This window comes from Molothrus ater, chromosome 3, assembly GCF_012460135.2.
Source record: "Molothrus ater isolate BHLD 08-10-18 breed brown headed cowbird chromosome 3, BPBGC_Mater_1.1, whole genome shotgun sequence".
In the NCBI taxonomy this organism is placed as follows: domain Eukaryota; kingdom Metazoa; phylum Chordata; class Aves; order Passeriformes; family Icteridae; genus Molothrus; species Molothrus ater.
Window position 1 is genome coordinate 15,425,921 of NC_050480.2, and position 143,514 is coordinate 15,569,434.

Here is a 143,514-nt window from a genome sequence, read left to right on the forward strand (position 1 = left end):
GGAAATCTGCTCACAGCTTCATGCCCAGCAACAAGTCTGTGTTTTGTGTTTCTGTTGCAGAAGAGGAAGGGGGACACAGGAAGGCTTGTTGGGGAAACAGGCAGCTTGAAAACCTTTCTTTCAGCCCAAAGTGGGAGCAGAGCAGCCCATGGAGATACTGTCACAGATCCAAGCAGGCTGGGGTTAAACGGTTTCCTCAGCTTTTCTTCCTAAATCAATTTGAATATTCTTGGCAAGCTCTGTTACTATGCATGGTGGGCAGCTGTGATTCAAGCAGGGAATTTTTTCCCCCTTTCTACTGTCCCAGTCTTCCTGTCTTGTGCAGATGTGATCCTTTCCCTCTGTCTGCCTAACAGCTAATTATTTTACCAGATGAGCCAATAGTCTGAAGAAAACAGACCATGCATATTCTTGAAAGCAGCAACTGCGTTACAATATTGGGGGGATGGGTAATTAAAAAAATAAGGAGTCACTTCCTTCTGACCTACTCTACTCCTTAAGAAAACCTCCAGAAATAGTAAGCATTCTGATTTACAAGGGACCAACCTACCTCCCAAGTTAGTACCCCCCACATTTAACAGGAGAACCTTGCACTATGCTTTTTGGGAAAGCAGGCAAAAAGACAGTAGGAATATGTAAGACATCCAGCTAACAGATCTACAATCTATGGCAACCTATACCCACCCCTGCAACTGCAAGAATGTGGACAAGAGTGCATCAGCTGCTCCCCAGAAACTGCCTGGGTGTCACTGCACTCACTGAACCTTCATTCCTTCATTATGCGTTTCTGATTAAAATCGTTAGTCCGAGGCTCTGGAAAGGGCAGAAGTTCTGCTTCTTGTGTTTGCTGGTTACGCTAGAGGGAGCTTTTCTGGTGGGGCTTTGTAGCTCCCTGCAAAGCTCTAAACCAGTGTCTGCCACTGTGTCCCAGGTGTGAGCTGTGAGCTACCAGAGAGCAGCATAACCACGCAGGTGTGTTTTACAGCCTATAGACTGTGCTTTGAGAATGCCTGCAGTATTGGGTTACACAGGCACGACAGGCAGGGGAACACTGCATTTCCAAATCCCACAGAAGCTCAGCACCTGTTGCTTGCTGGAGCACTGCTGCCATAGAAGCTGAAGCGTGTGGTCCTGCTGAGCCGTGCCTGCTGTCTGCCTTCTTCTCACTCCAGCACCTCAAGAACAACAGGCCAGCACTGTGGGCCCTGGAAAGGCTGGCATGTCCCTTCTGTTTGGGGGACCCTGGTTTAAGCAGTGGTGTTTTGCCAGGGCAGCAGTGGCATATGAATGCCAAGAGGCAGGAAGGAGGGCTCCAAAGAAGGGCATGCGGCTCAAGATGAAGTAGGGGCTGTCTGGTACTTTTTGGAAAAGTTAAATTAGGGCCTAAGGTGCTAATCATTGCTGCATTTGGCAGGATAAGGGTTTTTACTGAGATTTACTACTGCTGGAGCAAAAGCTGCAGGGTCTTGAATCACAGGAAAATGCCACCACGTTTTTTGGCAGGCAGCTACTTTTCCTAGGCGGAAGAAGCATGCTTCAGTATGGGATAAAACCAAGGCCTGCCCCTAGAACACAATATCCACACCAAGGGACCAAGTGCTCTGGGTATTTTATCTTTAAAATTCTGCACAAGCAAACATAAAAGGTGACCCATACTTCTCGGAAGGCCAGCACCTGCTGCCCTCCTGGATAACCTGGGTCAATGAATCCTCCTTCATTTTGAGTTGTAGCTTAAAAGTTGAGGTGCTTACTTTTGACTAAGCAGACTACTCTCCTGAAAGTAAGCTTCCTGCCTCAATCCCTGCAGCAGGATGGAGAGAACTCTGTCCATCCTGGACAGTCTCATTCACTTCTCAAGGAACACGTGACTTTGCTGACAGCAACGGAACAAGAGCCAAAAGAATGAATTTTCCTCGGTTTTTTTTGCCATTTTAAGAGTGGATAACCATTTAATTAGTTTTCACCCTCTGGGGCTGTAAGTTCTTGTATAATTAGATAATGAGCAATTATCATTACTGCATTTTGTTCTCACGTGGCACTACATGGATTCCAGCAGTGACCACATTTCAAAGGCTCATGTTCCAGGTTATTACCCAGTAATGCTATGAGAAGCCCTAATACCTCTCTTACAAGAAGACTTTAGAGGGGACAAATCTACCAGTTATTACAGGTGCTAACATAAATCCCACCTGCTCTTACTGGACTTGTCCCATATGATTTGTGCCAATACCCACTACAACAGGAAAACCCTAAAATATTCCAGGAAGATTATGTGGTTGGGTCCTTCCCGAAATACCGCCTTTCATGTCCTTAATGCCACCCTTGCTTTTCCTGCTTTGGCAGGGAAAGCCAAAATCAGGGTTACACAGAGTGGTTTAGGACAGAAAGTTCCAGGCCAACACAAAGGTTTCAATTTGGAGGAGCCCCCAGAAGCACTGCTGTGCTAAGAAAAGTGCCTGATGGTAGTCAGGACTTACAGGATCTACTTGCACTGAGGCCAAAAACTGTTGATCAATTAATTCGTTAAAATGCCTGGCAAGATTTAAAATGGGCACGTGGTGAGAACATGCATGCAAGAGGAAGATCTTGAAACCACTTAGGCTTTAGGGCAAACAAAAACCAGATGGGAGATGGGTGCAGAGATTAAAAGGTGCAGGCAAGGGGCCCATATCTGTCATTATTCCTGCAGCTACAGTTTAATTACTACTCCTAGGCTTTGGGAACAGAGATTTTTTTTAATAATAATTTTTTTTTAAAAATGTAAGTGAAGGAACATGAGTTCTGCAGCTGAAGATGGCCCTTAGTATCATCCCAAGTACCTGCTAGGACTCTTAATATGCTTTATTCATGACCCAGAATAGAAACGGTTTCCCTAATCTTCAATGTTAAGATTACTTTCAAAAGGAAAAACAAAATTTAAAAAACCTCAAATAAACCAATTGAGAAACAAAGCCCCATGCTGCCTCTCCTCCCTGAACTTCTCCTTTTTCCAGCAGCACCACAACAGAATTCTGCATGAGGCACAAAGAAGGTAAGAAGCTCTTCTCTAGCTGTTTGGGCAATAAGCAGATGTGCACAGAAATCTTGTTTTGTGCAGCTGTTAGTTGGTTCAATGGGCTGCAGCACCAGCTTGCAGGAAGGTAAGCAATTTACATGGAGGATGTTATTAAAGAGCTATTTTAATGTTGTAATGCAGTGAAGGTAAGAAGCAAAATCAGCAGCTTGTTCTGAATAGATGGGTTTTTTTCTTGAGGCCTATAATGGCGAAGTTGCAGTGGCTTACAGCACCAGGACAACAAACCAACCCAATAGGAAGAAACAGGCATAACATAGCAGGGTCCAAATAAAGCAAAATTTTAGCTGAAATACTTGCTGAAAAAATCCAAATCCATTTTCTTAAATACCATTCTTAGTTAGAACATAGAAGCAGATATACTTGGATTAAAAAAAAAACCCAAACCAAACAACAACAACAAAAAAATCCCTCAAAAAACCCACAAAAACAAACAAACAAACAAGCCCTCAAAACTCCACAACAAACCAAACAATCAAACCCCCCCTTCAAACAACAAACTAGATCTAGAAACTAGATCAAAACTAGATCTTCCACAGTTTTGGAACAGCTAATGGCACTTGTTTGTGGAAAACAGCTGAAGTGCCCACAGGGAGGAATTCACTATTGAAAAAGTTGACTAGCAAACGTCCACTGGCTGTATTTAGTCCTTTCCACACAAAAGCCATGTCAGGCAAAACAAGCGAAAGGGGAGGAGCAGTGACCATGCATTAGTTCTGAGCAGAGGTGTAGCCAGATGTATTTATTTTTTCCCAAGAATGCAAAGTGATGAAACACAAATTTGGGGTTAAGGGTGGCCTTACTTTTTTTTCATATTAAAATGCTGTCTATAGGCATCTGTCCCTAAGATGACAAGTGGTTGACCCAGCTACTGAGGCAGATGCATCCAGAGCCAAACTGCACATAGTAGCTCCATCTAAGAAAAGCAAAGCCGTTATTCTACCAGGAACAAGATGCCTGGGGAACATTCCTCCAGCCCAGCATGTGCAATGAGCTGGGGGAAAAAGCTAGTTGAGTTCATTTCAAAAGCCAAATAAATGCACCGTGAGTGGTGGACCAGTCACTAATCCACCCAAGTCCTTCTAAACACAAAACGTCAACCCCACATGCACTTTTTCTATCCGTTAAAATCAAGGATGCAGGTGAAATAGCACATGAAGCCATAATGCCAAGGAGATTTCCTAAACAGGGCATCATTATATGGCTTCTGAGCTTAGCCAAGGATGCTGAGGTCAATACAAGTTGAGGGCCCTTCCCACTTTGCAGTATGGACGTTGAACTAGAAAAGGATTCCTGTCCAAGGATAAGGATTCTTCTTCTTTTAAAGAAAAGGATGGAGGGAGTGGAGTATTGGCTAAAGGATGGAGTATGACAGCAATCAGTAGACAATGTGTTATTTTGTCAGATTTCCTCAGCAAAAGCAGCTCATGATGGTTTTGTGATTGAAGTTAAGTTAGAGAAAAACTGACAGAACTGTGATTTCCCAAAGGAAACAAAGCAAACATAATCTACTTTGAAAAAAATCTGATTTTATTTTTGTATTGAAAAGACCTGTCAATTTAAATAGATGTTTATTTCCATTCATGGTCTCAACCAGTGTTGTGTGTTAACATTATTCAGAACTGTATAAAAAGCCATCTGTGTTACATTGGTTAACATCCTAGAACACTGGGGGAGGGTTTGAAGCAGCTTAACATTAAAAATAGGATGTTCTCAAAAAACTTACAACTGATGCGGCATCTTCTATTCTAATTTTAAAGGAGCTAAAGCATTTTGCAAATACAATTCAAGTTATTTGGTCTTCAAAAAATCTTTAAAACCAGATTGCTTTCATAGCAGTATTGAAGCTGTCAGCTGAGAGAACACACACACAACACTCTTGTGTGTGCAAACACATACATGGAGAACCACACTGAGCACAACTGGAACACCCCATTCAGTATTTGGATTACAAATGTGTTCCTCTGAATCCATGATCACAGTTAATTTAAAATGCTAGTTTTTTTAATATATACATGGTTTCCATGGAAACCCAAGATTCTGCACAATCAACTGACATTTATTACTCATGGTGCTGTGAAGTTCTCTAGTGAAGGGGCCAAATTCCAAAACCTTTACTCAAACATGCACATACCTCACTGAAGCCAGTGGTCAGGGGAGAAGATGGTTTAGAAAAGGGGTTGCAGGGTCAAGATCTAGATTTGAAAAACCACATGACAGATTGTCATTTAAAAAAAGTTTTTAAGTCATTCTTTGGTTTATTTCCATGATTCCCAACACTGTCTGAAAAGCCCAGAGACAGTCACATGAGAAATCATAGCTCTAAAGCAAGCCCACAGCATTTTTAAGTCTTGTGTATTAAATGTTTAGAAGACTACAGGAATTCAGAGTACCCCTTACATTCATGTCCCCAAAAATCTAGTAACTGCTTAAGTGCATGCACTGAGGCACGACCGGCATGCCTGTAAATTCGTATTGTTCAAGTTAAGAGTAAATATAGCTGCAAAAAACCCCACCCACCTATAATTAAATGGTCATTACTAGCAATGCTATAGTGACTGTCTTGTTATTAAAGAAATGCAGACATGGTTTCTGCCCCTTTGGCTCGCTCAGCCAATGGAAGCTGTCTGCTCAATTTAGAAAGGAAGCACATTTTAGGAGTCCAAGGGAGTTTAATATTTCCATGTTTCTGGGGTCAATTATTAACGTAAAGATGTAGACAAATGGCAAGTATATGAAAGCATCTCTCATACATTCCAAGGTTTGGAAGTCAAGAGCAGATCTTGACTTCCTTATCCTTAAATGTTATGGTAGGCTTCGAAAACCAGTAAGAAGTAATATATTTCTATGGAAAGCAAAGTAGAACTAAGTCTAGCTAGCATTTGTATGCAAGCAGTTTTTGCTATGCTTAATGTAAGGCAGATTTTATTGCAACAATAGTTACCAGTCTGCTATAGGAAAAAAACACAGGCAACTATACTCAAAGAAGGTGGCTGATAATTACTAGTGACAACTTCTATTTTTTAGAACAACTCAGCTTTAATGTACTTTCTGGAAACAGCACTTTCATCACTGGTTTTCACTTCCTTCCCCATCCCATGTTAAGTATCAAAAATCAAGACTGGATAAAATGAATTATGGCTATTTACCAACCAACATCTTCTATTCCAATATTATTCTTAACTGGAACAAATGTAAGTCATTCTTTATAACCTACTGCCACTGGTTGTTTATAAATATCTAATTGCTGCAATAAACATTGGTCATTGAAATATTCATTTGCAGTAACTACTTGGCACTAGGTTAATATACTTGTAAAGTTTAATGGAAGTGCTTCTGATGTACATACAAGCACTTAAAACATCAGACTTTTTAAAACTTAGTTCTGGGGCTTTAAATATTTATAGTTACAGTTTTCACAAGCATTTCTGAAAGTATTAAATCTGTTCAATAAGTTCAGAAGCTCCTGTCTCAGCATATCTAAGTTTCTTCAACAATTACAGAATAGCTAATTTAACATTCTTGCCTCCTATGCTGAGACAACATGATACCGAAATTTAGTTATAAAAAGAGGCATTTTTGGTCAGGCTGACCCCCCCGTCTGTCCCTTAACAAAAAGAAACACAGCTCAAACCTGTCTCCTCTCTCCAGAAAAAAGACACCTAAGGCCACAAATGTACACTTGCCAGAACATCAGGTGTTTCTCCATTTGTGGCAACTGTACATTCCCACTTAGAGAAATACAGTTTGAAGGCCCCACCACCACCTTGAAGGATGAACCATCTCAGAAGTCTGTTTAGGCAGCAGTGCATATGAAACCACATTACATCAAAACAGTGTGTTAAAGTCATTCCAGCTACTTCAACTAGTTTTTAAACAATGTTTAATCAAAATTCCTAGTTGCAGGAAAGAAAAAAACCCCAAACTTAATGCAGAGAGAGGCATAAAGATGCAAAGATAACCACCACAATGATCCAATAGCAAAAACTCATGTTTAAAGGTTTTCTTATGCTAAAAAAGGCACACAACCCTTTGTGAACTAGAGACAAAAGCTAGCAGGACTACAGCAATAAACCCAGAAGAAAAAGCCTACCAGAATTACCCAATTGCCTACTGGGAGGGAACAATGAAGTAGACAGGCTGCTCTTGCTCCGTTTTGTTTGCAGGGAAGTGGTCAAATTTAATAGTCAAATTTAGCCACATTAAGAAACATTTAACAAAAGCTACCCCAAGAAACCAGAACAAAACCTGACGTTTGGGTCAAAAGGCCACAGACAGGCCCTTCCATAGCATGTAGCTGAGTGAGTTCAGAGATTGGCAATGAAAGAAAAAAGCTTTAGACATGTGATGGGAACAAGCTTTGGGATTTATCGAACAGTCACACCAAGCTTCTCCAGCACACGCACTCCCTTTTCTTGGTATTCTTGTCGGGTCATCCAGAAGTTGTCTTTGTCTTTCATGATGTCTGCTAGAACAGCACCCCCCAGAAACACCATGTGCTTCCGACGAGGGGGATCTTCAATTCGGATCTTAAATTTCTGAGAAGAAAAGAAATCATTACTAGGATTCTTGAAACAAAGCCTTGCAAAATAAAATTGGGCTTTCCACCACAACAATGAAGTGGAAATTGTCTAGTGAGAAATACGCAACTAAAAAACTGAAATGTTAGCACAGGGCACTCTGTGAGCTTTCAGCTTGCACAGCTGAAGTAAAATAATGACTCTGCATTGCAAATTACACAAGCTACTGCCCAAAAATTGTACTTTCAGTATATCAACAAAAAACCCAGGATTCAGAATACCGACAGAAAATTAGAGACCAAATTTCTGCATTTCAGGAACACTATTAAAGTGAAATAATTCGTAATCTTTGATGACTGAAATTATCAGAAGCAACCAGATCATCAAATCACAAATATTTTAGAATTATACCAATTTACACAATCTAAACCAGCTTAACTAATTAATATTCCCTTAATTTCTTCAGTGCTAAAGCTCTAACTTCAAGAGCTACAAAGAGAGTACAAAGCTATGACTGAAATACTGTCTCAGATGTAAAACATTCTGTTCAATTGAGTCATTCCATAGAAGACCTTCAGGGAACACTGTATTAAGAACCAGTGAAGTTCAATTCAGTTCACCATTAGAAACTCCACTCAAAGGAATTTTCAGTACAACACACTGTTACCTCTGTAACAAGTGTAACTGTTGCCTGCTTATCACAGTAACAAATGGAAAAAGGAAACTTACTCCACCTGAAAGTGTGTTAGAGCTCTAGCCTCTCTCACTTTTGAGTATTTCACTTGTAACATGAACCAAAATTTTCACAGACTAAAAAAAATTTTTTTTTTTACTCAATGACAACTTGAAGGCACAGAAACTCCTTAGCTTTGTTTAACCAACACTACAATATGTGTCCTGGTATTTCTCAGCCTATTTTACCCAAGACTTCGGGAATTACCGGTTACTAGCCGGGTCTAGAAGGTAACTTTATTGCAAGTATGTACAAAGCAAAGGCAGGCGTGTGAGTAAGGAGGGGCAGCGATTTCGCAAGCTGCGGGGAGGGCAACCCGCAGCCTCCGTCATTTCTGGCCCCCTGGTTCCCTCTAGCGGGGATTCAGGGAAGCCTCTGCGTCCCACGGCTGCAGCAGCCACCCCATACTCACCGAGAGCTTCTCCACGTCTCCTTTCAGAACTCGTTCCAGGTAGAGCTGTTTCAGCTCCCGCTCCAGTCGTGAAGGCAACCCAGGGTACATGGTGGACCCTCCAGACAGCACAATGTGCTTGTAGAATTCAGACCTGACCCAAAAAATACAGTTTTTGTAGTGTTGTACATTTTACTCTGTACCTGTAAAGGGACCTGTAGGTACCTGTACAGACAGGGGAGTAAATACAAATCTAAAAACCAGTCACTACGCAAAGACAGACTGCACAATTTCAGCAGACTTGCTCATGCTTTTCCAGAAAGCAGAAATAAAACAAAGTGCTTTCAAGATTTTATCTTTGCTAATTCTCACTGAAATAGTTTCCAGACAACTGGTTAAGCTCCAGGAGCTTAGCCTGAGCCCCATTCCCAGCACACACCCTTCTCCCAGGAGCACACATTAGTGTCTAAAGCAAAAGATGTTACTCTGAAGACAGCTCCTGTGTCACCCCTACACCCAGACAAAGGATTCTAAATGTTCTGCTCGTACCTGGTATCAATGTCAGCAGCCTGGATGGTGTTGAACAGCAACTCAGCCACACCAACCCCTTCGACATTGATTAAGTGGGGCTGGAAGAGAGCCTCTGGTGCCTCAAACCGTTCTCCACCAACTTTGATAATCCTGCCATCTGGGAGCTAGGGAAGAAACAACACCATTGAAAAGACTACTTCTAGCCACTTGAATGCTAAAAAAAAAAACAAGAGGAAATGACCTACATTGCTCCCAAATGTTTTAACACAGGAAATTGTTGATAATTGTCAGCACTGCAAGAAGTCATTCAGTAGTACTGAAAGAATATACAAATTCTTTAATCACTCTGCAATTCACTTGGAGACATCAGGGACCAGATACATCAATACTGAGCTACCAAGTATTTCCTTGCCATACCAACTCCTAGTATCAATTTTAAAAATTATCTTACAGCAAGAATAATCCTTTTCTGCACATTTTTCCAACTGTGATCACAAAGTTTCCACTAAGAGCAAGTTCACCTTTCCTGAGACCAGGTATCAGTCTCATGTCTCAGTGCTGCATGGATGAAGCTGAAACAATTTCATATGCTAGAATAAGTCCACTTTCTCTACAAATTCCTGTACTATCATATTAAAACTTCAAAGACCTACAACGACAAAAGTGAGCACAAAGATTTACAGAAAATCTGAAGCCTATAGAAAAAAGCCTATAGAAGACTTTCCCAGAACCAGTTAATTTGATTCTACAGGCTGAGAGGTGAGCTACTGCCAAGAAAAATTGTGAAGGAATGAAAGCTAAATGCTACCTGAATTTAAACCTAGGAAGTTTAGGACAAGGAGAGCTGTCTTGAGACACTCACCGTGTAGGATTCAACTAGAACTGTGGTCTCTAGTGCCAGCTTCTGCTCCTGTTCAATGTTGTATCCCACATAACACAACTTCTCCTTGATCATGCGAACCGTCTCAAAATCAGCAGAATGGTTGAAAGCATAACCTCGCAGCAAGAGGAGCTGGAGGGAGCACAGCAGGTTAGCAGGAAATGAGAGGAACTGTCTAGATCTCTCAGTAGAGGGGTAGTACATTTAGACACATATCTCTGTTCACCTCCCTTTTTTAGTGGCAAATTTGGGTATTAAGAGAAATCCGTCCCAGTGTATCCATTATCCCCAGAAAAACAGCAGCATTACTCCAAATGGGAAATTTTCTTCATTACAATTTTCAGCATAACAAGAACAAAGACAAATTAAAAAAACCCAAATAATTCTTGTCTTTAGAACTTCACTTCAGAAAATTCCTGTATTCCAGGTTAACCATAAGATTTGTCAATCTAAGATGTTGCTTATATTTAAAACTCCCAAACAAATGAATTGTCTATCAAACATGTTCTCTTATTTAATTATCAGGGAAGAATCACTATACTATTTTCCATATTGCAAGGAACTCTTTCTGAAAACAGATGAGTAGAGCGGAGAGAATACAATTTATCTTCCACTTTAGGTGAGAAAGCCAACTTTTGGGCTTTTCCTTCCCAAATATGGAATAAATTCCCTTCCTACAAGATTGCCACTAAGAAAATTGATGTCTCTGAATAACACCAATATCATCACTTTGATTTAGATGAGGAAACACAGTAAGAATAGACTGAAGTAACACAGAGAATACGAGAGTTCTTAATGTAATCAACATAAATAATTAAGGGAAAATACAAAGTGGTTTCTTGCTGTCAAGGGATTTTGACTTGAACCACAGATACCATCACCTCAACCTTAAACCCGCTTCCCTCCCAGCTTACCTTAATGAGGTACCTAGTGATATCCCTCCCAGCGATATCTAACCGTCTCGTGAGGTGAGGGAGGGAGAAACCTTCATAAACTGGGCAAATGTGAGTCACACCATCTCCAGAGTCCACAACAACACCAGTCAACAAACCTAAAAGAAAGGGGGGAAGCACAATTTTACTGCACTTTCATAAATAGAGCAGAACAGCAGCAAGTTTAAGATTTGTTTTTCACTGTAAACTAATACAACCTTTCTTCCCTCAGTCATCAGTAGATATTAAACTTCAGGTTTTCATAGTAACAAATGCTTTCATACATTTTTTTTTAAAATTACTACTTTTACCTAGATGTTTAGAACTCTATCACTCACAATTCTATGTGGCATTTTAACATCTTTAAATTACATTCTAATTAAAGGAAGTATCTACGCTCATTAAATGCTTATTGGGGCACAAATTCCACCACAGATTCAGTTGTGTAGTCTTATAATAATTTCTGAAATATTAAGAAATTTAGAGATATTCAAGCCACAAGTTTACCTTGTTAAATTCTTAGGACTTGTTGATTTTTACTGGTATACAAAAAACCAAATACTTTCATAAGGTAGAAAATATTTGGACTATACAGCACATGCCTAATATTTCTTTACACAAGTGGCATTAGGCTGAATGAGATCCACTTTCTTAGACTAAAAAAATCAACTCTCACGAAAAAAAGTTTACCACAAAATATTAAACTCTAAGCTATACAAAGCAGATATCATGAACTTGTAGAAACAGAAGTTCTATACTTAGGGGGCAAAAATCAATGATGAAAGTTGATCAGAAAACAGTTTTATAGTTTCTCACAAGCTACCTAAAGCAAGAAACCATATTTTAAGGACAGACCTTAGAAGTGTGGTGCACTGAAATGAGGCACATCTCTTTAGCCACTACTTTAATTTTTGAAGTAATATAAATAAAGTAAGGTGTTTTAAAGAACTTTTAAAAAAAATTTCCAAAAGCAAATGTTTGATTTATGTGCCCCTTGATTTTTACATCTTAGAAGGTCTTCAGCTTTGTTTTAGATGATGGTATGTAGCAACACTGCAGACTGCTCAAAGTTGTCTCACATTCTGTTATTCACAAAGTAATTGAGCACTACACAGTAAGGTAAATGTAAAATTACAGCAGAATTTAAGACTGTAGATGTCAGTTACTTAAATATTTGTAAGGAATCAAATCAAAGAAAACCCAAGGGGAAAAAAGGTAATAACACAGATGGCAGCAAATAAAATTAATATTCAGGTTTGCAAAAGTGGTTTTGGTTCAAGTAATTATATTGACTTGCATGGCAGAGTCACCCTTCCAGTACCCCACTGCTTTTGGTCCTGCACAGAGACACTACAGGGACACGTTAATGGACATGGATATTTGTGTCCTGCTATGTGACAGCTCAACACACCAAGTCACCAACAGACAGATTCAAGGAGTCATGGTATTAGAACTGATGTGCTTGAGTAACTTCATAGAATCCTAGATGGACTGAAGTTTAGTTCAGTCAATCCATAATTTTCTGCTCAGGCTAAGGATCATTTCAATTTAGTTTATCTATAGCAAAAGACTCAACTTTTTATTCCCCCCCCTGAAAATAGTGTAAAAGTCACATGATCACCTTCTTGAAATTACTCTCTTACTCATGGTAAAAAGTTGATCCTTTTTCAGAAAATTCAAATTAAGCCATTAAGACTTGACACCAAAGGTAAAATAATTACACCCTGAAAGAGTAAGAGTTTTGAGGAACCGGGTTTTTGCATTTATCCATGAAAATAACACCAACAGTGGTACCTAACAATAGTTCCTCACAACAAAAAGCAAGCTGTCAGTCAGAGCCGAGCTTCCTTAGAGAACAGCATGGAACTAAGCCCAAGACACAGTGATGCCATGTTAGTACTTTGGCTCAGCAACACTGGAAACTAAAGAAATTTTAGGTTAATTTTGCCTACCTTGAGCATACAGAGTAAGAACAGCCTGGATGGCTACATACACCCCAGAAAACTGGTACGTCTCAAACATAACCTGTAAGATGAAGGCAAAAATCAGCTTCCAAAACAGGCCAAATACCTCAAAGAAATTTCACTGGTGTTTGAAAACTGTATTTCTAGAATTTTGCATTTTTACTAATCAAAAACACTTCCCAAGAATTTTCATCACACAAGATTCCACAGGAACATTAGAAACCTATGTGCTTTGGGACAGTAAGAAGTACATTCAGTTCTGTATCTTACCTGTTCACACCAGACAAGCCAGGTGAAATATTACACATCCATTAAGCAACAAAAGCAAACAAAAGAAACCCACACATCAATTTTTGCAGCTTTACACAAATTTTTACTTTTCCAAAGTGCTTAATGAGTGGGAGGCAGTACTTGTAGACCAGCCAAGCAGTTCATTACTAAAGCGTGACCAGGGAATAAAATGTTTGTTTAAGATATATGCCTTAAAACAAAGTTCAGACATTTTTCATTCTTCATATTAAGCCATAGACTTTATACAACTGCACACTATGTCAAATAAAGACCAGACTCCTTCATATCTTAATCTACAATGAGCCCAGTATCACAGGTAGCAACTGCTCTCTGCATCTGGACCACTTTCTTCCCTTCTTTAAAGGGCAACCAATTACAAACTTTTAAATTTAGTGTAAAATCCACTACAGAGAGAAGACTAGGGGTTTGCAGATTTCATATTGAAACAGGAAACGTAACTCCTTGTCTTGTAAACTAGGTTTTCCTAATCACTGAACTAGTTTCAGTTAAGAAGCAGAACAAGATTAAAGGATGTAGAGTTTATAGGATCTTGTCTTCTTCCTAAACACAAGAAAAGGCCAAGTAAACAAATCATGCTGTACAGCAGTTTTCCCCTCAATAAGCTTTACCAGGAAAAATGGATGAACTCTGATTATTCCAACAAATACAGCTTTGCTTTTGCTACCCTGCAGCCTTCAGAACCCTTCTGCAACTTCTAGGATTAGAAACTGATTGAATCCTAAGTGCTCCCACAGTTCAAGTAAAAGATATCTAAATATTTTTGAAGAAAAAAGCTGATGCCTGACAATTTTAGAATTCTGAACTATTTAAAGAACCTCCTCCGTTAGAACAGTGTGAAAAGGAACAGAAAGGGAACAGCTGAAAGGGCAGCAACTCAAAATAGAACCCCTTTGAGTAGTCATTGTCTAAACCCAACACTATTCCAATGAATACTTTCAAACAACCTGAATGCTTATTAAATCAAAAAATAATGTAAGAAAAATCTAAACTATCACCTTCATACAACAAAATCAATATTCAAATGGCACTAGTTACTGCCTTCACATGTACCAAACCCTAAAGGCTTCTACAAAACCTTTTATAACCTTTGGGAGTGTTGTCATTCTTTCAAGAAAAAAAGAAATGGATTCTCCTCTGCAGTACTTTATTTGACATGGAAAATGCCTTGACACAGGGCATTTATGTTAACAAATCTTGAGATATAAATACCGAACAATATGTTTCCCTGAAAAGATTCTTCTTCACATAACAGCAGATTTTTCATTACCTACAAAGTGATGTTCTAACTGGGTACAGAAAGAATTAAAAACTGGGAAAAAATGTAAGAAATCCTAGGTTGATTTAGATGGAAGCAACTGCTTGAGCATCTCTGCAGCTTCTTGATTTGCCACTACAGTCTGGCTGCTTCTGAGGGTGTTACACAATGAGAGTGCAGCAGATGAAGACAAACAGTAAACACTCCATTAAGCTGAGGAGCAACCTGGGTCTTTTACGTGCTATGAAAGGAAAAGCACTTTTTAAATATATATGTTTTACAATATAGCTGACATGTGAACACTTGCTGCCTTACTATTGCACGTGGGCCTGACAAAGTGATGGAATGAGGAGAGAGAATTACTGGAAACAGACTGAAGGACAGCATATATAATTATCTATCATCTTTATATGGTCCAGATGACTAAGCTTTTCTTCTAAAACACTACTGCACTGTATCCCAAAATGCAGAGACATTATTATATTTACTGCAGGCTTTAGGAAGTATCTTCATTCAGTCCTCTGCCTCATACTGGGCTCACCTCCCTGGAAAGGAGGAGGCTACATCTAAAATGGAAAGAGTATAAATTGCAGTTAAACTAAATATTCTAAGTTCTCATAACCTTGTGTTCCATTACAAACATTAGTAGAAACAATGAGCTTCTGTGTAACTCAAATTTAAATTTACAAAAATAGATTCTAGTTCTCACTAATCTTCTGCATTATGATCTTTCAATGTTATTCTTGCATCTTGCAAGGTTAAGTATCTATGGTCTCTGGGGTAGTGTTAAAAAGGCAAATGGAGCAATGCAAATATTCCATCACAATTCAGAGGCCGTACTAGACTCCTGGATTTTTGGTATAAAATTATTTGGCACATGAATAACTAAAATCTATCCTTTTGTATTTACCAGGAAAACAGAACAAGAACACTATTGTTGACAACTAAAAAGCAAAGAAGCCTGGGCAGGAAATAGAGCCATTCCAGCTACATGGAGGCCACCCAGAATAACCTGCTCTGCCTATATACCACAGCTGGCTGATATACAGTGCATGATATTACTAGTGTTGCATTACCTGATACTTAGGTCATAGGACCTTAATGTCCACAATTGCTAAAAAAAAATGCTGAATTTAGATTGCACAGTCTGATTTATTTTTCACTTAAGTTTTCCCAACTTTGCTAGACTTCATTTGCTCCCTGGTCACTGAAAGAAAGGATTAGTGCAAATGTATTCACTGCCAAGTTGCAGAAAGCACTACCGTAGCTGTGACATCAAACGGATTTCAAAGAAAGGTGCTGATAAATGTAAATTCTTAACAGACTAAGGAATGATTTTGGGAAATATATATACACAAGTTTTGATATTCAAACTTATATGAATTGAAAATACCTATGATGCTTATGAGAAAAAAATTCAACAAAACAGAAAACTAAACATTCTGTTCTCATCAAACATTATTGCTCTTCAAACCTTAGTCTTCGTCACAGGTAGGGGACCTAAACAATATATATCTGACAAGCTACATTGAATACAAGGTTCAGCTGGAGCTTAGATCACCCAGGGAAGCACTCTGAGATTAAGGATGCAAGAACCAGGCTTTCCTTCTTAGAAGGTTTTCATTGATAATCCCTTGCACTAATTAAAGATTAGTGCATTGGCTGTCATCACACCTTCGTCTCAACCACCTCCAACAACACTGCTCCATCTGGTAAGCATCATCTAGCTCCAATCTCCTCTGCATTACTGGCTTATACAAGTCCAAGTCATTTAAAGTAATTAACATTCATCCAACAGCTAGTAATCAACATATCCTGGGTATGTGAAGACAGACATGTATTTCCAATTCTGTGTTTTAATGCTGCAATTAATGCTTGAGACAAGAAGCCTGCTTACAGCTTGTGAATGAGATCAGCTGGTTTGAATTTAAGCACAGTAGCATTCATGCCTATGGCTGAGAACGGGTTTTGGTTAGAGAACAGAACTGCTTTGCATCAGACAGTCACTGTGTGTGGCTGGAACAAGGAATCTCTTAGCAGTGCTCCAATGACTGTGTATCAGCTCCTACTAGACACACATACCTCCACAATCTTCTCCCTATTTTTAGTCGGATTCATGGGAGGCTCTGTGAGTAGTATTTTACAATTTTTTGTGTCAATATTAAGTTTTTCTGGTCCAAACGTGTAATCCCAAAGGTGCTTCATATCATCCCAGTTTCGAACTATGCCATTCTCCATCGGATAATTCACTTCCAGCATTGATCTTAACTCACTGGCTTCATCACCAACCATCAGATCCTGTAAGATTTTAATACAAAAACATGTCAGTGTTTACAAAACACCAAACTCCTCATGAATGACAGTGAACTGCTTCAGCCTGTGTCCAATGTGTTCTTAAACAATGCCCACATTTTTGAATCACTTGCAGGTACTTAGGAGAGAAGTAGAATATATTTCATGTAATATTTAAATTTGGCTCTTACCCATCCCACAGCTTTTCCAAAATAAATATTATTAATTTGATTGTTTTCAATTAACTTTAAGAAACCAATAAACCTTGTTAGAGCTAGAGACTACAAATCCTTTTTAAGTACAGGTGTTTCTCCACTGACACCTTCAAAATTATTTTACTAAATACTCATTTCTAAGAGCCGAGATGCAAAACAGCACATAAGGGTAGTAGGTGGGATTGGCAGAATATTTTTCCATGCATGTTGCAAATTTCTGTGCACAATACCAAAAAAGGAATAATGAGTGGTGAATAAGCATACCGAACAGGAGCAAAAGCAAATAAGAGATTATAAATTCCACACCAGACATTAAAAGAAACAATGGTTTACATATTGCCTGTGTCAATAGGGTGTGAAGAGACACATCTGAATATAAAATATAACCTCATCTGTTCCTTGCCAGAAGTCCCAAGCCAGAAACCCCAGTAATGCATTCTTGCACAAACACAACCAACTAATGCAATTTGTATAGTCATTTCACACTGATTAAGCAATCTGTTTATTAACGTTAGTTATGCAAACATTGCACATTCAAATTAGTAGCATCACATCTTCTCCTTTCCCACATATTTCCCACAGGAAGTATGCACAGTAACATCTTATCTTTGCTCCTCATTATATCCCATACTTTTCTAAAGAAGCCTGAACTGACTCACTTGTACTTAGGCTGTAAAAACATATTTCTAGGTACCATTAGTTCTGTGCCCATAATAATATTAATTGGGAAAAAAAAAAAAGAAAAGCCAGCTATTTCATCTAAACATATGCCACAACAGTTTGCAGTTGCTGTGGCACAGTGGAAGTGAGGGTTATACTATTCAATGCCAGGGGAAAAAAAAAAGATGCACAAGAAAAAATCTGGCATGTGGTTTATAATTCCTATTTTAGAAGCAGTTGCTGTTGACTATATAAAAAGGAAGTGAATTGACAATAGTTTAAGTGAAACCATTCCTCTTTCATCCCCTCTCCCTGACAAGGTGTTTTATTTGTTTTCCCTTGCACAGCAGATCACACTTCAGCTCTTGACTGTACAGAAGACAAAAGTCAAGACTCCAACACTTTCAATCCAAAGCACTCTGGTGAAACCATACTATGAGAACTCCACCATGTAGCCACATTACTCATGAGAATTTAAGACAACACAAACTCCACCAGTTAGAAGAATCAGAAATCAGAAGCCTTTTTTCTGCATTGCTCTTTGAGGCTCCAAGCTGCCCAAGAGGACACAGCCCAGGAAAAGCCGCTATTCAAAGGTGCAAAGCGAAAGTTGCACAAAACTTTCACATCCTTTTAAAACAAAGCTAAAGGGCAGAACAATTGTTCTCTCTTGAGAACATCAGCACTAGCACACTAACAAACACATACAGTTGGCAGTTGAAGAGGAAGAAGGACAACACAACCAAATTTGCAGAGAGGAATCAGTACTGTGGCATTCAATATTTCCACCACTTCAGTACTCAGTAATATCTGCCTAACTGAAATCTGAACATTTCTTCAAACTCTTTCTTATATTAAATTTCTTATATTTATAAGAAATTTAGGTTTATAAGAAGGTTTCTATATATTTATAAGAAAAAAGTTTCTTATATTAAATGAGCAATTTCTACTGTTAAAGATACTGAGTTCATGTTGATCTTTCAATGTTATTCTTGCATCTTGCAAAACTGCACATTATATAGCATTTAAAAGCAATACATAAAATATTCTCATTAATTAGTTGCCAGTAAACCAAAGCAATGAACAATGTCCAAAATAAGTATGTATTCAAATGTAAAATGTAAGACAAGACAAAACAATGAATAGCATTTAAAAAATAACATAACAGCTACTAGGTCTCATCAAGCAAAAATGGTAAACAAAAAGCACAGGGGCACCTCACTTACCATCATTTTGTTATTCTACTTCAACAGGTCAAGAAAGGTGAAGAAAAGGTAGAAGCAAGAAAGTCAGAAAAGGCCTAAATGAAATTCTCAAATTATTTTAAGTACATAGTAGAATTAGGCTGAAAAGAGATGCATGTACAGCAGGAAATGATCTGAGTTAGTTTAGTTAGGGCCAAACTAACATTATCAGGACATCGGATTAAATTGTCTCTTTAAAGGAAGCTATTGCTACATGTCAGTGGCAAGTCATGTTTAGGCTTCCTAGATTGCAAGCAAGATCAGTGTATCTGCCTATCTCTCATAAATAGGATTCTGTGCATAAATATTCTGTAACAGTGGAGTTTTACGCTGGGCTAGGTGTATATCTGAACTAGACAAGACTCTGCACAGGACAATTGACTAGCTCTGACAATTGCTAAATTTAATTTTAAAAATCCACTTAATATATTCAAGAACTGAAAACTACTCCTTAGTACTGACTTATTAATACCCCCCAAACCTGCTGCAGACTAGTAAGTCAGGAAAAGCCAAGAGCAATATCTATGCTTCTGGATTTAGCTGCAATTTTAAGCAAAATAATCCCAGTAATGAATGAATTCCTGAGTAGGAAAAAATGCTGCTAGATGAAATGAGAATCCATAAGGAAAATGTGGTCAAAGCAACTTGAAACTGGTAACTCATAGATGATAACCACTGTTTTGATCAGCTTCCAGGCTCCTTTCACAGCGTTTCTGAATTCCACAGGAGTGTAGTTTTCTTCAATAGTTTTGAAAAGTTAAACTGAAAATCTTCTTGTCAGCTTCCCTTACTCAGTTTTAAACTTATACCGGAAGAACTCACAGTGTATGCATGGAATTAAATTTTGGCATAAAACTCATCTGCTAAAATACATCTTTTAAGGAAATCTGCAAGATTCTCATGAAGAAAAACAGCACTCACACTTATCAAGTCTTTCTACTGTGTTATCCTACTGGGATACCCAAAGTGCCTGTGGCAGAGATTTCTCCTCTTGATACACTGCCTCCTTAAGAAAGGGTTACAAGCTGTTAGGCAAATCATATAAAACTACGAGAAACAATCTAGACACAGTTTATACTCTTTGAAATACACCCACATGATCCGTGCTCAAGCAGAAGACCAGCAATGCATGCAAAATGATTGTTTACAGGTTCTTTTGCTGATCTCATAGCAATTACCAACTTCGACATCCTATCATTTCAATGCACCACTGTTGTCAGATAATCAGAGGATACCAAAACTGATGGGGCAGGCTGTATTGAATCAGCTAGAAAGAAAACATGACTTCAACAGTGAGATTTCATGCAAGAAAATTCTGGGGGGAGTTTAGACTCATAAATCACTGCATAATTTCATAAAACTTTACCAGGACCTCCTTTAAGGAGACTCCTCACATTAAGTTCAAGAAGACACCCAAGAAATACCTCTCCCCAAATCTTACTAGAGAAAGGATTACGTTTTCTGTCTCCTTACAAAAAAATCCTCTTTACTGTGAAAGGGAAAGATCTCTATCCTCTAAAACAAACTGTCCTAGCTGATACAAGGCAAAGCACTATTGAGATAGTAACGAGACAAACCCACAATCACATTTTGGGAAGCTCTAGCATCTTTCAGCCTTTTGACTTCCTTCTATGGCCTTCTGCTGATACTACAACCATTTCACAGGCAGAAGCAGAAATCCAGCAACTCAAGTTCTCCTTGTCAACGACAGGGTTCTGAAAATAAGGAACAAGACTGGAATGATTTTTTTTTCCTCTTCCTAAACTGCTGCTCAGAACGAATAAGGAAGGGAAAATTGAAATCCCGTATATGTGTGGTCCTACCTAACCTTCACTGGCCTAAGTGGGCACTTCTACAGTTCTGCATTACCCCTGCTTCTCCCTCACTCTCCAACTGGAGCTTGCATCATGGTCTAGTAAGGCAGTCATTACTTTACCTGACCAAGAAATCCCTCTTTTTCAGCTGGATCAGCTCACTAAAGCAGCTCACAACATGCTTGCACAAGCAGCATGACCAGCACAAGGTGAGAATTGTGTGTCTAAAAGCAAGAAGGGAGGATGTGACCACAGCAGGGCCAAGACATTAACCAAAGCCTATATAGCAGAAGCAACTAATAACATTTGAAGTGTTACTCTCTAATTACAAAATAAGTGAAAAATTATAGCTCCCTGGACTTCAGAAAATGACTTCTCCAACAGTGGTTCTCCCCCCATGCCTTGGAATAATGCCCCAAGACAAAGCAGCCTGAACAGAGCCTCTCTATCTCTAACTGGTGTGGAGCACCTACGTCCATCAACAGCAAAAGGAAAACGAAAACCATAGAAACAATGAAACGCAAACACAGCCAAGGTTAAACATCTCATACAAGATCACAGATGATCAACTCTGAGTAGAAAGCAAACCATACAGAAAAACCTGGAAGCTCCAGCAGTTCTTCAGCACTGTCTCAAAATCCCACATGATAGCTTGGTGACAGTCAGTCACTTCTGTCTGATTTCTGCCTTCTGATCTTGACACCATTTGCATTATTGGCATTTGAAGCCCCTTTTTGCCCAGAATCACTCAAGCCCTACCTGCTGCCTCCTCAGGTGCACTATCTGAAGGCCTCCAATGCTTTAGAGCACCCTCTTCTTAACTTTGTAGTTTGTGACAGGCTAAAATCGATACAGAAATGAATCAAGAGATACTGAAACAGCATAAAAGGGAGTTAAGGAAGAAACATTTCCAAACATTACACAAGTCAAAAGCTGCCCTAAATATTTTTATCTGTCAGAAAGAAATAACAATAAAAAAATTTACCTTGATTTCAATGTTTCCTACTTTAGCAGTTGATCTTATAATGGGTCTGCCAACCAAAGCTGGAAAAATGTGCTCAGGAAAATTCGAGCCTGCATAGCCACATTTCACAAACTGAAAAGGAAGAAATAATTTTATTAGAATATAATATTATTTTTGTTTACAAATAGAAACCTGGTTTGGGGTAAAAAATTAAAAGTCCAAATTTAAGAGCATGTACTCCACTGGAAACCAAATTAATTTATACTTTCAAATCAATTTTACACATTTTAGATGATGCATAGATTTTTAAAACTGAGTAAAAGTATTTTCCAGGATGTTTTCTGAATCAAGACTATCAGATTTTTGAGAAACCGTTTAAAATGAATAGGTACATTGCAAGGTGTAAAAGAGTCCAGTGTCTGAATTTGGATTTCCTGCCACTCTATTAAAAAAGTCCTCTAGCAACCTGAAATCTGTAATTTTGTAATGGATCACCTTATAATGAGTACCCAATGAAACCTAATTAAATCACCTCTCCAATTAGAACACATGGTAGCATAATGAATTACACACCAGAAAAAGCCCCAAAAGCTTGTTGAATTCAAGTTTTATACTCTTGTAAAAAGTGCTCAAATGTGAACTAGCAATTCAGACAGATTTCTCAAATTTTTGTAATTTTGAAGCTTTCTTTTAAGGATAAAGTCTTCTGCAAGCACTTCTAAAACCAACAGCACAACCAAAACCTCAGATGATGGCAGTTCACACCAAACAGGATGAAAAGAGTGTTTATTACCCAAATATATACAAAAGGAAGCTTTATATCACTGGGTTCCAAGACAGTATACACACTAAGAAAACAATGACAATTTACTGAACAATAAAAAAATATATAGTCGCTAGAGGAAGTTCAGTTGTAAAATGTGAACTTTAAATGTGCCAGCAAGTTCATAGGGATCAGCAAGTTGTGCTCTTCAGCTCTCCTATTTTGATAGGGTACTTTCATGTATCATACCCTACTGATCTGCCTGCAGCTTATACAGAGAAGACTCCTCTTTTACTCTGATGCACGGTTTGCATACCAGGCTATATTAACACGCCAGAACAAAAACATTTTCATCTGCAAAATCACCCAAGCACTGAGGTGCAGCAGCAGTAACCCAGCACCCCGGGATCCCCTGGGTTGGAGGAACCCTCAGGAACTGTGTCATCCAACGCTGGGCTCAAACCAGTCACCACTGAATTCTGAGCAGCTTGCTCAGAGCTTGTACCAGCTGGCTGCTGGGAATCTTTAAGAACAGGCAATTGACAGACTCCATGGGACCCTGTCCCAAAATGTAATTATCTACTGCAGGTTGTATTAAAAGCCATCTGCTAAAATTTTCCAAATATTCCCTGAGTTTTCTGAAGCAAGGTCTGAAGACTGCCACTGGAACAATGATCCCAGCAAAGAGTACAGCTAATTGCAGCTGAGAGGAATTCTGTCATTACACTAACGGTAACATGAAAAGTCACTTGTGCTGCTGCTCGTAATTATTCACCTTACTGCAGTAAAAAAGGGCACTTGTTGTGGAAAGAAATTTAGAGAGTTGGTTACAGACAAAACCAATAGATATTTTAATTAAAGCTAGGGTAATAGAGGGGAGAAAAATTTTGGGTTTTTTGACCCTAGTTTCTTTCACTCCTTCAGTGCTTGCCCTCCAAAGGCAGAGCTGTTTGGAATACCTGAAGAATGACACTGTGTACACAACTCATTTCACTCATTCTACTTCAAACCCAGAATACTCAGAAAAGACAAGTATTTATCAAATTTTTTGGTTATACTAAGGCCAAACCTGCCTAGGAGTTGCATAGATTTAATCTGTGCATTCAAGAATGCAGTGCTGCTATGAGAAAGCAAAGAGCAGCCACAAGCACTTCTGGATCACATACCTGAATACACCAGTATATCAGAAGTAACAGGATAAGAAATATCTAAATAAATCTTTAAAACTTAAACTCCTGGAACACCCCCTCAAGAAGCTCCACTACTCAAATTTTTAAACCCCCTGTACTTATATAGCAACCCTGATGCATGCAAGCAAAACAACTACTGCACAAAAATCAGCACCTCTATTGGGCAACCTTTAAAACACCTCTCAGAATCACATACAACTATACTGACCTAAAAACTGCTGACCTACAAAACCACAAAAATTCTTACTATTTGATATGAATAGTAACTTCCAGCCTCTTTTTGCATTAAGATCTTGATGCATCTTCCCAGGAAATTAACAAATTCTAGGTTTTAAAAGCAGACTGTCATTTCTCCAACCAGCCTAAAACACAATCAAAACCAGATTTAATTGATGCAAACTACAATGAGTGAGAATAAGCTTGGACATTGACAGTCTGTTTCCCACCTCTTTCTGGCCAGAACAGAGAGCCTTAAAAATTACATTTTACAAAGTTTGATAGACTCTGCCACAGACAGAAAGGACAGAATTTTAACTTGCTTTCAAAGTTGAAATTTCTCCTTCCAGTCTACATAAAAATTTAGGGAAGATAAGAACAAGTGAGCCTTCTTTGTCAGCTTCCCCATCAATGGGGACATCCCCACTGTAGTATTCTCCCTGACACTATCCTGAATATTCAGCTGGTTCAGTTGGTTTGTGATCACCTAACATTGCCTATCATGGCTGAAAAAACAGGCTCAGTAAAACCAACAGGAAAATGCACAGACCTGCACAATAACAGACTTTGGACTCTTAGATTTTTTTTGAAGTGGTACAGGAAATGTAAGTTATTCCTCCCTCCTGTCCCTTACAGAAAATCCTTCAAAATCTTCAAGTAAATGTTATGAACTGCAGTAATCTGGAACAGCTTCTCTTTTCTAAGGCCCAACATTAAACACTCACTGTTCTGCCACTCTCAGTTTGAAACTCTCTAATTTAAGTACAGTGCACTTGTTTCTCTTCCACCTCTTGCCACGCACACCCCTCAAACCAATTATTGAACAATTTCAGTACAATGCTCATGTTTCCAACAATAACACAAGCACTCCATAAATTTACCCATTTCTGCAAGAACTTCATCATCGTCTGTTTTTGCGCACATTTGCTATACATTCAGAATGTTCTAAGAACAGCTATTTAGCCTGTGCAAGGCCATGTATGTAACAATTTTTACCATATATAGTTTCTTCTCCATTTCACTGTGGTTTATACCGAGTCTTTCACTTCCTACTGAGTCATCAAACACTAAGAACTTGCATGTATAAGTGTTCTTTCAAACTAAAAGAATGAGGAAGCTTGCAAACAAGTCACGTGACTGGTTTTAAAATGAATACTAATATTCTTATCACAACTCTGTGCTTGATCCTTTCCACTGATACAACTCTCAAACAAAAACCCTAAATACAGTTACAGCAATTTTACAGGCCAATCAGTAACTTTCTGTTTGGCCTCTAACAATAAGAATCCACCTCTAACACTCCAGACCTTTGAGGTGCCATTGCCTGCCTCCCACACCACATGTTGCAAGAACTTCCTTCGAGTCACTCACCTCTTCCTCAAAGATAGGTTGCTGCCTATCATCAGAAGTCCTACTGCAGCCTAACAAGAACAGTAAATTTCAAAGACAAGCCTAATGTTAAAAATTCACCTGATTTTTCCAAAGATATTCTCCATTTTTTATCTATAAGTTTTCTGACACCTGGAAAGAGATTTCATTTCAATCATGCTTTTAAGTGTGAGACATTAGAAATAACTCTAAAATAAGACATCTCTTGTCACATAGGCAAAATATTATTACCAAAATACTGGTTTGACAATATAGAACTACTTGATATCTCAACATGTAATTGAGACTCAAAAGTTTTACTGAATGGAACTTTTGTCCAGCTTTGTTATCCCAATCCTCATTCAATTACCCCAAATCAATGTGAACATTTTGAGTTGATGGATTTCACAATTACTTCTGACACCCTGCTCTCCCACCCAAGGAGCTCTGTGGCTTCAAGACACACGTTGTTCTGCCCAAGGCTGAGACAACCCAAAGCCACACAAGCTGAAGTGACACAAGCCCCTCCTCTTGCACCATGAAGGCACCTTCCACTCTTGTGGTTATTTATATCCTGCTGGTCCAACTCACCGAGGGAAAAACTCTATGGATCCAAGTTGTCTCTGGAATTGACAGCACACACAGATACCCAGGTTGTAAAGAAATGTGTGTGGCACACCCAGGTTGGGAAATCAGGTTGGAAAAATTGCTTTTACCCCCTATGTCACACCTGAGACCAGCCAAGGCACAACATTGCTGTCACCACCAATACACTACACATTTTACATCTCAGTCATTATTGCCATATAAAAGACCACACCAATGGATGAAGCTCTGATTTTATTTTTTTTTTAATTTGGGCCTCCCAATAGGAATATTAAAGAATAATTAAAAAAAAAAACAAACCAAACCTTAAACAACAAAAAACCCCCTCAAACTAAAAACAAACAAACCATAAAGCAGCTTTCATATCCCTTCATAACAAGAAAATGCTATCTCTTCTTCTTTCCTTTTTCTAAATGATAGCGCAAAAAGCACCCAAAGGCTCTGAACTCTAACCCTATTAAAGATAATTTTTGCTATATGGGGGTTAACAAAGACATCAAAACTGTCAAATCCCTGAACTGTCAAATATAATGTTCTTCTTCCTGAACTATTCTAACAATTTCAGATACTAATTGAAAAACCCTCTAATTTAGGATGCTAAATCTCTAATAAAATAATCCTTTGTCTCAACTATTCTTTCCTAGGCTTATTAAAAAATATATTTATCGCAAGTATCCATATATAAAAAAACCCTTGTTTTTTTTGCCATTCAAGAGATCTTAATGCACCACCAGTTAAGGTAACTCTCCACATAATATTGCTTTACTAGGGGAAACCCTAGACCGCTAAAAAAAATTACCAAGGGGAAATATCCCCCGATAGCATCTGATCTCTTCCTGCTTTAGAATGGTATCTTTTTCACTTCCTGCCAAGGTGCCTCACAGACTGACAAAAGGATGGATTTCCAGCGGGTGCCTGCACGCTTACGGAGGCCAGAAAAGGTGGAAAGAATGGGAAGAAAACCTTTCATTTAAAGAACGCCAATTTGGAGGTACGTGGCAGATTAGAGAGGTATTAAGGAAAGGACGATGCTCTATTTTGAACATCAGTTGCCAAAAAGAAAAAATCAAACAAAAAACCCCCACCAAAGCCTCCAAACATTTCTCTAAGCGAATAATCCTGCAGACACAGGACACATCCTAATTGCTCAATGCAGAATGCGCTCATTCAGAATTTTTAAAAATCGATATTTTCGTCTAAACGCGCGTTGCTGCATGGAGACCCGCTCAGGTCACGTAGAGAAATCAGGATATTGACGGTAGAATGAGAACGCGGAGGGGCCGGGGGCGGGCAGAGCAGCCCCAGCCCCGCAGAGCGCCGGCGGTGCCCGCGGTTCGAGAGCACGGGGACACCCGGCCGAGGGCCGCCCCCCCCGCCCATTCATTCCGCGGGCCCGACAGAGCGCCGGGATGGCGGCTGGGCCCGGCGGCGGCGGCAGGGCCGGGCGGGCGCGGCCCGCGGGCGGTGCCGGCAGGAAGCCGGCCCGGGTCCGGGGGGAGCCACCCGGCTTCCCCTTCCCCTCCGCCCCGGCAGCAGGGCGGGTCCCGGCGCCGCCCGCAGAGACTCACCCCGGTGCCGTTGTCGCACACGACCACCTTCCTGCCCAGCGTGTCCATCGCTGCGACACCGACACGGCTCCGCACTGGGACCGACACCGACCGCGCCACCGACACCGCCCCGACCTCCGCCGGGCCCCCCGAGCGCGCCGCCCGCCCCGCGCGCACGCCGGAAGCCGTCAGCGCGCCACCGCCCCGCCCGCCGCCGGCCCCGCCCCCGTTGCCATGGCGGCGGCAGCGGCAGCGGCTGAAGGGGGGGACCCTGGTGGCAAAGCGGCCCCGAAGCCGAGCCCTCGAGGCACCCCAAGGCTCCCGAGTCACCCCAACCTGCCAGGTCGGCTCTTTGTGTTCGTCTCCTACCCATGCCCAGGCGGGGACGGGTCACCTGAGGGACGGCCCGCCTTCCCCCCTCACGCCTTCCCCTCCCCGCGGGGGTCTCTCTCCTCTCTTTCCTCGCACTGGCGAAATCAGGCAGCTCTTAAAAGCTGTTTGCCATGAATGTTATGTTATTCCATAGCTCGACAGCCCGGAGGAACTTCTACTCCTCCCAGGAGGCCTTGCCCAGGTCTGCCTGGCGAACAGTGTGCATTTGTGTGATGGGTTCTGAATAAAGGAAAAGATAAGTGTGATCTCCTGGCTCCTCTCTGGCAGCCCAATATTTGTAAAGGATAAGGGTGACCTCCTGCATTGTCTTTGGCAGCCCAATATTTGTTTATTGTGTTGCCCCAAATTCCACTGACTTCCCCAAGAAGTCAGGAATAAACCCCAGGTTTTTCCCTCCGTGCCCTGAGCTGTGTGGGTCCATTATGAACAGCAGCCTGATACAATTGGGTATCACACAATATAACCACGAGGGGGGTTGTATAGTTAAGGGAGATACATATTGCGTGGAAAATCATGCTGTGAAAGGCCAGTGTCTGCAAAGGAGACGGAGGAATCCTGCAAAAATCAACTTTATTTGAATAAAGGGAGAGAACCCAGTGGGCCATACCCCTGTGGGGTTTCTCTTGACTTTTTGGAGGATGTATGTTGCCCCCCTCCTTTCCCCAGGTACAGCCTTCCCAAACCATCTGCTACATATTCCCCCTTGAATGTGTATCCCTCCCTCATTGTCCACTTCATGACCCTGGGTTGAGAAGTTAATACTCATAAGTCTATTAGGTCTGTGCATTTCCCCCGAAGTTCAGAAGTTCAGGCTGTGCTTCTCTCTGCAACAAATTTGCATGGCTTGATGTTGGTAAAGACCCCCACACCCATTCTTCCACAACCTGGCAGCTCCTTTCACATTAAGTCTTTTGTAAACACTTTAAACCCATTTCTCCTATCTCATATGGATAGATGTATATGTTTATGGTTGTAATTTTTTTCTACCTTTAATTTTACAGAATAGTGAGAACAATGAGAAATTTTATAAGTACCAGAATATAGGCCATAATATTTGTCATTTTAAACTTTAATCACATCCAGATATTGAGAATGAGGAAACAACAGGGTTGTCATACCTAGTAGGAGGAAGAGACTATGGAAACAAACATGAACTGATCCAGTGGCGCGCAGCTGTGATGGAAGGACATCCTGGTCACTCTGCACAGCTTTACCTGGGTGGGGATTGCTTTCTAATATACATATGATTAATGATCTTCTTATAATCTGCTTTTGAGAGCATGGCACGGTTTACACTGCTGGTTGAAGCCAGATGCATAAAGCAATTGCCTTAAAAGCCTGCTCTTTGTCTAGAAAAATGAATTAATCTGTATGTTTTAAATCCCTCAGCTTGTTGGACCCAGCATAGAGGGCTCACTAGGGGAACTACACCCTGTTTCCCACTCTGCTGTTGGACTTGCTGGGTAATTCTGGACACAGCACTTAAGTACCTGTGCCTCAGTCCCACAAAGCTGGATAGGGTACCATGGCACCTCATACTAATGCTCATGTGGAAAGCATCTGCAATCTCTGAATGAGAAATGTTTCATTTTGAGTTCAAATTATTCGTCAGACAGAATGCTTCAGCTGTGCCTCCTCATGCACAGTGGTGGCAACATTTACTCTGCTCCAAGGCAAACTATGTTTTAATATGGCAGCAAAGAAGTAAAAAAGGAGCAAACTTTCTTCACTAACTTTTCTGAGGTTAGATACTCAGTAGATCCTTAAATAGGTTAAATATAACACACAACTCCTTCTTAATAATGTTTTGTAGCTTTTATCAGATGAGCCTTTTCCTGACAGGAATTTAGCCCATCAGTTAAAGAAAACACAGCATGACAAAGGGTTAGGTTGATAATTGCTATCAGAATTTATGATGTAATCAAAGTCTCTCAGGAAATAGTGATACTGAAGTCTGGCAAATATAAATGGTTAATTTGCTGTTTGTAGCCCAGCATAAAGATTTAATATCAGAGGGATACAGGTTCTGTACCAGAAGTACCTGAACTTGCATCCTGCATGGTATAGTCAATAAATTCACCATTCTTCTTACTACCAACTGTTGTTGATGTTATCTGCTGGATAGCTGTTTAAGATTTTTGTATTTTATTAAATGTCGTGTACAGTGCAAGGAGAGGAAATTAAATGTGGTTTGAACAGACATCTCTTTTAAAACTTGTTTTACTGATTTAGCTGAACTGAGATATTACTTCTCGTTTTAAAGATTTTTTAAAAAGCAGTGTCTGTAAGAAGAGCAGCCATGGAGAGAACTACCCACAGTTTCCTAAGAGTCCTTAGCTGTGACTTCTGTGAGTGAGCAAGACATTGTGATAGAACATAATAAAGTATGATGACTAAGCAGAGTGCTGAAGCTTATCAGAGAAAGTAGTACCTCTCTTTTAAAAAGAGTTTGATAGATCTTTATGAACTTGCCAATTAAGTGCTCTGTGCTTAACCTAATAGCGCAGGCATACAAAGAGAAGCAGGAAATACTCAGATTTAAAAGGGAAAATGAGTTATTGCAACAGCTGACCTACAGCTCTGCTCAGTATAGAAGAGAAAGGAGGGTCTAGTGATATCTTGCTTGCAGCAAAGCAAACAGTGTGTTCCTTAGTCCCTCCTCCACTCCACACAGAGCCCTCTCTCCCTGTGTAGGTGTATGGAATTTGGACCTGCAAACTCTGGCTGGCTGGAGAAACTGAGGCCAGTTCATTCCTATGCTGATGAGGCTGGTTCCAATGTTGTATTGGCAGGGCAGGAGAAAGACATTCTACCTGAAAAGTAGCATTAATCTTTTCTCTTCAATAATCTGTTTGGCTTCTTATTGGGGCATTTTACCTTTGACTTGGATTTATTTCATTACTTTACCAAAAATAGAAGACTAGAAATATTCACAGAAAATGTCCCCTGACTAACCACTGATAGTTTTCTGGATTTGTCAAACTGTGGATGTAGTAAGTTTAAAACAGTCTGGATACTTCTGAATAGATCATGGTTTAAAGGGCAGACAAGCCCTCAGCAGACACACCTTCAAGATTGTGTGACTACCTCATTAGCATTAAGGGACTCTGACCTTCCCCAGACCCTGAATATCTCACTTTCCTGGTTATCAAAGCCAACCACACTCAGGTGCCAGAGGCAGTGTGGCCATGGGGGCCAAAGTAGGATAATTTTCCTGCTAAGAAAAGACAACTTGGTTGTCAAACTGCAGCACCCCAGGAGTGCTGAGCAGGCCTGGATTTCTGTGAAGGACAAAAGGGTCTGGATTCTCCTCCCTATAAGCACCACCCATTCTGAGTCATCTGGGCTGGAAGTACTGGCTTAATTGCAAAACATCTTCACACAGATGGCATGATCCAGTGTAGGTTACATGAGGATTCTTGAGTGAGATATTTGGCTGTAATTAAAATACTATGAGGAGAGGCTTTTTTATTGTTGGGTATTTTTCACAAACATTTCTTCACAGGGCAGAGCAAATGGTTTTTTTTTTAGCATCACAGGGGTACAGAAAATGAACTTTTATTTTTGTTGGCTCATTTCCAGATAAACATAAGAACACATTGCAAAGGTCACTTTGTGTTTTAAATTCAACAAAAATTCCATTTTATGTAGTATCTATAGCATATGTCCCATCTGCCATTCAAAACTTTCAAAACTCAACTTCAAACAAAGTTATCTTATAGACTTCAGGCACTACAAATCATCATGAATTTTGACCACTGTAGATGTGATGATGCTTTGTCACAAAAGCCCAGATTCATGCAGGGCATATGCTGTACTGATTTCACTAAAATTTAGGGGACACAAATAGTTTTATGGTAAAGAAAGTCTGCCTTTATAGCTTTGCTTCTTATTTGAAACAGTTCAATTTCTGAGGCCTTAAGATGAAGCAGTAAAATGTGCAGATGTGATGTGTTGGACACTGGACTCATGGGAAACCCCTGGATGCTCTCTCTCCCTGTTCTCCATTGCCCTAAATATTTTGTAGTTGTTTACATGTGCAGCAGATGCAAGGTATTAATAAGTCTGAATTCTTCACTTACATCACTGGTAACATTTTGAGGCCACTCTCCAGAGATATAAATGGCACCCAATGGAATTTCAGAGTTTCAGAAACCTGATTTCCAGAGATTTCAAGTTCTTTTTATACCAGCTGAAGTGAATTAAACCATTTTCTGAAAATTGAGTTCCAGATATTAAAGTCTGGCAGGCAAAGCTGGGTTATCCAAAATTAGATGCCAATTCTGAAAAGATAATTGTAAGTGATGATCTCATAGGGGAAGTCTGAGACAAAGTAAAGACTAGTATCTAAATCATCTGACACCAATCCTGTGTATTAACCACAACACTGATTTTTGAATTCTGTGAGCTCGAATACTGACTTGTTAAAAGAATAAATGCAGTTTTCAAAACTCATCCACAGCACATGCAAATAGTGTTTTGCTGTAATTTACTGAATTCTGGTAGCTGAAGTCAATTTGCATCTCAAATTTTCAAAGAAAGTAGTTTCAAATAAATTTGTTCTTTAGTGTGCTGAAGTTAAGCCCCATGCAGGTAAATATTGCTTTTAATCAATTGATTAATGTTTGGTTTTTTTTTTTTTACCATTCTTTATCTGTTTTCTGCACTTCTAAAGTCAATTCTTACCAAATACTTCTACATGAGAGTATCTGTGGTTGCTGTAAAATGCTGTACATATTAGATGAAAGAAAGCAGTGAGGTTTTCCATTTTTCCTGTGAAGGCAGGCTGAGTGAGCTGGGGTTGTTCAGCCTGGAGAAGAGAAGGTTCTGGGGAGACATTATTTTGGCTTTTCAATACTAGAAGGGGGCTTTATAAGAAAAGTGGCAGAAGACTTTTTACCAAGGGCTGCAGTGGCACGACAAGGGTAAATGGTTTTAAACGGAGAGGGCAGGTTTAGACTGGGCTTAAGAAAGACATTTTTTATGACAGAGGTGATGAGACACTGGCACAGGCTGCCCAAAGAAGCTGTGCATGCCCCAACTCTGTGAGTGTTAAGGGTTTGACTAAATGAGAGAGACATTTTGGAATGAACTGCAGTGTCTTTCATTAAGTAGCTTTTCCAGAATGCATACAATTTCTCAATATCTGTATTGCTGGGAGTTTGAATTGCACCTTTCACTTTTTCTCAAAAGGCTTGGTATTTTTAAAGCCTTTTGTTTCTGGTCAAGTCCAAAAACTTACCAAGACTGAGAATGAAAATGGGGAAATAGCTCAAGTATGTGGATGCACCACTAGCGTAGGATAAGGAAAACCTCTTTCCCTTGTCACACTCAATATCACAAACTTTCAACTAGCAACTTTGTTGAGATTATTTGCCCTGAATTTGGGGGGTTGTTTTGTTTTGATTTTTTTGTTGTTGTTTTTGGGGTTTTTTTGGTTGGTTTTTTTTGTTTTGTTTTGTTTTGTTTTTTGGGTTTTGTTTTTTTTTTTTTTGTTTGTTTGTTTGGTTTTTTTTTTGGTTTTTTTTTTTTTTTTGCAGGTGAACATTGTATGTACTTAAAACTTTTGAATGAGAATTTTTATGCTTCTTGATTAGGGAGATATTGATGTCTCAGGCTAGATAGTAAGAGAGGAACACGCATTTACTTAGATTTCAGTAGCCAGGCTCATGAAGAGAAAGTCTCAGATGCAAATAAAAGACTGTGAGGTTGTTGCCTAATTGATTAGAAGCAAAGAACTGTCAGACATCTGGAGTGTGCAAAGTGTAAGACTGACCTCTAATTTCTCAACTTTGGCAGTTTTAATGCCACTTGTACTTTAAATTAGTATTAATACTTGGAGGGGAAATACAGCCTTTCTCTCTTCAATCTTTCTCTCTTTAATCAACACTTTATAAATGCAGTAGCACATTTCAGATGTCAGTAATGCATTTTTATCTGGCAATTGATTAATGTGCATAATAAGATGGATAGGCCTGTCTGCTGAGATGCTGAACAGTGACACGCAGCATAGTGCTACTTGAGAAGGAAATAATCTTTTTTTTTTTTTCATTAGGGCTCATAGCTTTGGAAATCAATAACTGCTCTAAGATGGATATGACATACTGCATGGTTGCTCAAGTTCCTGTAACTTATGTAAAATTTGTTTCTAATTATTTTTGAGAAAACATCCTTTCTATGCAGAATCAGCTTTACAATCAAAGCCAGTGTTGGGAGGAACACCCTGATCAGATTATTAATCAGCCCGTGAGGAAGTGGAGATTTAAAACAGGAGGTGGCAGCCTTGTGTAGTAACTCAGTGCTGTCTCTGCCTAGTTAGGCTCAGATCCAAATGGAGTCAGAGCTGGGCACAAATAGCTCAGCAACTCAGCCCTATTTCTTAAACATCACTATGGCAAGCAGCCTGGATAGTGAAGATGGCAACAACTAGCTTTGTCATTTTTGCTTGGTAATTAAAAATATAGCTAATCAATTTAATACTTTTAATGTGAAGCTTTGAGTTTTCCTAGATTTTTTTAACATTTTGATGAGTAGTTGTAGCAGGAAAGACCACAGCACACTGCTACAGAGGCAGAATTTAATCTGTCTCATTCTCCTCTGGATCTGTTTCTTCTAACTAGGAAAATTATGTTGCAGACAAGAATAACTAATAAAATATGGAGTTGATTTATTCAAAGGAAAATTGTGCCTATTTCTGGTCTCCTTTTTGGTATCCTGGAATGTTGGGTGATTCTTCATCCCCTACAAGCAGGTCATGGTGTACAAGCAGGTCATGAGGTACTTCTATGTTCTTCATGAACTACCACACAGTAATGCCAAAGTAGCTTACTTTTATTAGCAATATCACTGAAATTTTCTAATCCATAAATCTTGCAACTACATAGTCTCAGCAGACAGAGGAACTTGATGACATCATTGGTTTTCCCCTGTGAAAATGCTTAGTTGGAAAAAGACAAAAAAAGATTAAATGAATCAGAGTAGCTCTATGCAACCTCCCACTTCTAATCTTTTTGAAGAATGTGAACAGTACCATTCACTGGGAAAAAATGTAACCAAGAGAGTTCTGCAGTGTTGTTAATTTCTGCTGGATATTCATAGTACGAATTGTACTTGTAAATTTTGTGTATGTATTGATTGATTTTTCCCTACAGCTCCACATTTTAAAAAAAAATTCTTGGGCCAAATTTCAAATTACAATTTTTTCCTTCAGATGCATGTGAAAAGTCTTCATTTGAAAGTTTGCTAAGCAACAAATCCATCAAATAGAACAGCTTGCAACTCTGCTCTGCCTTGAAAGCACACATGCATGTAAGTATTGATCCATAACAGAACTAATTTTCTGAGCTTGTTTTTTTTGTCACAGTCTGTAGGCAAAAAATAGCATTTTCCTCTTTTTCCCCTGTGGCTTGAATCCTGCAGTTAACCTGTGTATGCACAGATCTGTCTGCTGCACACAGACACCATTGCCTGGATGGATCTCAATGAGAGACCATGTTTTCTGTAACAGTCCAGTCCTGTTAGGCACAGCAGACATTGTCAAGGAACCTTCTGTTTAATCTTTTTATTAAGCAAATATTTCCTTAAGTTTGCATAAGCAGTTGCCCAGCCATGGCTTCCACACAATCCTTTAATAAGTGGCAGGGTGTGGTGATGACATTTCCTCAGAGGCTTCTCCTCCATCTGACTACCAAAAGTAATTTATTCCTCAGTTCATTTGTTTTATTTTTCTCCCTTCCTTTGTCTGTCACAGGCAGGCAGATCAGGGAGTTAATAACTGTCTTTTTAGTGCAAGAAGTGGGTGGGGGATGATTCTTTGAGCTGGAATCCCTAAAGAAATAGGCTTGTATTATCATTCTCTGCCTATTCCAACCCTCAATATGCAACACTAATAATGTGGAACCCCACCGGCCATTTCACTTCATGTGGAAGAGGAACAGGGGACTCCAGTGTTCCAGCTTCCTAGCAATTTATGGAAGTGGATGGCTGGGGGGAGGAATGAGAGCCAACTACTACCTTCTAGTATTAAGGTACTTGTTAATTTAGGAGATACATGCCAAGTTTTGAATACCAAAATACCAAAAAAATTGATTTATTTGGAGTCAAGATGAGCACCTCTCTTTTTGGCTGCTGAAACTGTGAAAGAATGTGCAAAACTTGCTTGATACAGATGATCAGTACTGATCACTACTTTTGGGTTGAAGGCTGAGTCATAACAGTTGTTCTGTGCATTAATTTAATTTTCATTCCACAGCATTTATAGGATTGGAAAATGTGCCAAAAAGCATTTTGTTCTATGAGGAAGTGCAATAAACTTGGGCCTTATAATGTCTGTATTGCTGGAGAAATAGGGTTTTCTTTATTTTTTGAGTAGGTAGTTTTGGAGTCTTAAGGGCTCTCTTTCTGATTGTTGCTTTCTTGAACTACAGTAGCTGCTGCCTTGGCTGGGTTAGGACATGAACAGATGTCTTGTTCCAGATACAGCTGTGCAGAGGAAAGAGGTTTTCCCTCCACAGCCAAATGGGTGCTTCTAGCTGCTACAAACTGGCCTGTCATGGAGAAGGTTTTATGGGTTTTCCCTGATTCATACTAAGCACAGAGGTGTATAATTCTAATCAGTTTAAAATCCTGGTCTGAGGTATGGCAGCTGGCTTTGCCTCACCTGAGTTAGCAATACTGCCATGAGCTCTTCTGTTAGCACCCTGATGAGTGGTCAGGAACTTCTGAGGTAGTTAATCTCACCCACTGGCACTTCTAGATGTAGAAGAAACCACCTCTACATAGCCTGAAGCCCCGTTGGTAATTCAGAAGCATAAGGCATCATGGGCAGGACTTCTGCCTGCACAAAAGGTGAGTGACTGCCATTTGGGGTACCATTTGAATATCTGAAACAGAAAGAAAAACACTGACTCATATGCTCTTACAAACCAGTTCCAGAGCAGAGTCACATTTTAAATTGGGCCACATGTGAAAATGGTTTCTTATGGTGAGAAAAAATGTAGATATGTGGAAAAGGTATTTGAAGAACTATTTAGTGGTTTGAGGCACTAAGGAGATCTATTCTGAGAGCATAGTTCTCAGAACTATGACTGTGAATGGCATGAACAGATATTTGGGGAACCCTAGCCTTGTGTGTGGCAGAAAAGTCTAAAAGAAATGAGCAAGAAGTCCATGAATAATGGAATCATTGAAGCCTTGCTTCGAATGGATTTGTGCTTCATGCAAGTTCTCCCTCTGGCCTGTATGGTCTTTGTCTTAGATGAATTTTCTGATGCCTGGTGTCTTGAAACTTCTGATTCATTTTCAAATTTAGTTGAAAATCAGTACTGGATTAAAAAGTTACTCTAAGAGGAAGTGAAGACAGCAGAATAGGCATTAACACACAAAATACGATGACAAGGCCTTTTTTTTCCTTAGGGAATCAGAACAGTTGGAGAAGACACTTCCTTTATATTTAGTGATTTCCAGCTCTGGCAAGGTTGCCTCATTGGGACATAGAAAGGGCAAATGGAAGCAGCTTTCTAAACTTAAACCTGCTTTCAGCTTGTTAGCCCTGTTTTATAGAGAACTGAGGGACAGGTTTACAATATTGAACTCTTGTGCAGGGGCTTTGTTGGCATTTATTTGGAAGTTGGTTATTCATTTGGTGAAAATATGCTAGGAGTTGGTTGATATCTATATGTAGATTGCATTTTTTAACTGTTTCTTACATCAATATTACTGATAAGATTAATTTTGCTTAACCTGCTAGTCATTCCAAAATCACATATATTTGTCTAGTGGGGATGAATGAGAAAACAAAATCCAGTAGCAGGTGCACAAAGCAATCTACATGAACATGTAGGTCAAGTTTAATAGGTACGTTTTGTGAACCAGGACAATTTTCTGTAGTTCTTATCAACACCTTCATCTTTGAGCTTCATCTCAGTAGGTAAGAACCCCATTGTTTTGCTAGTGCTTTGGTTGACTTGAATAATAGTCTTCCTTTGACTATTTGAGAACATGTAGCTGAAATATCTGGTAGTGGCAAGCTATGCTTTTCTCCCAGGGAAAAAAAACAAAAGCTTAAATGGAAAAAGAAAGAGGAACCTATCAGAAGAACTGTTCAGAATAAACAGCTGTGCGCATGTCCTCTCTGTCTCTGAAAATTTCATTTAGCTCCAGGCCTGGGCTTGAATAACCTACCTCATGTTTACTAGCACCAGCTGAAAATTTATTCTACACAGAGAATATACACCTTTTTATTCTACACAGGGAATGTATACCGTGTATCAGCCTTGGTAAGAAAGAAAGGTGGGTTTCATGTAGATTATGTCATTGCCTGTAAAAAAAGATACATCTTGACTGCAGAAAACAGAAGGGCTTTATCTAGGTGCTTAGCCAAGTGCAAACGTTTTTTCACCAAATAGAAAATATCTGTTGACATAACTAGGATGGAAGAATCTGTATAGATAGGTGTGATAAAAAACCTCCTTTGCCTCACTGAAATTCTCAGTAAAAATGTACCCTTCAGTAGGGCTTGTAACAGAATATTTCTATTAAATGAACTGTAACTTATGGCTCTGGAAAGTAATAAAGCTTCTACAAGAACTATATGTACAGTACACCCTAGGATGTGTTGTCTAACAGCACAGCTCCTATCCAGGGAGAAGTACTTCTTAAATCTGAGGAAGTTAATTCTTATTCCCTGCTTTTATTTCTTATATTACTCTATTTTATTTCTTATATTACTCTATGAGATAGCAGACTTCTGGATTAAATTCCTGCCTTCTTGGCCTTACTTTTCGCATTTTAATGGGCAATCAGTGTGCAGGGCATGAGCCCTTCTTCCAACAGTCCCAGTTTATAATATTGACTATCACTGAGGCAGTGAGAGCAGTATTTCCCTCTGTAAGGAATTCAGGGTGGTGTCAATCCTGCCAAATGACTTTCACAACACTCTGATACAGGTGGTGTGACCGGGGTTTGAGTGACTCTGCCTGAGCAGTCCCGGCCTTGTAAACTAGCACTGCTCAGATCTGTGCTTGCATAACCTTAGCCAACATCTGAATCAGCTCCAGGGCCAAGAAAGGCAGTAATGGGGGGTTTTCCAGGCTCCTTAGGCTGTTTTCCTGAGCACAGTGTTTGCCAGCAGGTTAGAACTGAGCCTTGTGTATCATCTATGAGTGCTGGGTAGGTATGGGAAACGAGCTGTCTTCCAGTACAAGGCCTCCTTTAGATATCATGAAGCTCAAGTGCCTTCTGTCTGTAAATACCAACAATTCATCTACTACTACCACCCGAATCTAAGTAGTTTGAGGTGATCTTTGTACTTGTCAGACTATGCAGCTAAACTGGTTCTCTGATTCTGTGAAGGGAAGGGGCTTGTTTGTGTGACCTTGGGAGCAAACATGGGTATGTGTTCCTGGCTGCAGGAGGAACAAATGGTTGTGGAATTCGGAAACTGGGAGACTGCTTATGAGAAGTATTACTACACATTCATCCTATCCTGGATAGCTTTTCTTTGACACTGTATATTGGAAAGTGTCTGTGTCATGGAAAACAAGTTTTAACCACAAACACTGTCTGGAGTGTGACACTGGTGCCTGAGAGCAGAGACCATACCCAAAGCAGCTGTGGTCTTCCTCTTAACATGCTCAATATAAGTCACAGCACCTCAGGTGACATTTTCCAGTGCTATTTTCAATGGTCCTTGGGTAGTATTTTGAATATTTTCAGCTTAAAAATTAACTGTTGCCCAAGAATATTTCACTGATTTCACTGGTGAATATCTAAGAAAATCTGAAGGCTACAGGGCAGTCTTTCATTTAATTTCTTTTTTCTTTCCTCCTCGCCCCATTTTTTCCCCCTTGAAACTGGCACAGCTTCAAATATAGAGATTTTTTACTCTATGATTTAATGCCTTGAATTATGACCTCATCACTCCAGACCAATTTCTCGTAGTCATTTAGCAGTACCTCCGCTAAATGGAGATATGTAAGCTAACTGTAAGCGCAGTGAAGTTAAGAAAAAGTATGTAGTTTAACTTCTAGAACCCAGACTAAAACTTTAGTGCCAAAGCATGGAAACTCTGGGTTTTTCCTAAAGAAAATGAACAAACTGAATTATTGAGACAATAAAGATGGTATTGTACACAGTTTTGCTTTTCTTATTACACATTCTATTCATTTTTCTTATTGAAGAGAACAGAAGTAATTGAGAAAGTAAAATGAACCACCCTCTAAAGGCCAGCCATCTTCTCTCACCAAATGGTCAGTAGGCAGTAAACAGGCAACTCAGAAGATAATTTATTCTCTCCATCTTTGATACCCATTTCAGGAGAGAGGAACTTGTCCCTCAGAAGAAGGAAGGGATGTAGTTTTGTATGTGCAGCTATCACTGCTTAGCTTTCAAATTAACACTAACAACCTTATCCAACCTGTTTTTGTGACTGGAACCTAATGAAAATTCAGTCAATATTTGCAAATGCAAAGCTCTGCAGCACTATAAGTGTTTCTACTATATTTCACCCTGCTCCACAGAGCAGCAGTGGAGATTTTTAATTTACCCACTCAGAACAAAGTGCTGATTTGGCTCTGTGCTTCTTGGAAACCATCTTTGCTCTGCTATTTCCTGTCATTTTCTCCAGTTTTGTATTTCAGAAGAAAACGGGGACCCAATCAAAATCTCTTTGTGTTTGTGGTAGTGTGAGGTTGGACAGATGTAGATGGGTGCTATTCACAGGTGAAAAGGGAATGAAGAGCAAAAGCACTGCAGAAAGTTTTCTCCTTTTAGCTGTGAGGCTTTGATGCCTGGAGGCCAGCAGCCACAGTGAGCAGCCGCCCGCAGAGCTGACCTTGCTTGACACATTCAGCAGAAGCTGCTAAATCTCGTTTCCTCAGACTTTCAGCATTTTTCATGACTGTTCCTCCTTTCGTGCCGAGACACAAACTATGAGCTGAGTCGTGCTCGCCCTGGCAGCTCCTGTGACACCTCACCTCTGTAGGTGGCCTTATTTCAAACCTTTCTGGATGCCAAGTTGAATTAAGTGCTCCAGAATCTGTGGATGACCTGGCAGGAACTGAATGATTGTCCATAAAACCATTTGCACTTTATGTTTTGTGCCCTTGACAGATCAGTGGTTGCGAAATTTGTTCACATGCCGTCTGCACCTGCTAGCCTTGCCATGCAGGAATAGATAATTTCCTTTCCAAACGTGATGGGCTTCTGATATCAGTAGGAAATTGGCAGCTCTTCTATGAAAATAGTATCCAGTTTCCTCTTTTCGATTTCCACTGAGATAGGAAAGGAATTGTTATTGTTATGGTCTCAGTGCTCTGTCCAAGTTCTCTTCCCCACATAACTGCTTTTTCAGTCATTCAAAGCCAGTTTGTCAATAGTACACAGCATCATATCTTCTACTGTGTATGAGATTGTTGCAAGATCACTTTTTCCCCAATATCACACGCTTCATTCTAAATAGAATTGCACAACCTACAGTGAAAAGATGTCCTCCTTCTTTTGTCTCTTGGTCTTTCTTCCTCATTTCTATGAAAGAAGAAGAGAGTGCAGAATAAAGTGTCTATCTGGTGCTGGTGGTAAGGCTTAAGAAACAACATCATGGAATTGAAGTCTACTTTTCTTCCTATTTCTTTGTCATATAAAAGCATTGATGCCAAGTGTCACTCACAGTGCTTTCAGTTTTCTTCTCAAATGGCAGGAAGCTCTTGCAATGACTTCTTTGTAAGGAGTGTTTAAATCAGCAGATAGGGAATCAGTGGTGCTGGGCAGAATGCAGGCAATTGCCTCATCTCCAGCCTCAAATATCACCTTTGCAGAGAGCTACAAAGGATTTTTTTTGCTGACAATAAGATGGTGAATTTTGTTTCCAATCTAAACAGCATAAAGCACCTATGTTGGCTTTACAAGTGATTCAAAGGTTTGCTCTCCCTTAAAGTTAGGGTAAATTTTTTGGGCATCCAATGTGTGCCATATATCTTCTTCCTCCTGTCAGTTAGTGGAGATGGAGATAGAACTGTGGTTTTGTCTGTGCTTTCATGTAGCATTATTAATGAAACAGGTAATCCTATTTGTCTTGAAATCAAGGCAAAGATCTCTTGTGTTCTGTCCATCTGTTCCAGACACCAACAGCATGCTCATCACCATGGTATTGGAACAGTCTGGTACACAAATAGCAATCAGCAGATATTAACATAATATTGTTACTTGGTCCATAAAGCTAATATTGGCAGAGATACAAGACATCACTCACTGGGCGACAGTTTCTTGGGTGATGTACTTTGTTCTGCCAGAATATGATAATATTCTGTATAAAAGTCAGTAAAAGGATGAATTTTTTTTTGTTTCATGTAAGCAGCAAAAATTGCCAGTATAATATAAATATATCAAAAATTTGTCTTTATATCCAGTAATTTACAATCCATTGTTATCTAGTTGTAGAGCAGAATTCTTTGGAAAACAAAAGGGCTTTTTTAAAATATGTATTAGATCAAATCAACCCACTAAAAGTTCCCCTTTCCTTCCCCTTTTCCCAGTTGCTGATATAGACTGATACAGGACTGGCTTTTTCCATGCAGAACACCATTTATTTCAAACTGGACCTAGACAAGTTCAGGTCTGTTCAGCAGGTGATCTGTAGTGCTGAAGGACTGGCATGTGAATGCAGCCCACCAGGAATCTCCAAGTCTCCCAAAACATCTGAACACCCACAAAATTTGGATGCTCCTTATTTGTCCTTACTCCCTTTCATACATCTCATTTATACATGTTCAAAAGCCCAACTTCAAATGCCTCCTTTTTGTTTTGTCACTTTTCCCTTTGATGCAACCTAGGGATTTTTTTCAGAGTTGAACACACCTACCTTTAAAATCCCTGGTATTAAATTTCTGGTCAAAAGGAGTATATTCCTCTGAAGTGGCACATTTGTACCAATCCAGTTAAATTAATAGCCCATCTATACATCACTTTTCTTCCCTTCTTAATCAGAAAATATACCTCAGAGACCTATTTTGTAAGCTTGTCTACAGAGACTTCTATATCACAGCAAGATGGAGCCTTTTGATCCTGCAGCTTCACAGTCTTAGGGTTGCAGCCATGAAACAAAAGTGAAACCAAGGCATTACAGTTCCTGAGTTTTGTACACAACAACCTTTGCTTGCTCTAGAAGGCAAACTACTGCCAAAATAAAATTTCTCTAAGCATTATAATGCCCATACCAATGCTGCTCTAATGAGAGGGAACATCTTTATCTGAGCTGGTTGTGATGATGTCAGTAAGGATGAGCAGATTGTGTCAGCAATTACTACTCTTTCAGGGAACTTTAAATGGTCATGGTGTTGGTTCAGTCTCCATTTTTATATCAATGGCTTCTTTTTTTTTAAGTTAACTACAATAACTAACTACTATTAATAATTAACTATTAACTATCACAATAAACTATTAAAATTAATAGAAACTAGCTTTTGGCTCAGCTAAGGGAAACAGTCTAAAGTACTGAGTGATTCTCATACATGTCTAGATGCAATGAAGGGCAGAGGGCAGCATTTTTATCCTGACATTCCCTGTTATCACTCTCAGTTATTAAGCAAGTGGTGGGTATTAACATCAACTTTGCCTCAAACATTTAGTAGATGTTACTTACTAGAAAAAGTGCATGTGCCCCATGTTATTTCTTTCAGGGCCTATCTCTGGATGCATGCCAGATTGTCCTTTGGGATATAGCCCAGTGAGCAGGAGAAATGGGTTTGAACTTGGCAAAATGGCAATAAGCATAAAGGTACAGTTGGAACTTTCGTGGAATACTCTCCCTGTCTTATTATCCTAGATCAGTATCTTGGTTCTCTGCAGTCAAATACTTTGGAGCAATGTTATGGAGAGGAATGAGTAATTTCTGACTCAGTTTAGTGCATTTATCAGGACTGAAAAAGTTACAGCTAGACTAAATACCATGTCCACAGCTTGTTTCATGAAGCTCTTTTTGTCATGTACAGTGACTGCCCACCAATAGAAAATGAAGGTGCATTGCTTCAGCTTTTATAAGAAAGATCTGTGGCAAGTTGTGTTGTATCCCTGTTGTGAGACCCTGTTAGGTCTCTCTGCTCCTGTGCCTGCAATGAACATTGCAATGGTACATGTTGCCACTGCACAGTCTCCCCTTGTCCTCTTCATTTAAGATAGGCTGCATCCTCCTCAGTAATCTTTGAGAGTTATGACTTACAGCATAAAATGTAACCAGTAAAATAGGGCAGATGTTTTTTCTGCACAATTCTGAATGACTAGTTGAAGCAGGATTTGGGGTAGAATGTGTCATAGTTTTGTAGAACTGGGTGCCTTTCAAAATATCTGCTTGGAGTGGGATGCTCATTCAATTCACCACATGTTACACTGGGCACACTCTAGAAAAGATCAGACACTGCTTTGAATTAACAAGGAGAGCTGGGATCTCTGATATTGCTAATTATATGTTGGTGGAAAGCACAGTAGCCCATTGTGCTTTCTGAACTAAAGTATTAGAACAAAAAAAAAAAAAAAAGCAGTGAAAAGTCATCACTGCAGAAGCTGTCACCCTTGTTCCCTTGTGTGCTCTGTCTCTTCTACGGGGAGGTCTCATGGATACCAAAGTCGAAAGCAAATGTAGTTGTCCTGATTATTTCTTGATTCTTCAAATCCCATCACACACAATAATCCTCTGTGGCTTTCTGCCCCACACTATGTTTTGATGCTCTTGATTTAGGTAGGATGTTGCTATGGCTTTTGAACCACACATTTTAGCAGATTTTGTATTTGGACATAAAAGCCCAGATATGGAATGCATATTACACAGGGCAATATTGTTAGAAAATAGGCAAAATTAAGTAGTTAATCTCATGTACTCAAACTGTTACCCTTTTTTGCAGGGTACAAAAGGAATCTCATCAGTTAATGAATAGAGGCAATGCATGCAGTGTGTAGGGAGTGACTGCATTTAACTATTAATTACTTGAGCTTTGAAAAGCTTTTTTTCTTAAGATAAAAGGATCAAATAATTTCAATACCTTATCTCAAATAATACTATTTGTAGTTATTTTTCACAATAGCAAATGGAATGTAAATAGGTAATGGTGAATTTATAGCTCCTGAAATTATATCTGTTCTCTCTCTTTTGCTTGCTTTCAGGAAGAAACTGGAGAGCTGCTTCATCAGTGCCAATCCAAACTGTGGTTGGTCTCATGAAAAGGATCTTATTGATGAATTAGTGCAGCTACCCTCCCAGACATGGAAGAATACCTCATACAAAAAAATCCATAGGTGACTAATAGTGGTAAGCAGCCTGTGAGATTTGAGAGAAACATTCTGGTATACCTGGAAATCAGCCTAGATCTATATTACCTGCCATTGTGGATATTTTAGTCTTAATTAATGTTTTTCCACCACATTTCAGAATGTATCCTTTATCTGAACAGCTTTACTTTCTTGTTTGTTTGGTTTTTATGTTTGTCAGTCATTACACAGTACTATTTAAAATCAATTTAGCACCCTTCCATGTGTTGAGTGGTTGTGGTGAGTGATGATTGCAGGATTAGCCTGCTAGTAATTAAATGTTGCTGCCTCTCAGCTTGAAAATGAAACATCTCTATGGAATTTAAGAGTTTCTTGCTTTATGTAGGTTGGGCATGTCTAAATAGTAGGGGTAGGTTTACCAAGTCAGTGCAGGCACAGTGCAGTCATAAAATAATAAATTAAAAAAGCAAAATGAAGAAGGGGGAAGAGTAGAAAGAGAGAAAGGAGAGAAGAAGAAATTGAGAGAAGGGAAACAAATTCAACAAATCATTAAAATGTTGAATTGCATGGGAAATTTTCTACACTTTGCTGAATCTTGGGTGTAATTTCCTAATCTTGGCTTTGTGCTATCCAGATAAAGGTTTCCTGTCTGGACTCATTTTTACTCACAGATAGGTCTTCAAAATTTGTAAGTGTCAAGCTGTGTAAATTAGGACGTGTTGCCTGTTTTTTGAAGCCCAGAGGGGTACCTGTCTCAGTAAAGCAGAGGCTGAGTTCCTTACCATTTGTGAACCCACTGAATTCTTGATTTTCATATTGGCTTTACTACTATGAAGAGTTTTACCTCTTGAATTCACTGATTAATGTTCTAAGCAGAATGAAGCCCTTTTTTATTTTTCTCAAAATCTGCTATCAAAAATCACATTATTTCAGCATTCAAAGACAGTTCTTTTCTTCTTCAAAGACTTATTAGACTGATCTGTCCCATGCTCCTCACAGGACTGTAGCAGTGTAACCTCATATGATACAAATGCTGAGCTTCTGTTTGAAATACTAGGGATTATGCCAAATCTTGAACAGACATCAGAAGGATTTTAAGTAAAGGTTGTCACTGAGAAGCCTGTAAGATGCCCTCACTTAGTTCTGTCTGGCCTGTGTTAGGGTGAAGACAAAGGCATTTGAATGTCTTAATCGAAGCAGAATGTGAGCTTTTTACCTTTAGCTTTTGTTACATTTAAGGATTCATGCTGAATAACAATAATAAAAGATTAATCTCATCTAGTTTTCTGTTGATTGTTAGTTTAATTTAGTGTATGACAACTCAAAGTTTAGTCTGCCAGCCAATGAAGGTATGCAGTTATCAACATTACTGATAGGATAAACCAATTATGTAAGCTTACTTTCAAATCTCCCCAAATCCCAAAATACTTAACCAAGTAAAACCCTTGAGCTAAAATGTGCCTCTTTACAGAAAGGTACAACATCAAATAGAGGTTTCCTTCAGAACTTTGGGTAGACTAATTGGCCTTGTTGGCTGCTTTTTTTTTTTCCTCTGTTGCCATTTTTAGGTATGAAATATATCAAACTGAAAAGAAAGTATGGACAAGAAAAACACAGTTGTAAGAAAGAATTTTGAGAGTTTTCAAAAAGGTTTGAGAGTTTTCTTTACTTGCAAGGCTGTGGAGGCCCAAGCCCTGAACAGTATGTTCTGTGTCTTGAGTGTCTAGTTAGTGCTGCATCTTTGAGCTGTAATAGTATTTCCCAAACCCTGTGTCTAACCATTGCCTTGGCAGGACTCCAGACTAATCCTGTGGGGAGAGGAAAGTGCCTGTGGAGCTTGGCAAAAGTTGTTTGTCCTTTCCTCCTGAAGATATGCATTTGTTCCTGGGTAGTGTGGGAGGTGGCTCCTCCTTCCTGCATTTGTAGCCACCATGGAAACAGATAATTCCAGAAGATGGTCTAGTAATGCAATTGCAGACCCAAATGTCCTTACAGAGGTCTGAGACTCTCTCTCCTGACACTAAATTGTACATGCATCTCCTGACAGCTAAATTGTACATGCATGTGCAAGCAGTGTCACAAGCCTGCTTATAAATGCCCCAAACCAAGTTAGACAGACTCCAAGGGATGAATAGGATGAGAACAACATGCCAAGGGCCAAGAAAGACAAAAAAGCATAAAGAGATTCAAAGTTTAGATAATGGAAAGTGTGAAATGATATTGTCAATGTCAGGCCATGAGACAAGGGAAGCATTCTGTTGTTGAATTGCATGTTGCAGGCCCCTGTAAGCATGCAATACAGAAAGTATTGAAGATGTTGTGCAAGCCAGGTGTGTGTAAAAGGGTGAGCAAACAGAGGACTACCATGAGCAAAGAAAAATTGAGAAGAAAGTTTTTGAAAGCAGAAGAGGTCAGAAGAGAGCCTGGTGGCACAAAAGCTGACAGGGAAGAAAAGGGGCATGACAGCACAATGAAGGCTGAAAGAAAGCACAGCCATTGCTTTAATTTGCTGCTTTTCCTTGGAAATGTATCCTTTTGCCGGCTCTGGTGCCATGCACACATGTAAGAACATACAAGCTTTTCAGCTTGCCAGGGTGAAAGTGCCTTCCAGAACTCTGGTGTCAAAGGCCCCTACAAGACCCAATGAAACAACCTTCAGTATGAAATCAGTGTCAGTGTTCAATAACATCCGGTGCCAGGCAGGGAGAGGCCAGCCCAGCTGGGTGAGTACAGTGCCAGAGCATTTGGATGGTAATTGGCTGATGAATGGAACTCCTAAACAAACAGATACCTAGGCAAAGAGCAGAGCAGCCAAATTCCAGGGAGCACTGCCCTGCTATCTCCACTGTGTTGCAAAATCCGTGAGTCAGAGGGAGAAGACAGCCCTGGGCAGTACCTGCAGGGAGTACTCTGACCCCCACTTCGGCAAACCTTGTGTTTCTGTGTGCTTCCAGGCAGGACTCTGCCCCGATGTCTGTGAGGAGGTGAACCAACGTCTGCAGCAGGAACAAAGGGTTCATTTCCTGGAAGGAGATGAGTGCTGCCAGCAGGACATCAGGAGACAGCACCCTCAAAGCCCAACCTCCTGTTGCAGAGTTGTGGTCCAGAGTCTGAGCTGTCATTATAAAAACAAACAGGCCAGATCCTCAGCTGGCAGAAAGCCACAGAAACTCAGCATAGTAGCTCAAGCTGTGTCTTCTTTATTGCTTGGGGCACTGAAGATTATGATTGAAAAGATGCCCAGGATGTAACAGATGAAGTAAAGTGTCCTGAATTTACCAGCAGCCTTAAGTAAAAGCCTAGGTTGCTTAATTTATCCTCGGAATCATTTTAGCAGTGAGCTTTTTTTACCTTTCTTGTGGGTGCTGCCATAAATGGCCTGTGGGAACAGTGGAATTGTCATATCTGGACATTTTCAAGAATATCACTACTGAGATTCAAATAGATGCAGCTGAAGCAGAGGAACTTGAGTAGAACATCTCCTGGAGTCTCTTCCAACCTTCTTTTTTTCATAATTTTAGCAAATCTGTTCAGTTGCTGTCCTAAGCTGGCAATATTACCCTGCTTCCAGAGGCTTGTGTCCCAGAAACTCCAGCTCCCAAACCCCTTTACTTCCTCCATGGCTACTCATACAATGAAAATGTAGTTTTGTCAGTTTTGCAAAATATTGTGAAATCAAGATCTGAACTGTGGCAACAGTGTCAAGTAAAACAGAAAGATATCAAAGTTAATAGGTAACCTGCTTATTACAGAGTTTCATGACCTGCTCAACATAATTTTCTACTTCAAATTTGGCTGACAGTTGCCCTAAAAACACAAATGTGCTCACAGCAATACTGAAGCAAACTAGGCTTGAAGAAAGGAACCAGAACAAGGTTCTACATCTCCTTCTAGGAGTTTTCCTAAAGAGATTTAGCTCACCACAGTTGGACATCTGCTCCCAGAGCATCCTGCTATATAACTGTGCTGAGAGGACTCTGACAAAGTAGGAATGATGAGGAGGACTCTATTGATATCAGAAGGTTAATTAATTACTTTATTATACTATATTATTTTATACATCTAAAAGTGAATTTGCTAAGCACTCAACCCTGCACACAACGGTACTCATTTTGTGACTGTCCGCTGACAGTCTCCACACACACACACACACACACACACACACACACACACACACACACACACACCTGGCCCTGATAGGCCAAGGAAACAAAACACCATGATTTTGGGTAAACAATCTCCATATTGTGTTTTACTTTTGCACAAACACAGGCACAGCAAATGATAAGAATTGTTTTTCTTTTCTCTGAGGTTCAGAGAATGTGAATTTCAGAAATATTCTTGGGAAGGTGTGCCTTGCTTTTCTCTGTGAAGATAAATGTGGGGCTACACTGCTATCACTTCACATCCAAGTGCTCTTGACACTCCACCCTGCCAGTACCTCTTGTCTCCTGCCTGTGACTGGGACCAGTTGAAACCTTGGGCTCCATTCCCCTCGCTGTAGGAGATGAAAGCACAGGCCAGATGTCCAGCCAGAGAGGTAGAGCTGGACATGAGCTGGATCCTAGTGACTCATAAACCACTAAATTCCCTTAAAGCAATGTGTGATAGTGGACCAGCTCTGTTAAACAGTTCCAGAATACCATTTTTCTGTCCATAATTATTTTCCAGACATCTTACTTTATCTGAGTATGGGTACATTTGTACTTTCCCTCACAGGGGTACCACACGTCCATCAGCAACTTCTCCCTTTTCCTTTAGTTCCTAAATCAAGAATTAATAGGAGGAATTTGTTGACACCATTTTAGTTGTGCTGCCAACACATCTGAAATGGCCTGGTTCTATTCTCTAAAAACCACTGGCAGGTGACAAGTCCTGCAGAGAAATGATGCACATGGGAGGGCTGAGCGAGACAAGAGAGATGCTGCTATTGATAAGCTGCAATCAGTGTTTGCTCCCCAGCACTCCCAGCACCCAAACAGCCAGCTGCAATGTTGTGTGCTCCTGGTGCCTGACCTTCTCCTGAGGCTGCTGTGCCTCTGTCAGCCTGAGAGCTTCCCACTCCACAGACCAGACACTGAGAAGGGGGAGGGGAAAGGCAGGGAAAGGCAGGAGGGCAAATAAATACCTGGATTACTTTTTTTCCTGATTTTATACATAGTCCAGGGAAAAGGACCTAGCAGGGGGCAAATGATTTCTGAGCACTGCTGTGCTAACATGACAACAGATTTATGGGGAGGCAGTTCTGGGTCAATTCCTCCTACCTTTGGTTCAAGAACTGTTATGCAGGGAAGGAAAGACATTTCCAGGGTAAAATTGTGGTAGGGTGCCAGATAGCACACCTGAAACCTTCCTTTGCTCTGTGACTGTGTGGTGTGGTTATATAGCTTAAAAATATGGATGATTTCCTAAAAAGTAAGGGCAGAAAAGAAAGGCAGAATGGATCCTGTGCAGGTTGCTGCTCTCTGCAGGTGGTGCCATCCCAGTCTCACTGCCAACCCCATGGCAGGGGGGGAACTGGGGCTCTGTACTGCAAGTACAGAGTAAATGCTACCTGTGCTCATACAGCTGTAGCATTTCTCCTCCATCATTTGTGCTATTTTTCCTCCTTCCTTTCCCCCCTTACAGCTGACTGCAGCCATTGAAGCTTGCTTTCTCTCTCCCTCCCATCCTCTGTCCACTTGTCCCCTCATTCCTCAGAGCTCTCTGGCACAGGCCTTTTGTGGCCTGGGGAGGAGAGAGATGGGAGCAAGGGAGGGCAGATTACCTGAGTGGAACCAGGAACCAGCAGAGTTCAACCTCAGAAACACAAGTTAGTGGGTCAGGATGCTGCCCCAGGGTGGACAGGACTGAGGAAGTTGGGTACAGGTGGAGCCAGTCTGTGCTCATGGCTTTCCTTGGCTGCTCTGCTAGAGCACTACAGCCCAAGCTGAAGGAAATTCTGCAGCTGATTTTACCAACAGGATGAAATAAACCTCTCTTTTCACAGGCAGAATTCAGCCCTGAAGGTACATGAAGAATGTCCCCTGAACTGGCATCTGATACTGCTCCCTGCATTAGATCCTGTTAGCGGGGAAACAAACGAGGCCCCTCTGACCTCCCAGTGGTTGGTGGTGTTCAGGACAAACCACAAATAACCCCTAAAGGCAGGAGGAGGGACAGGACAGAATGTGGTAGAGGGGTATAAATCATCGCTGTGATCCCAGACAGAAACCGGGCAGGGGTCCTGAGCCTGCTCATCCAGTCAGACAGGTACACTTTCAGACACTGGGCTGCAGATGGTGACACAACAGCACCAGGTGACCTCAGCCCGCCACATGGGAAGCAGAAAGCCCCCCCTGCACCTCCTGCAGAGCTGGAGGAGACCCACTTCTTCCTTCTGCCCTTACACCCTGCAGCCATGGGCTGCTATGGCTGCCATGCTGCCCGGACAGTCACACGGATTAAATACACTTTTAGACATGGAAGCTGTTATTTCTCTGAAATTAAACAGCTTCCCACACTCTTATTAACCTGTGCCCTGCTTCAGAAATAAATCTAATTTGGAATTTCATAGTTAGCTGTTGCTGATATTGGTTTGTCCCTGTGTCTTCTCTGATTTGTCTGGGTACATTTAACAGCGCCATATGTGGCAAAGTCCTATTTATTGTGGCTTGTGAGCATTATTCCTCACAACAGAGTAAGGAATTGGGGTGGTTGGAGCTTTTTGTTTCATAGGGGCAGAGAAAAGTTAAAGCACAAATGTTTAAAATGTCCCTGTGAAACCACTTTTCCTGTATTGAGCAGAGAATGAATTGCTGTCTGCTAAATGACGTTTGTCATCTGGGGTATTCCTGCGCATCTGGTCACCTTCCATGGAGTGCCTAAAGAGAGCTACTGTACCAGAGAGGAGAGCACATTTCAAAGGACTCGCTGGATATCTGATGGCAAACATTAAACAAAACGGGCATTGTTTCACAGATACACAAAGTAATGGAGAAAGGGAAGTGGAAATTTCAGCAATGACCCCCACAGAAACAACAGAACATACAGCAAATTATGTGGTAGATTCAGCTGCAGATTGCATTACCCACCCAGCAGAGTGAGAGAGCAGAGGAAACCCAAACCCTGTGCAACCAGCGCTCAGTGTTTCCTATTGCAGCCACCACACTCAGCTGACTTCGTGTAAGGAGCTGAACCTAACTAAAACCTCGAAGATGTGTGCAGCGTGAGTGGCTTTTCTTCATCTTCTTGTGGGGAGAAAAAGGGGCTAGAGCACAATTTCAGTTCCTCTGGGGCTTCAGCTCTAGTCTGATGCTGTCCAAGTGAAAGACACCCATTCCTGTGGGTTATTCCAGTAGTCCCTGGGCACGGAGCACATTTAACACCTAGATGTCTGCAGTAACACCTCCCAGCTTGTAGCTCAAGTCCTGCACACAGACCCCTGCGCAGCTGTTTCAGTGATCTCACAGTCCATGTGCAGGTTGTTCCTCCTGTCCTTTGAGCTGGTTGGAAGATAAACTTTGGTCGTGTATTATACTATGCCCTTTGTAATGAAATAACATCGGGTAATGTGTATTAGTGGTGGGATTTAAATTCCTGAGCTGATTACAAGGAGCTGTTGTAAGGTTTAGCAGTGCACTGTGAGTCTGGAGTGATGTGTACTGTTCCGTGCTTGTGCCCTCTCTGATGCTGTTGAAAAGGCCAGGGCTTTGCTAGGAACAAACCTAAGAACATCAACAACTGAAGTGTCAGCAATGCAATTCGATATTCAGCAAGACTATTAAAAGTGGTCGACCAGAAACCAGTCTCCCATCCTGTGAAATCTTCCAGCTTTTACACATTGCTTGCTCGGAGATGCCAGGCGCGTGGCAGTCTCTCCATGCCCACTTCCCAGCAGTCACTAGAGCGTAGAGATATTTACTGTGCCTAAAGAATGTAGTGAAATGTGATTAATGCTTGTAAAGAAGTTTTGATAATAGATGCGATGGCAGATTTTTTTGGATAAAAGATGCAAAAAGGGGAGCGACTTATAAATTCACGTGAAGAACACAGGCCTTAGAGGAGCTAAAGATGCCCTGTGCTCTCCAGATGCGCTTCCCACGTTCAAAGTGGGAAAGCCTCAGAGTGCAGAGCCTCCATCGCTGCCCGCCACCGGTGCGGAGGGGAGCGGCTGGAGGGGTCTCCCTTTCCTCGCCGCCTCCCCGCAGCCGCAGGCCTGCCCTGCCCGCATTCCCAGCGAGCCTTGTTCCGCACGCTGTCCCCTCCGGGCTGCCGGCCCCGGCCCTCGCAGCCCCGGCACAGGAGGGGGCCCGGCTGAGGCACGGGCAGCCCGCGGTGCCGCGCGGGGAACCGTCGGGAGAGAGAACGCCCTGCCGGGATGAACCCAGGGCTGCCGGCAGAGATGGAGGAAGGGACGGGAGGAGGGATGGGAGGAGGGACTGGGGCAGTGATGGAGCCGGGGATGGAACATGGGATGGAGCGGGGCATGGAGCGGGGGATGGAACCCGGGATGGAACCCGGGATGGAGCCGAGATGGAGCCGGGATGGAGCCGGGATGGAGCCGGGGATGGAACCCGGGATGGAGCCGGGGATGGAGCCCTGGGATGAGCCGGGGATGGAGCCTGGGCGCGGCCTGCCGGCCCGGCCCGGCCCCGCCTCGCGCGCCGAGACCCCTCCCCCACCCCGCCCGCGCGCTGACTCGCCCGAGCTGCCACGTCTGCCCGCTGACGTCACCCCCGGCCGGTGCCTCCCGGCCAATCAGCGACGTTGGCCGCCGCTCCGAGCCGACGGGGCCGAGGGAAGAAAGGCTGGCTATCGCGCATGCGCCGCTGCCGCCCCGGCAGCCGCCGGGAGAACGAGTCCACAGGAGGGGGCGCGGCCGGGAGGAGGCGGCTGCGCGGACTCGGTTTCCCGTCGCACCCCTCGGCCGCCCCCCGGCCATGTAAGCGCTGCTCGGCGAGCGGCCGCCCCGTTTCCTGGTCGGGCTCCGGCGGCCATTTTGGGCTGAGGCGCAGCGCGGAGGCCGCGGAACGGGCGCGGGCGGACGGGCCGAGCCGAGCGCCGGGCGATCGCGGCTCCCTCGGACCAGCGCACCGCGGAGCGCCTGCCTCGGCGGCGGGAGGTGCCGCCGCACCGCCCCCTCACAGCGCGCTCGCCGTCCCTCGGGCCGCGGGCCCCACGGACATGTCCAGCATGAACCCCGAATAGTGAGTGCGGGACGGGGCGGCCCCGGGGCCGCGCTGGGGGCGCCGCGCGGCGCGGGGGGACCGCGCTGGGCCCGCGAGTCCGAAGACCGAGCCCCCCCCCCCCCCCTCCCCCCCCCGGTCCCCGCGGAGCCGCGCCCGGGCCCGAGCGGCGGCGGGGGAGGAGGAGGAGGAGGAGGGTGGGGGGGCGGGAGGCAGCGCGGTCGCCCAGGGGTGGGTCCGGGGGGGGAATAGGGTCCCTGCGGGGAACCGGCATCTGCCGCCCCGGCAGCGCCGTGGGGCGCAGCCGCGACGATTTTCCCGAACCTCGGGAAGGCACAGTGGGGCCTTGACTCCAACAAGTGACCGGGGGGACACCGGCGTCCCGTGAAAGCCGATCCCCCGGCCGGTGGCGGCTCCGTAGCCAGGGGTCCACCCTTCGCTTTAGCTGCAAGTCATGTGTGTGTCACATGGCTCTTGCAAAACACTTCTTGCCTATGTAGATTTTGCAACGCTGTGACTTGATAATAGAACGCTCTTGGGGCTGTTTCCAGCTGAAATAGCACTTGCTTAGAAAGCCTGGTCATGACACGAGGGGGTTTTGGGAGGGTCGTTGTGTGAGTATGGCCGTTTTCTTTAGTTGGCCTGCTCGGGAGTTGGGCTGTCTGAGCTCTGTTCCCAGGGGTTGTCTCTTCTCGAAACTCGGGGAGCTGTGTCCTGGTCACCAGGCTGTCGGGAACAATAAACTTTATTTTGTTCAAGACTTTCTTGTGTGAGTTAGAGGAAGGACTTAAGCTTAATTTAGAAAGTTAAAAAAGTCAGCTGCTGTGTTTCCAACCCTTCAGCCTTGTAGGGTGTGTTTAGGATCCTTTCACTGTGTTTAGGATCCTTTCACTGATGCTGGCTTTGCTGGCACCCCAGTTTGGGGTGGTGAAGCCACTGTCACATCTGATGCCACTGGAGTGGCTCTGGTACTAAAATCCACGTGTGGTGTGACGTTGCTGCTCTGGATATCCATGGGCGCTGCTCTTGGAAGACACCCGCAATTTTGTCCTCGCAGCTGAGACTCCTGACTTGTGTGGCCATAGCTCCTGTGCTCTCCACTTACGTCAGTGGGGTTGGTTGCAAGCACTCTGAGTCCATGAAAATCACCTGAGGAGCAAACAAGTAGTCATCGGCTAGTGAGGGAGTTGGTGACACCCAGGAGGTACAGCCAGGAACTCGAGTTACATCTTGGCAAGATGACATCACAAACTTGCTCCTGTAGCTTTGGAAGACACCAGAACAGTAACTGGAGGTGGGAATTGGATGAAAACTCAACAAACTGCTGGTGCCCCATGGTCCTAATGGCTCTCAAGAGTTAAATTTATCTTGCAGACTGTTGAGTTCTGTAGTGGGAAAGCTGCCTGCAGAGTGTTAGGCCACTAAGAGAAATGAGTTGGAGGGGGTTTTTACCATAGATTTTTTTTGCCTTTCTTGCAGTCCATCAGCCCTCTAGTCTGATGCAGAGGGTGGTTCCCTGCAGTGAGGTACTGAGTGCTGAGGTCAGTGTTTTCAGAGAGACTCATTCTCCGTGAAGAGTGCTTGGTCCTGGTGGTGAGCACAGCTGAGTTCTTGAAAGTGAAACAAAGAGGAAAAGCTGGAGTTGGAGATTAACTCGAAGTGTTAAATTGCCACTTCCTGAGAGGGTGGTGTCAGCAGGATGAGGGGAGGAGATGGAAAGGGTGTGGTGAGAGGGACAGAAAATACCTGTCACTGTGATGTGTGTACTTAGATCCCTGTTAAAACAGGAATAAAATTTAAGGGATTATGACATTGCTGCTTCTGTTCCCTGTAAATAGATACGTCCATTTACCCTCTCAGAAGTGCCTTGCCTATAATGTAAGACGTTCTCACTTCCCTATCACAGCTTCAGATCAGGCTGCAGCCCCAAATCCTCTTTCCTGGGCCAGAACTCAATCAGAAGTCAGTGGGATAGCTAGTTCAAATTTCTAACTAAAGACCTACTTCCTTCAGCTTTCCTGATAAAGTTAGAGGGTTAGGTCCTGCTCATGCAAAGGTTTGAAGGGGAGTTCTGCTTCTGAGAGCTTCCTTGGAGCTTCAGGGCTGTGGGACAGCCAAGTGGACTGTTAGTTTTTAGATATAGTGAAGAAGCTGAAGAGGGGTGGATGCAATTCTAAAATTAGTTTGGAAGCTAAATTCTGAAAACATCTGCCCACCCAGCACTGGGATGTGTTCCCTGTGTTCCTCCCTCCCTGCCGGTGTTTGAGTGAGCAGAATGTCAATATTGACTCTGTTGTGACTAGATCGTGTCAGGTTCAGCATTTCCTGCCCTTCTGCGGCTTGCATGTAGCATAAACATTCTGGGGGGTGCCTGGTCAGAGCAGCCAAGTGGGATCAGGAGTTAATCTTGATCAGATCAGAGTTCTGCCTGGACCTTGTTCTAGATACCTTCCAGCACAGATGAAGAAGCTCAGTGGGTTTTGGAGCACATCTTGGGGGGGATCTTTCTGCATTCTTCAGAAGTGCTTGGGAATACCAGTGAGGTGGTTTCAGTCTTGGCTGATGGTGGTTAGTAGATGACAATTGAGTGACAGCTCCTAGGTTGCTGGAATAATCTGAAAGTGTTTGTGTTCTAACCTTTCTAAGCAGCAATCTGCCATGCAAAGTGGCATCGTGTCTTCTGGATTCTGTTTACTTACACAGACAGTGTAATCAGAGTGACAGTCATGCACCTCTTCAAAATGTCTGGGGTGGTAGAACAAAGAGTGGGGCTTGAGGCTGCTGTGAGTACCTGTTTACAGTAAACCTGCAGCTGACATCAGTGATTAAAGCCAATTCCAGTGGTTCTTGTTGCAGACAGGTGACTACCTAGCCTTGTCTGTTCTGGCATAAAACCTTCCTGGCATTTAAAAAATCCCCACATGCCTCCTTATATAAATTAGATAAACAGCACTATCTTAGAGGCCCACAGGTCCCTTGTTCCACACAGCTTTGGCCAGGTCTTTCCTCAGCTTGATTTGGAGATGCCTTTTTTTTTTCTTTTTTGGCAAGAGGCAGTTACATTTAACATCTTTGTCCTTTATCTCTCTGGCAAGAGGAAGTTATGGGCCGGATTTGAAAGCCTCACTCTTACTCACCATACCAACCTGCCTTGCTGCACATGCTCTTCCAGTGTGCTCTTGTAAACGACCCAAGTATGACTGGCTTATGTAAATGGTGAGAAATAATTGAATGATTAACCTGAATTCCCACTGTCTCCCAAGGAGCGTGGAGAGGGCTGTGCTGTATAGCTCAGCCAGCTTTTTGAAGGCTCCCTAAACCAGAGGAGCTGATGAATTTTAAGCTTCCAGATTTAAAGAGCAAAATTCAGTGGCTTCAGGAGTGTTTGTGTGGCTCTTCAGGAGTAAATGCCAAATAACACGAGTGGCTTGTTGGATGCATTGCTACAGTTGAACCCCTTTACCCGAATATTCTATTGGTGTAGCTCAGTCTAGAAATAGGCTTCTGCAAAGTTTTATAGCTTTTAAAAATTTTATTTGATTTAAACTGTTGCTGTACCCAAAAGCTGTCTCAAGCATCACACTCTAACAAACTGCACATTTGGTTCTTATGGCCCTAAATAGGCACCTGCTATATTTTAAAAGGTCTTGGGAGCTGTATATTTTAAAACTTTAAGCTGTACTTGGAAAGGAAGGCACTACAATATTGGAATATGGATTGTTCTAAAAAGTTAAAACCCTAAGTTCCCAGAGTCTTACTTACACTGTTCCCAAACTGATGAAAGTCTTCCCACCAAAATTAGGTTTTTGTGACACAACACCTGTTCCTAAGGTCAGAGACAGAGCTAACTCAGTAAAGGCTGTTTCCAGCTGTGCACCTGGTGCTGGCCCTGGTTTTGGTGGGGCTGAGGCAGGTGGCTTAAGACCACTGTATGTCTCTATGATTCTGGAAATACTGCAGCCCAAAGTGAGGGGACAGCTAAATAGCAAAGATACCAGATCCAGTGTTTAAGGCTTCTGAGGTCTCATTGTGTTAGCCTAACATTTGTTCTGCGTACCCACTGTTACTGTTCTTGTTTGCTGCTGAAGGGTGAGAGATCTAATGGGTACCTTTGGCTGGGAGCTGCTCTTAGCAAGAGGAGTAGCAGAGGAAGAGAAGTTTTCATGTTTGGGGCCTGGGGAAACCTGGATTACTCTTGGAAGCAAGTGGAAGTTTTTAAGAGGATCTCAGACCCACAGCTGAAGCCTTACCTCTATCAGGAAGGAGTTACTTTTTTTCAATTGATTTTACTGAAGGCCATACAGTGCTAATATTCTTGTTTTAATATTCTCAAGGATATTATAACATGCTACAAGCTGTAAGTAATAATTCGACTTCAGGGTTGCTGAAAATTCTGTGTTTGTAGGGAACTGAGCGAGACAAACTTCCTGCTGGAGTGGAAGGAGCTGAGTGAAAGCTGAGGCACAGTGGTGGGGAAGAAGGCAAGGCAAGGTGTAACAGTGGAGCAGATCCTGGAGCCCTCATACTTTGCTTTGCTCTCCAGGTTACAGAGTTTCTCCTGCTCTTGGGGAACAAACTATTACTGGGGTGAGAAGTTTTCTGGTCTGTAGAAGTGCTTCAGCCAACTCAAAGCTACTGAGATGTGTGGGTTGTGGGGTGATGTACCTTAGGTCCCCTGAACAGTTTGGGCTAGTTGTCATTCTCCTAAAGCCATCTTGCCTTCTGCTAGTACATGACTTGACAGGTGGAGTGGTGAATTCTGTGACTGTAAACTGCTAGGTATCCTTTGACTTTTTTTTTCATCCCTTTAGTGCTTTTAGCTGTACATTTTTAAGGATTGGGTTATTAGTTGCTACATTTAGCACTTCTGACTCCTCTCTAGTCTTGGCAGAAGTGCTGCAGAGACTGGAGGTTCCAGCTGGGTGTGTTCTGCAGCCTGGGCCCAGCCAGGTGAGGGGCACTTGAGCAGAGGAGTGGTGAGAAGCTGGGGTTGGCCATCTGCTGGGCTGTTATCAGCTGGGGATGGATGCAGTTTCCTGGCTGGATTCCTGCCAGCCAGAGGCAGTGGTGATTCTTGGGAATAATAGATGGGACAGTGGACTTCAGGCACTCCACATATCTTTAATCTTTACCTCTCCTTGCTTAAGTGGACATAAAAATATGGCTGTTGTGGTTAAGTGAGAAGAGGACTTTGTCCTGGGCCATTACAGGGCCAAAGAGTTGTCAACTGAGAATGAGTTAGTGTAGTACTTGAGAAGCAAAATAACTTGTGTAAGTGGTGGGTTGTTATTTTTCTATGTTACTTGCTCTATAGCATGAAATTTCCCCATTAGTCTTAGGACTAACACAAAACCTCAGATTTTGCCAACAGTGAAATCTTCTCTACTCTTTGAAGTGTAAATATAGGCTGGTCGGTGACTCTGTGCTTATTCTTTAATGTTGGGAAAACTCAGCATTAAGCACAAGATTTGTCAATTCTTCCAGTGTATCTTGAGAATTACTAATACCACACCTGACATCCCCCAGAGATGTATCCTCCTCTGGAAATGACTTGAGCTTTGCTTTAATTCCTGGAAGGCAGGTGTGGTATTGGTCACCGCTCATAGTCTGTTGTGGAAGGTGGGTATTCAGTTGTGCTGTTGCATTCTGCTGGAACTAAATATGAGTAACTTGAACTGAGGAAAGAAATGGCTACATTTGGCAGCTCCCTGGTGTTGGTGAAGCTGGGCAGTGGAATCAAACCTCTGAGTCCAGAGAAGCAAAGATAATGGCCCTGGAGGGCAGCAGGCTGTTACCAGCACCTGTGTGTTACCCGAGTTCCTCAGCCAGACAGGGGCACTTGCATTCAGTTGCAGGCATGGTTTTCATCTCAGCTAGACCACAAAGGCTGAGGTAGGACTGTGCTACTCCTGCTGATAGTCCCTCTCTTATCCTCAGAGTAACTTCCCAGGGAGCCACAGTTCCACACAACAATGCTATGCTCAGAGTATCTACCTCACACTTCCCTTACCGAATAAACTGTGAATTTCTAAACTGAGTAGAGGAGCTTGGAGTTGTAGGTGATTTCCCTAGCAGTGAATTAATTTACCCATCCCAAAAGTCATAATATACTGGCTGTAAGGAACTTCTTTCTTGACAGTGTTTTTCATTAAGTGACCTAATTTTTTTTTTTCCTTCTGCAGTGACTATTTATTCAAGCTACTTCTGATTGGAGACTCCGGTGTTGGGAAATCTTGCCTTCTACTTAGGTTTGCAGTAAGTGATCATGCTTGGAAACTGTGTAAAAGAGGTACTTAGCAAGAGCTTCCCTTCAGGTAGCAGGGCTGATGTCTGACAGGACTGGTAATACCCTAGAATAAGTATAGTATTGCAAACTCCTCCTGTCTTTTAAATTTGTGTCTATCTGATGTAATTGTTTCACTAAATTGGAAAGAAATAATATCAATGATATGTCCAGCTAAGATTAATTCTAATTTTCCTGTTACTTGAGAATGAGGTACCTTAATTTAACTTCCATCATTACAGTAGTGGTAGAATGCTGAGGATGGAAGGAATTCTGGGGGTGTGCCCTTAGGCATGAGGAGTACAGACCTTGATCAGTTAATACTTGATAAGAACATTTCAAGCAGATGAAGTTTGATATCTGCAGTAAAAAGACCTACCAGTTGTTTAGTCAGAGAAGTAATGTAAATAATATTCTAGGAATAATAAGGCCTTCTGCTTTCTATAGTGAATGTTAAAATTGCTGGTGAGCTGTTCTGGCTCTAGTTTTCCTGTCAGCAAGAAAATGTAAAATGGGTTTGATAGCTCTTAGTAGAAAAAGCTGAAGTCCAGTGAACTTCTTATCTCTGTCTGTGCCAAAGGTCAGCTTTACGTGTCCCTGGGAGGACAGGAAGGGAAGCAGGATATGAGGCATGAACTTAGAAACTTGAGGGTGGCACTACTGCAAGATGATGGCTTTGTTTTCACAGCCTGAGCAGTTCCTCTGGGCACCTCTGGAACGAGCCTGTTGTACCTGGTATTATTAATGTGAATTAATAATTGGTGTGTACAAACAGCCTCAGTTAAAGCCATTATGGCTGATGTTGGTAGCAGTACAAATAGTAGGAGGATGTCACCTGCTCTGCTCACAGGATGGAGGCAGTGGGTTGGAAGTGACACCACAGCTGGAGCAGTACTCCCAGAGTGGTCTAACCTGCTTCTCTTGCAGATACTTTTGAATTAATTTTGGCTTCATGTGAATAATCCAACTTTTATTTTTTGATAGCTAGCTTAAGTTTGTGCTCTGTTATCTGATGTTTCTGCAGCTGAGTAGCCTTTTGTTTTTGAGATGAGTTTTTCCAACGAAACTGTTTTACCCTGACATAAGGAATTACCACAGCATACCACACCTGTGTTTTCTTGCTGCTGTAGGTTAAACTTCTTCAGGCTTTTCAGACATACCCTTTGGAGTATTGAAATGCTAAGGAAACAAATGTCATGTCATTCTGAAAGGCTTAATACTTTATTCTTACTTGGATATGTTACCTAAGATGTCTTCCATTCACAGCCCAGAGGAATCCCTTGCTTTTTCTGATACCTACTGGTTGCATAAAGCCTTTTGTGGTACATTGTATGTGAAGTTCTACCCTTTGGGTACTTTAGGAGTAGAAACCTCCTTCATGCTGACAAGCTGACAGTCACTAGAAGGTAGCAAAGACTGACCCAGCAGTTTCTGTGTGCCTTAAGGCCTGTTGGAGATTGCAGTCAGGTCCCTGCAAGCTGCTGAGGCAGTGCTTTCCCTCCTGTATCGACACAGGCTGCAGAGCAGAGGCCTCAGCAGGAGCACTCCAGCTGTAACTCTAACCTGCCTTAGCAACCAGCTGCAGCAGCAGAGGATCTGACACTCATGTGTGACTGAGACAGAGCCTCTGACTTGTTCTAGGTAGCTGCTGTGTAACACAGATCAAAAACCATCAAAGGAAAACAAAAATGTGATGTGTTTCAATAACTTGAGTGGCTATTCTAAGTAGCTCTTCAGTTTGCCACCATGAGCAAAGACTGTTTTTTACACTGCAGCTCACAGGGACTTGACAGTACAGGATTTCCAGAAAAGAGGCTTTTTTTGACTGGTTCTGATTGGTGCTTTTAAAAGCTGCAGAATTTTTGAAAAGTAAATACTTGGTGGAAATGCTTGGCCACCTCCTGGACTTTGCCATGAGAGATCAGGCTGGTTTTACAAGGAAATTAAGTATCTTTGATTGGTGCATAATGAAGTATGTGACTGCAGAAGAGGTGCAGCTGCCTTGACTTATGTTCACTCTCTCTCCTAGGATGACACGTACACAGAAAGTTACATCAGCACGATTGGTGTGGACTTCAAAATCAGAACTATAGAACTAGATGGAAAAACAATCAAGCTTCAGATAGTAAGTAGTATTTCTCAACTCCTGTGTGCTTCAGTCTCTTGGAGCTCGAGTTATATCCACAGCTATTGGTGGTCATTTTGTACTGTAAAACACTTTCAAATACAAGGGATGTTTTCCCTGTTACAAGAGGCGAGGCAGTTTTTTGCAAGACTTACCTGTCTTTAAAGAAGGGTGCTTATTATCAAGGCCATTTGCCTGGAAGAGGAGATTCTGTGCTGAAGTGCTCTCATATCAAAACTGGTGTAGTTCTGCAGTATTTTGCCAGGATTTGTGTAAGTGCAGGAATACCACACAGTTGTCCAGGACGCCTGAATTCCACAGCAGCTGTTACTACCAGGCTGCGCTGTCTTAAGCTGGAAACTGCTTTTGTTAACCTGAATGGAAAAACTGACACAAAGGCTTGTAACTGGCCTGGCTGCCTTAGCACTGGGTGGTGTTTTCTGGTTATGCTTTTGGCCTTTCACTTGGAATAAACAGGGGAAGAGACTTGGCAATTCTTTAATCTTGAAGCACTCTAAAAGGGTGACTGGTGTGATGAAATCTAATATCTGTGCAAGGTCAGACAATCCTTGTCAGCCACTGCTTCCAGCTCAAGCTGAGGCTCTCAGGACTTGAAGGCAATGACTCAGGGATTCAGTGTTGTGGAGCAGAGTCCAGCTTACAGCCAGAAGCTTGAGCTTCCAGTCTCTAATGTAACTGTCCTGAGTACAGAGCAGCCTACTAGGAATGCTGTCACTGCTGAAATCTGTCTGTGAAGTCTGTTTTTAATACACAGCCAGCCCTATTCTTGACACAGCTCCAGGGAGAGAAATGTTTGGGTGAGTCCTGCTCCTGTCCTGGGTGGGAGAAGAAGTCAAGTGCCTTATATCCTTTTGTAACTCTCCCAGCAGGAGAAGGGAATCAAGTTTGGTTTGAGTTGTTGCCTTTAAATACCTTTCCTGAAGCCTGTGTGCCAAGAAAGTTGAAAGGAGTGGTCATGTTAGAGACCTGCAGCTCTCTGACCTTATTCCTAGCAGGTTTAAGTCCTGGCTTGTGTTTGCTCTTCTAACCATTGAACCATGGCTTCTTCATGGGTCAAAACTGCGTAATGTTTTCCCCAGAGAGATCTCTTGACTTCACTTGGCTGAAACCAAACAAATGAGCACTTTAGAAAAGTACGTAGGAAGTGTAATCCTCAGTTAAAATACGCGATCTCCTCGAATCCCGTTTGATGTGTACAGCTTCAGAGCCCCTGCTGTGGCTGTGGTTGGATGGCTGCTCTGCTGAGCCGTGTTTCTGGAAGCTGATGTGGAGCACTGCTCAGCCACGCTGCAGGAGCTGACCCTGTCACTTGTCTTGCAGTGGGACACGGCGGGACAGGAGCGGTTTCGGACTATCACTTCCAGTTACTATAGAGGAGCTCATGGCATCATAGTTGTGTATGATGTTACAGATCAGGTATGTGTTAAACCTGTGCCTGCAGAGTTTCTCCAGGCTGATGAGTAAATCGGGAATTTAACAGCTGGGCACCTCTTAAGGGAGACAGTTCTACAGGCTGTGTTAAGGCTTATCAAGCCAAACATATGTGTTTGCCTCTGGTTTGGCAGAAATAAAACACAGAAATAAAGAGAACAGTGGGATTTGTGGCTCCTAAGCAATTGTATCTTAGGCTTAACCTAAAACTTGGTGAACAGGTAACTAATTGTCCTGTGTGAATACCTCTCACCTTGCCTTTGGTAGCAGGAAATCTGAGTTACTGATGGAAATTGTTGAAAGATTTCTGAATGTACTTGAACTGTGGTCTGCAGTAAAGACTGGCATTTGGAACAGAAAATTGTCAGCCTGGGTGCAAGATACAACTGAGCCAGTGTTTTCTCTGAAGAACTGGTGCAGTTGTTTGAAAGGCACTTGGGAAGTATAGGGTTTCCTGAATTAATAGAAAAAGAACACTTGTGTTCAGTCACTAACTGGAGTATCAATCCAGCATTTCTGGAGTCAGAGGTTGTTCCAGCATATCTGCAACAAGGTGGCTTGCATCTAACACCTGATGCTTAGTAAATACGTGGGATGCATCTGGTTTCAGCTGTGTGCCACATCTCTTATCTCTGCTACAAGAGGAGGAAGAAGAGCCCCAGATGGTAGAAGATGCAGAATATTCAATATATAGAGCAGGGAAAAAATAATAGGGGGAAGAGTGCAGGAAGGGCTGACTGTGTAGGGCTGGGAACAGGAGCTGGATGGCTCCTGTGGTGACCAGCCTGTCCCAGGGCCGTGAGGGGAGTTGGGCAGCATTAGAGAGTCCTCTCCCATGGTTGTGAATCTATCATATGGATCCATCACTTACCCATCACATGGATAAGAGCAGATAAGAGCATACTCTTTCCTGGTCATGACCAAAGGGATAGTGCTGAACTTTCCCCTTCATCAAGGGCCTTGCTTACAGTTCTCTTATCTCGTAGGAGTCTTTCAATAATGTCAAGCAGTGGCTGCAGGAGATAGACCGTTATGCCAGTGAAAACGTCAACAAGTTGTTGGTGGGGAACAAGTGTGATCTGACCACAAAGAAAGTAGTAGACTATACAACAGCAAAGGTATGTCGGGACTCGTGGGTTTGCTTGGCTGAGCCCCTGCTCTGGTTTGTCATGCACAGAGGTCCCAGTGCAGGGAGGTGTCCTGGTGCCACAAATGGGGGCAGTTTAATGACCTCCTGCCCTGCAACTCATCCTGAGACTGGACGTGGGGGGTGTGGGGTGGGATCCAGGAACTTGTGAGTTTATCCAGTGGTGCTCCAGGAAATGAGGTGAGGTATGAACCTGTGTATGAGCTTACTGTTCACTGTTTCTCAATTTGCAGGAATTTGCAGATTCTCTTGGAATTCCATTTTTGGAAACCAGTGCAAAGAATGCCACAAATGTAGAACAGTCTTTCATGACCATGGCTGCCGAGATTAAAAAACGAATGGGCCCGGGAGCGACAGCTGGTGGTGCAGAGAAGTCCAATGTTAAAATTCAGAGCACTCCAGTCAAGCAGTCTAGTGGAGGTTGCTGCTAAAACTTGCCTCCCCCCTTTTGTCTCACAACAATGAATTTGCAATCTGAACCCAAGTGAAAAAAAAAATTTGCCTGAATTGTACTGTATGTAGCTGCACTACAACAGATTCTTACCGTCTCCACAAAGGTCAGAGATTGTAAATGGTCAATACTGACTTTTTTTATTCCCTTGACTCAAGACAGCTAACTTCATTTTCAGAACTGTTTTAAACCTTTGTGTGCTGGTTTATAAACGTGTAATCCTTGTTGCTTTTCCTGATACCAGACTGTTTCCTGTGGTTGGTTAGGATGTATTTTTGTTTTGATGTTTCTATTGGCATGTTTAGATGTCAGGTTTAGTCTTCTGAAGATGAAGTTTAGCCATTTTGTATCAAACAGCACAACAGTGTCTGTCACTTTCCATGCATAAAATTTAGTAAGATATATGTAAGATCTGATTTGCTAGTTCCTTCTTGTAGAATTATAAATGGAGAGATCACACTATCTGATTAATAGTTTCTTCATACTCTGCATATAATTTGTGGCTGCAGAATATTGTAATTTGTTGCACAATATGTAACAAAACTGAAGAAATGTTTAATAAATATTGTACTTATTGGAAGTAATATCAAACTGTATGGTGATAAATATTGTCTTAATTTGTATGGCTAAGGGGGAAATCAGGCTTGCATTGTGCACAAAACAACATATCTGTGTGTGCAGCCATGGCTCTCAGACCTTCCCTGCAACTCACCCAGTGACTGTGGCCCCAAAGCCTGAGCTGTCAGGGTGCTCAAGGCACAAGTGCTGTACCAGAAACACCCAGCCAAGGGTTCATGAGGCATAATGCACTCTGAATGTACAACAATTCCCTAACTTAGTCTTGGAACTTAATTTATTTCTCAAGGACTCTTTGTAGGGAATTGCCATCAGCTTTGCATAGCAGGGGAGAGAACAGTATTTCCCTAACATGAATGATTTCAGCGAAACCTTGAGGAGGTATGACTTTCTACCAGTATATTATGTCTTTTCTATATACTGTTAATTCCATCCTCTTTTAATCAGTACCTTCTGACTTAGTGCAACAGCTTAGCTTCTATTCCCTTCTGCAGTGAGGCACCAGGAGGGTGACATGGGGATAGCAAGGCCCCCACCATACTGTTGCTCAAAGTAGGCGCTTTCTCAATTTGGAACTAACCAGCAGCCAAGAGGTTTTGGATGGTGTGTGATTCTTTGTACAGAGCTAATCAAATCATTAGTGCCTGATGTCTAGCTAAAAGCCACAGGAAAGCTAGCCTATAACACTTCCTATACATGTAAAATTGTTCAGCTTTATCTAAACTCAAATGTTCAGCCTATTCTGTAAATAGTCTCATGTTTGAAAGACCATGTAACATTCCCCTAGTAGTAAATACACCCTGTGATAGTAAAAATATAGCCTAGGTATGTTGTGAGGTATAAACTAAAACTGGTGCAAATATCCTCTGATTTTTTTTTTGGGGGGGGGGGGTGACTTTGGCTAACAGCTTTCTTCAACATAGTTGCATAAATCAACAGGCAATTGTAATACATAAAGTATTGTCATGGTTAAGTTGAACTCTTCCACTTGAGACCTTCACAATAAAGTGATGTGCTTTCTAGTAGAGATGTGCTTGTTGGTATAATTCATTATAAATGTGACCTGGTGCTCCTCAGGAGCAGGAGGAGCAGTGAGTGCTGCTGAGATCAGGAAGTGAAGCAGAAGAAGGTGTGTTGAGGGTAAAACATCTTCCCTGCAGAGAGTGCACAAATGAACTTCAATGTCGAGATGCCTGCTACATACTATCCAAACCAATGTTAATATATACAGTAATAAAAGCATTGCAAAACCAGTTGGGCTACACCAGGTGTTTGGTGGTTCTTTGTTTCCCCCTCAGTCACCAGTGGGTCACTGGGCTGGTCCTGTTCTGTGCTGAAGCCTGGGGTTGTCAGGCTGAGCTGTGTGATGAGGGTAGAGCAGGCCTACAACTCCTGGGAAGAGGCACTGTTGTTTCTTACCTGTGAGCTGAAATATTGAATATTTTTGCCACAATAGGCCAGAAAAATTTGCCCTTCAAGCCAAGGATCTAGAAGATGGGAGAATACCAACCCTCCCCCACAAACCCCAACAATTTGCTGTAACTGCTTCAGTTTAACTTTGCTTTCACCTTCTACTTGTACAGAACAGAAACTTCTCTCTGTTCTGTTCATAGGAATGGGAGGAAATCATCGTGTTCTTGTGCAGAATACATCATTGCCGTTCAGGTTAAAGGTTAATTAAAGCCAAGTACCAACATTCTGTAACTTTTTGGCCACTTACCTTATCCTGCTTCAGAGCTGCCCTTTTTCTGTTGGAGAAAGGGTGTGGAAACCCTTGATGAATGTTCTCAGCAGTGACTTAACTGCAATAGCTGGAAGGGGGGAAGGCTTCACCCCAGGGAACCAGCACAGCACTAACCCAGCTCCTGCCAGCAGCAGGTAGCAACAGGTTACACGGAACCTGGCTCCTCCCTGCCTGAACTTGCTTGTTTATTATTTTATTTGGATTCATTATTACAGCTTTTTGTGTTTATGAATAACAAAATTGAAAGTTAAGTAGGCTCTGCTTCAGCAGGGAGTGGTAATTATAAACAGGCCTTCAGTTTGCTCCCAAGAACCAGAAGGAGTTGCTATTTCTTGGCTTCTCACACCTATTTTTGACGAGCATAAACAAACCATGAGAACAGGGCTATTAAAATCACACGGCTTTACTTAGCAAGCGCATGGCACACTATGGATTGCTCAGTTAAAAAACTGTTCTGATGTTTTGCTAACACAGAACAGTCCACTTCAATAAAAAAGGGAAGCTATTAAAAAAACAAACCAGAAAAGGCCAGCTGTACATTCCTTACACAACTCTGGACATCCCAGCACACCTGCTGTACGGGGCACCTTTCTCAAGCCATGGCACAAACCCACGCTGCAATCAGCCCCGTGGGCAACTGGACACAGATTTTGGCATCTCTGGAGAGGTGATGGAAGTGGTTTGGTGCTTGCTGCAATTCTTCTGAGGCCTCCTGAGATGGGCTAACGCAGCCTAGGTCTGACAGAGGCAGCACCTGAAATAAAATGAGGTGTTTGGTGCTGTGCTTTGCCTGCAGTCTCACAAAGAAAGAAACCCCCACGCTCTATTCCCCCATCTCACCAGTGCAAGAGGGTACAGCTGGGTAGAGGCCAGCAATTCAAAAACCACAACAAACCAAACACTACTTAAGACACTGTTTTTCTCTTCTAAGAGGCTGGCACCACTGAAACGCTTGCCTCCAGTTTTCTTTGAAGGGACATGGTCAAGAAATAAGCAAACAAGTTTTCTAGCCCCTATACCTGAAGTTACTTGCTTCCCTTCCCCACCATTATACCGCAACCAGAGAAAATAAAAAAACAGAATGTATCCCTTCCTCATCTCCCCTGTGCTGTGCAAGGGATCTGGGCAGAGCAGGTGTCTGTGCTGGACCACTGCCATGCCCCAGACCTGAGTGACAGGGACCTGCTTGCCCAGTCCCTGCGGAGCTGCCATCGCTCCCCTCAAGCTCTTGGGTTTCAGCAGCTGGTTCACCCGCACTGCTCTTTCCCTGACAGGGTTAAACACGACGGGGCATCTATTTTGAGTCTCCCTGCTGCCTTCTCAGGCTTTCCAAACAGAATCAAAGAAATAACAATGGAGCCTGATGTTTGGTGTTTGCTAATTTGACAGTTTCTCTTCCTGTGCTTCCTCTCCTCTCTGCCTGCTGCAGCAAGGCTGGTTTGCCCCTGCTTACCCAGGGAGCAGCCGTGTGCTGCACCCCCCTCGTCCTGCCCCGCGTCCTTGCCCCGCACGGGGCCCACAGCAGCCAGGATGGACTTGTACAGGTGCTCTGCGTGGCTTTCGAGCTCTTCCGACTGTTTGGCAATCAGAGCCAGCGTGTCTTTCAGAGCTGGAAAGCAAAAATGCCTGAATGGAGGTGACAGGAATGCAATAATTCAGTGTCTGTCAGAGCTGACAGTTCTGCTCGTCCAGGCAGACTTTGGAAGGAAATCAAGTGTTAAAAATCAATAATGTGGCTGTTCATTCCATCCCCATTGTGATGCAGCATTGGCAGGGGGAGGGGACTGACCCAGAAGGCTCCAGGTTCATCATGAAGATGCAGAAATAGGGGGTCTTAGAGAAAACCTTTGGAACTGTGCAAGAAAGCCCATCCATAACGCAGCACTCGACCTCTAAAACCCCTTTGGTGACTGCAGCTACAGCCCACCCCTTAGAAATCCCTTCTTCCAAATCACCAGAGCAACCACTCTGTGTGTGCTGTGGTGCTGGCCAGGCTGGGTCAGGGATTCTGGGGGGCAGATGCCCTGGCCAGCATCACCTGTGTCCATGAGCAGCCCCACACAAGGGCTCCTCCTCACCTGGTGAATTCGATGCCATGCAGTCCAGGAGAGCTTCTCCCCTCTCCAGCACGCTCTCAGTCAGGCTCCGGTGGTCAGCTACATCCTTCCTGAACTCCTGGCACGGCAAGGAGAAGAGCAGCGTTTCTTAGAAGGGTTTTTGAAACACACACCTGTGGCAGGTTGCCCAGGGAGCAGTTTCCGCCAAGCAGGTTCCAAATTTGGCTTGGGAAACGCAGAGCATCCTGGACCATTCCAGTGATGCCTGGCTTCCCACTCCTTGCTGCCTGCAGCACAGGAGAGGGGAGGAAGCAGAGCAAGGGTGACACCCACCAGGTAGCGGTGCAGCGATGCCAACACGCTCTGGGCATCCGGCGAGGGTGGCACCCAGCTGCCGGTGACATCCACGACAGTGTACAGCCAGTGGATCAGCTCTTCCAGCTGGCAGCAAAACATCTGCTCAACAAAGCATAAAAAAAGGGTCACTGATCTGTTTCTGCAACAGAGACAGTGCAGGGACATGAAGAGGTGAGCCAGTGGTGTTTTGGAAAGCACCTATTCCCTGTTTCTCTCTGACCCTGGAACACAAACATCCCTAAGCTTGGGAAACCAAGAGTCCAATGGGAAAAAGGCAAAAATACCTTAAACTCCTGAACAGTTCCAGCACTCACTGTGTGGCAAGAATTGAGGGCCACCATGAAATGTCTGTGTGGAGAGGTGCTGGAGGCTGGTAGCACCCAGACTGAAGGAGAGGTTGGCCTCCACCGCCTCCCAGCCCAGGAGGTATCCTCATCCTCTTCACCAGAGCCATACAGTTAATTTGCATCTGGTTTCCCCAAGGGATTGTCTCGTTCAATTAAGTGCTTTCATTTATTTTTAAAGCGTCTCGGTAAGGGATTATTTTTGTAAGATGCTGCATGAAACCCAGGGGCCTCTGCTGGCACCAAAATCAGGCTCAAGACCTGTTCCTGCTCTTCAGGAGTTTGCCATAAAGCAGTGCTTTTCCCTGGCATTGCAATTTGGCATGACAAATACAGAGAAGATGCTTTTAAATCAACAGAGTTATTTCCATACCAGAGGAGGAGATGAGTTTGCAGCTATGTGCATGATAACACTCCTGTGCACACAGCCTAGCATCGTTTCCAAATTCATCCCAGCACTGGGGTGGGAAGAAGATGGAGAGGAGGGTGGGAGCACAGTGCTGGGATGAATTTAATAATCCACAAAACAATCAGGAAACCCTTAGGAGTTGCTGCAGCTCCTGCCTCCTGCCCGGTGCAGGACGTGTGGGCTGGGGGACCCAGGTGAGTGCCACATCTCCATCCACTGGCCTGTGACACTGAGCCCCAGGGGAAAGCAAGATGGGCTCTTGCTCCATCAGAAGGAATTATCTGCTCTGGTGAGCCCCCCTGCATAAATTACCACCAGCTGCCAGGCAGGACACATCATGCAGAACGGGAAGCTTTAATTAATCCTGCCATAAAGACAGGCACATTTTATGCAAGATCTTCCCAGAATAAACTTTATTTCTGGTCTCAGCCTACCTTAAGACACTGGATAAGGGACTCGCTCTGCTGGCTCTTCTTTGGATGCCCCTTGACCCGTGGTTCATTCAGGCACATCCCATCCAATGTGTCCCTGAGAGCAGTTGGCAGATGAAGCCTGCAGGGAGGATCCCTGTGGCTCCAGCCTGTACGATTCTGTGTTTTCCCAGCTGGGCTTTCGGGAGCTGCGGTGTTGCCACAGCCCAGCATAACCCTCAATATTCCCTCTGTCATCCCCACCTCTCACTTCTTCAAAAGGAGCCAACCTAGATGAAAGGGGCTCCTTGCTGGTGCTGTGATGTGGAAGGTTATGGTGGTCATGCCCAGGCATCCTTATAGTTAAGGAAAGATTGGACAAAAACTGAGCCAGCCTTTCCAGCTCCTTCAGTCTCGGAGGCAGGGAAAGAAATTCTTCATCAGTCTCCCACTCCTTCCTCAGGGGGAGCACTCCTGTGGTGGGTAAAAACCTACTGGTGCTTTTCACCTGCCCTGCATAGTTTGGGCAGGGGCTTCGTCTGGTATCCCAGCTTCTCCCATCGGCAGCAGGGTGCCCAGGTGGGCTTGGCCCAGATGATTCCACCCTTACATCCTTAGCAAAACTTCTGGAAAGGTGAGAGGAAGAACTCCTTCCAAATGATGCTTTGGCAATAGGTGAAGGTTCAAAGCATGAGACAGCTCCTGAGCAGCCTCTTTTTCCAGGCCTTGGGGTGGAGAATCTCTCTGCAGAGGCCACAAACTCCCGAAGTCCGTTTTCTCTGCTTCCCTGAGCCTGCCCAGCTCGGCCGTAGATGCTGGTGGACCTGGACACGCCCTCAGGAGAAGTAGAAAAGCTGTCCAGACCTATTCCTGAGTCGTGGAGGAAAGGCTCTGGTATCCTTCCCAGCTTGTACCTCGGCTTCAGTGGGTAAGCATAGTCCAGCAAGTCCTCGTACTCCTTGTGGGGGTTCCAGTGGGGTGAGCTGCGGTCCGGCGATGGGGGCAGTGAATCCGGAATGGCACAGGCCCAGTAATCGGCTTGGTAGGAGGAGATCTCCCGGATGCGCCCCACGGAGCTGCGGTAATCGAGCAGAGCGCCGGGGGGCTCCCGCCTCTGCAGGGCCCTGCCTTCCACCCCCCATGAGCAACACAGGTCCTGGGCAGCCGTGGTGGCCGCAGAAGGGACATCCGTGCTGGCAGGCAAGCTTCCGGACGGCTCCTCGGAGGGGCCGTTTCCCTCTGAGGACAGAGCAGAGAGGCTCAGCACGGAGCGGCTCCGCAGGGCACTCTCGGGGCTGGGCGGGGTTTGGGGCCGCAGGAGCTCTGCCGTGGAAGGACACGGGGACTGAGCTCCCAGACTTTGTCTCCGACGGCCACCATGGGCATCATGGCGGCTGCCAGCAGGGACGTTCTCCTCGGCAGAGCTGCGCCGGCTGGGAGGGCTGGACACTGGGTCCCAACCGCCCGAAGCCTTCACCTGCTCAAGGGCGGGACAGAAAAGGAAAGGGAGAGAGAGACATGAGGGAAATGAAGCACAGCATCCAGACAAAAGGGTCCTTTGTGCTGGGATATGGAGATAAAAGCCCAACCCTGGACCTGCCATGAGCTGAGGCTGGAAGTGGAACCCTGTTCCCTCTATGGGATGGCCTGCAGCTGCTCAGAGCAGGGCTTGCTTTTAAGGAAAGGCATCTCAAGGGCCTTTGGAAGCTGCATGGGTCATCCAGCAGCAAGAGGCTTATCTAAAGAGCACTGTCCTGAGCAAGTTCCCAGCTCTGCACTGGCAACTTGGAATGGACGCTACAGCTTGGGTAGGGGAGCCCAAGCCCTTCCCCACCACGTATCTTAGCCTAGACAGGGCACACTCTGTCTGGCAGAGATGGAAAGCCCTTGCTGGGAGAGCCCTGACAAACAAGTCTCCACCTCTCCTGGGACTTCCTGGTGGTGCAGCAACACCTGCAGGTACAAACCCTCTCACCTGCAGGTACAAACCCTCTCACCTGCTGCTCTTCTGAGGAGAGGAACCAGTGGCCAACTCGACAAGGCACAGGGCCACCATCAGCAGCTCTATCCACTAACAACCCTTTCCCTGAGGAGTTTGCTCTTGCTCTGGGAAATGCGGGTGCAGATGCTGAAGACACTTCTGGGCGGCAGCTGGAGCCTCCGTGGATAAGGTCAGTGGCCTTGTGACTGTGTCTGCTCACTGCCACACCCTCTGTCCCTTGCAGGCTGGGCTTGGCTTCCTCTGTCCCCAAAAGCTGGTGCAGGCTCCCTGCCAGCTCCGGGAAGTCCATCTCCGTGTCTGCGCTGTCCCACCTCCCATCGCCCTCGGCCTTCCCGCTCAGGGACTCCTCAGGTGATTTTCCCACATCCACGGCCATCAGCACAGAGCTCCTTCCGCAGGATGATGCTGAGCCTCGGGCTCTCTGGAACACAGAGCAATGGCATCTCAGCGTCCCCCCTTGTCTCCGTGCCAAGAAACTGGGTTTGCCCAATAACAAAGAGCTGAAGCAAGATCGGGGTGAGACCCCAAAATTCATAAAGGAGCATCTTGGTACACCGGGTGGGACAGTGGTAAGAGCAAACCCTCACATCTCAGCAGCATTTTCTGCTTCTGAGGATGCGACACACAGGGAAAATCTCATTCCAGCTCTGGCCATGCCAAGAACAAACATGGGCTTTATACCAGGCACCGGAGTCCTGCAGTGATGGCCAATGTCCCCAACACTTTGTGCCCCATGGGGTCACTGGGCTCGAGTGAGACATCATTAACCAGGACATGAAGCACCTCCTGGCGTGGCTGAGCCCTGAAGGCTGTTGGGGTGGAAAGCTGACTGGTTTCTAAAGATACAAACCCAAAACCTTGAAGCAGAAGCCACCCAGAAGAGAGAAGGAGCTATAAAAAGTCAGAGAGGGAGGTAGGAGGCTGTAAAACTCAAACCTGGAGCTCAGCTCTGCAGCTTCTACCTCAATTCATGAAATTAACTCTTTGGGAAATTAATCAATGGAAATACTTGCACTGACTGCTGCTGCAGGATAACCCGTGAGCCAAATGAAGGAGACCCAACACAGCCTCCTCCAGCAACTCCAGCCCAAACCAAGGTGCTGGCAGCAGAGAAATGTCAGCAGAGTGGTTCTGCTGGTACTTCCCCAGCTGGTGCCAGCAAAGAGACCAGCCAAGGGAGCAACAACAGCAAACTCAACTAAAATGAAATTTAAATTATTAAAAAAAAAAAAAAAAGGCGAGAAAGAATTCCCAAACAATACTTGGAAGTGGGAAACAAGATGATACTCCCTCCCTCCTCCAGCTCTTTTGTCACAGTCTCGTTTTATGATCCACCCCTCCCTCGGACAAGCGGGGTTTTCCCACGGGCACGGGAACAAAGAGCGGCGGGAGGACGCGCCGGGTCTCCAGGGGAGACCAAATCCCCGGCGCAGGCACAGCTGCGGCAGCCCCCGCGGCCGCCCGTGCCCTGCCAGAGCCGGCAGCTGATCCCGCACGGCAGCGGCTGCCCAGGGCACGAGCAGAGCCCCGGCCCGCAGCTGGACCCCCAGTCCACTCCTAAAACTGCTGCCAAAGCCAAAGCAACGCACATCACGGTATCTGAAATGGATTGCACTGCTCTCTTCTGCCCTCGGAAAGGCTGTATCTCCACACAAAGAGGTGGGGTTGTTGTAAAAAATGGCATCAATAAATCTGCCCTTGTTATGTAACTTAACATATATATATATATATATATATATATATATATATATATAAAAGAAAGAAAAGCTTAATAAGGCATCAAAGCTGCCTCTAAAGTTTAAAAGTGAATGTGCTGTAACCAAAAGTCGGCCTCAGGCCAGCTTTATTTTTAAGATGCCACGTTAAATTCAAAGGGATGTGAACATCTTTACCTCCACCAGATTTGGTGGTTTGGGTCAGGTGTCAGCCCAGTAAAAACAACTGTAAAAACCATCAAAGTTTGACCTTAAATCTGAAAAACATGCGTTAAGCAACATAAAATAAAACTTACAGGCCATGACCCATCTGTTATTTTCCTGACTGTGTGGAGGAGGGCAAATATTCTGAAGTTAAGATCATTTGTTATCTTATGGAGGCAGCATGCAGTGATTTACATTTCTGCAATGCCATTGGTCTTTAAAAAAAGAGCAAGTGCTGGTTCACAGGTTCATTAAATCTCCAGAAGCTAATTGGATGCTAAAGAGAAACCAGGAAACCTGCCAATACACAGGAGTGAGAGTAAATCTGCTTACTGCAGGATTTGTAAGGGTATTTAAAGGGACACCAGAGATCTCACTGCATTTTCCAAAGTCTCTAATTCAGGCTGCTGATTTCAATTAACTTCAGAGGCAGCTGGATATCCAAACCACACCCGGACACAAACGAGACGGGGATGTCGCACACACCCCACACACAGAACAATCAGGCAAAAAAGTCATATTTAACAACAAAAAAGTCATATTTAACAACAAAGCGAGAACACTACTGCCACTAAGTGCAACTCCCAGCTACACGAGCGTCTAGCGAAGGAGCTTTCTCACCATTTTCCAACAAGCCCCAAAAAATTCAGAGGTCAGGTTGCCAGTGGCAGCGACGCATCCAGATTAACCCTGGCGACAGGAAGAAGCAATCCCAAATCCTCGGGCAGGACTGAGGAGGGATGCAGGACCACAACTATAGGCACGGTGGAAACTTTCCACTGGCCTCAAAAACACAGGAAAACAGCCCGAACACCCAAGCCCTCCATTGTCTCACAGAAATGATACCCGTGATCGTGGTTTTAGATAACAGAAGACAGTGGGGCTACTTCATTCATTTCAAAGGGAAGGTCCGCGGGGATCTCTCCTGAAAAGCGATCCCTGAGCTGTTTCAGGCTGTCAGAAGGGACCTGCCGGCCAGGGCGCCGCACAAAGGCCGCCGGACAAGGAGGGCTCTGTCCAAGGAGCGGCTCCCGCCGCCCCTGGGATCGCTTGGCTGACGGAATGCACTGAGCGCAGCGGATGCTGATGGAATTTCCGTCTCCCGCCAGCTCCGCTTTGGCTGGGGAGCATTTCTGGGCTTGTTTTGGGGAAAAACCCACACGGCTCTCGCCTCTCAGGCCTGCGGGATTCTGAGGGTTGCTATTTTCTGCTCTTCTCCTAACCCGCTTTCTGTCCGCCGCTGGGAAAAAACGGAAATTAACCAAAAAGACAAGAAGTAAAGGCAAAGAGGCCGAGGAGGCGCCGCACCCGGGGGTGCCGGGGTTCCAAAGGGAACGAGGCCGGGACCCCCGTGATCCCCCCCGGGACCCCCCACGCCGCGCCCCGGCCCTCACTCACCGAGCGCCGGCCCCGCCCCGCCCGCCCCCTCCGCGCCCGCAGCCAATGGCAGCGCCGGGTGCGTCAGCACGCGCGCCCCGCCGCCCGACAGCGAATGGGAGCGGAGCTCGAAGGCGGCCCCGCCCCGCGGCCGGCGCTGACCCCGGCGCGGGAAGGGCGGGAGCGACACGCGCGGCCCCGCCCCCTGACCCGCCCTGGCCCCGCCCCTTGGCCCCGCCGAGCCTGGCCCGGGTCCCGCCGGGCACCGGGAACCTGAGGAGCGTCCCGGGACGCCCTTGAGGAGCTCGTGTCAACAACAGGGTGTTTCCTTGTACCTACCCCCGTATTCACTTTCCCGAGGCGGAGCTGTGCCCCGGCAGCGTCACCGCGCTGCAAACCGACTGAAACGGGCCCTGCGTGGGGCGACTGCCCGCGCTACGGTCAAGGGGTCCCGGTGTCCTCCAGGCACAGCTGTGGGATGCGGTGCCGGTGCAAGGCCTGCCCTAGGGGTGATCCCTGTGGGATGCCGGCCATGCCCTCCCCTCGGGGCAGCTTTCTGGGAAGATCCCCAAGCCACGCTTTAAAGCAGGCTGCTCTGAGGTTTGCACCTGGCCAGACCCTTCCTTGGTGGCTGGAGTGGACATACCCTGACAAGTTCCCACGTCATGCAGAAATACAAACCTTTCTCCTTGTTGGTGTCCATTGGCTGATTCTGGGTTTTGTCCATGTCACCTGCTCCTGGAGATTATTTCTTAGCTAATGCTGTGATTTTCTAGAGGTCAAGTGTCTGATAAAGCGCTTTATGGCCAATATTGTTCCCAGCTTTAGGCCAGGAAGGACCAAAGAGACATCCTGGATTTGCTTATCAGTTTGGCAGCAGGGTGAGGGGAACAGCACAGCTATCCCAAGTCCCTGGCTAGTGCTTTGGTCCTGAGCACACTCCTTGGCCCTGCAGCCTGCTCCAGGCCTGCCATCCCAGTGTTATGGTCCAGATTCCCAGTGGCTCGGAACTGGGTTTATTCTGCTGCACCCACTGGAGCCAGCCCCATTTACATCCAGGAGCTGTTTACATTTTTCTCCCTAGAGAAACACAGTGGGAATATCTTCTCCGGGGCTGCTTCAAGAAGCGGAGCTGTAAGTCTTCAGTAGAACATGGTGGGTGCTCTCAGAAGAACTCACAGTCAGGAAAAATCCAGGATCATCTCTGTTCCTGTGTAGTATTTCTGTATTTGGGGTTTCTTTGATGAATGTTACAGCAAGTCTTCAGGCAGGCTGCACATCCCTCTGCCCCGGATGCACACTTTCTAGAGTTGCCTTTTTATTGGCGTTCACACAGGCAAAGCCCTTGTGAAAGAAAATCCCTGTGAAATGTTGTTTATTGCTCATTCTCCAGGGAGCCGCTTGCCTGCCAGTAGGGGCTGTGCTGATCTCAGGCCTCTGAGTGGAAAAGCAGAAGCAAACACGGATGGGTCATGATTCATCGCCAGGCTGAGCTGTTTTTAGCCAGTTTAAATTCCTCGGGAGCTGCCAGGCATTGTTCTGGGAGCTGAATAGCACCCGGCCCCGGCAGGAAAGGTCTGAGTCCTGTTCCGCCCCCATCAAACAAGTGCCAGGATGTCTGCAGGAACAGCCCAGAAACCTTACCCCTCCCCTTGGCCTTGGGCTGAGTGGGTGTCAATAAACAAGGGGGGAATCAGCTGGTGATCTAAAGGAGAGGTTTCTTAAGAAATTCAGGGGGACAATACCGATTTTCTTCTGCTGGCATCTGGCCATCTTTGTTAGGAACTTTGCTGAAGGGAAACTGGCTTATTTGATCTATAGTAGAGGGTCAACCCAGCCAAACTCCCACCCAAGCTCACTCAAGGCTGGCAAAGAATAACACGGATATTTTCTTGCTGATCTGAGACCTCAGGATTCTTTCAAACTTGGGTTTTTCCAGCAAAGACAATGGATTTCTCTGCACCTGTGGATGCAACAATTCATCAGTAATCTCCATATCTATGACATGAACTAGAGCTTCCTTATGATGATCAGATTTGAAAGCAGTGTACTTCTGATATATGAGAAGTTACCTTTGTGGTGAGAATATGCATGTTTTTTGCACAGAACTGGACCCATCATGAACACCAGCTGTATGTATTCAGAGTTTTAATTTGCCCCTAACTGCAGTGACCTGCAGTTATCCAGCATCTTTGGCACATCAGTGTGTTACTTCTTCTGCCCTGAAGGGTTTCAAGCTACAAGGCAGACAGTCAGCTCTCTGGGATGAAACCTGAAGCCTGGAGGTGCACCATATGTTCTTGCATAGCATCTGCACTATCTTCAGCATCAAATTTCAGTCTCGCAGTGCAAATGTTTGGGATGGAAGAGACATCAGCAAATGCAGGGTTTGGACCTAACCTATCTCTTCCCTAACTGATAACAATATTAATTAGTCTTTGTACAAACTGCTCAGGACTCTGTTTGGGCTGCCTAACCCTTCTTTGAAAAGTGTTTGCAGGTGTCTGTCCTTCTCTTCTCAAGGCTTATTAGCCTTTTCCTTTCCCCAGAGGTCAGGATTTCCACATTTTGGACCATTCTCTCTGTTCTTACTTCATTCTCATTCTTTGGACCACATTTCTTTGAAGCTTAACACTGATCCCAAGCTCCAGCATGGAGCTGTACTTAGGCTGTGCTTAGGCAGAACTGGTGGGGTATTCCAGGCTGTGATCCTGCTTACACACCCTGGAACAGGATCTGCCTTATTCACAGCACAGGACTCCTACTTCTGACTGCCCTTAACTTCCTGATCCTGCTCCTTCACCTACCATTTCCCACCAGCAGAAGTGCAGGTAATTACTCTTATCTAGGTTAATTCTTTCCAGCCTCTGTTTCCCAGACTCTCTCTCAATTTTTCTGATGTTGCTGTGAATTTCAGCCCTGCACTTTTCCATTTTCCCAGACCTTCTTCTCCAGGTAAGGCCTCCAGATTTTCTCTGTTCTGACATTTGATGTCACTAATCAGCCACTTATGGTCCTGGAACTTCAGTAGGAATCCAGTCATTCAGCTGGACAGCTGCTCTGGTAATGCCTACATAAGCAGGTTCAAGCTCAGCCATGTTGCTTTAATTTCTTTACAAAGCCATGAGAAGAATTGCCTGAAGCCTACACACTTCCCATTGCTCCTCTAGATCAGCACTGCACTATTACTGAATATTTCCTAAAAAAGGTAGCTACTGCTTTTTATTCCTGGCTTTGGAGAACCACCTGAAAACACAACTTAAACACACCCGTGGCAGCTGACAAATGAAATATGTAAGGCAGGATTAAAGAAGAACAGAGGGAAAACTGGAGTGACAAGTATTTTAACGTCAGCATGGAAGTGCTGAGTTGGGTGTGTTGTCCGGTGCTAGCAGCTGGGCTATTTGAGTCTTTTTACCACTTGTTTGCACAGCTGGACCGAGTGGCAGGATTTAGCTCAGGGAAAAGGTCAAAACCAGAAAGTGCACTTCTCCTTTCTGGCCACACGATGTGCCCATCACACCGCGAACACAGCCCGGCCAGCCCGCCTGCAATTGCAGACGTAGCCACAAAGGCAGGGGGTTCCAGGGGTTTGTATTCCCTCACAGCACCTCCTGACCTCTAGCCAGGCCCCCTAAAACACTCACACAGCTGCAGATCAGGGCCCGTGCCGTGGAGCAGAAGGTGGTGAATGGGATGGAGTTGGTGTGGTCCAGGTGCTTTGCCTTTGAGGAAGGTGACAAGCGCTGTGAAAGAAATAGGAGCTAAGTGGTCAAGAGACAATGGCAACTCTTCATTAATCATTGACTCTTCATCAATAATTCCAATTATTCACTGGGCAGTGAATAATTGGAATTAAGTTTACTTACTAAATGTGAGATTAATTTCTGCTTTCTGTGGGAAAATGTGAGCAAGTTCTTTTTCATTCTAATTGCTGGGATGTCTTGGCCCTCTGTCATTTGTATGTTCTCTGAGCAGAACCAAGAGGCTCTTCAAAACTAGAGCTGGCATCTGCAGGAACCAGTCATCAGCACAGAGATTTGTAAAAGAAATATTGGGACTAGCACAGATTAAAATCTGTTTATGTAAGTGCCAGAAGAAATAGCAGAGCTGGGGGACTAAGAATGGCTTCAATTTATAACAAATGACACCAGAAAAAAATTTGGGACTGATAATCTGAGCCATTGCTAAGACCACAGGACACACAACTCACTTGACGGAGAGTCTCCTCCCTGACAGCAGAGGATAGACATCTCCCATTTCCCTCCCCTGCAGCCAGGCAGGAAGAGAGACTGCAGCAAAGGATCATCACAAAACAACTATTGATTATTAAGGATTATTAAACAACTGCCTCACAAGGGCATATTTAGTGAAGAATTCACAGGCATCACCCCTTGTGGTGTATGTTGCACACAAATGACTGGGGCTGGACAGAACTTGTTGCATGAGAGTGAATGAAATCTGTAAGAGAACCAGTGCAGGTGGCTACAATGAGCGTAGAATGTAAATAAATACCATGGTGCCCTTCTGTAATACCTCCTACAATGATTCAGACTTATAATGGGGATATAGCAGAGTTCTAACTTCCAACAAACCTACACATTTTAAAGGTGACCAGTTAGTGCAGCTGTACCACACAGCCTGTGTGAATCAAACCATTCATTTCAGGGCAGAATAAATGATATTGTCTTCTGTTTAACTCACAAGGCACTTTCCTATAGTTCTATCTACCTTAATCAAACAAACTGGGGATTTTAAAAAAGGACTAATCTGCTCATTGGCCATAATTGCATTTCCTCTGCAAATATTAAGTTAGAACAATAGCAGTGGCTTTTGTAATAAATTTACTTTTAAATGCTTTTCATGTGAACAAGAGAAATGCGTGTTGCCTGCCTAGAGCTTAGAAGAAAGAAGTGAGGAGTATTTTCCCAAAAAATGCTTCAAAAAAACCCAACAAAATGAAGAAGTTGTAAAGCAGGTGGCCAGATTTGTAGGTGGTGGTAGAAAACCAGAATAAAATCAATAAACTTTAATTAAAACTTCACCATCTTTTATATCTTTGTTGAAATAGCATATGAAACCATCTCTTTATCCATAATAATGCCTAACAAGGGCTAATAATGTCTGGCTGGAGGCACCTGGGACTCAGTCTAAGGCTTAGCTCAGCTCTCATTAGACAAGCAATCATTGCACCTTTTCCACAGGTCTCACAAATCTGCGGTTTCATATGGCAAATCACTATGGCTCTGCCAACCATCCCAGAAGACTTGAGAAAACCTGTATGCAAAGCTGACATGCGAATGGCTCCAGGCTCTGGTCCCAGAGGACCAGAAGTGAGCTAGTTCAGCTAGGAAGTGAGAAGCCAAAGACACAACCATGGAGTCAGGCTTTTTGGAAACCACCACATTGGTGGTTTTGTAAGATTTACATTCCAGGGCATAACACCAGTCACAATTTGTAAATCATAAGTGGGCAGGTCCTTCAAATTCTGCTTCTTTTTTTTGGTGCTTGCAACTCTTGTGAATTTTGCCCCCTTGTTTATTTATTCTGGGAGATAAAAAATTGAAGCTAACCCACCTACCCTTACATAGTAGATGTTTTTCCCTGAATTTGTGATGTTATGCGTGTGCATCTCAGGATAGACTCCACCCTTTGGAGATATGTGAGCTTTTAATGGAAAAGCTGTATCAAACCCACTTAGGGCAAACCCAGGCCCTCAGTTCTGAGACCAGCACATTGCGTGGATGGCTGTGTGGCAAATCTAAAATTACCCTGAACTTACCAGCCTGGCTGCCTATTGAAAAGCACTTCCTAATGATTACTCCCACTCTTCAATCCTTCTCCAAGGAACAAAGTCAGTTGGCTTGGCCAAAGGGCAGCAGGTGTGTCTGTCAGCCCTTCCACCCCACCACTGCATAACTGCTAATCCAGGCTCTCCCAAAGACCCTTTATAGCCCAGTACCTGTGCAGAGGGCTTGGAGAAATGCCAGCAGGGAAAGGGTTAAATGCTGACAATCAGGGACACCAGCATGCCAACAATGGGCAGGGTCTGGGAAAGCAGAACCAAACACCAAACTGCACAATCCTCATGCAGGGCATTTCCAAAGGAGTCTTCCCTCAGGTGACACAGCATGATTCAGCAGGATGTCCCACTGCCTCTGCAAGGCTGATCCAACTAAAAGGCCAGGTCTTCTCCAAACAAAGATGGAAACATGAATTCTGTTTGGGGTGGGTTTTATTTTAGATTGAGAAGCTACACAAAGAGAGAACAAATATATATTTCCATGAGAGAAGGGAAAAAGAGAGTATCCCATTGTGTCACCCTCCTAATACAACAAACCATCCCAACCTGAGCCACAGGACTGGCTGCTCCCCAGGTAGGCAGGGAGTCCTTACTCCAAAGGGCACAGCACACAACAAACATCTGTAACATCTGCCCAAGGGTCACACAGCCCCAGACACAGCGGTATGGTCTTGTCTTTGCGTACGTGCACGTACATCTCTTCCTGGCAGACACTGGAAAGGCTGATACAGAATCACATGGGAGAAATCCACAGCTTTGAAAGAGGAACAGCTACTGATGGGCACAAGGATCAACACACCCACACGGCACAAACACCTCTTCAAAGGAGTGGTTGCTCTAAGCACAAGGCAGATACGTTTGTATCAGTGATACTGGATTGTACTGGAGTGGATGGCAGTGAATTTCAGAGTTCATCTTTCTCTTTAATAAAGTCATTAATCAAATGGTTTAGCATATAAAAATACAATAATCCTTCCTCCTAATCAGAGCAATTTGTGTTCAGATAGAAATAAAAGCACACACACATACACACCTCAGGATTGCTGCCAGAGAGCTCACAGGATAAAGAAAAGAAAACCATTTTCCTTGTCTCACACCAGGATATCCCATTCTCCTTCCTGTCTCCAGGGATAATGGAGTCTTTCAGCTTTGGTGCATAGTTATATTTGAAAGCCAAACAGCAACTTGGAATTTGTCCTGAAGGGAGCCAGGACAAGGCACCTTTAAGGATAATAAGGCAGAAGGGGACTCCTCATGTGCAGGGGTGGTCCTGCTATCCCTGAATCTGAGGGATTAATCAAAATCTAATCAAAGTCTTCACCCTCACAAAGTGTGAGTGAGTCAGTCTCAGTTTGCTGTAACCAAGAAGCTGTTCAGGAGCAGAGGTTTGCTCAGCTATTTGCAGTGCTACACATGGTCTCCATCCCATACAGCACAACCTTACAAGAGTGCAGCCAGGATAGGAACTGAGGAAGTCTAAATAAGATTACGTCCTTAAAAGAATGGAATTCTCATGGATGGCAAACACACCATGAAGTGAAACACATGTGTGAAACACGTGATATCTTCCCACAGTGGGCTTCAGGGAAGACAAGTCAACAGAGCATCTGTTGTGGAGTAGAGCAGGGAGGCAGCGACAGCTGGGCCACCTTGGTCACAATTATTTGACTAATTAAGTGTAAAATGTCATTAAGGTTGCCTTAATGAAGCAGAGTTTGTTCAGTCAGACGCTCTCCAAAGCTGAAAACATGTCTTTGTCCCCTGCCAACAGGACAAGAAACAGTCCATGTCCTCAGATGGGGCCAGAATATCTTTAAGTTTGATCTATGTACTATAGGAGCCTGATCCTGCTGGGATCTGGGCAGACTCCAAGGAGCAAACAGACTCTGCAGGAGGGATACAGAGAAGGCAAACTGAACAAAATATGGGGAAGTTTCCTTCTGCTTCAACACCGACCACTAGGAAAACACTTTTTTTTAGAGGCCACATCATAAGAATACTCTGAGCACATAAAATGCCTTTAGTTACAGCCAAGAAAGATTGCTTTAAAAACATTGCTTTACTGCTGCTTTGTTGATCATGATCATCTTAAAAGGCCCAGAGCCAATCCTCCAATGCTGCTACAGAGGTATCTTCATCAGAAATCCAGAAACCACAGAAAGCTCAGGAAATTACATCAATGCACATGAGTGAAGGCCCTGGCCTGTCCTTTTTGCAGCATTCCTTCTGGTTCTAAAAAAAGCTACAATCCAAACCAGTTAGTATCCAGAGTATTTTTTATAGTTAAGCACAACTTTTCCTGTGGGAATGTAATCTGGGGGATTCAGATATTGTAAACAGTTCCTTGAGAGAACAGTTCCCTAAGTAATTTCCTTCTGTAACATGTAACTGCAATTAAGTTGCACACACATGCCATATGCAGTTTAGTTTCAATTACTAAATACATGCTTGGCAAGGAAGAGCATTACTTTCTCAGTGTTGTTTCACCAGAAGGAGCAAGTGAAAGCTATCCTAAGGAACATCCAAGACCAAATTTCTTGGTCTCTGTGGCTTAAAACCACACCGTTAACTTTGTATTACAACAGTGTTGGCTCAAAATCCATTTCCTCATACTGGTTCCTGTTGGTAGCCCTGCTTGCCTTGCAAGCAATATCTGTGGCCTTGGGAGACAAGTATAAATGTTTCTTGAGCAAGATTTTACATAAAAGCTGTGGGCCAGCTGAAATGTCCACAGTCCTCACCTCCTGCTGGCACCAAGATCTGAGGTTAAATCCAAATGAGATTTCACAACTGTTAAGGATGATGCATCTGCTGACACTGAGATATAATTTGATAAGTAACCACCCTGTGAACTCTTGAATGAAAGATTTTTTTTTCTTCTCAAAATCTCTGTACAGAATCAAATATATTTATAAGCCCTCAGATGTGGATTCTTTTAAGGAGGTGATAGTTGTTAGCTAACAATGAACCTGGCTTGGGGACTCAGAGTCTGCTCCTAGCCAGCTTGGAAACTTCTTCAGAGAGAGAGAGTTCTTTCACCTTTTTCTGTATTCATTCACTTGTGCAGAGGTGAACTGATGCCTGCTGGTCACAAGTGCCTGTAAAGACCCCATGCAGAGAATGAATTCTGTGTTAACATTAACTTTCCAAGACAGTGCTCAGATGTGAAGACCTACGTGAGCCAAATAAGACTCTGGATCACTTATTGTCAGAGTTAAAATATTCAGGGGCAACTGTTTCAATGTGTTGCCCAAAGTCTGGAAGAAGTTTTAGATCATTTGTCAAATGATCCTTTTTCTTCCTGCCAGAAAACTGAAGCAGCAACTGAGCATGGCTTTCATCAATATGCTCCCATAGATAACAAGTTGGTCTTTGTCCTTGGAGAATAATGGTCTCCATGCATTTATCTGAGGAGCATTTGTCCTAGCTATCCTGCAAGGAGGAATGTGGGTCAATCCCTGATCCAGAACTGTACTGCTGTTCCTCTGGTCATGGCCAGCAGCCAGCAGCAGCTTATCAGAGCTCCATGCTGGCCCTCTGCATGCTGCCTTGTTGCATTTCAGAAACTTCAGCACTCCTGCCTCTCCCTGCAAATCCCACCCAATCAGCAGGCAGGGATTTGCGTTGTCTCTACTATGTGCCAGACAAATGCCTGCAACCTCTTTGATCCTATCCATATCAAAATGCCAAGGAAAAGATGCTTCTTTATCCTCTTGCTTACCCTGTGCCTCTGCAGCCTTCCAGCTCTTCCTTCTTTTTCTCCACCTTTGTCACCCAAGACAACTTGTTCTTTGAGTTGAAAAGCTCTTTCTCCCACTGAAACTAGTCAGGAACTAAGCTGTCAAGACTCCCAATTTAGATGTTGAATCCATGGTGATGTCTGTTAATTTACCTGAGCCTAAGCTTTAATGGCATGTCAGGTGGAGATGGAAGGAGGCAGATAGAACAGGGCCCTGTGTTGTCCTTGACTAAGTCACATCCCTTTTCTGAACTGCAGCTCACTGACACAGCTCCCCCGAATTAGCCCAGCAAATGCATCCACCTGATCTCTTTTCCATCAGTCATTCCTCCTCTAGCACAATGCAACTCTGCATACTTTCATTATTTGATTACTTTAAAATTTTTGAAAAGTTCATTATTCTCCAAGATTTACTGTTCTGTGTCTTAAGAGTGCTTTCCAAATATTGCAGCTCACTATCTTCCACACTATGGCCTGTGAGAGACATCTAAGTATCTGTACACCTAATTTACAGAAAAGGAAGCACAGGTATAGGACTTATGCAACCTGCCTAATTCTGTGCTGTTCATCTGTCACCAGATCAGTCATTACAGGCAGCTCTGTCATTATGAACTGCCAAGGCTCTGTGAAAATCAGTGAAGATGTAACAATTTTTCTTTGGTGAGAGTTTGTGTTTTGGTCTTTTGACTTGGTACCTGAGGCCCACTGCTCACTGCCTGTGGGAGGGTCAGGATTAAAAAATTATTATTTCCAACAGGATGATGCTTTACAGTGGCTGCAGAAATGCTCTGTGTTAGCAGAGGACCAGAGTGAAGATTTAGCCCAGGTTGTTGACCAATGCTGCAAATCTTTGCAGAAGAGGTGGTGATTTTGGCCCTTTTGCAAGCTCTTGAGGACACCACCTACAAAATATGGCTGGGTGGTCAGTCACAGAGATGACAGGGACTCTGACTTGACTGAAAGAGGAACTGTGTAAACACCTCAGATTTCATTGTTCTTGCTGCAAAATAAGGAGGAACCACAGGAATGGTGACACTGGGTCAAGGTCCATATCTGGCACTGGTCACAGCAAATGCCCAGGGAAGAGTATGGGAACTGAGCAAGCACCAGCAAGCACCAGGAAAGCCTGCCCCTCACACCCTGCCCCCAGTCTCTCACCACCTCAGGGCCATTGCCTCCACAGGGCTGCCCAGGAAAGACAAAGCAGAGATTGTTTCACCAACCCATGTGGTACTTGGCTGGCTCCACATCTCTGTTCTATCTGAGGGACACTGTCCCATCTGTCATATCCTGGCAGGGGAAGCCCTGGGATTGGCTCTAGTCTGTTCCCAAGACAAAAGCCATCCTGACTGCAAGAGACATCCCCAGAAGGGGTTGAAGGGGTTTGCAATTACCCAGTCTTGTAGAGCAATTACCAACACCAAGACTCAGCTAAAGCTCAGTTCTTTGGAATACAAGATCTTTACTGAAAATAACCTACAAGCAGCAAGTCTTGGCATCTTCCACTGCTCACTAAAGTTTTTCAGGCATCTACACCCATATCTCACAGCACAGAACAAGCACCTTTCTCAATATGAGAGACAGATACTGCTTGGCACTCTCAGAGCAACTCTAAATTACCAAGGCTCACAAGCCTCTGCTGAGTCCAGAACAGAAGCAAGGCAGAATGCAAACCAGAGCCCTCAAAACTCTGTCCACTCTCCCATTTATTCCTGAGCCACTGAAACATAAAAAGAACATAGGGTATCCCAGGAAACAGGATGAGATCAGGCAGTGATAAATAAAGCATGGAGTGAAAAGTCAATCCTAGAGAAGAAATAAAAGATGGTGCAAAATGGTCAAAGAAACTTCACTGAAAAAAAAGGCTTGCAGACTCTTCAATATTTCATAGAATCCACTGAGTTGGAAGGGACCCATGAGGATTATCGAGGCCAACTCCTGGCCTTGCACAGGACACCTGAAGAAGCACACCATGTAATTTCCATATCTTTCTCTCAAAAAGCAATTCCTGTACTAGAGGGTAGGACATGAGCTGAGAAGAGAACTTGTACCTTCCAGAAAAAAAAATAAAACAACAACAAAAAAAACCAACCTAAAATCAAATAGAAAATAGTGTTTTCTGAAAATAGTGTTTTCAATATGAAATTTATTTCCTCTTAAAAAAAAAAAGGCAACTAACTAAAGGTTTCCAATTTACAATTATGCCAGGAGGACAGAAATATATGTCCAGACAAGAGACACTGGAGTTAAGTACCACACTGGCACCAGATTTGTGGAGTGCCTGGGTGAGAGCAGAGCAGACACCCCTGGCTGCACCTGCAAGGCTCCTGAGCACCTTCCCAGCTCACAGCCTCCTGGAATAGGAAGCTCCCAGCGTAACACATTACACTGCAGGTCAAGAACAGCATCTCAAATGTACATACATCAACTGCCCTTTCATTTTTCTCCCAGCAGCCTGAAGACCCTGACCACTGAGAGCAAATGCCAAGTCTTCTATCTCATCAGGCTTACCACCAGGATCCACATCATTAGAGTGGCAGTTGTTGGAATGCATCACATTTTTTACAGTCTCAGAGAGTGCAATACTGGATCTTTCACATTCCTACCTTAAGAAAACAATCCAGGTAGAGAGTTCTAGAATGCATCACTGCTATCAAGAGGAATGGGAACATCACAGAAAAACAAGAAATGTAAATTTTGACACAAATGATTAAAAAAATTACCAAGAAGATGTTCTGACAAGCAGTAATTATCCAGCACTACTGCTTCCATAGATCCCTCTTGTTGTGCACAAACAACAAAAGACCTGGCACATTTTTAAGTCTAAAGTAAGGCTTCTGTAAGACTACAGATTTCTGGCAGGTTAAGAGCTAAAAACTCATGGTTCATATAAATCTTATGATACCTATCTCCAAGAAAATTAATATCAGATTTCCTTGATTAAATTCCTGCTATGAGAATGATCTGACCTCCTTAAATCCAACTGCTCTAATAAGCTTTACATGGGACTAGACATTCACATCGATGCAAAACAGGGCAACCCATAGTGGGGACTGGGAGAGGCGTTCAGTGAAGACTGATCTTCTGCATTGCTATTGGAAAATACTAATACTGGGGTATTTGCTTCAATTCTCCATTTCCTGGGATCCCCTGTCAGGAACAATGTGCAACAGCCTATGGCACACTGCTACAAGGATGAAGCAAGCTCCAGCTGCAGCACCATAGGGAAGAAGGTTCATATGGCAAAGTAGTGCCTTGCAAGGAAGCCCAGCCTTTGGGTTTGCCCAGGGCAGTACTTCTTCCTGTGGGCAACAACATCTTCAGGGTGAAAAAAATTAAAATTGTGATTTCTTCTCTGAAATGGTGCTGTGATGCTTCAAGAATTGTCAGGTTAGTACTGCCCTCATGTGCTGATCCTAGCTGCATGTGTCACAGTGAGGGAGAGCAGCATAGAACCACAGAATGTTAAAGGGTTGGAAAGGACCTTATAGATCATCCAGTCACAATCCCCCTGACATGTGCAGAGACAGCTCCCACAAGACCAGGTTACTTAAGACCTTATCCAGCCTGGCTTTGAACACTGTCAGGGTTGGGGCATCTACAACCTCCCTGGGCAACCTGTTCCAGTATCTCACCAAATTTCATCTCTTTCAGTTTGTATCCATTGGTCCTTGTCCTACCACTACAGTTCCTGACAAAGCCCCTCTCTGGCCTCCCTGTAGGCCCCCTTCAGATACTGGAAGGTTGCAATGCAACCTTCTCTCCTCTGGGCTGAACAACTCTGTCAGCCTGTTTGTTCAGGGGATGTGCTCCCATCCTCTCTGTGGCCCTCATCTGGACTTGCTCCGACAGTTCCATGTCCTTCTTATGTTGGGAACACCAGAACTGTACACAGTATTCCAGGGGGTCTCACAAAAGCATAGGAGCTAAACGTCTGATGAGGGATAAAATTAAACTACAGAACCCAGCCCACAGGAGACAGTCAAGATTTTCAGTTTCCTTGAGACATCCACATACTATTTTAAAATCTAAGTATTTGGGGTTCTGGTGCACTCAGGTATTTCAAAGAGATACTTAGACCTAAAAATGTGCTTTTGGTTTCCTGAGTTGAAAGGAGTCGGGATGATTCTAACAGGAAGAAATGCAAAGTTGATCTGCTGGGCAAAACACATCCCTACAGAACTGTTTTTGTCTCCTTCCATTTTGAAGGTGAGCCAAGGAATGACCAAATCTTGTGGACATGGCTACAAATAAACTGGTTAAGAAGAAACTCCACCTGCAGTTCCCAGAGGGCTGACTAATCCTTTCCTACTTGGATTGTCTGCATGGCTGCAGTGACTGGATTAACCGCCAGTCATGACACACTCATGGTGCTCTCCCTCAGGGGTGGCCACATCTCACTCTGAGTGTCCTCCTGCAAAATTCATTGTGTCCCTCTACCAGGAGGGATGCTTTGCAAAGGAAGGCAGCTGCTGCTATGGAAGTGGAGTTTCCTCTTCCTAGCACTGATATCTTTCCAAGATAGATTCCTCTGAAGCAAGAGAGGAGAAAGTAAAAGGGAGACTTTAGCATTACGTTATATCAAAGCTAAGGGTAAATATATATTGCTGAACTAACAGTGTGGAGATGGACAGTATGCAATCTCTTGTTGAAGGAGCCAAGGGAAAACATCACAAGTCCAGGCAAATCTAGGCATGCGTAGTCATAATTTTCTAACTATTAGCATCCAAAGAGCCAAGATAAAGCAACAGGATCTTGGTAATGAGTTTGCCAGACTTTGTTCAGGTTTGGGATGTAAATTCAGGAAGGACAAAGTAAAGGCAAAAAGGAGGAGTAAGAATCCAGAAGCATTTTGCTGAGCTTCAAGCAAAGGTTACCACCTGCCATGAAAGCATTATCCTGGCCCAGCACCACCCAGAATTACTACAAGTAAACTGCTGCCAGAAAAGCATTTATGCAGGACCAAACTCCTAGCAGGAACAGGTAGCCAGCTCCCACACAGAGATCACTGGGGTTATAAACTCACCTCTTCTCTTCCCCTTTCAAGCCAAGACTCAGAGTTGCCTGTCATCAGTTTTCACATGATGTGTGTTCAGAATTTTTCTTCCCCTATTCAATTTTGCTGAAAGAGAGTATGCCTAAAGTTGTTTTGATTGACCCATTAAATAAACATGAGCAGGATGGGGTGTGCTTACAGAGAATCACATGTGTTTTCATGAAGGGAACTGACTTTTGGATTTATGGATGTTGTCACAGGCAAGCCTCTTTCAGACATACTAATGCTGGAACAGACTCTACATTTTTTTCAGCTCCAAAGGGATTACTTTAACAAAATTTGTTCTTCCTCTGGATTTTTTCCTAAACAGCTTGGTTAGAAGAAAGGAGGAAACCAATCCTTGATCTGCACGAAGATCTCCTCTGTTTGGTCCCACAGTTTGGGAGTTACTAAACAAGGAAAGCTGCTATGAGCTGCAAGGTAGAGAGAGAATGAAACAAGTCCCTGTAAACTATTAATTTAGGTATGAAACAAAAAAAAAATTAAAAATGGAAAACAGCTAGTTTTAAGGACATATTCAAGGTTTTTAATGGATCGGAGAACATGAGAGGAAGGGGAGTGGGAGAAAAATGTTGCTTCATATCATGGCTGTAATGGTTGGTAAGTGTTTCCAGGCTGGAAAACAAATTCAAGCAACATTTTCACCCACTCTGGAGTTTTTAGACTGCTTCTCCATTCAAACAGCAGCAAAAATTTTTCCCTACAATACGCACATACTGGGTTTGTCTACCTCCCTATCTTCAACCCATCTGAGCCTTCACTAATGGCAGTCTTGTTAAACCAGAAGCCTCGATGGCAGTTCTCACGTACATGTACACAAGTGTGCAGTGCAACATGTATACATGTACACACATAAACTATCAAAATACTATTATAAAGTGAGTGTTCCTCCTCAACACCCCTTCTCTGCCCACCCCACCTCCCTCCCCTTCCCCAGGCCAGCATATTTCAAAGCAGACTGGAACTGAGCACTTCCAAGAGCCATCCAGCCCCAGGTCGCACTGCAAAGGTCTGGGTGCGTTGCCAAGTCCCTGGGCCACCTCGAGGACTGGTCTCGACGAGCGGCCTCGAGTTCACAATACTGATTCCTTGGATTCAGGGTCTGCTGTGCTGCTTGTGTTGGAGACTGGGTTTTTGTGGGTTACCAAGGGTGACGTTTCTGCTTCAGACTTGCTGTTAGCAACTGCTTCTACGGTGACTTCCTTGAGCTCCTGCTCTCTCTCTTTCTTGTCTTTTTCATTCAGGTAATTAAGGATGCCTGCTCCCAGGGCATCCCCTTCCACATTCACAACTGTGGTGGTTCGGTCCCTGGTGAAGATCAGAAACAAAAACCAAAGCAGCAGGGTTTTAGTTTTAAGAGAGTTATAACACAATAAGGGGAGCTGATTCACCCCTGCAGAACCATGAACATCAGTGGAACCAGACAAGGGAGATGTAGTTATCAAAGGTCTTTTCCACAGAAGTATCATCTCTATTTCAGAACGAAAAATGTGCACCAGAGCAGGTTTAAGGTCAGTCAAACTTACTATCAGCTGGTTCTGGTCTCTCTGTGGGTTGCAGCAATGGTACTACTCTTTCTCAGGCATCCTGCTTTTCACAGGTCACCTCCTTCCTCTTCCCTTTCCGCAGGCCAGCATTTTTCAAATGCATGTTCAGAGCAGGAACTTACTTCGGGCTTATCCAGTAAGTGACTCAGAACACCCAGCTCTCTTTTTTAACTACTGTGACTGATATCTTAATCCAAGCACCTACTTAAGGGATCCTTCCAAAAGCAGGCAGAATGACTTGTGTTCTCTGCATTTGTTCCCCATAGCACCTGCCCTAATTTTTGGTCCTACAACACAAAACTCATGTGCCAGGGTATAATGGAAGAGATTTATGAGTCATAAAGATGAACAACATTCTCATGTGTCTTTTGAGACTTCCTAGTCATTCTGCAGCCTAACTTTTCCAGAGGCTCAACGTGTAATTGTGGTCCTCTCTGGTAATTAAACAGCTGGCATTAAAGCAAGACATGGGATTCCTTCCTCCCTCTTTTCCCCTTTTGTTACAAGGCTGAGCTCCTTGACTTGAACACTGTTGACCACAGAGGGATGCTACCTATCTTAAAAGGAAGGCAACCAGCACAACACAGGCTAAGAGCAGCCCTGAGTGGAAGGACAGGCAAGTTTTTCACTCTTGCCTTGAAGCACTTGCAAGTATAGGTGTGGAACACTCAGCCACTACTGTACTTCCTTAGAAAGACAGGATAAAAATGGCTAGCCAGAGCTTTGCCTGTATCTCCTGTCCTCTGGAGGTGGCTGATCCCCAAGAGGTTACAGTAAGAAAGAGTGATGACCCTAAGGAAGCTGTAGGAATATGCTCCACAGACATGTGTTGTGTGGGAAGGGAAGGTAATACAGCTGCCACATCCCACAGTCTCTGAAATTCAAGGGCGTCCTCAAGCATCCTAATTTCCACATCTGCTGTGGGAATGCACCATCTATACAGACAGGCTGGTGTTTCCAAAAAGCAGTGCTGAGGCATTATGTGCAGTGCAAACCAGGAGCTGCCCAATAACTCACCAAATGGAAACAAATTACCTAAGCAGGATTCAGATCACTTGACCCATGTGACTTCTAACCTCCTTCCCTGAAGATGGAAAGGAAAGGTGGTAATACTGTCTGCTAAACTTGTGACACTCAGCAGTGTGTTCCAGCCATGACAGTGCCCAGGGCAGTCCCAAGTGTCACAAACCCTGTGTCCCTGCCCTGCCAATGGACAGCACCCCTCTATGACACTTGTGTGGGTGCTTTGACCACAGTCTTGAAACTATTAAAAAAGTTCAAACAATAGCTGACAAGAGCTTCTGATGGAAACTGCTTCGCACACATGACTTAGGAAGTTTTCCACAAGTGATGTTCAGACTCAATTTCCTTTGTCCTCCCCTGCCCTTCTAGCATCCAATTAATTTGCAGCAATATCGACACATTCTAAATGGACTTTTAACAACCATTCTAATGGGAATTAAAGCCAAGAAGAAATACATTTCTACAAAGGCTGAATAAAAAAACTGAAGAGGGATTTCAGCATGCTGACTGCTTTAAATGGGAAGGCACCACCTTTTCCATTCTCCATCACAGGTTACCTGTTCCATAGGGTCTTATTTTCTACTGGGTTACATTCTGTACTTTGACCACATTTCCAGCTAAACATGCTACAAGAATGCTGTAGTGATGTGGATGTCACTCTCTTTTCCCATGTAACAAGTGACAGGATGCGAGGAAATGGCCTCAAATTGCACCAGAGGAGATTTAGATTTGATATTATGAAAATGTTTTCATGGGAAGAATTGTAAATCATTTGAACAGACTGCCTATGAAAGTGGCGGAGTCCCCATGACACAGCTTAATGGGGAGCACGGTGTGTGGTGCTACACTGACAAAATCTGAACGTTTTTTTCCAGCCTTAGCCATTGTGAAATTGCATGTTTCCATGCTTCCCAAGAGCAGGTAGGCGGGGCCTGCAGTACTCACACGATCCAGTCCACAGCCAGTATGAGGGACAGGTCGTTGGTGGGCAGCCCGATGGCCTCCAGGATGATGGCGATGGTGAGGACGCCTCCGGCAGGGACCCCGGCTGCTCCCACGCTGGACGCCGTGGCCGTCACGCTGCAAAGCAACGTCCATGCCTGGTTAGAGGACTCCCAGCTCTCCTCTGCTGCACTCTGCCACCTGCTTCCCCACCATGGGAACTGTAAACAAATGCTCCAGCATGGGACACGCCGAGCATTTGCTTCCCAGGCAAACCCCTTCCTGCCTGCTGATGCAAAGGAACGGGTACAGAGGACGGGCTCAGCAGGGATCCGCAGCAGTTACCGTGGCGATGGCTCTGGGGTCAACACCAGGACTGCCTTCTCAGGATAACAAACAACCAACACAACTGTATCCTGCTGCCTTACTAACACTCCCAGCTCCAGTATGCTGAGGGACTTACAGCTCCTGACCCCACGTGTACAAAGGCAAACTCTGCCATGCAGGGCACAGCACCTTCTCTGTGTCTCATTTGCATCCCAACACAGACCCTAAACCAGGAGCTGGAAACCTGCAGTGCCTGTGCTCAACACACCTTTTTGTGTGCAGATGTCTGCAACTGAGCTCTCCTTGGGCTATCACTACATCATCCTCAGACCTGTCTTCACACCTGATTCACTAAGAGTACCTGAAAAGCTAATTTGGCTACCCACCCAATAAAAAAACCCAGTGCCCCAGCCCTGCCTTAAATAGACAAACAACATACTGGGAAACATAATCAAAAAGAAAATAAAACCTGGCCAGGAAGGGTGAAAAATGCCAGGAACCAGCCCTAGGAGGCATGTGGTGGATGCAGCTGTGGCTGCTGGGCACAGCGAGGAGTTTACAGAACTGCTTGTAGCATCCTCATTTAAGGGATTTTGAGGAGAGAAATGAAGATAATGACACTTCATGGGATATGGGGCATTGGAGGATATTCCAGGCATAGAGGGGAGAGAGTCTTAGAGAAGGAGGTAGGACTGGGGAGGTGGAGGGGATAATGGAGCAAAGCAGTTAGGAGGGGAAGAACAAGAGATCTGTTCAGGAAAGCCAGCAATGTGATGGTAGGAAGAACAGAGATAAGCAGGAACAGAGTCTTTAGTACAAAATTCGTGCATAAGGAACCAAGGAGCTGGCAGGAGAATTTTCTAAAACATCCAGAGGGGGAGTCAGGGGATACTTTCTGAGCAGTGCAGAATGCCTCAATTACCCAGCCTAATGGTGACTGAAGGATGGAGGAGTGAGATGCTTAAAGAAGGAGAGGAATTTCATGTGAGAAAGAGCTTTAAACAGCTCAAAGATGTTTCAGAATGTTTCAGAATTCAATTACCCCTACCAGGTTCCACCTTTCATTAAATCGAGACTCTGGCAAATCTTGTAAAGGTTTAAAGACTCCATCCTTTAATCACCCTATAATTATGTTACATAGCAGTTTGTAAGCTTTAGGTCAGAGATGTGGAATGCTAACTGTTAGCTATTAACAGAGAGACCACAGCTTTAATGTGTCTGGGGGCCAGAAGAATGTGGTTGCAAACAACTTACAGAATTGTAAAGATCTGCCCAGGGTTGAGGTCGACATTATTCAGCTGAGCAATGAACACAGCTGCCATGCACTGGAAAATAGCAGCTCCATCCATGTTTACAGTGGCCCCAATGGGAAGGATAAATCTGCTGATCCTCTTGTCAACTCCGTTGTTCTCCTCGATACACTTGATCATGGACGGGAGCGTGGCAGAGCTGGAAACAGAACAGGGAGAAATGAAACGGAGCACCAGGGTGCTCTGAATGTCCCATCACTGTCTCATGGCTTCCATGTTGCTGGTATGCTGCAGACAGGACTGTCAAGGCAACAATGCCATTTTACAGTCCCTCTCTGGCATGATGGCAATGAGGGGCCTTCCTGGTTCAGTTTTGAGCAGAGGTCTTTAATAATCTGCTTTCATCCAGAAATAGCTGATAAGGACTTTAATCTCCCAGAAGCAAGAACTCATGACTTAACACAGTATGCAGCATTACATGGCTGTAGAATGAACAAGTCTCAAACTACAAACATGCAGTAACAGATGCAAATATAGCAGGGGAGGTTGGAACTAGATGATCTTTGAAGTTCCTTCCAACCCAAACCACTGTATGATTCTATGATAATATAAACACAACAGATGCAACAGCAATCTCTGTTAATGCTGTATTAGTACCTTCTCAAATGAACAGAAAAATAATTAAAAATAAAACATCACTCTTGGATTTACTTCTTGCATTATAATTTAGATAGTTTTATTCATAAACCTCTCCTACTATGCAGAAGGAGAGTTTATAAATAGTACTTCAGTGCCATCAGCAGACATGCGACAGCTTTTGGGGACGACCTGAAATGATTTTATATAGTATGTCATCTGATCAGGTGTTTGTATTTGAGAAAAGTGTAAATGACATGCTCAATCATTTGGTTATGACAAATAAAAGCTGATCAGGCCAGATCTTTGAAATAAATAATTTTAAATGCCTTTACACTAACAAGCAAGTCTGCTTTGCTCCTACAAAATTAGTCTAAATTTGTTCCAGGTCCTTCTGAACTTAAAAAGTAAACTTCTGAGGACAAAGTCACTCACTACTGACCCTCACTTCACTAAAATTAAAAGGACAGCTGGCAGGATCATTTAAAGGCAATTTTTCCCCCCAAGATATTTCCAACTAGGCATCATGCTATGGCCTCCATATTTTGAGGAATTATTTTCAACATCTGATAATCAGGCTGACGACAGCAGTGAGCATCTCTGTGCTCAGAAGACTCAGAACTCTCTCCTTTCTGCAATCTCAGGAACAACAGTCACACCTTAAAATAAAACTGGATACAGCCAGTTTAGGGTGACAAACATACCCAGGCTAGTGTCTCAGAAGTGGCACAGAAACCCACCTGGAGCAAGTGGCAAAGGCAGTGGCAAGTGGTGTGATAAGTCCTAAGAGAAAACGATACGGATTTTGCCGTGTGGCTGCAAAATAAATAAGTGGCAGAATGATTCCTCCATGGATGACGTGGCCCAGGATAGAGGCAAAGATGTATTTTCCCAGACTGGTCACCAGAAGCACAATATCTTCCATTTCCACAATCTTGCTCCCAACAAGGAACATAATGCCAATAGGTACATACCTGTGTAAATGAAATATTGGCTGTCATTAAGTAAAAACAACAAGCCTTGGAAAACATGACATTTTCTGTCCTAGAGATAATATTCCCCTAAACAATCTGCTGCTCCTACTGAAGGGTGATTCTTTATTCACCACACGCTCAGGTTAGGCAAATTTGGAAGGCTTTTCTAAGACTCTTGTTTGGTGGATGGTAAGCAGTCAAATTTTAAAAGTCTGTTCACTTATGCCCTCAGACACAAGGCAAGGAGAGTGCCAAAGGGAAAGTGAGTGGGAAGCAGAAATGCTGCCAGGAGCTACCAGGGCAAGACACCAGTGAGGAGAGGAGGGAAGGGAAGGGAGCAGCATCATATCACTGGAGTACAGACAGGGGTCAAAGAGTTGGGTTTCAGACATGCAGAAACTGCCAGCAGGAGTACAGAGTCAGGTCATTAAAATCACAGACACACTGGGTGCCAGCTCTGTGGAGGTTAAGAAAAAGCTGTGTACATACCAGAGAGCTCAGCTAAAGGCTGCTGATGCATTTGCCAAAGACAGCAATTAACTCTGCTATTTGCCTAAAAAGGACTAAGTTAAATGATCAGGCTCCCAGAGCTTCCCCCAAGCCACATCCATGCCTCCTATCTAGAAACATGCCACGTCAGCATTTGTTTGAAGTTTCCTTTGTAAAGAACACGTGGAGCTGCTCCAGGGGAAGGGCCACCTGCACGCTACAGCCACACCTCTGGTCCCAGTAGCCCTAAAAAGACTGAACTGCCCTTGCACCAACAGCACAGCAGCTCTAAACAAACTGTGTGAATCACTGCAGGCCTGGGGCCTGCTCCTTCCTAAGCTTTACTGGGATGTTTGTGTCTGAGTACCTCTGCTGATGCTGTCCACACTTCATCCCTTTCTTCTAAGATTAAGAAATACTAAAAGACCACCCAGCTCCCTAAAATCCTGCCCCAGGAAAACGTGTGACTAAAGATTTACCTGTACGTCTCAGGAATAAAGAATCCAATGCCCATGTTCAGAGAAGCTGATTTGTGGAGTCAGGACAAACTTCAGAAGGTTTGGTTAAGCATGCAAAGGTCTGGAAAGGTGGGCAAGCCTTAAGGCTGCTAAAATCACTCACTTTTTCCTGGCCTGCCTCTCCCTCAGTAGTTCTGCAGCTCCTCTGTTCCATGCAGAGAGCATCTCCCTATATCCCAGATCCATGTGAGCATCCTCTGTCCTCCCTTGACCAAATCTCTAGGGGAGCCTGTGGAACATCCCACAATTAGCCTCTGCAATTCTGCCTTTAAACTGTGTTTCTGAGGGCCCTGATTAGTCAGATCCAGCTGAGCCCTGGTCCTGCACAAGCTCTGAACACTGAATTCCTCCCCTTGGAGAGGGAGGCTGGAGAGGAAAGAACTGAAAGTTGAGAACCAAGTGCTGCTAAAACACAAGAGTGGCTGTTGAACAGGACCAGATATGAGCTCAAGCTGCCTTTGCCCCTGGTAGTATGGTTTCACCATTCCAATGGTATCCCTTGGAAAGCACATGCAGCTTTACAGATTTTGAACAAATAACAGGACTACACAAGAGCCTTAAAGAAGGAAAGAGAACAAGTAAAGGTTTCACTGTTAAGGGTCAGCAGTGGTCCCTATAATCCACAAAATAAAGGATTACATACCAACTGATTGGCTTGAAGTGCTAGCACTGTAATAAGCTGAATGCATGAACTGCCTCTTATCAGTATTTAGTGTCCAAGGAATTACACTCAAGAGCAAAAAGCTTAAGCTGCTTGGAGACTGAATTTTTCAATCCCTTATGATAGCAACTAACACAGAGATCTGCCAGTGTAAAATCAGGTATTTTGTTAAAACCCTTCTACTTCTCAGGGAGAGGAAAACAGTAGGAATGAAAAATGCAGAATGAAGGAAGAAAGAAATATGTTTAAATATACATTTTAAATATACATTTAAATATATATTTAATACATTAGGTACATTTACAGCTTTTTCACCAGCTTTGGAAAGGGAGTGAGAAATGTCCCACTGTTAATTTGTTTGCTAGCTATCTTTATCTTTTGTATGTGAGGTATTAGTACTGTTGGTTTCAGAGGAGCAGCCTAATTCCATACAGCTACCAAGGACAGCCATGATACTGCTCTGAGACCCAGGTTCATCCCACCTGATGGAAAACCCAGCCAGGAGGCTGCTCCTACCCCAGCTTAGGTAGCCTGAACCACTCTCTAGAGGTGCCTGCCTCCTCCAAAGCTGGTTTCTTGCCTAATGAGGAAGTTTAGTGTGCTCCAGCTCCCAACTAAGAGACTTTTTTTGGCATCAAAAGCTTTGTGGGATTGATCAGAGCACTAGTCAGCCCACAAACTTTTCCAGACTCCAAGGAATTAAGTGAAATAATGTATTTGCTTATTAATAGGCAAGAGCAAAAAAATCAGCATTAGGAAATACTGAGTTTTCTTTCCACTAAATAATCAAAATGGAGTTCTGGAGAGGATTTATAGGCAACCCTTTGAAGTTCTCCAGCCTGATACCTTAAGCTATGAGTGATTGTCTCATTACAGGGCACAAGCAAGGAGAAAACACCCCATGGTGCGACATCACAGCATTCACTTTTGCTGTGATGAGGGATCTCACAGGAAAGAGCTGGACAGAGAGATGAAATGTGAGTTTGCTGATCTGTGCATAACACTGCAGTGCAGGTGTTTCTGCAGTCACACACTTACCACATAATCCAGGTAACCAAGACCATTGTTGCCTCATTGAATGAGTTAAAGAAGCGAATCAGATCTTCCCCCTCTGGGCCAAGCTTTTTCAGTGCCACTCCTAAAACCAGAGCAAACAGCACCAGTCCCAGGATGTTCATTCCTCTGATATCAGTACCTACAGGGACCTGCAGAGACAAAAAAAGAAGGCTTGTTACATGTGAGAAAGGACAAAACCAAACAAAAGGGTCATTTTATTGCTGTCTGATTGATCTGAAATCAACAAGCAGAACCTATTTTGGAAAGGCAGAGCCTATTTTGTCAAAGGGAATCAAGGAGATCTGGATGCAGCTCAGGTACAAACCTCCCTAGTTATGAGCTGGCATGGATTCACTGAGAAGGAAAGGGCCTGCCCACGTGCCCTTCAATATAATAGTTGTGTTCTCAGTGACCTGAACAAGAAAACTCCCCAATTTACTCAGGACTTTAGTGCAATGATGATACCAAGGTGAAAACCATGAGAAAACAACCAATGCTATGAAGCAGAAGGAGGGGAGAAAGGCAGCAAACTGTGGCAACCTACTCCATCTGTCCATGTCAGCTGTGGGAGACAGAACAGAAGAGAGATACCTGTTCCCCTTCTCAGAAATCTGTCACTGCCTGGAAAAAGAGAATAAAAACAGGATCCACCTATTGACAAAAACTAGTCTACCCACAGGTCTGCTCTGTGGTTAGTCCTTCACGGTTTGCTTCTCAAAGAGAGCCAGAGCTCTCTTTGGCAATGTAGTATCATATGAACTCAATGAGTACTCTTGTGGCTACATAAAAATATAATTGTTTTGACAAACTGGGTTTTTTTCTCTCCAACTTGGCAGTACAAGCATGTCAAATCGTTGTTTTATTTGGAAGAATTTCTATAACAGATGAAGTTTGTGTACAAGTTTTGGCCTTTTGGCTAGTTTAAGTGGACACTAGCTCAACATTAGGAAAGAAAAATACATTCTGAGCTAAAAGTTTGAATTTAGTATCGACTAAAGAACTCAGGATACTGATCTCCTAAATCTGATAAAACCAGCCTGCTTAAGTTTCATGTTTTTTCTGGAAGTACACTGCTGAACTGGACTCTCTCTCAATGGCAGGTGGAAAAAAAGTCCTGCAGGGAAATGGGTAAAATGTAAATTATACACAAAAGCAGGAAGATTAAACTGCTGTTAAGGGAAGTGTTTACAAACAGTGAAGGTGCTGGCTTTTTTATTCACTAGGTAAAAAAAATTAGATAGGGAATCTGCAATTTTTATGGTATTTGATTGTTCAGGGTTAAGCTGCCACTATTTATTTGATACCTGATTGAGAGAACTGAGAACACAGACAGATATTAAGCAGGAGGCACAGTGTATCTCCAGAGATGTCTGAGGAAACATGCTGTCACACACACTAACACTTTTCTGTCTGGATAGTTTTGGCTATATTCTGTTTTTTCTGAAAGTTCTAAGCTCTTCTGTGGCTAGAAAAGTAAAGACAAAACAAATGGCCCCATCCTATTAATTTAACAAACCATCTGTGTACATGGGATGTTATTTTATAACATATATCATTCTATACTGGGTTTGTTTGATAGAGGGGTAATATGAAAAGTTCAGCTAGAACAGAATTTTACCATAATGGGCCCAAACCATTCCACAAAAAAAGTCCTAAAAACAGTGAATACTCTCTTGTTTTGGTTCCCATTCTGAAAAAAAATGGTATAAAACTTTGCCATGAAACAGAAATTCAGTGTTTCAATGCTTTAAGAGCCCAGCATTCAGACCTGGATGTTGCTGGGAGAGAAACTCTGTACCCTTCAGAATGACAGTACATGGTCTTCTTTCACCCTTGGAGAAGTCTCTGTCCACCTTGCTCCCAGCACTGTGGTAACTGCTGCTGCTGTTCCCCAAGTGCTCACACTCACCAGCACTTCAAGCCTAGATTTTGAGATCTGGGGACCCCTGACCTCTTGGTGACCAGAAGATGACTGTGTGTGCCACTGCCAAAAGCTTGTGAGCTGTCTCCCTCTATTTGCTGTCATCCTGTCTCTACTTTCAGGCCTTGCTCTCTCCTTGTCTCTCACTGATTTCTTTACAACACACAACACTGACCATCACCTCCCAACACTGCAGATGTAGGCAGGAGATGCACCACTTGCCTAGAGTAGTAACTTATTGCAAGAAATTTCTCCCTGCAAATCCAGGGCACGATCCTCAGCATTCAGGGAATTCTACCTCATTGCGACACCACAGAACAAGTCCAGCAGAAAATCTTCAGCGGAAGATCCTCACAATCCCAGCCTCTAAAACTGGCAGATGCTGAACAGCCTTTTTGTACTCTCACACAAGAGTGCATCACCCCAAAGGGGCAGCCAAACCAAGCAGCATTGTGGACACCAAACAAAAACAGCTTTAATGAGAACTTTGTTCCTGGACAAACTACGGGACACGTTATTGTTTGCCTGAAATTATGCATTCTCTTAGGAAGATTCATGGAGCTCTTCTGGTCCTTGAATCTCTCTGAAGATCCCATTGTTTTTTAGCTCTTGAAACAAAATGCTTATCAAGGAAACAACTGCTGACATTGAACAGTCCCAGTAGTAGGTGGCTGAAAAGAAAATGCAGCCATGTGATGTGAGGAAGAAGAGCAACCACTGGTTTGTGTATTTTTACTCCTGTCCAAAGAGGAACTGAGCCTCCCCAGGCTCCCTGTTCTGCAGATGGTAAATTGAGATAATCTGTGCCCCAGGAAGTCTTGCTGCCAATGAGACAGAGAGGATGTAGCCATAAAAGCTGGGTAAACAAGAGGTGAGCATGTGAAACAACAAAAAAGGACATGGCTGAGCAAACAAGTACATGTCCCACTGTTCACTCCATCAGTGAGAGAAGACAGAGCCTAGTAACCAGTGGCGGGGGGGGGGGGGGGGAATATAATCAATGGAAATTTTTGCTCTACACTATTCATATGGAAAATTGAAGGAAAATATTTCTCCTCTTCCCTCAAATATTCTGCTGATGAAAGAAAAAAGTAGATAGGAATATGATCTTATTCCTAAGGAACCAAACTTCTGTCACTATGATATCCAAAAATCATACTCTTCTTTCCAAACTTAATCCTCGTCTATCCATAAATACTATGGCCAGACCAGTACTAAAACTGAGCTAACAAAACTGAGATGATGCTCTCTTTTTATTTGGTCTGTTCTTCCCTAGAGACAGTAGGGCGTCTTCTGGAATTAAAGAAGCTCAGTCTGGTTTTGCTCCAACAACTTAAAAAAGGTTTTGGAAAAATAATAGCAGAAATAACCTTTACATCATCACAACTGTTGGCAAAAACAGACACCAGTGGCATATTCAGAATATTTTTTCTGATTTTACATCAAACAAGAGACCGATAGGCAGGAAAAAGAGAGAGGAAAAATGAAACAAATAAATGTTGCATTTTAAAGGGCCAAAAGATGCATTCTTATCTCTTAAGGAAAAGTGATGGTCTTGAACAAGCATTTAAAAAGTACTTGACAGCAGCACCATTTTCAATGGATATGGTTAGCCTTAATCCATGCTTGGTTGCTACGGAGTCCATATCAAACCTGACAGTGAAGATAAATAAAAGACTTACTCCCATTTCACCTACCCTTGCTTAAATGTCAAATAACTCAGCACTCTGCAACAAACACACAAATCTAAGTGCACGTTCCTACAGCCTCTCATACCGAGCGTGTTTCAGCAGCACGAAGCTGCAGGGGCGTGCCCTGCCCGAGGGCACACAAAGTGCTCCTTTGGGATTCCCGGTGACCTGCATCCGTGTCACACATCCATGTCACACGGGGTGACCGCAGAGCCGGGCTAACGCCATCCAGCAGGCACGGGCAGGAGGAGCTGCCTCCTCCCCAGTGGAGCTGCCCACCCTGTGATGCCAGGCTCTCAGGCAAGGCACAGCTTTGCCCCTGCTCGGGTTCATGCATCATCCCAGTCACCTGTCACCCTGTCTCCAGGGCTGGTGAAAGTTCAGGTCAGGGCTGGAAGCAGAGTTCACAAACGCTGTTCTGCATCACCTGCTCACACACCACGCATGGGGAGGAGAAGGCAATGGAGCCAATGCTTCCTGTGCTCAGGGATAGGCTCCAGAGTCCCTCTGGGTGAGCATAAACTGCTCTTTCCTTGATGGTTTTACAAACTGGTGGGCAAACCCCAGCTGAGCCCTTCCATGACAAATGCAAACATTACAAGTCTCTTGCCCTAGGGGAATTCAAATCATATTAAAAACGTATTTACCCAACATCTGATACTGAGCTCAGACAGCCAGAATGAGCCTGAGGAAGAGAAAATCACCTTGAAAGTAATTTCTCAGACCAGTCTCCCAAAAATCCCATGGCAGCACATGAGACACTTTATTTGGAGCAAGGTGACACCTTGCAGGCTGGGTCCCTGGGTCTGTTTCACAGCATGCTGCTTGTAAGACAACAGTAATTATTGCTGGGCCTGCAACATGTTGGCTCTGGCCAATAATAAACATGTTTTATAGCCCTGTCTGCTGGAGAAATGACACTTAGCAGGATACAGAGCATCTCTGGAAGTCCTACCATCTACATATGGAAGGTGCCACTCTACTTTGTCTACACCCACACACCAGTTCCCTTTTTGACACCATTGCAGCAGTAGCCTAGCTGTAATGTTAATATATAATATTAATAATAAGCCTGTCTGTAATTTTTACTCCTTCAGACCACTTGTTACTCCTTCAAACAAAATTTCAGCAACGAGAAAAAATTCTCAACCCAACAAATCTCTTTTTTTTAAAAGAGCCTTGGGTAGAGGAAAAAAACCCTCATTCTCTCCAAACTCTTAATGAAGAGTAAGGTTTAAGGGACATACTCAGCCAGCTTGATTGCTATTTATTTCCAAGTCTACAGAAAGTTATTTGGAAACATTATGTAGACTGACTAAAATTTAGATCAAGTGAGACCAGGTCTAAGAAAGCATGGCCTAGAAAAATAAAGTGTCAAGGGTCACATCAGTTGAGCTCAACTCTCCTCTCAAACACAGCTTTCTGTTGTGGCCATGGGTACTCATTCAGCTTGTGCGTATCTCAATTCCAGGAAAATAAAAGCACTTGTTTCTTTCTCAAGACTGCTGAAAAGGATTAAAGGCTGTAAAGTAGTCAAATATTACTGACAACAATTTGTTTAAAAACCTAAGAAATGACCTTACCTTTTCCCCATGACCTTACCTTTTCCCATGTGATATTTCCAGAGGTTGTGTTCCTGGGCAGCAGCCGATAGTCTGTCGCATACTGCAGATAAGAAATAAAACAACCAAACAAAAATGGTGAGGCAGGCATTAAAATTGTCAGCAAAATATCTAAAAACTAGGGCAACAATTTACTTTGATAAACAAACCAGACACCTCACAAAAGCAGGGCACCTCTTTGGGCTTGTTTTCTTTCAATATGAAAGGAGGGAAGGAAAAGCCTCTGTCCTTGTCAATTCCCTGTGACAACAGCAGCACAGAGGAAAAGAGGACTGCTTTATTTCATCCCTAAACACACACAGCCCTGACACTAGAGGCATCACAAAATATCCTTTTCATGGTGTTATTTTTGTACTGCTTCTGGTTTTACTCATGGAATATTGACTTGTACTGTATTATATATTCATGCAATATGGAACTTGATTTTAAGAGTTTGCCCCTGGTTTTGATACAAAAGCAAAACCACCATGAAAGCAAAAGCCATTATTTTGCTCCTATATCATAAAGAACCATTCTGCCGTATGACAATATTCTCAATACTCTCTATCCTGACATATAAAATTAGCATTGACAACTAAATCAAAATCTTTTTGGAGCCCCACAGCTCCCATCCATCAGTTTAAACCACACTATGTTCTGGTACCAGTTACCATCCCACCACATTGTCTCTTTTGGAAGGGAAACCAGGCTGAGTAATTAATCCAGCATGGGATACAATGGAAACTACTGAATAAAACCATCAGGCAACAGGTAACGCTTACACACATGGGAGCCTAAAGGTCTTCAGCCTTGTCTGTTCTAAACCCAGCTCTAAACTACATAGCCAAAGGATTCCCAGCTAGCTACTGCAACATGGTCAGCAGCCTGCACAGGATTGCCACTGCTGCCTAGCATGGCACCCAGAGTTTAAAGAATATTTTTGGTGAAGGTAGAAAAGATGGGCTTTGAATATGCTTTTGTTTGAGGAATATTTTTCAAATAATTTGCCAAGGAAGTTGTATGTCTGACTATATCATGTGCTTTTAAAAACCCTACCTTCTGTAAGTAAATTAACTTCTGATATTTTCTACACCATCTTTCTAGTCCTCTTCCAATAAAAGAGCCTATGCACTGTAGCTCATGTCCAAAGTCCTCACAGATCTTACCGTTTCAAAAGCTGCAGCAACAAGATTTGCAGGGAACAGGTTTCTGTAAAAGACAAAAAAGAAAATGAAATATGTCATGGAGAACTTCTAAATTAATGCACCAATGTATCTTTCTCTCAAACAGAATGCCTTTTTCAAAGGCAAGCACATTGGCACTGGTGAAGCGTGCAGCACAGAAGATTCTCCGGCAGCATGGAGCTTGCTATGCGTCCAGAGGTGTCGATGACATCTTCCTTGGCTCACATGAAAGAGATGACAGATGCTTGCTGTCACACCTCACCTTTTGGGCAGGGCCACCAGAGGCAATCACACACAATGCTGGCTCTACACACCCATTGCCCAGTGGCTATGGAAACTGGTTCAGCCACACCACCTGCAGCACCAGCTTATGGCCTCCAGTGTCAGGCAGGTTTTTAGCACTGCTCATGTGATTACTCTTCACTCACAGCATCAACATGAAGGACAATCCAATCAGCAAAATCCACTTATGAGAATGGCTTAACCCTTCAACACAGCACAGCCAGCTTCCCTGATCACCAAGGCAGAGTAGAACAACATCACAGGCCAGACTTCTCTGCAAGAACTTAGACAACACAGGTGGAAAGTACAGGCAACTCCTATGGAACATCTGAATCCAGTAGTGCCTTCACACAGAAATGCCAATCTAGCATTAAGTTGGTGCAGAGAGGACAGCATGCAATGTGATGTACACTCTTTCTGACCATCCAGTATGTATCTAGATACAGGAAATTAAAATCATGAACTGGACCGAGCAGGGCATTCTTCCAAGCTTCTTGTGGTACCTTACAGTTGGTTTTAATGCTCTAATTCCTTTCTCACCTTAGGGGAAAGAGCACGTGATCCCCTAGCCAAATGACAGCTCTTGGTTTTCTGTGTCAGAAAGGAAAACAGGAATAAAACCTGGTATCTGGGATCATGGTAGGACCACAGCTGGCAAGGGCAGGAATGTGATGGGTATCAGCTGAAAATACGGCCAGCAGAAGGCATCACAGAGGCACAAGAACTCTTATGGTAAGGAAACAGAAGACCTTACCCAGAGCCAGTTAATTGTGGTAAAAAACATTTGGATAGCTGCTCCCCACCCTTTGCTCTTTGTGCTGCTCTGAGGAAGCTGCAGCTCCCTCCAGGCTGTGCCCTGCTAACTTCCCTCCATTTTTGCCACAGTTACCCAGGCAAACATTAAACCAGGTCATTCCACGAATGGCACGGAACGCGCAAATCCAAACCAGAGCCAGGAAAGGAGCAGCAGAGTCAAATCTTTGAAAGCAAGAGGGAGATTAAAATGTGGCCCAGATAAGGACTTTGGCCTTTTTGGTTGCATGGCTCTGTTCTCCTGCCACACAGGGAGTTTTCCCACAGCCTTGACAGCAACTGTAAAGGACATGGAACTTCGTCAAACACCGGTCTGCTGTGAAATATTCAGCCTCTCTCTCTCTGATGCACTACAATTGTATTAGGAGGATTGCTGCAAGAATACTTTGTCTTTTGGAGTCTACATTCCACCAAGCATGAAGGAAACAGCAACTTTTTCTCCTCATAAGCTGACCATACAGCTGTCTGTCTGAAAGCAGGAGTGCGAGCTCTCTCCCATTCAGCAAAGACACTCAAGAATTGGCCAAATAAGATCAATGGAACAGCTAACATGCATCAGTTCTTGCACAGCTGGAACTCTCTGGTGGATAAAAACCTTGAGTAAAGTAAAAGCAAACTTGCCTTTATCAGGAGTAAAATATCACATATACAAATGGGCTCATGCTGTTGGGAAAAGAAAGGTATTTCTTTTCAGCTTTTCATAGCAGGATGATTATTTTTCTTCAAAAAAAGAACTGACTGGACTTTGAAGAAGCAAAGAGATTAAAAAAGACTGAAAACCAACCAGAAATCAATTCTTTTTTCTTTTCTTTAAATCAGCTTTTCCATCCTGATGGAAACAAAACCAAAGGAAGCAATACTAAAGCCTAAACAACATAGTTCTCCAATGTTTAAATGTGGCCAGGAAACCAAACCCTCCATAATTTGCACAGTATGTCAGGCATGGGCCTCAGTAACTAAACATTAACTTATCTCCAAGCATATACTTAAAGCACACAGTTAAGTGATGCCAGCAACCCTGGTACAGCAAGGCAAGGGGCAGGTTCTTACTTCAAGTGTGAACAGTCCTGAAAAATAACCTAGAGTAGACACAGCACCAGACGCGGAACTTGACAATTTGCCAAGTAAAAAATTTTGATCTTAAGCAGCTAATAAGGAGTTTTATGTTCTGTTCAATCCAACTTCTAAGTACACCTGACTGCAAAATACCAAAACCACATAAAATAAAAACAGCTCCTCTGTTTCAAATCCCAAAGCTTAAGAACAAAATGTGTCGGCTCATAAAAAGCAATCTACAAATAAATGGCTTATCTTGGAGGCACGAGGTCTGCACAGGCTACACTTATTGCTCATCTAAGATCAGCCAGCATGTGAACTAAATTAAACTTTAATTACAGGTGGGTCAGATCACAAGTTCTTACCTTTGGATGGATTTGTGCAAGAACACCACTGCAGTGCCTGAAAAACAGGGCAAGATGCTGCCTGCTTTGGGGAGAGATAAAAGCTGGCTGGAGACCTGCCTGGGCCCATCATGGACTTGTGCCTGCAGGGTTTGCTCCTCACGCCTGGTAAGGTGAAGCTCACCCATCACAGAAACACAGACACAGCTCTGTCCCTGTGAGCAGAGGAGCTGCGTGGGGAAGTGTGGACATCCCTCGTGTGAGGGTGAACCAACAAACAGGAAAGCTGATGAACTGGGTAATTGGGCATGCAAATGAAATTTGGGTGTCTGCCAGTTGTTTTTTCTGTGTGGACCAAAGGTTTAGAAGGTTTTTGTGCTTTGAAAGCCTGTAGCAAATGTGAACATGGAGTGTAGGGAAATCACCCTGGCTGTATGGCTGGATTGTTAACTGTTTCTGATGGCCCCATCCCCATGCCCTGTGCCAGAGAACACGGTCGTCTTTCTGAAGCAGATGTGGATTATCACAAGAACACGGTGCTGGCCAGACCCTGGGTCTGGGTGATAAGGAGCCCAGCACAGCAGTGTGGGATCAGACAGCCTTGGCCCCAGATGCAGGGAGACAAAACCTGCTGCACGTGGCACAAACCAGACAGGCCAATAACACACCACCATGGCAGAGGGACAGATGTGCTGCCTGTACCCCACGTGCTCCCCTGCTGCCGGCAACTCGCTCCACACACACACAGACCCCCAAATCCTTTGTGCAACAAAAGTGAGGCACAGAGAGGCTTTACTCCCCTCACCAAGCACCAGGCAGGAAAGCCTCTCTCTGCCTGCTACAAGTTGCAGACAGCCTCCAAAAAAGCCGTATCAGAAATCCATCTGACAGCTGCCAAGAGGGACAGCTGTGTCCTGGGGCTGAAGCAACAGCTGGGCTGAGCCAAGAAACCTCCATGTAACTGCACAACACAGGGTGGGTGAAAAGCACTCTTCTCAGATCCTCTTAAAACAGGAACAAGAAAGTAGCAGCACCAAGGGCAGGTGTTAAGTGTGTATTTCCTGCTTGAATACTGTGCTCATCACACCATCTCCCTGTGCACAGCTAGATAAATGCTCCTTTCTTCCTGTGAAAAGCTGCTCTTACCAGTCAGAAATGGACCATTACTCCCCAAAACGATCCCACTGTATTTCTGCTGTAATAGAAATCTTTAGTTTAGCTGCAACATCCACTCTTGGGAATCCCAGACAACTAAGGGAACCTGGAGCTGGCAAATGAAGAAAAGGGGGGCTGTAACTCTCCTCCCTCTCCATTTTGATATTATGGTCAAATTGCTCTCTTCCTTACATGCCTGTATCTTTCCACCAGCGGGATGAGGATTACACAGGAACTCCTCCATTGTATGTGTAAGGGATTATTATTAACAACTGTTTCTAAATTATTTGTTTGCTAGAGCTCTGCAAACAACTTTGCTCTGGCAGCAAAAGTGTGAAGGGAAATCCAGGCAAATGGAATGAAACCCTAAAATACTATGCATTCCTCTCACATTGCTTATTACAAAAAGATTCCACTTCTGAGGCCAAAAACCTTGGTGTTGAAAAACATACTTTTTTGAGGAAGTCTACAAAAAAATATTCTGTGTTGGTTATCTCCAGTTTTCAGGGGTTTTTTTCAATGGTACAAGTCCACTTGCAGAAACTTTATTGCCACCTGTGGCAAAATGCCAGAGCTCAGTTCGAATTCCTCCAGTACCTCTGGTTTTTTTCTGTCCAAAGATTTTCCTTCAACATCACACAGCAATTTTCTTCATCTGCTTTTTGATATGTGGATGCACAACACATGCCCTGTACATACTCATATTTCTGAGTGTGTGCATTCATTTTAACACAGAGAAACTTGAAAATGTGTTTACTTCTAGCAGATATTTGACACATTTTTTGTCTTAATGGTCCAGTCTGTATTTTTGATGCTTGCAAAATAAAACATAACTGGGGGGAGTCAGTTGTAAAAGGCAACAAATGAAAGGAGCAGAAATGCTCAGAGGCTTTTACTAAAAAAGCCCTGCCAGAGAGTGCAGGCACATGAATGAAAACAGAGTTCTTCCTACAGAACTCATTCCAGACTCAGAAAGTGACACAAGCAAAGTGGGACAGTTATCTTCACTTTAAGAACCAGCCATCAGCTTCAAACCCAGAGGTCAGCAGGTCTCCTGGGGTAACTGCAGCCATCGCCTGGACACTTTTTATTCTATTTATGAATTCACAGGTGGCATCTCCCCCCTCCCCTCTAACAGCCACATTTTACTGTCTTTCCACACTGGGATTTTAGAGATGGCTTTCATGGCTGCTGGTTTTGGGTAACTCACTGGGAAGACCAAGGCTACAAGGAACAAGTGCTACTGCAGCAGCTGGTGCCCAGGAGAGGGTCACTGCCACTCTGGCCACCTGCTCTGCAGCCCAGCCAGCAAAACACAACTGATGCTTCTCCCTGTGCTCATGTCTGCTTTCCCTATGGCTCTGAAGACACTTGGAGCAAAGGCATGAGCTTGGTGTGGATGCTCCCTTTGGCAGCTCTGCTGGTAACATCTGGCAGACAGACAGAAAGGGCATTGAGAAGCAATAAAATTTAAACAGCTTTTGCAGACTTGCCTGGCAAACTGGGAAACCCTGACCTTACTGCTTGGGTCAGATGTGTGGACCTCTGTGCACTCTCCCTATTAAAAAAAAAAGGATTACCTCCTTCCCTTCCCAGATTCTTACAGTTAGGGTTGGATTAAAAACAGAATTTCCTTCTCCAAGGCCAATTTCACAGTTGCAAAACATGTTTTCATCCCAAAATTGGGCAAAGAAAGCCTGTTTCAGATCCTTTTTTCCACAAAAAAAAAAAAAATTGTAAAATACTCTGTTGAAATGTTCCTTTTTTGATGAGTGAGATTCTCTACTTAAGTCCTTTGTATAAAATGACAGCAAAACATTGATCTCACCGAAATGAAATGCCACAATCACCCACTATGGAAATTTTGACAGGATCAATAGGTGAAACTGTTCAATTTTGTTGAATCAGCAAATACAAATCAGAGCTAGAACAAAACTCTGACCTTATTGAAACATTCAGTCATGACAATTGTCCATCAAAAGTGCTAACAGATCAATAGATTCTTGCAAAACATTTGATCCTGCTGTTCCAACTGCTTTCCAACAAGCTGCAGGTGGGCTGTGTGAGCAGGTGGTTGGAGTCCCATCCTTGGGACTCCCTCTCCCTGGTTACATGCAGAGCACAAGCACAGCCAACCTGGCTCTCCCCAGTGTCACCTTCTCAGGTGGGGGCTGAGGCCCAGAGCCCACCACATCCCAGCCAGCCCCTTCCTCCAGCTGCCAACCACTTCAAAAATCAAGATCATAAGCTCTCTTTATTCTCTATTGCTTTATCTTCTCCACCAAATACATGAGTTAGGGAAAACCCCAGAAATTCCAAAATTTCCCTTCACTCTCCTCATCTTCTGCTGACAGACTTAAGGAATTCTAAGATCCTGCCTTGAGTTCAGGGAACACCCCACTTTCTGAGTGCCTTTTTTAAAGCCATCAGCCTTGTGGAGGTAGCTGTGAACTCTTGCTGGATCCCCTCCCATGATCACTGCCTCTGGCCATGCTCATTTCTAGGAAGCTCCAAGGAGCTGCCCACATGACAGACCTGAGAGGAGCCATCAGCATTCCTGCTTCGGGGCACAAAAGCACCTCAGGGCAGCTTCGCTGTCCCCACCCCATGGCTGGGGCAGAGGACAGTGTGCCTAAGCCCTGACCAGACATGCTCAGGGCTCGCTTGCCTCTAGCACTTGCCAGAAGGGAAACCAGGAGAGTGCTCCAGCACCTCCAGCCAGACAAACCAGACCTGGAGGTTATGGTCAGTGGACAAAACCAAACAGAGACAGCCTTTGGGTTCACCAGTGAGTCATCATTCATTTGATACTAAAGCCCAAGATAAATCTTTTTTCCAGAGGTCATTTGTCCATGCCTACATGCATGTTTGTGGGGAAGCTTTAGACTTTGAAAAGGAAAACCAAGAACTAAGCTGGCTTCCAAACATCACTGCAACAAGGAAAAGCAACACCTTGAATCATTACCTAAAAGACTTCCAAAGGCAGAAGTGATTTGCAGAACCAAATAGTGACACACAGCTGTGATTTCCTCTTTGCTGTTTCTTCCTTGGGTCATTGGTTTTCAGTGCTGATAGGGGACTCAGTTTACCCACCTGCAACTCATTTTTACCACTCCTCTGAAACCAAGCAGCAGCAAAGCCTTGAAGGACACAGTCTTGTGCTACACTGAAAACAAAGTTTTCTTGCATCTAACAGAAAGTTTCATGGCTAAATGAGATAAAAGGAGAAGCAAAGAGGAGGAAGAGGAGGATGCTGTAAGACCCACCCACACAAAAAGCAATCATTTCGACCCTCCATGCCCTATAGCATCACAGCTTTGTTATCTCAAAATGAGTTTACCCTTCATCACAGCAGGGACCAGGTTCAGTGCTCAAACCAGAACACCCAGGTTTTCAAGAACAGTTAAAAGAAAAACATTACACAGCAGAGAGATTTTATTTCCTGAAAATCACATACTCTCTCCATCCCTCAGTCTGTCAGGGATTTGTGCTAAGACTGAAAGCTTTAGTGATGGCTGTGTCCAAACACAACTTTTCTGGATTGGATTTCAATGTCACTGCTGTAACAACTTGACAGCCCAACAGTGTGGCTGCAACAGCCCTTCTCTGGGGTTTCAAGAAAAAGCTGTATTCACAGCCCCCATACATGCACTACTGAGAGAAAGTTACTATCCCCTCACCTCCAAGAAGGAAACTCCTCTGCAACCCACCATGCTTTACCCAAGCCTCATCATTATGAGCTCTACTTTGGAATTAGGGACTCAATCCCATCACCATCATAACCCCTTTGAAGATGAATTCTAAACCTGCATTTACAGACCAGACCAAGAAACAGCTGTCTCCTCTGAACTTTAGATATTACCCACAGCCTGAAGCTCACTGGAACATCCCTGGCCTGTTCCTCAACTCCATCCTACTCCATGCTGCCAGGTGACACAGGGATGTAACACCAGGATGCACTGGGGCAGCCACCACTACAGGCATCTTCCCAACTCTCCCAGGTGTGCCTACTCCTTTTTTTTTTTTTGGCAATTTTCCTTCACCTCCCTCCCCTCCATTCAACAACAAATCACCACCACAGCCAGACTACCTACTCCCGTTTTCCTGCTATTCCTTCTTAACATGCTGTCAGGTCCTTAAGAAAGGTCCTTAATTGTTGGTTCTTAAGAGAGGGAGAGGTGAGCTGAGGACACTGAGCACATGGCTGCCAAAGGAACAAACCAGACTTACTTTCTATCCAAAGGGGACATACTTGTCTCAGGGGGAGAAAAGGACATTAACCTGAATTTGTAAATACAGTTCTGGATTTGAGGTCGGGCTTTTTTTATTTAGAATTTTTTTTTATCTTTATTGAGACATCCACTTGTCCAGACAGAGCAAAAACATATTTCAGCTGAAAAACTGGACTCATAAAAGCAAAGCAAACAATCAAAATAATTAAAAAAAAAAAAACAAAACACTCAGTTTTGTAATTACTGGGATATCGACTAAGCTCAACTTTCCAGCCACTTCGGTGTGACACACACAGGTCACCTCCCTTATTCTTGTGTTTGTACCTGGGTGCAAAGCACAAGGAAATGCAGCTGGAAGCCCAACACTCAAAGCACCATCTGGATGACTGCCTCGTTTGTCTGTGTGCTCCTATCTTATTTAAAAAGCCAGACAGATCTCAACAAGACATGGGCTTTGAGAAAAACAAAAATGTGAAGTTCGCAACTTTGCAAGGAGGAATAAGGATACACTAAACACTATCGTCTGATTAGAAGTGGAAGCCTTGTTTCCAGATAGATTTGGGGAATGCAAGTCTTGTCTTTGAAAGATGCACAGGTAAGAAGGGAAGCTCACGAACCTACAGAGCATCCCTACACTGGACTATGTTTAGGGTATGTCCTCCATGGAATTACAGGGCTGCGTTTCCACGTGCACATCTATGGGAGGGCACTCTAAGAGGCAGGCAGGCATTTGGGTGAGGAGACTTGGTAAAGTGCTGAAGAATTAAAGAAAAAAGTGTGTGTGAGGGATGAGAAGAGCTGCCCAGCCCTGCCCTGCCTGCAGGAGACAGGCAACAACAGGCAGCAGGGCAGGGGAAGGTGCCAGGGAAAGCCTGCCCCGCAGCCGGCACCCAGGAGCCGCTCTCCCTCCAGGCAGAACCAAAAACGGGCCTAGGCACCCAGAACTCTGAGCAAGCCTCGACTCATCCTTGCAGCCATCCAGGCAAAATTAAAAACAAAGCGGAGAGAAGCAGAGCACCAAGCCCTACACCTGACCGGGCTGCGGGTACTTGGGTAGAGAGCCGTGTTTCTGGAGAAACCGGGATTAGGATGAGGAGGATGGTAAAATGAAGGAGATAAAGAGAAGGTTAAGGAGAAGGAGAAAAATCAGGGGAAGGTGCAGAAAGAAAGGTGAGAAGATGCAGGAGGACAAGAAGATGAAGGAGGTTGAGAAGGGGGAGGAGGACTCTCCGGCTGCAGCGTGCAACACTGCCGGGTCTGTCATCATCCTCCGGCGGCGGGAGGGCGGGGGAAGGAGGGGAGCGGGGCGGCCTCACCTGATGAGGTCGAGGAAGGAGTCTACCGTCTCCTTGCTCTTGGGTAGCTCGCCCGGCAGCCCCAGCTGGGTGTTGAGCGCGGAGGCACCGGCGCCGGGGCGAATGATGAAGCCGAGGGCGACGGCGAGGCCGGAGGCGAGCAGCGTGGTGCCCAGGAAATAGGCGACCGCGATGCCACCCAGGCGGCCGAGCGAGCGGGTGTCCAGGCTGGCGGCGCCCGACACCAGGCTGCAGATCACGAGCGGCAGGATCACCATGCGCAGCATCCGCAGCAGCAGCTCCCCGGGAAAGGCCAGGTAGGAGACCTGTGCCGGGCTCAGCGCCGCGCTGCGCACGGCGGCCCCCAGCGCCACGCCGGCCACCACCCCCGACACCGTCAGCAGCACCAGCGCGTTGCGCCGCAGGAACCCGCGGCAGCCCCGCAGCCGGGCCCCGCCGCCCCGCCGCTCCTCGGCCGCCGGGCCCTCGGCATGGCCGTTCCGGCCGTGGCCCGCCTTGCCCTCACCCGCCGCCGCCTCCTCCATGCTGCGCCGAAGACCGGCTCCGCGTGTGCCGCTAGCGTGCGGCGCTCCAGGCACAGACTGAGCGGCAGGCCCGCCCCGCCCAGGCCCGGGAGCGGCGCCGGCCCCGCCCGGGGGAGGGAGGGCGCAGCCCCCGGCCCGCCCCGTGCCTGCCCGGCCTGGCCTGGCTCCGCGCCATCGCAGGCTCGGGGGCCGGGCTGCCTCCCCCACGTCCCCTCGGCGTGAGGCCCCTCCGGGGCCTGAAGGCCCCTCCGGGTCCCCGCGGTGTCCCAGAGATCACGCGTGTCTCCCGACGGTTTACACATTTCCCCATCACCTTCCCGTCCACCTTTGTGTCCCTGTGGGTCACACTTGTCCCTCCATTGTCCCACTTCAGTATCCCTACTGTTCGTACACACCGCCGTAGTGTCCCCATAACTCACACGTGTCCCCTCAGTCCTGTCCCCTCAGTGTCCCAGGACTCACATGTGTCCCCTCTGTTCGTGTCCATGTCCCCGTGGCTCACACGTGTCCCCTCATTGTCCCCCCTTGGTATCATCACAGTTCCTACACACCCCTGCAGTCCCCATAGTTCACAAATGCCCCCTCAATGTCCCTACAGCTTGCACATGTCCCCCTCCATGTTCTCGTGGTTCAATCACATCCCCTCAGTGTGCCCGCAGCTCACACGTCTCCCTCAGTGTCCCCAGGGTTTGCATACATCCCCATCAGTGTTCCCAAAGCTCACCTGTCCATTCAGAGACCCCCTCAAATTCTTCACAACTCACACATTGTCCCCATCAGTGGGGTTCACCTGTGGCCTCAGTGTCCCCCTCTCCTCTCCAGGAACCTCTCATGGAGGCAGGAGCCACTCTGCACCAGGACAGGTTGTGTCTGTGTCCCCTGTCTACATCGTCGAAGCCATTCAGCAGGTCCATGGGTTCATCCAGGGACTCTGAGCACCCATCCTTGAGGAACCCATGTCTCACCTCACAAGCTGGTTGTCTGAGGAGCAGACAATGTCAGTGATGATACACAGAGCTGAAAAAGGGCACTTGGGGCTTTCAAACCCAGAAGAGCCTTGTGGGTGCACCAGTGTCATGTTTGCTCACAAGGGCACTTCCAGGAGTTCCAGCTGGTGTTTGGACTCTGTCAGGAGCTCCATTTCAGCTCATTCCCTTGACATCAGCAAAGTACAGCCTAGCAGAAAACACGCTGTGAAAACAGCCAGCCACACATCTGCTTTTCGAGTAGACTGCACTAATTAAGGTGACTGACAGGGTGTGATGCAACAATAATCCCGATTTAATAAGACTTTTCTGTTTTCCAATCTCATGGATAGGCCTGAAGATCACTATACCATGGAGCTCCTGGGAATTGTTTGTGTGTAAATAGGTAACAACACCACTGACAAGCAGCTATGTACACGACCATCCACTTTAGACCTTGATGAAAATTCTTGATTCGCTTTTGCTCTGAAATTAGACTCACGATAACAGCACATTCTTATTGATTTTGTATTTTTTTCCTTGATAACTTTCCCTTAATAACTTTCCCTCCTTGATAACTTTGAGTAACACTTGGTTTGTGGAAGTCTGTGAATCAATGTCCCATCAAATCAACAGATATAGGAAACAGAGACTAAACAGGAAAACAAGTATCTGCAAACACTTTTAAAGACATACAATTCCACAAACCTCAAAAAGAACAAAAAAATTACGAAGATCTTTTAAAATCGGGTTTGAATTTTTTTCTGCAAACAGGTTTGTGAATAATGAACAAGTTACTGTCCAACCTAATTGTTTCTTTCTCCATCAGAAGCATTTCTAAAATGGTTTTAATTAATATTTTCAGAGCGGTCCTTGTGAAAATGTCATGCTTCATTTTATCCTTGTATTTTTCCCTGTCCTTCACTCCTGATCTCACATTTTTTTCTTTCAATTTACCCATGAAAAGGGAAAGAGAAAAGCAGAAAAGAAATTACAACAGAAAATTATAAAATAAATATAAAAGTATGGAAATCTATTCCTTGTTTCGGATGAGAAGAGATTCTAAAACCAAACAACAAACATAAATGCTGTTCCCTTGAGCAAACTGAAAGCAAGGGGAGAAATTCAGGAAAGTGTAAACAAGAAGAATGTATTAAATCAGAAAACTCATTGATAGCGGCACATGTATGAGACCAGTGCAAGAACCAACACAAAACCTTTTCCACCATATGACAGTGGACTCCTTCTCTCTTGGAGTATCCCCCTGTGTCCTTGTGGGACTCACCTTGCTCAGAGCAGTGCCATGAGAACAGCCAGGGGGCCTGCAGGAACACACACCCCCAGAACTGTAGATCCCAGTGAAAGTTCTTGAACCCATGCTGAGGCTGTTTGGTGATAGCCAACCTTTCCAAAACAACACTTTGACATAGGGATGCTGGTGTCAAGCTTCCTCGTCAATAATACCATGAGAATTCCTCCTAATTTCCCCTTCCTTTTTCCCCCTCTCTTGATTGTTTAATTCAAATACTGATCCAAACAGTTATCCTTCCTCTCTTGACATATCTCCAGATGACAATGCTTTTGCCAACAAGAAGACAACAGAGCACATGAACCTCCCACTGTACAAATGGACATCATCCCAAAGATGTTCTAGGCAATGCTAACTGTTTTTCCACCCTGTGAGAGTTCATGGATGGCTGCAGTGATTAACCCCAAAGCCCGCTGGCTTATTCAGTAGTAATCGTTGACTGATCCATTGTGTCATGTTTTCATTTCAGCGCTTGTAGATCTTGGGAGATTTCCAGTGAGTGAGTCTGCCTGTTCCCAATGTCCACCCCGCTGGTGCTTCTAAATTAGGGATTTTGACTTTCCCTCTTGGAACTTGAAGATTTTTTTTTTGGCTTAAGTGGCTTTCACCTGCATAGGGCTAGGGTGCTTCCTCCAGAAATCAGCAGAGGGATCATGAACAGGCAACAACAACAAAACAACCAGAAAAAAAATCCAGTTACTTTTAAAGAAATTTTTTTTAATCCTTTTGCTTTCAGTGAAAAAACAGACAATATAGTTTTCACCACTGGCCCAGAAGGAAGATGTCATGCTGTTTTCCAGTCAAATTCAACTTGATACCGGTTTTTGATGGTAGGTATTTGAAATTCCAGCCTCAGTGGAAGGAATGAAAAAATCTTAATGGCTGTAAGGGAACCAGGTCATTCCCTTTATGTTTCATCTGCACATCAGTGCTGATAATAACACACTGGAAATGTAGGATTTTAATGCCCCTAGGAAAAAGAGGTGATTGTTTCTCACACCTGTTCACGGTCAACACAAAGACTGGAAGAAATCAAATTTGAATTTCTTTGCTAGGGAAAGAGAGGAGGGCCTTCGAAGAGCTGATTGCAGCTCCCTGAGTCTCATGCCTGATACATACAAGTCTCAGCAGCTGGCACAGGTTAGAGTAGCCCTCAGGCCACATTTCTACAAACCTGCATAGCAGCAGGAGTGCAGAGAACACTCATTGTGCCACCTCTGCTTTCCCCGTCTTCCTGCTGCTATTTCCCTCTTCCTAAGACTGGCAAGGTCATCTGCAGCTTTTTGTGGCTGCTGTTTGTTCTCTGTTTTTGGGAGACCCAATAGAAACATCAGCAGGATTCCAGATAAGTCATCCATCAGTCATCTCCTGCAACTGCTTTGATTTGAAGTAGTTTGAAGACTGATGCCTCAAAGGCATGGCGGGGAAGAGGGAACAAGATGAAAGGGAAGACTGCAGGAAGGGGCTGTATTTTGTAGCCGTGTTTTTCAAGACAAGTCTGAGTAAAGGTGCTCTCAAACTTCCCAACGGAGATGTGCTGGGCAGCCTGCAGTGTCCTAAGGGGCTGTATTACAATGTGGCCTTTTTCTGAGGAGGATTCATGAAGAGCACATGGAAGAGTTCTTGTTTTCTACTGAGCAAAATGAAGTCCTCAGAAGAGGCACAGCAGGTGAGCTGAGGCAGGAAGGCCTAGAGCACTTTCTTGGTATGCAGACTTTAGTTTGGCAAGAAGACTTTGTTGGGCCTGGGATGTTAAGCAATTTGGAGCGACTCCAGCCCCGTTGCAGAAAACCTCTATGTCTGCATCTGGGAGGAACATGAGATGTGTTCCTCAGCTCTTCCCAGTGCCCCTGGCCTGCTCACCTCATTGCAAGCTGGATGCAGGACTAGCCACTCATGCATAGTTACCTGGATTTACCAGAATGAGCCAGATTTCAAGACATCTGAAACCACAGAAAAAAACCCCTGGCCTCCTGTGATGACAGAACCAAAGAATATTGCTCTGGTCCTGCTTCATTTAGGTTCTTGGCCAGCAACTGAAATAACACAGTCCCAAACACAATCCTACCACAGTGTCACATGTTGATTCAGCATTTCTCCAGGCTGGGTATGTGCTCACACCTGATCAAAAATATTCTGAGTAGGAAAAAAAATGTCATCTGTAAATGCATTTTTAATAGCAAAGGCAGGCAAGGAATTTTGCAAATACCACTTGCTTGCCCAAACTCCAACAAAATATAAACTCTGCAGACAGGGATGGTTGACCTAGGGTAAATATTTAACTTTATCCTTCAAAGGTACATGCAGTTTTACCAGAAAGAAGATGAAAAATATAGAATAATACCCACACACACATACCTTGTTTACTCTAAGGATCCTTTGAGGGCTCTGGAAACAGTTATACTGAGGCAAGAGTAATTTTTAAACTGTGTGCGTTGTTCCCTTTTTCAAAACTATTATAATATGAAAACATGAAGAAAAACCAATCACCCCCCAAGAATAGTAGAATTTTTTTTTCCTTCATAAGCTCTCCCAAAGGTTTTTCTTTGAGTTTAAATCAAGGAAAAGTAGGGAAAAGTAGGAAAAAAGGGCAAGAACAAGAAGAGACATTCAAGATCTTGGATATGTGACAACCTGTCCTAGCAGGGGACATTGCCTCTAGCTGGTGGGGGAAATTCAGGGTCAGGCTTTTCAAAACAAGCTGGGCTGATCTGAAAACAAGCAGTGAAGCTTTGCTACCGAAGAGGCAAGGGAAGCGACCAGAGCGTCTCAGCCATGGGAAGTGTGCTTGAATGAAGAGCTTGAAAATGCTCCAAGTGCCTGCTGATTTCTCCCATGGTAGTGGGTTGACAAAGTGCCTTGCCACTGGCAGGAGATGGATAAGTTGGACATCTGAGGGTTTGCCTGGCATTCAAGGATCCATACACAAGCAGAGCATGCATTGATTCACATCAGTTGTATGGCATATGCTACAAAAAGCCACATTAGGGGAAAAAAAAAAGTGTGAGCAATTTCTGAACGCTGATTGTGATTCAGTGGCTAGAAACAACAAGGAGAATCTCTATCCTTACATATTTTATCCCTGATTACAGTATGACAATGAATACTGTATCCCTGATTATGGGTGACAGTAAACTGGGATGACAGCAAACAGGAATGACAAAGCTTCTGCCAAGAAACATAGGGGAGCAGGCAGCTGCCCTTTGTCCACTGTAAGGCTGCCTTCCCATGACCTCAGTTCACTGCAGGATGTGACAGTGGCCACACCGAGGAGTTGTGGGAGCCCATGTGGGGACCAAGCACATCTGAGAAGTAACTGGAAAAGAACACAAGGGTAAGCAAAGCAAGAATGTGGTGTTTTCAGAGAATACTTTCCAAGTATCCACCAATCTGCATAATTCCAGGTGGTCCTTTGATTTAAAAGCCTTCCATTAATTTTCCACCTGTAAATTTGGCTGCTGTGGTTTTTTAACACCATCATCTCTTTTCCAGAGAAGTGGTTAACCCTCTGCAGAGATCACTGTATGCTTCTGTTACCCTCTGCACCTCTCCTGGTGGAGACAGGTAGCTACCAGGACTGCATCCACTAAAAATCTCCATGTTTGCTACAGTCCGTGAGATACAGATTTAAGAAGGTTTTACAGCCTTTTGCTTCTGTCATCCAAGGCTGCTGTTCAGCCACCAAGCGCAATTCCCTCCTTCATGAAGAAAGGAATTTGGCATTCTGGCTCAGGAGACATTATTAGGCTCATGAGTCTAATAAGGTTGTAGGTCTCTGAGGCTGTCAGTCCTTGAATTTCTGCTCAGAGATAATCTCAGGCAGCTCCTCAGCAAGGTTTCTCTTCAGCCAACCTGCCCATTTTTTTGGAAACTCACAGTAGTACACTTCCTGTGCGATTTCTACCCCTCAGCAAAATATTCAGTGGAATTGCATGTTGGAATCGAGTGCTGTTAATGAGGGACTAGATGGAGTCAAGCAGAGACACATCTCCCAGTGGATGTGCCAATGTACCTGGCTAAAACTTACCTTTATGCTCACTGCTGTCCCACCTCTCTGTGTGACTCACAAAGTAGTTCTCCTGATCTGGGAGAAAGGGCTGATGCAGATTTTCCCTTTAATCCTGAAAAGACCCATAAAATATGTGGAGATACAGGGCAGTCACATATATCTCAGGCAAACAGTAAATGCATATTCAAAAGAAAGGAGAAACACAGAAACGTGTGTGATGAGTCTGCAGGTTAGTATGAAAATAACCTCAAAGTCTTCAACATCACAGCAGGGTGTTGCATTGCTACTCTCTCCCTTTTCTCCCAACATGTTTGCATTGTGGAAAATAAGCTTTTTGCTGCTGAATTCCACAGTTTCGGACACATTTCTTAGCTAGACCTAGGAAAGTACATAGGTACTTGATGTTTTTCTGGGGCTTGTAGTTCTCAGTGATCTCAAAACCTTTGAAAATCTGAGCTTACTTTATCTATTGTACAATTTTCAAAGCTGCCTGGCCTACTGTAGGTGTGTGGGATACCTGCTGGGAGCTCCAAACGCCCTTTTACTTGCCTAAACTGAAGCAATTTTAGCTCTCTAATGAAGCAGCATCATTATCAAAACCATAAAATCATTATATTAGGTGAAACAAAACAAACAACAACATACCTGTGTGGAGTACATTACACACCACTGTGACTATGTAACACTCCTGTTACTGCAGGTTTTGGAGTAATAGCCCAGCTGGGAATTAAGATAAAAGAAACAAGGCAGGAGGAGTGTGGACGTTCCACCTGCCTGAGGTCAGAGCCAAGACCTGCATCAGGGAGTGCAATTCACCTCTGGCACAGTGCAGCCACAGAGCAGGGAGGCAGCCCCAGGGTGAAGTCCCTGATCCTGCCCTGGGGCTGCTGATCTGTGGGACACATGTGCTTCTGGGGGGAAGGTGAAGAGGTCCTACTTAGCCTTGTTACCCTCAGCTTGCAAAGGAGGTTTGAGAAAAGTGAAGAGAGGCGAAACCACCCTCCACTCCTTGCTCACACACCACCTTTTTTCAGAGGTGACAAAGTGGCTCTATTGGCAGCAGAGGATATGCTGAGCAGAGCCACCACATCTTTCTGGTGGATAAGGAGAGGCAGCAGAGACGGCTGCTGGAGCACACTGAAAGTTTTTTCTGAGTGCCACAGGAAAAGAAACCATTATAAGAGTGTGCTAAAAGCCTATTCATTACTAAGGAAAGGGCTGCTGAAGAATGTGGGATGCCTGCCGAAAACTGCCAGCCAGAGCAACAGAGAGATTATTAAAGCCCTTTGCAAAGACCCCCGTCTCCTTCCTTTGGCAGTGGCAGCTCTGGACATGGAGTCGTTTCGGCCCTACCCATTGAAATCCTGTAAATAGCTGTCTGCATGGAGGCAGGAGCTGGGTCACAGCTGAGAGGCCTGTTCGTGTGGGAACTGTAGGTAGCAAACGTGGCTGTTCTCAGCTGTGCTCCTCGGTGGGGAGCGGTGCTGACCCTCTGCAGGCTGGCTGCCTGTGCAGGGGCTGTGCACACAGGAAGCTGGGGCTTTGGTCTTGCCCTGAATCAGCAACTACCTGTTCTGGCAAACCTGAGAGCTGTCTCCTGCTTTCTCTGTCCCATTTTCTGCCTTCCTTCCCTGCCTGCTCTTACATTTCTTTCTCTTACCACACCTTAACTTTTTATCTCCTCAGTGTTGTTTGGGACGAGTGCCTGTGAGACAAACCCTAGCCAAGGGGAACCCATCCAAGGAACAAAGCCCCAGAGCAATGTCTCCTACAACACAGGCTCTTTGCTCTCTAAAGTGAAGCTGATCCAGTGAAGTTGAGGTGCCCATAACTATTTTGTTTTAGGACCTGTTGTTCTCCCTCCCTGCACGCTCAGCCTGGTGGGAATCTTGTAGTAGTAGGTGCTGTACAGACACACCAGGGAAACCCCCACCCAACAAAGGTTTCTGCAGGATGAGTAGAGAAGTGGAGGCACAGGAAGGTAAAGAGACATGCCCAGGATTACTCAGTACACCCAGCTCCTACATCTGCTTTGTCCCATGCTGTCCCCTCTGGCACCTGTATCACATATCAAGATGCAATAGCACAGCTCCAGGCTGGGAGCATTGCTTTCCTGCCTCTAGGAATGGCATGGCAGGGAACCAGCAGGAAGGAGGAGGTGAGGCTCTACCTTCTGGGGGTTGAGATGATCTATTAACTACTCCTGGCTTCAAGGAGACTCCAACATGGCTGTTTCCATACCCAAGGGTTTAAAAGCATGAGACTTTATGGCTTCAAAAACATGAGGTTTGAAAGAAAAATAAGTGCATGCTCCTAATTTGCCTTTGGTACTGGAACCCTTGGATCATATTTTTGAGGTTTTAGCCCAAAAATCAGTGTTTATTCTGCCATTTGGTTAGGCAACACAGAGCATCTTCCTTGTCTGCTCACTCAGATGTATTCATGAGACTTTTCAGAACCTGAAGTCTTTGAGCCCTCTGACCCTCTGTCCCCCTTCATTAAATTTCATTGATGAGTTCAAGTTGTGAGGGAATCGGCAACTATGCCCACACATAGTACCCTTAACTAAAGTTTGTGTTCTTAGAAAATGGGACAGAAATAGAGGTGTCCAAAGTTACTGCTACCTTTTAAACATTACAATGAAAACTTTTTGGAGTGGAGGAAAGACACGGAAATACTTCATGTGTTGGAAAAGCAGCTCAGAGGTTGGACCAGGAGTCTCCCTGGAAAGAAGAAAGCACATTTAATAACCAAACTCAACTGAAGCAAAACCATAGAAAACAAACTGCCTGCACAAGGAATTTGGGGGAAGAGCCAACACTGGGAAGGGGGGAGAAAAGAGCACAGGGTATTATTTAGTTCAAGTAAAAACAGAGCAGCACATCTGAAGAACATAACGGGGAGGTGCGTGTTGCAACTGGCCAGGATGAAAATAATCAGAAAAGAAAGGAGAGGCAAAGACAGCTTTAGGAGTAATGACAGGGAGATTTTCAGGCAGAGCTCAGACATGTCAGCTAAGTGGAGCCTTGTGAGTTCTGCGTGATGCTTAATCCAAAAGGCATCCCAAATTCCAATAACAATATCCACCTCAAGCCAGCAGATGCACTGCTTCACCTACAGCCTTGGGGCTCAGAAAAATACTGCTGTTTGGAGGTTTGCCCTTCCTTCCCTGCATTCATCTCAAATCCTGACTTACCTTTGCAGGGCCACAGCTCCTAACAAGGCAGGAAGGGAGATGTTCAGCTGGGCTCAGCTAATGAAGGGTCAGAGATTCGCCTACCAAAGCCTCATGGCATTTTCACCCCAGTGCTTCCTGGAGATGAATGGCTGAGATGGAAGTGCAAGTCACTTTGATCTCTCTGCTTTACATCCCCAGAATTAAATGAAGGTGTTCTTAAAATTTCTTTGCCAGGAGACTGTGTGCACTGTCGGGAAGGGTTCAGATCCCCCTGGTGCTGCAGCACATCTATGCAAGTGGTGGCTGGGTAGTAGTTGGTCCCTTAATGATCTGGTACTGAGCAGGAAGACAGGGGAGCAGCAAAGGGCTCTCCAGGATGTGCAAAAGGATGAACTATGTGAGGGTAATACTCAAGGATATAATACTTAGGGGTGACTCCTGTGAGTCCTGTGATGGGAAACTGGCCACCCCTTGCTGCCAACTGGAAACAGAGAAAGTGTTCAGGAAAAATTTTGATATCCAGCTGAGCTGAAAAGGGGAAGCTAATGGGGACATGAGATCACTGTAGTGGGTCTTGCAAGGTAGGTTGGAAGTAGGAAATTCCTCCATGATAAAACACCAATCCCTCCGACTTCTGCTCAATCCAAAGTGCAGCATGTGCGGTTGGGCACTGCCATGTCCCACCCTTGGCAGCACAGTCGCCTGTCTTGTTGATTCAGTTCATTCCCAGTGGGACAGGATGGGGCAGGATTTGGCCCTTTGTCTCTAGATGTCTGTCCAATCTGTGGGCTTGCAAGCAATGAACCGTAAAAAAAGAAGAGTTGACAATTAAATGCTCAAAATCTACTAGGACTTTGTCCAGAGTGGGCTAAGCAAACAAGCACAGATGGAGCAACCTATGATCTGCACAGTTACATGCGCTGTACAGTTAAGGGTGTACTCTATGCTGCTTAATTGCTTTAACCATATTAATTTATGACCCAGGTTTCTTGCTTAATTAGTGAAATGAAGAATGAAAAGTGAATACATAGAATTAAGTCTTGACTTGTTAATTTGGCTTATAACCTCCATTACTGAGCTGGGAGAGCCATGTTCATTTGGTGTCTGGATGTTTAATGTGGTTGTTCGCGTGGTTCAGAAAAATGGTGAGGAATCAGCAAAGAAAGGGACTGAGCTGATCAGTAGCCCTCAACCTCAGGGCCTCTCAGGGAAGGCTGAGTCAGTAACCATATGATGTCCTTGGAAGGGCCATTTTGGGTGAAGGGGGATGCAAACTTTTGAGGTGCTGCTGCTGTGCATGACACAGCATTTGTCCGCACATCTGGAGCAAAGTTCCCACTTCATCCCCAAATGGTTCCCCCAGACCTCAGCATCTTTCACAGGAGAGCATCACCAGCCAGCTCCAGCAGGTTCTGGATGCATTTTTCTTCATGGGACATTGACCACTGTTGTTCCCACTCATGTGGAACAAGGCAACACCATCTCTCATCCTCCAGCGGCCCAAAGAGGACCTCAGGGAAAATGGCACAGAATCTTCCCTGCATTAGCATTTTCAGACAGGAAACTGTTTTCAAAGAATGAATTCTAGTCATAAGGTGGAGTTGGTTTTTTTCCCACTCTGAAACCAATCTTTTTCTAGCTGCAGAGTGTTGTTCCCACCATACTGTAAAAGAGGAAAATTAATTTTTAAAAATCTGATGCAAATGCCTCTGTTTTCATTTGTCCTCCTCTCTTTTTTCTTTCTGCTGCTTTTAATTTTTGGACTTATTCTATTATTGGATAATTGCATTGGCTAATTGCATTTAAACAGTTTTAGCAAGATTGGGTAATTAAATTCAGAGCAATTGGGCTGAAAATGCACAGAATCTGGTAGAAGTATTTCACAAGAGGCTGAACTAGATAAACAAGAAGGGATGTGTTAGTTTGCGTGAGGGTACACACACATACTTAGGGTACATGGGTCCAACTCCCAGACAGGAAATGCCATATTCATGACTCTGGGCCCTTCCCCAGGACCTGGAATCAATGAAAAACAATTTCAACTGGCAATGGAGGGAATTAGATTTTCATTAACACCAGATAAGCCAATTCCAGAAATGAAAACCCCACAAGTATCTTAGGATCTTCTCTTGTCACTGTATCAGAAGCCTCACTAGCAAATATAGCTATTATTTCTAAATGCATCCAGTGAAATACAAATTTCCAATAATCAAATTTCCAGTAATTAAAAGGTTGCAGCCAGGTGTGTAGCTGTACTCTTGGCTCTCTTGTAGCCAGCAGGAAAACAACAATTTTCTTTTAATCGTGTGCATATTCTGAAATATTTTCTTGGGACCTTTTCCTTCACCATGTGTGAAGCAGGTATCCAGCAGGAAGGGACATGGCACACATGAAGTTTTACCCAGCTTCTTGTTGCTGGCACCTTGCCTACTCCTCCCTGTGGCTGCTTACTTCATGCAGAGTTTCCTCCTGCAAATCTCAGGCATGTGGGAAAGCTGGTGAGAAATGCAACAGATTTCGGTGAAGGTTTCCCAGGCAAACCCAGGAGCCCCAGTGATGGAGCCCTGTGCACTTCTCATGGCCATGCTGCTTCTCAGGCCCCCACAGCACACAAGAGGGAGGAGTCATTTCCCCTTCCTAGCACTGTGCCTTGGTCCTGGTGAGGAAATGAAATCCTCTCATTTTCTGCTCAGAGGGAAGGAGCAGGCAGGAATTGCTTGTCTAAAGCCCACCACCAGCGTCTCTAATGTAGCTAAAGCAATTTGCAGAGCCTGAATGAAACTTGCACCAGTCTGCCTATTTACCCATCCTTCCTCTATCTCTCTTTCTCATCTGAGAGCAAGACACAAGTTTGTGAGTCACAAGCAGACTAATTTCAGAAAAGCCACTTCTGAGAGCCGCTGGCTCCTGGATGAGACACTGGCCCCGCTGGAGCAAAGCTCCTGCCAGTCCCAGTGAGGCATCTGACTGAGGTAAAACAGGGCAAAGCCCTTCTCATTAAATGACCTTGGCTGAAATAGTTTCATAAAAGGCATCTTATTGATGGCAAGGACTTCAGGCCAGGGCTGTGACTCTGCCACACCAACCACAATGTCCACACATGATGAGGAGTGGTGGTGAGCAAAAGCCAGGAGAACAAGTCTGAGCCAAGCGCTTCAGCCTTGGGCTTTTCCAAGCATTGCCACCTGTGTGGGCACCGGACAGGCGCAGGTCTGGGCAAAGCCTGACAGTTCCCAGCTCCAGAGGCACAATTTCATTTTGCCACTCAAGGCACGTGGAACTGAGGCACATGATGTATGGGAAGGGGATGGTGGGGACAGATCTTGGGCGATGGGCTTCTGCTCCCATTGGAGTAAGAAAGATGGGAGACTGGTGGGGGGAATCTCAGGGGAAACTCTAGAAAATTACAGGACACCTCCAGCTCTGACATAGATGACAGGGCCATACTTGCCTGACTTGCCATAAAACCTCACAGATTTCACTACCAGTGCAGATTTTGGCTTTTCCACCAGCATATACAAAACCCATAAGCATATGGACAGCAACCACAGCAGCAGGTGTTGTCACTCAGTGTTCTATTGCACTGCCCTCCCAAGCAGAGAAGATGCTGTGAAGGAGAGGATGAAGGTCTGACCCATGTGGTCTGGTCCCCTGAGCCCCAGGTCCTCTGCAAGAGGGAGCAGGGGAGCTGACATTGTGTGAGGTCTTTGCCTGTTTGGATCCTGCAGTGTACAAAGTCAGTGTGCCTCAGGGAAACTGGTGTTTTCTCACACCCAGGCATTTCCCCTGGGACAAGAGCCTCTTGTTTTTCCCTCCACTAAGTCCCACTAAGATGAACCTTGCTGGAGCTACACTGCATTGGGATCTGACTGATGTACAGACACTGTAGAGTCTGAAGTGCTGGTATAAAGCCCACGGAATCATTTACTTTAAAATAAAGAAGAGCAGGGTATGGCTGTGAAAGGAGACACACACTGTGTGCACAGAGGGTTTGGGATTGGTCACGAGCCAGCATCATAGCAGCTGTCATCCCCTGAGGTGGACATTGAGACAAAAGTCACTTGTTGTAGTCTGCAAAAGTGGAGTGTGCTTTGCAGTTGCCAAAGAGGTATCTTCTGGAAGTGGAAAAAGCAGGACTCTCCCAGCACATTCATGTCCTTTTGGTGGTGTCGCACTTCTGGGGTCTGCAGTGAGTGTCCACCATGTGGCACCAATCCTGTGTATGCTTGCCCAGCCTCTCACTGCACCTCAGAGGGATTTTATGACCATCTGCTACTCTCCCTGCATGTAGGGACTGGGTTTCTGAGTCCCTATGAAAGTCTTTTCTCTAGTCTGGGCCTCCAAAAGAGCATTGTTATTCTTCCAAAGGCTTCCTCCAAACATCTAAGAGAATCATTAGCTGCTGCACATCTCCAAAGTAAACTGTAGCTTTCTGAGGTCCTGGGGGTGCTCTCTTTGGGAAAAGAAGCTTGGTCTCATGTCACCACCACAGGCAGGGTCACCCTAAGCCTTCCTGGCTGCCAGCACCAGCACAGGCCCCACTGCATGACATTGAGCATTTCCAGTTCAGCAGTCTCACTTTGTTTGCATTTTATTGCCCAGGCATGGCTTATATCCCTGCTGATGGATTTGTCCACAGTCAGTGTGCCAGGCTGGGCACAGCCTGTCCTCTAAACTGAGCCCAAGCTGCTGTGGGCACAACCAGCAGCTCCTGGGGTCACACAGCAGTTTTTGCTCAGAAGATGTTTGTGTTGCAGTTTCCTCACTTGGGTCCTCATCTGCCTCAGGGAAGTTGAACTGGCCAAGACTGACAGAGTGGAAGGGCCCTTGAATAAAATACCCTCCAGAGAGATGATGCATTGTTGTTTTACAAACCATCCTTCAGCAGGGTACCACATTAACTTGGGCCACCTGACTAAAGAGTTTTGCTCCTATTTTGGGATCATTTTCAGTAGGGTGAGGCCAGGACTTACATCCCCCCAGGTGGGTATCCCCCCTGTTCTATTTGAAGAGCCAAAGAAAAGTTTTAATTCCCCTACTGACCCCTATAAACTCTGCTGCTTTTCTCTGTGGACCGTGCTGCTGTTGAAAGCTGGTCCCATTCCTCTGCTTAAGGCAGGGGCAGCTTTCTATTGAACAAATCCCAGAGTCCCAGAGCTGCAAACTCTGAGCAGCTCCTACCATAAACTCTCTGCAAGCACACAGAGCAGAGGCAGGAGACACTGACACCTCCTGGTATCGTGTATCTGGGAAAAGACTCACCAGCCACTGCCTGAGAAACTCTGCTTTGGGCTATACCCAACACGACACACTGGGTTTTACTCTGCTGCATGCTCCCCCTTGGAACCTGGTCTTGGTTTGAGGTGTCAGGAGATTCTGCATTTTTGTCATGAATACATGGTTGTTTTCTCATTGTTTCTTTATCACCTTGTGGTTTCCCTGCCAAGGTTGTGGTTTAGCTTAAAAAAAATCCATTCAGCTTTTAAATACAGTTTTCCATACAGCTCAGTGTTTGCTATTACTGCAGAAATTTTCTTAATTTTTTTGAGAACAACATTTTCATATGAGTCCAGCCCAGCTGGTGAGCCCAGCAGTCCGGGCAAACATTTCTGTGTCCTTTGCCCTCATGATAAACGTGACTGTGCCATTGCTCAGGGACTCACAAACCACACTCTTACTGTTTTTCACATGAGGTCCATTCATTTTGGCAGAATTTTTGCAATGGGAGTTAATTAGGGAAAGCTTGCTGATGAGAAAATACTAGGGCAGGCAAAAGTCAGGCTCAACCACCTCCCTTGCACCTCTAACAGAAGTGAAACCCAAATAAAAATTATTGCAACAGATGCCAATCAAGTTCCACGTCTTCTTATCAGGAGCAAGTCACGATACTGAGTCTCAATATTTGAAGTTGTACATAAGATAGGGAGTGTCAAAAAATAACAGCATCCTGGAAAAGTAGACTAGAAATTATTCTCCACATTAAAAAAAAAAAGGGGGGGGAGGGGAGGGAGAAGCAGCAATCTTACTTGATTTATCCTAATAAACACTTACTGTTTCTTAAATAATAGAAGAAGTAATGAAGAGCATAGCTCAAACCAAGCTCAGCCTTTTGGAGAAAATTTACCCTTTCTGGTTTTCATAAGGAAGCATCCTCCAGTTCCCATCCTATGAACCTCAGCTTTCAGATGCTGTCGGTACTGACCTCCCTTGTCCCTGCAGAGCCCCGCAGGCTCAAACCTTAGCGGGCTGGAAGATGAAGGCAGTGGAATAAAGGGAAAGCCAAGCTATTTTGATTGCACAGTGCCACCCACTGTCGGAGAGACAGACGGCACAGGGGCCGCTGCGCGGGATGGGCGGCGCTTGCTGCTCCCATCAGTAACAAAGATATTTATCTGAGATCGACCATTCTGAGATCTAAGAGAGCCAGATGTCTATAAGGCAGCTCTCTACATACAGTAAGATATATACACACAGATATATACATACTGCTGGGGTGAGCTGTGTGTGTATATATATAGATAGAGATATAAATATTGTCTACATCAATCAATGTCTGTGTACCATTCTGAGTCTTGATGGGTCACAGAAAGCTGAGCTGAAGTGCGTAGAGATCCAGTGAGGAGGAGACCTTTCTGGAAAGACTTTGGATGGGTCTGGAGGTCACAAGTGTCTGGTAAAATACATAGTTGGGTGCCAGCCCCCCTGGGTAGCCTGCAGGATTAGAAGGGATAGTCAAGGAGATTGGGAGGGGACGGAAATGTGATGGTGCAGGGAAATAGGGACCCATGTGCATGCTTCAATGAAGATGCTTAATTTGTTGTTTGCAATAGATACATATTTGGTTATCAGCTACTTATGTGTATCAGGATAGATGGAATTATGTGATGAATATCCTCTGTCTGAACATTGAGTGGAAAATATTTCACCCAAAGCACCATGTCACTCTCTGGGTTATGCCACTTTGCATCTACAGAAGGGAAGATATTTCCAACAGTTTTATGAGGAGCTCAGACCAGAGCATCCCAAGACCCTCCAAGCCTACAGAACTGTGTATCCTGGGAAAAGACTGAGCTCTATTTTTCTATACATCCACCAGCCACGGCCAAAGGCAATCCAAGCAGCTGGAGAGCAGGGAGTGCTTTGGTGAACAGAGAGCTCTTGCAGGATGGTGTTCTCTTCTGCAGAGACGCCCTTGGAGAAGAGATCTTTCATTAAGATTGTCATTTGCTACCGTTTCCATCTCCACAGAGGCTGCCTCCTCCTCACAGGCAGCATCCCCAGGGAGGGAGTGCTTGTGAAATATTCATACATCAGAAGAAATTACATTTGTAAGCGTGGACTGCAAAGTGACAACTGGCTGGAGGGGCGAGCAGGGAAAAACAACAGGAGAGAGGGAGGGAGGAAAAAAAAGCACAATGTGGGAAATGGAAGGTGAACTGTGATTTCTCCCTGCCAAAATGCAGCGAGGAGCTTCATGGGCTCTTCTGGGGTTCATTTGTGAGGGCATGTGTAGGGAATAGATTTTCTCCTCATTCTGGGATGTCTAAACAGCATTTGTGTTCGTGCTTCTCTGAGGCTGGATAATAACCTCACGCAAGCATGTAGAAGGGACAAAAATGCCCCCTAACTACTGGCAGATCTGTGTCATGGGTTTGAATATTTTGAGCATTTCTGTAGGGTCTACTCCAGTTTTAAAGAATGTTAAAAAAATTCCACATATGGGAATTTTTGGTGAAATGGGATTGAACAGCAGGAAAAGGCAAGTCTAAGACCGTTCAGCCCAGCATGTCAGGAGACTTCAGGCCCACGATCAACAGGAGGCACCTGAGTGCTTGGTGCAGCCTTTGGGTATCTCCAGCACACAGCTGCAAATCTTTTACATCCTGATGAACCACTAATGCTCCACAAGCACATTGCAAGAACTCCTTGAGAAATACATATTTCCTCTTAAAAACCACCCTTTTCATTTTCTTCTTCTCTCTATGTCTCCCCCTGAGGACTGTATTCCTTATCAAGATCCAGTGCCTAAGACCTCCAGCAGTGTCAGTAACAGTAAAAACTAGAAGAACTGTTGTTTTTAATACTGTGATCATTAGATCCTCCCCCCCCCCCCGCCTTGCTGATGCAGTCTGTTTCCCACTGCTGCTTAATTTATCCAGATACCCTATAGGTATAGGAAAGGGGACAGATAGCATCCTACAGATGTTTTCTTGAGATGATGGCTTCCCTCCCTGCACCCTTTCAGCCTCCCTACACCCTCCTAGCTGGGTCCTCGCCTCCCTTGCAGGAAGCACACACACACACTCACATGATGCAGGAGCAAGTTTTGACTATTTTAGGGCCTGAAATTTCCCTGTCGGCATGGCAACTTTCAACTCCTCACCTCTGACGGAAGCTGCTTAAAATAGAAAATCCAGAAAGCAAGCTTTGTGCTCCATGCTCAGCAAGCCCAGCTCCAGCATGGCAGGCAGGGCCAGAGAAATGCCAGGGTTAAGGAAGATGACCCACAGGCCATCACCACCCCCTGCTGCAGTTTGTAAAACATCACCTGAATCTTCATGATTTTTGCTGTCTAAAGGTATCCCCTCCCTATCCAGACTTCTTAGCTCAGGGAAGCTTTGTTTCAATATTCCCAGACTTATCCGCAGCCACTGAACCTCCATCTTTCCATGGATACAGTCTCCATCTTAGATACATTTTCCCCCACACCTCCAGGCCTATTCACTACCACGAAATTTGCCAACCCTCCAACTTACTTTTTATTTACATTTTTTTTCCTTTGCAAAACCCATTAATTTTTTCACTTACTCTTTTTCCCAAACCAATTTTTCCTCCAGCTCACACATAAACAATTGTGATTGCATGGGGTCAAGTGGGCATGTGGTGTGTCTGCTCTAATCCCCGCTTAACCTAATTCATTTTCTGTCTAAGAACAAAACTCTGCGAGATTCATTCAAGAGTCTGGATAATGTCTCTCTTGGCCTACAATGCTCACATAGGATTAGGGAATAAAAAAACCTAGAAGTCATTGGCGAGGCACTAAACCTGCAAACAACCCAAACACCTTAAAAATCCCTTTCTGTGCCTGGATTTGAGCTATGAGCCAGGATGTGCGGGAAGAGCTTCTGCCCTGAAACATCACTGCCAACACAGAGTCCAGCCCTCAGGGCTATTTTTAGGTCAATGGGGATCTGAACCTTGCTGTCATATTTTGTGCCTAAGGGTTTTTCCCCTTATTTTCTTCTCTCTGCAACCCAAAGTTTTCTGGGGAGTTCAGTGGATGGAGCTGGGATGTCTGGGGGGCTTTATTTGGCTTTCCTATGGAAAACTAAAATCAATCTTCTACATCAGGGAGAAGGGCTTGTTTTCTACAAACACAATCACTGCTGCTTGTTGTTGCTTCTAGGGGAGCTTGTTGACATTTTTCAATCAAAATATTTTCCACTCTCCCTCCAATTGATGTCTTTTTCTTTTCTCCCCTCCTCCTCCTCCTCCCCTTCAGTTTGGCAGGTGTTGTTTTTTTAAACGATTTATGCACTTTCATTTCTATGTGTTTTTGAAAGGGCAACAAACACCCAAGCATGTTTCTCTCCCTTTCTGCAGGTGGGCAGTGAGTATTAACATAAATAATTCCTCTCTCTCCTGTCTTTATTTTATTTATTCCCATCCTTTTTCCCACTGCTTTCCTCTCTCCTGAACTTGTCGAAACTGCTCCAAGCAGGCAAAGGGCAAATGCCAGCTCTCCTCTGGAGAGCTGGAAGCACCCCACTGAGCCAGGCAGGGCCAATAACCTCTGCTTTCCAGGATAAAAATTTATTCACTTTACTTTTCCTTCTTAATTTGAGATCCAGGGATGCTTGACTGAGGGTCCTCTAACAAGGCATCTTTTCAAGAGTCTGCTGCAGGCTCCTGGCTCCAGGGGGATGCAGGACTCAGCTGGTAGAAGTTACCTCCAAGCACAGGGATGAGCTCTTGTCAGAAGCAAGCCTGGGACACTGTCCCCTGCAGATGTTTGCACCCTTTTTGGGTATTCTGACTCTTTTAAGAGCGTCTACTCAAAATGGGGATTACCTGACTTCAGATAATGACTTTCACCTGACTTGCATTTTGAAATCACCACTCATAGATTCCCTTAGAGGAGAAACAGGGATGTCCATTCCCCAGACCAGACAGAAAACCTCAGGGTTGTATCTCTTACACAAAATGCCAGAGGAGATTTAATGCTTTACTACCACAGCGTGTGCTGTTGTTCAGCCTAAGAGGCAGCAAATCCCCATTTCCCAGGCAAATCTCCTCCTGAGCTCCTCTATGGGCATGGGAGCTGTTACAGACTCCAAGGAATATGAGGGAGAGTGTGGGATATCAAGAAAAAGCAGTCAAGCTGGACAAGCAGGTATCTGCAGCTCATCTAAAGGACCTGCAGATAAGAGAAAAACAGCAACAGAAATTTCAAAAGCAGATTAAGGGAGGAAAAAAAGTGCATTAATCTCATTTCACTCCCAGGTGTTTGGGAGTGATTTACCGAAGTGTGCTCATTCCAAACATCAGCTTTCCTGGAGCCATTGAACAGTGAAGCAAAGTTAATATGCTCATGTAGTTGCCTTTACATAAATGTCTGTGGTGTCATTATTAACACAGTCAATACCAGGAGCTTTATTTCTTGATTCCCCTGACTGGGACACGAGTCCTGATGTGCCCTGGGCATGAAGCCTTTAAGCCTGGAGCTGCAGGTGGGTTCCTGCAGGACTACAAAGGGTGCCTGTGCTCGAGCTGCCCAAGCAGACAGGGTAAACACCCTTGGCCCTAGCTATTATAGGAAAGAGTGAGCCCACATGTCCTGACTCACTCCCTGAGGGACACCCAGCAGAGGAGCTTGTGGTCAGCTATGCCTCCCTCCTGCCCCACCACTCACCTTTGCTGTGGCTGCAGCTGGCTCCCTCTCAATGTTGGAGCCTCTCTGACCTCTGCTCCCAAGGGAGTGCACCCCTCCTTTCCCAAATTCACTGTTTGTCTCCTGTTCCTCCTTCTGTGCAGCCCCAGTTCCTCCTTCAGATGCCCCTTCCTCTGTGGCGGGCACTGGCAGTGATGGAGCTCCCTTTGGGGCAGCCCCAGGTTAGCCCATTGCTCCCAACTGACAGTGTTCATCTTCCAGAGGTGTAAAAATTCAGTGAAAGTAAATCAAAGTTAAATATCTGAGCCCCCTTCTGGGTTTGGAACTTCTCCATCAGCTTCATGGTCTTACCTTGCATGATGGCCATGCCATCACAATGCTTCGAGCTTTGGCACAGGGATAGGACAGAAATTTGTGTGTGTGTCTACAGAGAAAAGGGGATGATCAGGATGAGGAGAAAGGATCAGAGAGCAGTGCAGCAGATTTGTGCCAACAAAGGATGTTTTTCCTCTCTGTCTCTTTCATTCCTGTTTAACTCCCCCCAGCCCCTCACGAGCCACCAGCTGAAGTCCAAAACCAGCTTTCAGTGTTCAGGCTCTGTCTGAGGGAACAGAAACCTGCTGTGGGAAGCCCAGATGTTGGGATAAATGGAAAATTTCCTAAAATTGCAGAAATCAGCTACTATTTAATTTAGATATTGCTAATGAGAATTGCCTGGGTAGGCTGTACAGATTACTAGAAAGTCCCTTCCATATCTCTCCGTTAGTCTGACTATTTAAAACCCCCTCTGTCCCCTTCCTAGACACCCCTCGACTGCCCCTGCTGGCAGGACATCTGCCAGGGGAGCATGATAAGACAAAGAAGCCACCATAAATCACAGCTGCTAATTGCAAAGCTGTGTGTATTTGTCCTTGCCCTTTTGTGCCTTTGCCTTCTATCCACAGCTTGCCCCATCCGATCCATCTCCTGTCAGTCTTGCTCCTTCCTGTCCCTCTGTGCTGCTCCCCTTTATGCTCTGAAGCACAGCCTCTGCTTCTTCACAATCAGCTTCATTCCCTGTGCCGTTGTTCTTGAGCACTCCTGGCCCCTTTGCCAGCTTGTTCACTCCTTTGATATTTCTCTTCTTCCTCGAGTATCATCACCCTCCTTGCTTCCCTGCTTGCCTCTCTGAACAGACACACATGATGTGTTTTGCTGTTGCCATGCTTTTCAGACATAAACTAATTATGGTCTGCGAGCCAGAAGGTCAGCAGTGGGATCCTTATTTTTGCAGCCCTCAATCCCACTATGTCAATGCACACACAAACACGGATGAAGATCTTTCAGGGAGATGGTCAGGCCTGGACACCAAAACCTGTAAAACCAGTAAAAAAGGCTGATTCTTATCATAGAAGCACTCCCTTGTCAGCATATGCTGTGCCCAGTGCTCGAGAGAAAAGCCACGTCAGCTGCACTTTAATGTCAGAAATATTCAGGAGGCAAAACTGCCAACCTGCCAACCTTTGGGTCATCTCTTCATCCTTAAGGCATTAGTCAGCCTCCAGATTTCCAGGAACGGGTTTTTTTACCACCCTGAAGAGTGTTGGGAGATGACAAGAGGCCATACTTTTACATTCAAGTGATTTAGGAAATATCAGGAATAGATCCCAGGGAGAGAAGGAAACCCCTTGGGGATTACTGGGAGCCAGTTTAGTGCTTTCCTGGGGGAAAAATAAATTGCTGGGCAAACCAAGAACTGACAGTCTCTGAGGCAGTGTTTGACTACCTGCAGAAAACTATCCTTGATATTTGCTGTCAGTGCATTGTTCCAGCCTGAACTGCCTCCACCCAAGCAAAGTTGTTCCACAGGTTTCAAACGCTGAAAAATTGTAGGGAAAACAGGGTTAAAATATTTCAGAGAACAAAGCAAACCAGGAAAGTTCTTCTGTGAGCCAAATACCATTATTTTTTAGCAGAGACTTCCGGACCGTGGGACCCCAGCATTAGCAAATCTTGTTAACAATTTGCTTGAGCATTTTTGTGAGGCACCAGAAGAATGGGTTGTGTGTCTTATTGATTTAATGACAACTATTGCTGCTGGGAATTGATGCTTTCATTAGAGAAAGCAGGTTAGCAATAGACTTGTGAATGTCTGACCAACTCAGGAGGTGGCAGGGAACAAATGGTTTTCCCTATTGAAATAGGCAAGGTGTAATGCAGAAAGACTCTGCTAATATCACAGAGCTGTAACACAGCTCTGGTTTACTGGATTAAAAAATCCCATAGTTGCTGAAACCCTCCAAAGATTATGATTAGTATATCATCTCTTTGGGAAAGAGCAGTGAAATACCTGATCAAAGCTAGTACTGTTTGCTGAATATCTGCCTTTGAAACCTTGGGAATAAGACTTAGTTTCCCCATGCTGGAAATCTTTGGCTGATGATGCCACATTACTTGGATGATGATTCCCAGAAGAATATAGGCAACCTGAGGCAGAGAAGGCTTCCTCATTGGGAAAAAAGTCAGAAAGGAAATTGAAGGTTGAGGTGGGAAGAGACCTCTGGAGCTCATGTGGTCCTGTATCATCTGTGAATTCCCTGTGGATGCATCCCTATTCTCTCCTTGAGGTCCTTAACAGAGATGTGGGGCAGCACTGGAGGGCTCCATGTCAATCCCTGCCTGCACCATTTTCCCCCGAGTGGGCTTTGTGCCACCAACCACAACCCTCTGGACCCAGACATTCAGCTGCTTTTTAGCCCACACTGCCATCCCCTCCTCTAACCTGCACTTTGTCCAGGGGGATGTCACAGGAGACAATGTCAAAGCCCCTCTGAAGCTGAGGTAAAGAATATCCACAACTCCCACCACATCCACCCCGTCACCTCCTTCGAGTTGGTTAAGCACAATTTCCCCCTGGCCTTTCCCTTTTTCTGCTGAAATAACAGCAGAGCCCAAGGATGTGGTATTTTAAGAAAACAACTAGATTAAGAGACAGATGCTAAGTGTTCAAAGACTTCTGACAGAGATAAACTGCAGTAAAAGTCTCTATCAGATGGAGAGCACAGGCCCCACGCTTCAGGGGAGAGGCTTAATGATTTAACAGAGCTTTCCCACCTCTCACTAGTGAGCTCCAGCCCTGCACACAGATATGTGAGCACCAAGGGGAGACAGCCCCAGATGTAAATAAATCATTAGAAACCCTCACTCAGGGTCTCAGCACTGAAAACATTATTTAGGCATGTTTCAAGCAAGAAGCAGAGCATGTTTCCCTGTGCCAGGTTATGTCCCACACCTCCTGGAGGAGGGTGGATATCTCTCTTCGTTCTTCCTGCTGCCTCTGGGGCTACAGCCTGTGTTTTCTCTGGTGCTTCAGGCTTTTTAGCAGGTATTTAACGGTTTGTATGCGTGCACAATGATTATGCTCATGGTGGGAGAGGGGGATCAAAGAATTTTCTGGATTCTGCTTCCTCTTTGTCCTTTTTTTTGTCTGCCTCCCTGTCCACCTTGGCTTTCTGTTCTGCAGAGGAGCTGCTCCACGTTGCCCTACCAAGCAAGCACGGCTTGGCTCTGCAGGTTGTCCTCCATCTGCAGCCTTCGCCCCAACACTCAATTAGGTGGAAACCCCTAACCTCCAACTGGATGGGAAAGAAAGGAAGAAGAGAAACTTCCATGTGGCTGCTTGTGGTGCAGCATCTATCCTGTTTGTTGGGTCGTATCTCTGGCATCCTCACTGACTCCATTTCTGAGGAGGGATGTTCTCTGCAAGCTTCATCTTCCTGTACAATGGCTTCCGGAGGCTTTGCCCACTGAGGGCTGATGTTGAAGCATTTAAACACGACAGCATATGTGGATCCAACAAGACCTACCAAGTTTTATCCACAAGGAAAATGGAGGCTTGTGATGGTACCACTGCTCTATTTCCTCTGAACTCATTGACATGTATTAACCATGGCAGTTAATACGAACGTGCTTTAGGTTGATGAAATGAAGAAAGAGAAAAGGAGAAGGACACAAGCATACAGACTGGGAGAGAGGAACAGTCCTGAAAATGCCATAAAACCTGCCAGGCATCCTTATTGCTGCCATTTGGAATAAGATTTTTTTCAAGCACAATGGCAGAAAATAGTTGAAAGATGTGATTTCAAGGACCTCCATAAGAAATCATCCTCCTTGCTATGTGAAGCTTCACCTTTTCTGATTAGTTTTTAACATCCTGCTTATACCACTGTACAGATTACAAAATTAAGTTGCTCCTCTGAAATCAGGATGTCTACACTAAGTAACAGCCAAAGAAGCTCTAGTCCCAAATCCCACATAAGAATCTCTGGCACCCACAAATTTCACAGGATTTTTGGGTGCTCACCACCTCCCAGGCAGGATGTGTCCTGAAATGACTGAAATGAGAAGAAAAAAAAAAGAAAAAAAGTCCTCTCAAAAGTAAAACACGCTTCTGATGCAAAATTAGCATTTGGCAGAGAAGTGACTCATGGTGACTGAGGGCTTCATGCAGCCCTTCTCTGAAGCATCTAGAATCTTTTTCTGGCTTGTGATTCACCAGAAAATGGTAGATGAGCACATCTTGACCTAAGTAAAAACTGAGGGTGTCACAGAAGAAGATTAACATCTCTTCTCTGCTCTCTGAAATGGCACTGCTGGCAACTCTGTGGTGCCAGGAAGAGGGAAGACAGCACTTCCAGGGGTGGGTTAAAAGGCAGAGAGCTTCATTTGCAGTGTATTCTAAGTCTTTAGGAAGCCCAAAGGTGAACCAGTGGTGGATTCCACTTTAGGAATTCCACTTTAGGAATTCCACTTCCAGAGAGCAGGACCCTGCGTGGGAGGGTGACATGTCAGCTCTTCTAAGGGCCTGATGCCTTTTATTTTTTTATTATTATTTATTACAGGACCCCATTTTTGTCACATTTTCCATATGCTTTTGTGACCCATAGCGCCCCCCCACGAAGTCCAAAAATCTCATCTTCAGGCTCTCCACAAAGACCCTTCAGACTTCTTTGAGAAGAATTTTTGGGAATGGGGATCAGCAAAGCACCTGAGCACCACCCTAAACCCCATCTATAATTCCCCTTCAGACCCAGCCTCACATCAGCAGCACTGTGTGCAGCAAAGACAGAATTTTATCAACACACATGAATTGCAGTTTCACCACCTAAATTGCTACAGGAAAGAAGGAAGGAGACATCTATAAGATATGTATATGTTTACTGAGTGGAGCACATATATAACAAATTTGGGTTAGAGTCCAGCTGCATGAAATGGGGCAAACACAACACCTCCAGCTCCACAATGTTCTGAGAGAACCTTTCTGCCCAAGGCAGGGCTCAGTGTGGAGCCAGCAGGCACAACTGCCCCAGGGACAAGCACTATGCTGATGCCCCAGGGACTCCCTTGCTTTTTGCAGGAGGGATCATTGCAGCTGTCCAGGCACAGAGAGGCAATGAAACACATTTTGTTTGTGGTTGGATTAGCTGGGTTTACTGATGGCTAAGGTGAAAAGACCAGGTCATCTTCTGCTTCTTGTTTCATAACTATGCCCCCTGTCATACTTCATTTCTACATCTCTCTTAATTATTTTTAAATCCAGATGATTCCACACAGCAGAGTCCCGAGTCAAGCAGTCTCTCATTCTCTAGCAGAGAGAAATAAATGTTGACAATGATCTTTTTTTCTTCACATCAAGTAGAATTAAGTGCCAGCTTTTGTCATGACTACAAAACATTCTCTCTGGGCCGAGGATTCCCTTTGGATAAAGGCTCATCACAAAATAGCACCTTCCCAACCGCCTTCCCTCATTAATTATCCCCCTGGTCAAAATTTCCAGGACCTTCCTACTGCAAAAACACTATGACACTGATGTCATGGTTTAACCTGAGCTCATCTTAAACAATCTAAATCAGGTTTTGTGGGAAGGGTAGCCACGACTACAGAGTAATACTTAGGGTAAACACTTGAGGTGGTGGATGTTAGCTGAGCTCTGTTGGATGCTACAGGCACTTGAGGGACCCCCAGGTGAGTGGCTGGGTGTGTCACTCCCCATGGCTCCAGACATCCAAGTGCAAAGTCCCTTTTTGTCACTTGTGAATGCAGGC

At 44.2% G+C, this 143,514-nt stretch overlaps 4 protein-coding genes and 1 long non-coding RNA gene across 7 annotated transcripts; 2 read left to right on the forward strand and 3 right to left on the reverse strand.

The window, feature by feature from the left end:
- Positions 1–4,582: 4,582 nt before the first annotated feature.
- ACTR2 (actin related protein 2) lies at positions 4,583–27,626 on the reverse strand. Of its 2 annotated transcripts, XM_036379668.1 has the most exons (10): positions 27,492–27,626; positions 21,802–21,912; positions 18,985–18,999; positions 16,674–16,889; positions 13,013–13,085; positions 11,043–11,179; positions 10,111–10,260; positions 9,267–9,412; positions 8,739–8,871; positions 4,583–7,611 (listed from the first exon to the last, which is right to left on the reverse strand). In XM_036379668.1, the coding sequence occupies exons 1-10, from the start codon at positions 27,537–27,539 to the stop codon at positions 7,441–7,443; spliced, it is 1,200 nt and encodes a 399-aa protein (XP_036235561.1). In that variant the 5' UTR covers positions 27,540–27,626; the 3' UTR covers positions 4,583–7,440. The 2 variants fall into 2 exon arrangements, with proteins under 2 accessions (XP_036235561.1, XP_036235562.1); XM_036379669.2 differs by lacking the exon at positions 18,985–18,999.
- Positions 27,627–27,706: 80 nt separating this feature from the next.
- Positions 27,707–51,928, forward strand: LOC118685673 (uncharacterized). 2 transcript variants are annotated; one of them, XR_004980011.2, is made up of 5 exons: positions 27,707–27,813; positions 35,074–35,171; positions 43,538–43,635; positions 45,015–45,159; positions 48,074–51,928. It is a non-coding gene; the product is annotated as an uncharacterized LOC118685673 (long non-coding RNA). The 2 variants fall into 2 exon arrangements; XR_008508291.1 differs by lacking the exon at positions 43,538–43,635.
- A 1,993-nt stretch (positions 51,929–53,921) lies between these two features.
- RAB1A (RAB1A, member RAS oncogene family) lies at positions 53,922–67,573 on the forward strand. The gene is made up of 6 exons (XM_036381298.1): positions 53,922–54,307; positions 60,469–60,541; positions 62,599–62,694; positions 64,036–64,131; positions 65,133–65,264; positions 65,527–67,573. The coding sequence occupies exons 1-6, from the start codon at positions 53,922–53,924 to the stop codon at positions 65,722–65,724; spliced, it is 981 nt and encodes a 326-aa protein (XP_036237191.1). The 3' UTR covers positions 65,725–67,573.
- An 876-nt stretch (positions 67,574–68,449) lies between these two features.
- On the reverse strand, positions 68,450–77,751 carry CEP68 (centrosomal protein 68). Its single transcript, XM_054514446.1, is given in 9 exon segments — positions 68,450–68,818; positions 69,518–69,544; positions 69,546–69,673; positions 70,143–70,239; positions 70,455–70,577; positions 71,666–71,815; positions 71,817–73,118; positions 73,639–74,064; positions 77,621–77,751. Coding segments are annotated over 8 exon segments (2,370 nt in total). The 5' UTR covers positions 74,020–74,064; positions 77,621–77,751; the 3' UTR covers positions 68,450–68,656.
- A 14,286-nt stretch (positions 77,752–92,037) lies between these two features.
- Positions 92,038–117,113, reverse strand: SLC1A4 (solute carrier family 1 member 4). The gene is made up of 8 exons (XM_036379683.1): positions 116,556–117,113; positions 107,340–107,382; positions 106,175–106,237; positions 100,943–101,109; positions 98,003–98,236; positions 96,631–96,825; positions 95,053–95,187; positions 92,038–92,845 (listed from the first exon to the last, which is right to left on the reverse strand). Exons 1-8 carry the CDS (start codon positions 117,077–117,079, stop codon positions 92,611–92,613), a joined length of 1,596 nt encoding a protein of 531 aa, XP_036235576.1. The 5' UTR covers positions 117,080–117,113; the 3' UTR covers positions 92,038–92,610.
- Between the last annotated feature and the right edge of the window lie 26,401 nt (positions 117,114–143,514).

Bases quoted from the DNA above. Each gene is read 5' to 3' on its own strand.
- ACTR2 (XM_036379668.1), bottom strand. From the start codon at position 27,539: ATGGACACGCTGGGCAGGAAGGTGGTCGTGTGCGACAACGGCACCGGG. The intron at 11,180-13,012 runs GTAGGCAAAATT...CCTTTCTTTTAG, and splicing joins TCTTACTCTGTATGCTCAAG to GTTTGTTGACTGGTGTTGTT. The intron at 9,413-10,110 runs GTGAGTGTCTCA...TTTCTTCCCTAG, and splicing joins TTCTAGTTGAATCCTACACG to CTCCCAGATGGCAGGATTAT.
- SLC1A4 (XM_036379683.1), bottom strand. From the start codon at position 117,079: ATGGAGGAGGCGGCGGCGGGTGAGGGCAAGGCGGGCCACGGCCGGAAC. The intron at 107,383-116,555 runs GTGAGGCCGCCC...TGTCTTTTACAG, and splicing joins TCCTTCCTCGACCTCATCAG to AAACCTGTTCCCTGCAAATC. The intron at 95,188-96,630 runs GTAAGTTGTTTG...GTTGCTTTGCAG, and splicing joins GGGCAGATCTTTACAATTCT to CGTGACGGCCACGGCGTCCA.
- RAB1A (XM_036381298.1), top strand. From the start codon at position 53,922: ATGCGCCGCTGCCGCCCCGGCAGCCGCCGGGAGAACGAGTCCACAGGA. The intron at 54,308-60,468 runs GTGAGTGCGGGA...TTCCTTCTGCAG, and splicing joins TCCAGCATGAACCCCGAATA to TGACTATTTATTCAAGCTAC. The intron at 64,132-65,132 runs GTATGTGTTAAA...CTTATCTCGTAG, and splicing joins TGTATGATGTTACAGATCAG to GAGTCTTTCAATAATGTCAA.